We start from the raw sequence: 143143 nt of genomic DNA on the forward strand, positions 1-143143 counted from the left end.
GCATGGCCCAAGCTTTGATTCCCTCCATTCATGGCAATTTGCTTTTGTCATATGCACAAGCAACGTTAAATTTTGAGCACATTGAGTAAAGAATCTTTCTTGTTACCAATGGTTATTGAAATCATTTTTTAGCCACGACTTAGAAAGGATAAACGTCTTGCATTTTTGCGGGCAAAAACACTAGAAACGAGTAATTCAAGTATATACAACGCACCGTGGTAACCAACTCAGCCGGCTGAATTGAATTGGCTACTATGGAGGGACTTTGGATGGAAGTTGAGGAATTAAATTTTCTGACTTGTATTTTTATTCAAGTTTTTTCTTTTTTAAGTTTTGCCAAAGGATGCACAAGACATCCATCTGATCTGGTGGCAGTTAAATTCCTTCTGAGTTCTTGTTATCCTTTTTGGGTCCATCCCTTTTCTTCAGCATAGAGAAAAATAGGGATAGAATAAAAATTATCGTATCCGAGAAAGAAGTACAATGAACAGTGGCAACTGCACCAGAAGTGGATCAGTATTTGCCGACCAAAACAAAAAGAAGTACGATGGACTGTGGCAACTGCACGAGAAGTTGATCAATATTTGCCGTGCTACTATTTGAGAATAGACAATGTATGAACGTACAATCAAGAACGTAAGCCAAGAGGAAATATAATCAAGGCGTTTTGAGAATATGAAACAGGATATAACTATGGAGGCAAATACGAACACTTGGAAAAAGCAAATTAGGAAGTCACCAACATGATTAGAAAATACCTATAGAGTACCTAGAGTTTAGATCAATTGAAGTGTTTAAAACGGAGTTATTCAAATTACTTTACAGCGATGGTTTCTAATTCCTGTCATTTTTTTGTCATGAGATTCTATTAGCTATATATTCTTTCATAAGCGAAGTTATGAAAATGTCATCTCACCAATGAATACTGAGGATATAGATTAATTTGCGGAGCTAAATACGTACCTCATGAAGTCTAAACCCTGTACAGGTCGCTATGTTTATAGACAAGTACAGAAGATATGTTAACTCATTCCTATCAGTGAAAAATTATTTTCCGGAATTTGTTCTCGAAAGGGCTCCAAATATTCTGCCATCGACTAAAATTTCCTATAAGACTGTTATTGCACTTGATCTTAGCTTTGCATACCACTATGGTTAAATTTCTTCTATTTCCACTGAAAACCCTTGTTAAATAAGTTCTAGAAAACGAAAATTTATTTGGTAAATGCACTAGAATTGAGGGTGAGATTCACAATTGAGTTCGCATTCAGTCTCTATGATGCGTTTCGTTTATGTAACATCATCATCTCCGCTCGCATCATATCTTCGCTGTTTTAACATCAACGTATGGCTTTTTGCTTTCTATATTCGGATGATGATATCTGCGGAACCACCGATTTCATGCTTTGCAAGTTCAATCTAGACTAGAGACTAGATGCTCATCTCTTGCTTGTTTGTGTCCGTCAATTTACCGTTTTTAGAGTAGACACAAGAAAGTCGTATCATCAAATTATGGGTATTAATGTCATACGTGAAGTAGTTAACCTTGATAGTCTTAGCTAATCAAGACGAGCACATCTCCAACCACTGCATCTATTGCTTTTGCCATATTGAAACTCAAAAACTTCAAAATTTTTGGCCTTCCTACCATGCACAAGTATATGGTCTTTCTTCGATAAGTTAATAAGCTCCGAAAATTAATTTTTGGCGTTCTGAACTCTAGAGATAGATGTCCTGTATTCAAATCTCACTTTTCCTCCCCGTTTCTTAAATTTTATAATTCTCTGGCTAATTTTTTTAAGAAAAACTTAATATTTTTTTGGATAAAGTTGGGCACAATGCCGAAATAAATCACCTTCGTTATAACGTTCCAAAACTTACACATGATAGGGACAATGGTGGACAATCCCAGAACAGATGAAACTGAAGGTTGAAAATTGAGAATGAAACGGACGTACAATATTAATGATAAGCTTCAAACTCACGAGCCATTGACTAAGATATATTCATGCGAAAGGAAGCAGTTACGTCTCCATAAATGATACGAAACTGCAGGAAAATTTTAATTCAACTTTCGTCCAATATCATATCAGCCTGGTGGTCCATGTCTCCATGCATCAGCTAGCCTGATTGAAATCCTCCAATTTGAGCTTTAATATGCCAAACATGTCGAGGATAAATGTGTGTATGATGGACCAGCTCAGAGTACAAGCAATAATGTTCTTCTAATGGACCACCTCAAAATCTCTTATGCCCTGCATTTACTTCTATAACATGTAGAACGGCCTAACTAATTGATTGCACGTATTAATGTTGTACCACCTTCTCACAGAAATTTCGTAACAAAAATGTAATGGGATTTTTTTATTCGATTTTTCTATTTGGATAAATTAAACCGGTTAGTATTATTAAAAAAAATTATACACTAACAGTGTATACAAACTTATTTTTTCTAAAATCCGATGTCTTATAAGTAGCTTTTTCCAAAGGGAGTCGATAATGACTTCCAAAAAAAAAAAAAAAAGAAAGAAAGAAAGGCATCATCAAGTTTAAACACAAAATCAGCTTACACTAATCTCTAATTTTTCTCTTATTTTAGTTGGCGAAATCCCATAAAATCTAATAGCAGGCAACCAACGCTTTCATACAGACATGTGTAATTAACATGCAGCCCTATACGTTTCTTTCTAGTCCATGAATGATGGATTTTTTTCCCTAAAAGGAAATAGAATAATGGATTTTCGATTGAGATTTCCATTAAATTGGAGTATGGAATTTTGGACGTATCATGTTTATGGGCAGGTTGAGCTACCGTATATAGTTCCCAAGTAGAAGTTGCCAAATGCTTGGCTATGCAGGCATTAGGAGAGCCATAGAACTGCCAATATTTATGACCAAGCAGGAAATGTTTGCAAATTAGGTGAAAAATCTCAGAAAGTTTTCCTAATTTTATTACTAATTATACAAATATTTGTCACATTATTCAGGTGAAATGCAACTTCCTCATAGTTCACGACTTCACGCTTTCCACATTTCTAACAAATCTGAAATGTTGTTTTCGTGCTTTGGTTTATAAACTTTTCACATATTAGGAAAAATGGTTGACAACTGGTGAAATTCCATTATATTGAGGGTCTTTCTTTTTTTCTTTTTTTTTTTTTTTTTTTTTTTTTTTTGCAGTTTCTAATCTTTTGTCTAAAGCTTTCGTGTTTACATTTTATACTCACTTTCTAAGGGAAAAAAAAAACAAAATGGAGAATGTTACAATATTATTCTAAAAAATTTTGCTAAATAATCTTCTCTAAAGATGCTCATTGATGTTATACATTGAGTTGCACAATTTTTCTCCATTACAAACTGCTTTTGTTTGTGGAGTTTACTAAAACAAACTCAAAACACACATAAATTCAAATGCACCTAAAAATAACACAAAAAATTAAATTGAAAAAAAGACTTCCACTTTCCTTATTCCACACACTATCCACCACCACCTACTACCCCTCCTCCCTCGCCCTCATCTCTCTCCTTCCTCCTTTCTCCTCTCCTTTCTCCCTCCTTTCTCTTCCCGGCAAGGGGGAGGAGGCCGGCAAGGGGAAGGGAAGAGGAGGAAGGAGGGAGAGAGAGAGAGAGAGGGGAGAAGGGTGGTAATAGTGGTAGGTGGTGGTGGTGGTTGTATTTTTAATTTTTAAATAACACTCTAATAAAATTTTAAATTTTAAAAGTACCCCAATAAATAATTACAGTGACAAGTTTTTTTTATATATAAGATTATAGTGTAATATTTATAAAAAAAAAAATCCCAAAAAACGCTATCCATACGGAGCCAGCATTTTACCGTGTCAATTTGGAGAAGGATTAGAGACGAGCTGACAGAAAACGTAAAGACCCGCTTTCTTCTATATTGACTAATCCAATCTTCCTCCCATTGAATTAGCATTTGCCTTGAAATATCAGAGAACATATTAGACGATTCTGCCTTGGTCGGCCACTTGATTTGCGTTCTAATTAATACATTCGTCAGATTGAAAACGTAAAATCAAGTTTGGTACAGACTTGTGTTTATATGTTTAAGGGCAGTGAAAGAAGGACAGATGACACTGAAATTTCCAGAGCTCTCGCCTTTAGGTGCAATAGTTTTGCGTGGCAAAATTTTCCAGAAAAATGAGACGAAAGATATAACTGAGAAAAAACAAAAGAGTACCTTTGTTTTTAATTATTTAGCAGGGAAGGAGTGCAATTTAAAGAGTAAGAAAAGTGGAGATTTAAATAAAAAAATTTTAATTCCTCACATCTCAACTTATCTGAAGAGAATTAAAAGAGCAATAAAGTAATAATCTCTTTGTTTGGTTGGACAAATTTTTTGTTTTATAATCATATTACTTATATTTGAAATTTTTAAATACAATTTTTTTATAAATAAGAAATTTTAAATTCAAAATCTCCTATAAGTGAGTACTGTTTCTTAATTAGTGGAAGTGAAAGGGGCAGAGTATGAAAGTGTAATGCTCAATTTATCCGAATTATGAATTAGACAAAAAACTAAGACTGATGAACTTAACCCGCTGCATAAATAGTCAAGTGCATGTACGCTTTCTTTTTAGCCTTCACAAATTCTGATAAACTCCAAAACTAAAAACCCAAATCTGATGACGTCAATAAAAATTGTTGATACGTATGACCGGACGGCTGGCAATTGTGGTGAAAGTCCGAATAATGCAGCGTAAAGTAACACCTGAATAGGTTTGAAAAAAAAAAAAAAAAAAAAAAAAAGGTAACACCTGAATATCTCCAAAAGAGTGAGTGCACACTGCAGACCCGACCACAGTGCACCGAAGTTCCCAAGTCGCAAGCGTCGTGGCGCGTGCACGTGCCATCTCTCTGATTGCCACGTCAGTTATGATGACGATAATCAGTGCTCTCTAGATCTGATGGCCAAGAATGGCAACGACCTCCCCATGTTCTCCTTTTCGAGTTAGAAAATCGTGCCTTTTACTTTATTTTTTTTTTCCATTTTTCCATTTTTTCATTTTTTTTTCTGAAATTTAAAATTTTAATAAACTACTTATGGAGTCCTGAACTATTTCAAAGGTCAATTGTTTTGCCACTCATCTATTTCGAGTTATAAATTTATTCCTCAATAGTATAGCTGTCAATGTTGATGCACGCACCCAAATTCGCCCATTAATAAATAGATTTAGATATAAATTTTTGCTGAATCTAAATGAGTGACCATATTAAATCCATTTAATCGCGGAGTATTAAGTAGATGGATTTGGTTCACTCATTTAGACTCATTTTAGATTAAATATAGATTCAAACTCAACTACTAAGGGGTGCTGAGTTGGTAAATTTAAATGACTCGCCAATTTAATAATTAAATTCCAAATTTACGAGAAATATTTATTGTTCTTCTCCTTTTCTGCGTCATTCCTCGTCCCTTCTTTTTCAAAGAGTCTTGCGAACTCTTCAAATGCAGCGTTAATCAACTTATCATATTAATAAATAAACTATTTTAAAATTATCGTAAAAGTGACATTATTTGAAACTTGTCATGGTCACCATTTTGGTTACTATGAGCAAATTTTGTTGTATTTCCTTTTTTATTTAGGTAAAAATATTTATTCACTAACTTGGTATGCTCTTAATTTTCTTTGTTACAAGGAATTACTTTTCTTGCCAAACAAAATGTAAGAGAAAAAAGGCAAGTAAAATTTTAAATTGACCATAAATGATTAATTTTCCATAAAATTTATTATTGAGGGATCAATTTAAGATTTAAAATAGATGTGGGGTCAAAATTGATAATTAGAATAAGTAAAGTACTCCTCAAGGAATTTATCCGCCCAACAAAACCCCAAGAAAATGCTTAAAAAGTTAGTGGAAGAGAGAAGAGTATAGAGTTCGTGAAGTTTGTGTCTCTTGTGAGGTGTGACTCCCCAAGCTTATCATAATCAGCTCATTCCATTCCCCCCACCGGAAAACCCCATGGGAGAGGTATGCGTGTTTCAGCTCTCTTTCCTCTCCATCCAAATTTGATAGAAAGTATTGGAAAAAACCCATCATGATTTTGGATATTTTATGGTTGCCTGTAGGCCATTTCATTTCGTCATTGGAAAAGAGATATGCATGATTTTGGTTCTTTCTTGATTGTAGGAAGAGAAGAAGCCCGAGGAAAAGAAGCCAGAGGAAGCTAAGGTGGTAGAGGGAGACAAGAAGGATGAAGCACCAAAAGGTGATGAAAAGAAAGCGGCCGCCGAGGAATCCAAAGACAAAGACAGCCCGCCAGCTGCTGCTGCCCCTGTTCCTCCGCCGCCGCAAGAAATCATTTTACAAGTCTACATGCATTGTGAAGGATGTGCTCGAAAAGTTCGCAGATGCCTCAAAGGCTTTGATGGTGAAAGATCTTTCGGTTTATTCATATAATTTTTTTAATTCTAATGCTTTGAATTTTTTTTGGTTATAAATTTATTGGTTTTTATCTTTTATAAATGTTTTGTAATGTTTATCAGGAGTGGAAGAAGTTGTGACTGATTGCAAGGCAAGTAAGGTGGTGGTGAAAGGTGATAAGGCAGATCCACTCAAGGTTTTGGAGAGGGTTCAGAGGAAGAGCCACCGCCAAGTGCAGCTTCTTTCTCCGATTCCGAAGCCGCGGCCACCGGAGGAAGCCAAGAAGGTTGAAGAGAAAGAAGTTCCTAAACCTGAAGAGAAAAAAGAAGAGGTTTTATAATTTCTTTCAACATCTTACCCCATTTTTTTGCTTTAAATATTTCACATCAATACTTTCCGCATTTTATCATTTTGATTTTATTTTTGAGGGTAGGTGAACTCATGTTTTTTTTTTCTTGTCAAACGATAACAGAGGTAAACTCATGTTTTTGGTGTTTCACTTTTTCCTCTTTTTTTTTTTTTTAGCTTCCTGTGATTACTGTAGTCTTGAAAGTTCACATGCATTGTGAGGCTTGTGCTCAAAAAATGAAGAGGCGTATACAGAAAATGCAAGGTAATTTTCATTTTCTTTTATATTTAAATTTGCATTTGCGTTTTGTAATTTTTTAAATTGCCCTGTATATCTGGTCTTTTTGTTTATGAAAATGCATTTCAATTATGCTTTTCTCTTACACTTTTCAGCTTTATTCAGAAAGTAGACACGTATAATAGTAGGAGTAGACACGTATTATCTAATCATGCTCTTTTCCCTTTTCAGCTGTATTTGCAAAGTAGAGAATAATTTTCATTTCTTTTTGAATCTCCAAATTTAGAAATGTGTGTCAATATTTTTTATGGTATAATATTTTTTTTTAAACAACCTTGAGTGGATTAAAATATTCAAATGCTCCGGATTTTGTTGAATTCCTTAGAATTGAAGTCAATCCGTAGTCTCTCTTACCTTTTCTTTTCTAGTTTGTTGACAGTTTTTTTGGTTCAATGCTCTTAACAACGAGTCGAATCTTGTACTTTCTTGGATTCCATCCGTATCAATAATGAAAAGATCAATTATAATAATGAATTTAATTTAATTTGATCCCATTAAAATTCTCCAATTATAGGAGTTGAAAGTGTACAGCCAGATCTAAACAGCTCCGAAGTGACTGTGAAAGGGGCATTCGAGCCACCTAAGCTGGTTGATCTTATTTACAAGGGGACAGATAAACATGCTGAAATTGTTAAGGTAGAACCTGAGAAAAAGGAGGAAGAGAAACCTAAGGAAGGAAAAGAAGAGGCAAAAGCCGATGGTGGCGGCGAAAAGGGGAGCAAGAAAGGTGAAGATGATGGCAAAAAACCCGAAAAGGAAGACGGTGCACCGCCTCTGGCTGGCGGCAGCGTCGGTGAAGATCAGCCGCCGAAACAAGAAGCTGGACAAGAAGGAGGTGATCCTAAATTGGAAATGAAGAAGAATGATTTCTACTATTATCATCCACAAAACCATCATCAGAATGATTTCTACTATTATCATCCACAGAACAATCAGCAGCTTCATCATCCAGCCTATGTTCAAGAATCTTATGGATATCCAGCGTATCCTCCACAGATGTTCAGTGATGAGAACCCTCATGCATGCTCTGTAATGTAAATGATGAGAAAGACGAGGGGTAAAATTGGGAGGGACGTTGCACATGGGGTTGGAATGTCCATGGCCCCCTTCATCCTTGACACCTTGATGTGCTCCACATGTGGCCCTGTCTGGGGTCCTTTAGCATAAACCTAATCTGCAGGGAAGCTGTAGAATTTTGTGAGGGCTTTGTACCATCTTGTTTTCTTTATTAGCAGTACTATATATATATATATAAACTCTCTGTTACATACTTGAAATAAATAATTAACATAAGACAATGGTATATAATTAATATATAGTAAATGGTTTAATTCTTGTACTTGAATTTCATATTGTTCTTTCTTAGCTGGTATTATTAATGAAGTGGGTTTGTTAGAATTGTTTTTTGCTTTCTTGATTCTCTTGATGATGGTAGGTGGAAACTGCATTGTCTTCTATTGCACTGTATGGGTAAGTGGGGACTCTCAGTAAGGTATGGGCCATGTGTTAAATAAGTGACTGAGATGCTGCACCTTTCATTGCAATCATCAACACCTCAAATCAGAAGGGTGGGTGGCAAATGGCAATGGCTTTAATTCCTTGAAAGCTACACTATGAATGGTCCTAATGTTGTGTTATGAGATTTTTGTCTCGCACATATGGATTTGGGATCAAAGTTTAGATTGCTTTTCAAAGTGTAAACGAGTCAGAATTCTGCTTTTTAACAGTTTTAAGGTGTTTCAAATGATAATGCATCTTCAACATATTAGCAAATATACGAGCGAAATTCCAATACCTAGGAGAAGGTTCGAGGATCGAACTAGGAAAAAGAAATGTAAAAGTGCAGAGAGAGAGAGAGAGAGAGAGAGGGTTCGAGAGTTGAATCAGGAGGAAGAAATGCAAAAAATGCATAATATGGGTTCGAGAATCGAATCAGATATCAGCTTGACCTTCTTTGATTCGAATCAGATATCAGCTTGACCTTCAAAGAATAAAAAAGATCGCATGTGAAATTATCTGAGACTGGTCATATGTTATTGGCTAGTTCCAGTAAGTACTCTGTCTAGTGTCATCCCAAGCTGTCTTTTTTAGATCACTTACTTCAAGCTTTTGGAGAAATTGAAAAAAAGCGAAAACCAAGGTTTTCATGGTTCACGCAAATGGAGAAGATTTATGACAAATGAAGGTAAACTGGATAAGAAGCGCAACCAGAAGATGTGGTGGCTAAACTAGGTGGTAGGTGAGATTTAACAAACTGTAGCGGCCAAGGTGAAACTTCTTCATCTGGGATATATTCCCTGTTTGACTGTCACATCGATATTGTTGGTGGCTACCTTTTTTATACCCGTGTCAAATTCTTTTGTTCCAACTGAATACTAACGGCTGTAGGGCTGGCTAATGTAGGTAGTGTGGAGGCAGCTAAATTCACCAGTAGCTTAACATTCTCTTGTTGATTTTTTTAATGATGCCATGCAAGGGGATTTTATATCTTGACATATTCAAACGATCAACGATTTTGTGGCACTAAGTTTAATTTTAATTTTAAGGGATAATTTTAAAAACCTCTCCTGAGGTTTCTGACACTTTCAATGACCTCTTCTGAGATTTTAAAAATTATACTAAACTCCCTTATCAGAAATTTGGACCCATTATTTACATAAGATATAGTGAAAGTACTATTTTGCCCTAAAACATTATACTTTAGTACAAATAAATATTTGACAAAAAAAAAGGTTAGGGCACTAAATAAATAAGATTAACTAATTAAACCAAAAAATGATTATTTCATATCAGATTGGCAACCATAATTACAATTAAAAAATGGCATCACTTGCTATCCTAATTAAAATGGCGCTATTTTTGTGATTGATATCACTTGACAATTGTCAGGACAGACAGCCTTATATAGTCTGCATAGATAGATCTTATGAGCCAGAGAAATAGAAAAATTTTCTGATTGACTTATTTTGTCGAATCTTGTGTTTAGACAAAACTAGTCATGCCTTTAATTGTTGATTTGTTGACTAAGAATTGTATGTTTTCTGCACCAATACTCTTACTTTCACTTCGTCAACTAAAATAAAGGATTAATTTTTTTTACCCAAATTTAGATGCTTATACTAATAATTTAATAGCATTATGGAGTTAGTTGTGTCTTTTATATATAGTTGCAAATGACAAAAATTATGGCCATTACAATTTGCACTAGCTATGTACAGAGACCATTTTTGCTTCAAGTTATAGTTGCTACATCTTTTCAAATTTTACTTATATCCCTTGACTTTTATTAATTATTTTATTCTTTAGTAATACACCTTGAGGACAATTAGAAAAGGGCATATATGGAAGAAAATTATCATCTCACTCCTCAAAATACTTTTTAATAGTACTTTTTCTGAATTGGACTGATTTGTTACCAAAACTTTAAGTTCAAGGGAGATTAGTGTAATTTTTGAAATCTCAAGGGAGGTCAGTGAAACTATCAAAAATCTCAGGGGAGGTTTTTTAAATTATCCCTAATTTCAATTTCATATGTTATGTTTTCATACTTCTTTGATGCTCTATATGGTTATCTTTGGTGAATTATTTTTTGTTTCTTGCAAATTTAGAAAGGGTGCAATCACAAGGGAAACAGTGAAGTATTATAATCATGCCAGTACGTCCAAAATGAGTACTTGATGTCTTTAGCATTAAATTGGATTCCCCTTTGGCATTTTTTAGTCAGCGGCCGTAATCTGTGTCCTGAGTCGGTCACATGGTAATTTTGGCCCTTTGTACTTTTTTTTTCCCTCAACAGTAGCTACCTAATTCTTGATTCATATGCCACAACTATTGTAAATCTCCTAACATGGCAGCCACGGCTTCTAGAAAAAAGATTGTTCTATTATTCGATATCAATCAAGATTTTTGAATCTGGAAACAGAGGTTCGAAGTTATGGTTTAGGGATAATTCGAAAATCTTTCTTGAAGTTTTTGACAAATTTACCTAGTTCTCTTGAAGTTTCAAAAATTACGCTTATTTCCCTTTAAGTTACTATTTTGATAACAAAAATTGTTTAATGGGCAAAATTTTAAATGAATAACTCAAAATACCCTCAAAAAATTGTGAAGTTCATTTTACTTTCTCATAAAATTATTAAAAAATTGGAACATATACAACATCATAAACTCGCATTAACGCTCATCTCCACTGTTCTAAACCTTCCATATTTTCACATCCCAAATTTGTACCACTATCTTCGTGACCACCATCACCATTAGTTCCTAAACTCTAAAACCTCAATCTAATCAAAAGAAAAAACAACACTATTAAGTTAAAAAAAATTCACTAACTGCATTAATATAACACCCTATCCCTTAAACGTTGAAGTACTAACACCAACCTCGTCTTCTTAAACCTTCAACTAACATCTTTTTCTATTCATCTCTAGATCCTCCAAGCAATACTAAAATTAATTTGTAACATGTTTAAAATTATGTTTATGACATAATTGATTATTCTATGAATGAACCTTTTTTTTTTGTTTAATGTCTAATTGTGTGAAATGCATTCATATACACAAGATTAGGAGCCGATTATTTAATTGCATGAAAAATATTGATATGTTAAGGTTATTATGGTCATTTATAAGACCAAGAAAGGTAAGTGTAATATTGAAAATCTTAAGAGTACTAGGTGAAATTGTCAGAAACTAGGTTTTCGACATTATAACGAAAGTATTTTAACATTTGTAAGCCCTAGTAGCTACTTGTAGACTTACATATTAAAAACTATCCAAATTCACTTGTTCCAATCTCCACAACGTTCAACCTTTGGCTGTTTCTCCATAAACACAAGAAAGAAAAGTATAGTGATGTTAACTTTTGGTGTTACTTATTAGTGGAAAAAAGTATTAATCTTCTATCTACTGATAGTATATACACTTTCACCGTTGGATGCATGACACATAATCTGAATTTAAATTTGAATTTCAAATTTTATATATGTATCGTACATCCAACCGTGTTAGTATATACACTGTCAGCGTATATAAAATTAACTCTTAAAATATATTTGTAGAGAGTTAGACTGCTTTTTCTTTTATGTATTTTCTGAAGGTTCCAACAATATTGTACTACTTTGTGCCCTAATTTAATAGCATGTCTTTACATCTATGTTATTCCTCTACGCTTTCGTTTTTCCTTTATGTTTTGTCCTTTGCCTTTTTAGATGCTGGTGCTTGGAAGAAGATATATACCAAGTTAAATTGAGACAGAAAGAGTAGGAAGGAGCCTTTTCTTCTATTATAAGTTATTCTTGTGCAGAAAACCTAAAAGTATATAAATACAAAAAGCGAGTTGAGCATCTGCTTGGCTAAAAAATGCCCGTAACATAAAGTTTCCATTCCCGCATATCCTTTAAATCAATGTGTGCAATGAATTCGTTGCTTCGTGACACAATCAGAGTTTTGTCTGATCCAATTACATATGCATTCTTCGTTCGCGTAATTCATCCTATTAATTCCCGGAGAGATTCTACTATTTGGCTAGTTAGGACGAATGAGTAGCCGTGAAGCATGCTCCGGAGTGAGTATTAACGAGTGGTTACACGCTAGAGAGTTGAATTAAGGACTCCCCGGAGCATATGAGAACAACAAGAAAAAGAAAGAAAGAATCAAGTGATGCATCTTCAGTGCATGTCCGGGATGGTCAATGCGTTGTGCATTACCCCTTGCTTTAAGCATAATACCTAACTCTTCGACCAAAAAAGCTTTTGAACAAGTTTGGAATGCCATAAAAGACGAAAACTCGGATCACTTCTCTATCCCATTGGGGGTATACCGTATATGTGTGACGACTAGACAGGTTTGATCTCGGTTGATTATTTTACCTGATTGTAGATTTTGATTATGATTAATCATATTTTGGGATTTTCTCATTTGTTTTTGTACTTAGATTTTAGATTTTTTTTAATCTATAATCAACAAAATAGTAGCTTTTGCTGATTCTGATTATTCTCTATAATCACTTTCTATAATCAGATTTTACAAAATCTAAATCGAACGAGAACAAGGCCGTCATCTTCTTGTTGATCATTAGGGATGTTCTTAGTTTGGTTTTTTTGAGTATTGCCACAAAGTGCGAAGGCTTTCATATGACATGTCATCACGACACAACATGGCAGACAAAGCAAGGGAGGAAGTTACAAAATCAAGTTGGCCTGCTCATATGCCGTTGCTTATTACAAGTATCATTCATTACGTGTCATGGTTGTTCGAGTGTCTTGAAGATCGTAGATGGTTGATTGAAATTACTAGAAAAGAAGTTAAAGAAAAGTACAAGTAAATTCTAAAATTTCACATAAAAAGAATTCCAATTCAAAAAATTTACACCAATTATTGATCTCATTGAAGCTGTTAATGTCTTCCCTTTGAGCTTTATTTAAGTCGATTTGGTTCCGTTTCCGTTGTGGACCAAACATTTCTTTTGAACAACCCTACTTATTATTTACCATGTCGGTGCCTGAAAGTCACAAGTCGGCATCAATGAATGGAGAAGTGCATATTTTAACAAATGTAGTTTTTACGATACCTTTTGGTGATGAAGTAAATTTCACTTTGCTTGCTATTCTTGTGGAGTATTATTATTAATTGTAAGTATCTATTTGGTTGATTTTTTTTTTTTTTGTGTGTGTGGTGGCCTTATACTTTCTTGGTGGTGAATGAAACAGATGATGCATTAGGTGCTTTGTCATAGTCCTTAGACATTTTTTTGGGTCGTGACTGGTGAGGAAATTTTTTTTAATGCATGTTTGACAAGTGATTTTGAAGTATTATTTACGAAACTTTACCTCTCCCATCACACAAATATTTGAGGAATATATTTTGATTTCATCATCCTTCTCCCATCAGTCCATCTTTATTTACCTCTTCTAATTTGAGGTAACTTTTTAAAATAATTGTTTTGACACTGCTCTGCCATGGAACCCCTTTTATCGGGGAAAAAAAAAGAAGCAAACACACAACCACCTAATATACCACTGTAAGTTCAGCTTTCATATGTAGTTTATTTTCCTTTTCGGTCAGTAAAATTAACTTAATTTATAAATTGGATGAAAGATTGGTTGGTCAGTAAAATTAACTTAATTTATAAATTGGATGAAAGATTGGTTGGACGGTACAGAGGAGGAAAGGGAGTGCAAACGAGAAATTCGATTCGAGACATTCGATTTATCCGTTAAATAAAAAAATAACTTTGTTTATACATAGAGAATGGAAACATCTTTTTCATTTTCAAGGAACATTTTCAAGGAACAATATCTTTTAGGCCCAAATTGATATTCGAAAACGAAAACAAATTCATGTGACCGGCAGCCAATCGAGGGATGCACATGAGGTCAACAGACCTGGCCCAATTCTGATAGTTTGAGCTTAATATTTGGGTCCCATAGCTTAATCCGTTTTGGACCTATTGGGAAAAGTTTACACTAAAGCACATGGGTTATATTTTAGGTTTAGAAATACTAAATGAGGTAGCAATTAGCACGTGGAGGTTTAACCTTAAGTATATTCTTAGAAGACTAAACAATTGAGTTGAGACACATTCTAGCTAAACTAAACTTTTATTATTATCTCTCTCTCTCTTAACCCTAGAGTTAATTTAGACCCTCCAAGCATTTGAAAGCTACTTAATTTTCTATACCTTTATTCACCTGCTCCCAACTTTAAATTTTATACACATTCATCCACTGTTTATAATCCAAATGTATCAAGTGCTAGCTGTTATATATGCGTTTTTGTTATCAAGTGCTAGGGTTTCCTGACCATAGGCTTCCGGACTATGTGTGGGAGATTATTATAGCCAAAAGTGAATGATCCATTTATCCTTGCACCTGAGGAACTTCAGTCTATTCCTCAATAGATTCATACCTGGTTGAAAGGCAAATATATATTGCCAAATATTCTGTCAGAAAGTGGAGGTGCAAAATAAAGCAGGGTTTTTTGTTAGGAGAGAAGTTACATTAACCATCCATTTATCCTTACCGTGAGGAACTTCAGTCTGCTCCTCCACGGATTCGTGCCCAGTTAAAGGGCAAACCTAAATTGCCAAACAACCTGAAGTATTCTGTCGGGAAGTGGAGGCGCAAAATTGTGCAAATTTGTAAGACGGTTCTAATCTACCCAGCAGATCAGCAACAAAAGACACTAGCTACAGCAGCTAATAAATCTATTGATAGGAAAAATACCACCAGCAGTCATATGTCTCCTTGACTATGAAGATACACCTGAGTCCATCTCCATGACAAATCTAATTTACGCACATTACACAAACCGGATAAGAACAAATTTTGTTAGTTTTCAATGGAAAGTGCTTATCAATTTTTGTTGGGTGTTACCGTTGTAGTGGATGAGACATTGTTGGGTGTTACCAGCCTAGGTATGGCAGGAGGGAGTGGTTTGCTTAGAGATGATGGTTAAGGCAAGTGGAGTTTTGGCTTTGTAATTAATATTGAATTGTCATCCAATCTTTGATGGAATTAAACTAAGCTATTCTATTTATTTATTTCCCAATTCTTTGAGTTTCTTGTTTTGGTGTCTTGTTTATTTAATTTTCATATTAGTTTAGTAAATCTCAAATCACTTCTAAATAAATTTTGGTTTACAATTGTATTTGTTTAGGAAGTTTTACAATTGTATTTGAAGACATTTTTTCAAACTATTAGAGTTTAGGATATTGTCCAAATGGGGTTCACGGAATCGAGAGTAGGTACGGAATCATCAACCAATGCAGTTAAAGAGTTAGAGAGAAATAGATAGTTGAATTACAAGACATTTCACTATCTCAGTATGAAAGTCTAGTTGCATGTATTCAAAAAATTCATAAATGAAAAGATGGCAAGGGAGGCTTAGAAAATTTTGATAAATTCTTATTATGGTCATGGTAGAGAAGAAATTTGTGATGAAAAATAAGAAAAAGAATTTTTGAATGAGACCAAGAGAGAAGAAATTGTAGGTGCACTTGAAGGTGAAAATTTGTGATTCAAAATGAAATTTCACGAGTGATTGAGAAAGGAAGTGAATTTACTGGTGAAATTGAAATTGTGATTGAAGATCGTGGCGAGGTAAAAAATATTGACTTTATTAGAATTGATATTTGTTTGAAAAAACAAATCAAGTGATGGAGTTGGTTGATAATAATTGTAGAATGAACGGTTTAGTTGAAAATTGTGGTACTACTAAAGTTAATGAAATTGTTAGTGTGAAAAAATTAAAGGAAAAATATGATGATGTTAAAAATTTTGTTGGTGAAAATTATGATTTTGTGGTGTTGGGAGATTTTCTTGATTATGTAAATGAATTAAATAATGGATTAATCAAGAATGAATGTACATGTTTGAGTTTTTTGACAGAAGTGATTGAGCCATGAAATTATTTGAAAAGTACATGTTTCATCCATTACCACGAGTGAAGCTGAAATTGATGATCAATTACAAGTTGGAGCAGCACATTATTTATATAGCAACTAAATTATCCACAGAGATTGAAGTTCGAGATGGCATTGGAGATGATCATCATAAGAGTTTAGTATAAGGGAGGCAATAATAGAATTAAACTAAGCTATTCTATTTGTTTATTTTCTAATTTTTTTAGTTTCTTGTTTTAGTGTCTTGTTTATTTAGTTTCTATATTAATTTAGAAAAGTCTCTAGTCAGTTCCAAATAAGTTTCAATTTGTAATTGTGTTTGTTTAATAAATTTTACAGTCTATAAATACTATAAGTCTAATGCATTCTTTTTGGAAAGTTGAGTTCAGTCAAGTTGGTAAATAGAGAAAAATCTTTTAAGTTAAGAGTTGTGAGTTGTTGTAAGCAAAAAATTACAACCTGATATTGTTCTTGTTGAGTTTTGAATTAATAAAATTATTGAGTAATTTATTTGTGTGTTCATTCTTCTTCTCCTCTTCCCATATATTTTATATGTTTGCAAATTGCTTCTACTGTGCTCTTTTTTTTTTCTTTTTTTTTTTTTTTTGGCGCCAACAGTCTAGCTGCTGAACTTTGGGCAATTTGGTAAGGTTTGCATCAGGAGCTATTATTCATTGCAGTATGAAAGTAGGTAATTTGTATGCACATGCCTTGGCAAAGTTAAGCTTAGACATGCAAGAGGGGATTATTCTAAAGTGGGTAATTTGTGCAAATGGCTTAGCAAAGTTAAGTTTAGGCAATCTTCTTCGCTCTCATATTTATGCTTCAAATCTTGAACTTAAAAGTTAGGGGTAAAAGAGGTGTGGAGGGTGGTGGGAGGATAAAAAAAAAATCAAAATTGTGTCAAAGAAAAAGAGGTAAACTTAGGCATGCAAGATGGAATTAGCTTAGCAAAGTCCGTCATATATTGCGACTCATTGTCGGTCTATCCATATCTTCAATGTATTTAGGCCTTAGGCCTCCTTTAAAGAAAAAAAAAGAAAAACACTTAAGAAGCTGGTCCTGCCCCTAATCTATATTTAGGACCACAGCAACGAAAGCCCAAAACGAAGACGATTTTGATCTCAGCTTCTTCAGCTCTAAATCGAATTCAAAATCCGGGCGATCAGGACGTGGGTGGCTAACTCCCGCTCTTATCGCTTCCATGATTACACTTTCGTATCAAAAACTGAAGTCTAACTCAAACCCCACCATGCATGAAAAGCCACAGACAGCAATCAATTGTTATGGTACCACAAAAGAAAAAGAAAAATCCCATTATCATGGAAAACCCAAAAGCCCCACCTGAAAGATCCCAAAAGGATTCAATTTTCCAAAAATTTGTAGACCTTGAACAAGAATGGTTCACCTATAAACACACAAAACCACGACCCCATTTGCGTAGATGTTCTACAGGAGGCTTTTCTGATTCCTTTATTCCTAAAACTTCTCTTAACAGTGATAAACTCCTTGGAAATTCTCCAAGGAGTTTGATGTCTTCTTTACAAGGAGACAGAAGGAGGTCGTCTCCTATAATATTAGATGATGAGAGGTTTTGGAAGGTGAGAACTAACGATCTTGCGATGCAAGAAATTTTGAAGGAGAGAAGGGCTGCTTTAGTTACTGGAAAGCTTAAAGGAAGAAGGCTTTTTGGAGGGCCAGAAGAAGGTGATCAGGAAATATGCAGTGATTGTTTTGATTTTCTTGAAGAAAGTGAAGTTTGGTCTGTGGAGTCCTATGTTACTTCTGATGATAACAATGATCATGATCATGATGAAGAAAAGAAAAACTTTGAGGATTGTGGAAGCCGTGATGAAAAAGATAAAGCCAGTTTTGGATCGTTAGATGGTTCTTGTTTGTGTAATGAGGAAATGGTGGAAGAAGAAAAGATGGAGATGAAGATGAATGAGAAGGCAAGAGTTGGTGGTGGGAAATTGAAGCTTGGAAATGCAGGAAGATGGATGCTTGCTCTGGCATGGTTTACAATGGTGACAATGGTTCTGATCTCAATGCGTTGTAATGGGGGAAATCTGCATGAAGAGAAGGTGATTTTGATCCCAACATAAATATGTAGTGTAATCGTCTGTTTCATTGATATGTCGATTTTCAAGTCCAAATAGCATTGAATTTTGTTTTTTATTTGTTACTTATTCATCATCTCTGAAATCTTGTTTTATTATCTCGTTTGGTTTTATCTTGATTTAGTTGATAGTGAAACCTGTTTATGTTTGGTGATTTACAGTTATTCTGTAATGCAGTTGATTAAGAATAATGACTTGACAAGGAGATTACCGATGTTAACATATTGATACAAGAATAAGATAATGGTCAAGTCTTTCTGATAATTCACGAACACATAATTTTCTTTAGGATATCGTGATTTGGTAAATACAAGAAGTCAGATAGATAATCACAATTCTGATCTCGCTGTTTAAAAAGGAATCCTAGACCTAGAATAATGCATGGCAAGGTTATCTGCGAGCAATATCTACTTCTAGTTGAATTTTGAGTGTCACGTTAGGAGAGATATATATATATATATATATATATATATATATATATATGAAAACTACTTTTATCTCTTTTGTGCAATTTGATCTTTCATACATTAAAAAAATGAGGAGAGAGGAGAGAAATATTTTGCCTTATCAACCTGGACTAAAACATCTCAAGAAAGAGTGGAAAACCACATTGCACTTCTATTCTTTATTTCTTAGGACAAACAAGGACTTGGACTCAAATTGAAAATCAAAGTATTTGATTTTGCTGTTCATAAACAAAAATTAAAGGATTTCATTAAGCAAATGCTGAAATTTATACAGCAAGAATTGCGTGATTAAGGTGGAGAGTTCCACAGTGATTCCAAAAAGCAATTGCAAATCAATGAGGCTCTACGTGAGGGAGGGAAAGATAGCATTTTATAATGTGCTCTTTACCCCAGTTTAGAAACACTTTTGCCCTTTCAAACTTCTCATGTTAGAGTTGGACGTCCTTGGGTAAATTTCTTTGTCTGTCTTTTACAAAGTGTCACCAATTTTACATTTTGTTCACCTTTGCTCTGATATGATTCTTATGTTCTTCATGATACAGTTCACAACTTTCACGCATAAACGTATACTCTCTCCCAATATTTCTTTTATAAAAAAGCTTTCTTGCAATATGCTTTTGCCTTTTAGAGGAAATAACCCTTTTCCCTTTTCATGATTGAAACTTTGCTGCACTAGCGCTCCAGTTACAGCTGGAATTGGGTAATGATTAGGAATGACTTCTTAGACCGTAAAGCCAATTTTTCAAAAATTATGATCCGAATTCATTTCATTTTAGGTTTTTTTCAATATGGTCGTAGTTTCTTCTAGCTCCTGGCCTTGTTTGGATTGCATTTTACTGGATTTATTGTAGCGATTTGATATATATGAAATAAAAAAATGATTAGAAAATGTGTTCACGAAAAACGTAACAATTTTCTTCCAAACAAGGCCGTATGATCATCCATTTCACTAATCGAACATGTTAGAATCAGGTAAATGGACAAAAATGTAAAAACAAGAATCAAGCAAAACCAGAAATTACTATATAGTCTGATATTTATTTTGAAGTGTTGTTATTTACACTCCTATTATGTTATTTTCACTCTCACTATTTCATTTTTATTTTGATGAGACCATATTACCTTTACCCTAATTTCTTTTCCTTGCCTATGAGCTAACTTCACCAGATTTAATCAAGAAGTAAGGGTAAGGGTAATATGGTCTCATCAAAATAAAAATGGGATAGTGGAGTGCAAATAACATAATTGGAGTGTAAATAACATCACTCTTTATTCTAATACAACTAAAAATTATTTTCATTGATGACAATGGAGAATACAAAGGACTTGACGAAGACAACTAACCTTCAGAATTCGGAAAGTAAATAAACACTCGTAAATGGAGCACAACTCGAAAGCAAACAAACACTGGAAATGGAAAAACAACTCCTACTTAGATTTCTTGGGTGGAACTGTATCCTTCTTAGCATTGGCCACAGCTGGAACAGCCTCAGCTGGTGGGTTGAAATCTTCCCAAGCATCAATCCAGGTGATCATAGCATCAGCAAGCCTAACAATATAGGGGTCAATGTGGTTCAGCTTTTCCTTGATAAGTTTGGCTAGTTCAACATAGCATTTTGCTGCAGTGTCACATTCTTTTGGCAGAGTCAGAGTTTGGAAGAATGGGATGATTTCCTCTTGCCAGAATAGACCTTTGTATTCCTTCCTCAAATTCACAAAAGGGTTGCTTGCTTTGCTGTGCCAAAGGTATGGTAGCCCTGTCTTCACTCCAAGATTCAGATGGTCGCAGATCAACTGCAAAATGCATAAACAATAGAGCATCTTCTCAGTAAATTAACGCGACTACAATGATCTAGATGGGCTTATGCAAAGAAAAAAAATCATATATATATATATATATATATATCAAATTGCACAATTTTAAAACCAAACGAATCAATAACTTGGGAGAAAGTAATTAATCGCTTTATCATAGTAATATTGTAGCACATATACATATTTAATCAGTCATTTGTCACTAAATTTGAAAAAGCGAACGTTGTTATATAAATAGCTTTTTTTTTGAAAAATATGTAATGCATGCAGCATATACTTAAGGGAGATCGTACCATCTCTTTTGCGTATCATACCCTAAAATTAAATTAAATTGTTGAATGGCAAAGTAAATATTTTTGGCTTTTGGATTATAACAATCATAATCATTTTAAATACTATCATATCATTGTCGGAGGATACAATTTAGGGAATAACCACAGATTTTCCTATAGTTTTTTAGCCCTAACCTAGCATTTCATTTTATTTAAGTTCAAGCATTGCCTGGTTTACTACAAGAAGGTGACTAAACAAAATTTCAAAAGACAGGCACCTTGGAACACCAGCCAGCCAACATGTCGTCATATCTGCTAATAGGCTGTCCATCACCCATGAGCCCAAAGTACATAGCAGGGCCGATGAGTTCCCTATCGAATGCAAGGTTCATTGCACACATGGGATAGAATGCCCCTTTTGGGATGGTCATAACAGCGTCAACATACCTGGTCGAGCCAATACTTGTGGAAAGGATTGGTTGTTAGTAAATCTTCAAGACATGTATGATAACAATAACATAAGCACATTGGTGCATGTCTGTCTACCTTGATTCATTTTAGGCTAGGCTGTGACTAATGAAGTAACGAAAAGAGTACTAAGCTATTGTTAATCTTCCCTAAGGAACATGAATTTAGGCATGTTAAAATGTTAGTACACAAAGAAGATTATGAACCAATTAACCTGGTATTTCTCTCAAGGGGTTTAACAAGTTGAGTTGGGGCATCATAGTCAGGTATATTGAGCCAGAGCCCGTGAGAGACGGCGGTAGGCACACCTTCCCTTAAGCTAAAGGGATAGCCACGGACAAAGTCAGCACCTTCCCTGTAGGGGTCGTAGAGAGTATTGAAGAAGAAGGGTGTTGAAGGTGTCTTCAGATTCAGTAGGTGTTGTTCCACTGTGTTTATATCTTTCCCATTTGGATCCTTGGCCACCTATATATATATCATTTGGCAATGCAAGGCAAAGATAATGGAAGATATCAGTCAAAAAGTAGAATTAACTAATTTCATTACTGCTGACTTGATGATTGAGTAGGGTGTCACAATCATTTATTCCAAATTCCAAGTTTGGGCATATACCCCAATTGATATAGTAAATTAAAGCAAATGGCGCTCTATTAATGAACATTTTCCTTGTGGTTTCATTTCAAAATTGTGGTTCACAAAAGCAAAACATGAACTTCATAAAGTTAGCCCACCCTTCCATTTTCTTCCCTTCTAAAACACCAATCTCTCGTGTACTGATAAATGACTAAGATTTGCTTGCCCTTCAATTTCTTTGAAACTGATGCTATATCACATATCCAGGTTGAAAGAAAGATTACTTACAAAACAATCATCATCAACAGTGTAAATGTACTTCTTCTTGGAGACCAAGAAACCAAAGCACCTGCAGCCCCCATCCTTAAAGGAGATGCAACTGGCTTTTGGACCCAAAATTCTGTTGATATCGTTCCGATTGTAGAGGTCATAGTCAAAGCCATCTGGGACTTTAATAACCTTAGTAGGATCACCATCTTGAACTATGATCAAATGGTATGGCTCAAAAAATGGCCTCCACACCTCCAGAAAATCCAAACTCCTAATTGTTGGGATCACAATATCCAACTCATCCTTCAATGGCACTGATGGGAAAGATTTCACTTGCTTGGGGGCCATCCTTTCTCTCTTTCCTAATTTGGTAATAGTTGGGGGAGAGTTGGATGTATGGGGTTATGGGATGCCTTGGAATTTAAAGAATGTCTTCTTCACGTACAGCCACCCTATATAGCCACGGTAGCAGTCCTACAAAGCCAAATCTCTAATTGCCTAACAAATTTATCTAATTATTCTGCAGGGAGAAATGTGGTGAATGGATTATGGATGCGTAATATAAATGCTAAGGGTAGAATTAGCTGTTACATGAGTTAATGAAATCTATCTAGGCAACTATTTATCACATATTCCATTTTTGAAAAACCATAACATCCACATATTCCCTGTTGATGGTAATAAATGTGATTATTCTTTTACCATATATTTGGAAAATCTCTTGGTATATCTTCCCTTTTCAATTCTAAAATTAATTATGTTCAACTTTCTTGATACGCAAATTTTATAGAGAGGAAGAAACCCATAAATGGCAGAATGGATGAAACACTTTGCAAGAATCCGCATCCCAAAGTTAATTACCAACCTTCCTCAGTCATCCTGACCTTCTACCAACACCAACTGGGCGGCAGCTTGAACCATTAACTACGGTTTTATGTGCTAAATAAACGATTTATAAATGCCAAGTTAAACAAAACAACTATTCTACGTATCGTCATTTATAACTCTTTGAAAGGAACCGCTTTAATGCCACTGCAATGTATACTCATACATTTCATTTTTTCTAATAGGATAATTATCATGAATTAATACTTTCCACTGTCATTAAATTTTTTTTTCACATGAATGGTCTAATTTCATTATAAGCCATTTTTATTTACACTTGAGCTCTCTTTTCTGAACTTAATCATGAATTCAAACCCACTCGTGCAAGAATTATTTGTTGCTAGGAAACGTTAATCCTGTAACTATATAGACACGTTCAGTTTTAATTTGCTGATTATTTCTTTTAATTAGGTTTTCAAGTTTCATTTTTCTCTTTCTTTTTGCAATCAGAGTTTACCATTTTTATAATCTTACTGTGGTTTTGTATAATAGGTCATGGACCTTTGATTAATATAGGCCATTTACCTCAAATATACGCACATTCACATTCATTGTTTTTCCTTGCATTTACTAACTTTTCTAAGATATCATTATTCTTTCAAAAATTTAATACTTGTAGACTAATGAATAAGTGTCACAAGACACCTATTAGACAAACTCTTTTATTATTAATTCGATTGAGGTAGCACATTACGCTGAATCCTTTGTGCAAAATTTATTTACCCTGTCAGTGCATAAAACATTTATCTAAGATGAAAATATTTAATATCAAATCATTTTCAAGAAATAGCAAAATTACTAGGTTCGTAGGTTCAAGTAAAAAGGCAAAGAAGAAAAAAACTAAAAGTACATGAATTCAAGAAACATTGCAACAAAAACTTAAAAGAGAATGATGCTGAAATTTTTATTTCAGTATGATAGATAATTCTGAACAACCTCAATTTAAAAGGTTTAGCCCATCACCCTCTGTAATTATCTTATTTTTATATCGAGAATGTAATTTTGTACCTAAGTTTTAATTCTGGCTAAACATGTAGAACATATCCGACGTAATATTTAAGCGTACGCTTGTGCGTCTGCAGCTATCTTTCACTGTGGTAAACTGGTCTTTTTTCGATATTGTAGATATTTTTTCAAAAGAAAAAGATATAAAATACGCTTATAACTAAATAAAATTAAGTGATAAAAATAAAGAGAAAGATTTCTCAAATTGTATACCTTATTGATTATTTATTCCATAACCTTTTGAAATTCTACTTACCAATTAGTCACCGTGGATACTGGATAGGTATGATTTCACTCTTTTTCATTTTTCAAGTCAGCAACATAATTGACCAATGGGGTCTTTTTTTTGTGAGAAAATTTTAGGTTAGTTTATTATACAATTATTTACTCATAATCTAATTGAATGTTTATAAAGATGGATATAGGATCCAATAAAAAGGAATTCATCTTTTTTGTTTTGGGATTGTAAGAAACTGATCCCCTTTGTAGTTTACTCCCAAAAAGTATCCTTATTGTTTTACCCCCAAAAAGTATTCCTAGGTAGTAAAGTGTTTCCAATCGAAAGAGAGAAAAGACATGAATCATTTGACTTGCCTCAAACTTGGAAGCTTAATTATATGATTAATCCACAAGTCATTTCTAGCGGATTAATCGTTTTTAAGTGCCAATGACGCACCACTATTAAAGGTCCTTTTTTCTAATACAACTATCCCTAGAAACTAGAACTTAGGGGGAAAAAAAAACTAAATTTCCCAATAATCTCCATCCCTATCCAGTTATCATCATTTCATAACTGCACAATCCCATTAATTTCAATGGTCCAAACCTTTTTGCCAAAATTGACAGCATTTCATTTGAGCTACTAATGACAAATGGTCCTAGCACTAGAATCGAGGCTCAGGCACTGGCTATTCTTATTGTGTATACATTTCATTTACAATTTGTTCAATGGAAAGATTATGAGAGTTTGGTTTTCCATTCAAGTAAAACCCTTCGAGCATAAATGATGGATCGAAAAGAAAAAGGGGAAAGAACTATAAGTCACATATGGTGCAAAAAGGAATCCAATCTCAAAAAACTTTATTTGACACGTAATTTATATTCAAGTTTGTTAGATTCATGAGCAAAGAATTATATCTCACATTGATTCGAAAGATGAAAAAAAAACTTAATATATAAGTAAGGGTCAGAGACCTAATAATTTAAGTTTTTGGGTCATAATTGGATTCCTAACTTACATATTGGGCTCTCTTGAGATGTTTCTCCCTAACAAGTGATATCAAAGCTTGTGGTTATAAGACTGGGTTACTCATAATTAAGTAAATTTTTTTTCAAAATTGGACTGATGAAAATTCTCTTTTTGGTGGTGGATCGAAGTGCTAAGGAGTTTGATTGATATTGAATTGGGTGCATTATGTATTTGGCAGGACGTCTAATAGATATTAGATAAATGTTCGAAATCCAATTTGGATATTAAAGAATAGTGGATCCATGATTGGAAGAAAATGTGAACTTAGTGATTGGAAGAAAAAGTAACGTTAAGTGTTAAGGTGGTCTTACGTTGAATATTAAAATGGGTTTGAAAATGAGATTATATATTTGGGTAAGTGTTAAAGTGGGCTTGAAAAAGAGATTGTAAACTTAGATTTAATGTGAGGGGTTAACTGGATGTTAAAGAAGAATGGATCCATGATTGGAAAAAAAGATGACCTTAATTATTGAAAGAAAAGATGATCTTAGGTGTTAAGATGATCTTGCGTTGAGTATTAAAATAGGTTCAAAGAAGAACTTGTAAACTTGGGTTTAATGTGAAGAGTTACACATGAAATAGGGAGATTTGTTATATTCATGAATAAAGGGTTATATCTCATATTGGTTTGAGAGATAGAGAAAGAACACTTAATATGTAAGTAAGAACCCGAAATCTAATAGTTTAACATTTTGGGTCAGAGTTAGGTTCTTAATTTAAATATTGAATTTTTTTATAGACATTTTCGAGATATTTCTCCCTAACAAGATATTTCTCAGGTCTGGTCCTAAAAAATTGACCAGCGAGAACAATATGGTTCTTGGTAACCCAATAAAAATAATAACAAATCAAATAAATCAAAACTCTAGTCCCAAAAAATTGAACAGCGAAAATAATATCGTTCTTGCTAACCCAATAAATATAACAACAAATCAAATAAATCAAACAAAGAAATTTAGAATTTTACGTGGTTCGATCGAATTGATCTATGTATATGACTGAAAGGATAGCAGATTTACTATATCAAAAATAGAGTACAAAAGAGAAAGTATAAACCTTAGAAAATAATTTCAAGATCCAAAAGGCACCTAAAACTTTTGAAGGAAGGTACCTAAAATTGAAAATACAAAAAGGTTTAAATAACATAAAATACTTAACGGTCCAAAGACCCGTAACTTGATCTTTTAGTTTGATACCTAACCAAAATCTCTCTTAGATGGGGCCGTGAATCCCTTAAAACTCTTCTAGACTGGTACATATGATATGATACTTGAATTGGTGCCCTTAATACACATAAAGTCATTTAAACCACTATATTTATAACTATCAAAAGGAGATATTTCTTTGTAAAATTTTCGATGTGGGATACAAAAATAAACTCAATAAATCTCCACCTTATTGTGTATCCAACAATGACAAATAACAGACAAATAGCAAACAATCTCCACTTTCTTCATAAAAGTCCCAACGGATTTCAATGAACTATCAAACTTCCAACAAACCCTAACGAGCCACCAATGAATCAGAATGCAAAAGGCTCAATAGGTCCCAATTGATCAAAACTCACAAAAAGTTCAACAGATCCCAACGGGTTAAAATTCACGAATACAGTTGACGGGTATTTTACATACGTGCAAGCTAAAAAATACCGAATTACACCCGTTCACTGCAAGTATACAGATCAACTAGTAGTTTAGGGTATATATCGGGTCGATCCCACAAGGAAGAGTGAACAATTACCGGTATTACTAAAGCTTCTCTATTATTTAGACTATCAATGAATTATAACAAATTAAAACCTACTGAAATTATGCAAGAAAATAGCAAATAAAAGCTCCTTGGGTTGTGGTATCCCTAACTACTCATGCAAGTGCTATATTTGGATCATTGAGTACTACATCTAGGCTAGTTATGGTGTAATTTCCTTATGCATTTGAATCCTACTTTCGTAGTGAATCAATTATACTTATAACTAATCCATACCAATTCTCATGGTTATGAAATTAGCTACAAGTTCATTTCTTCAATGAAATTACATGAAATGAATCACTAAAAACCACATAAGTGCACCTCTACTTTCGTGAGTGTACTCCCTATGTTTAGCACTTCTTGAACTAGTGTTAAATCTCAATTTTCATTGCAGAAACAACACCTTAGATAATCACAATCAATGGTACCAGATTAATCATGATTTAAAGAGCCAAAGTGCTAAATAACTTGCTCAAATCATAGCAATCAAATAACCAAACAATAAACACTAACAATTATAGAAAGTTCAACCAAACCCAAGGTATAAACTTTAGAAACACATAATGAACACAAAATCCAGAACTTGTATATTAACTAAACTTGGAATCAAATACAAAAGATAAAGGGTTTGGAAGGAATACAACCCTTGTCACATGAGCTTTCTTCCTTGCCTTCTTCATCCTCCATCTTCATCCTAATCTAGATAATAAACAAGAATGGAAAAGCTACACTACTCTATACTAAGCTAAACTAACACTAGGGAGATGAAAGAGCTACATTTCTGCAACTTCCAGCTTCTCCCGTAGCTTACTCTCTATGTTTGCTGCTATGGACTCCCCTCTCTCTTACAATGAATTTGGCTATTTTTTTATGATGAAAATGGTCAAGGAATGAAGCTTTACACTTTCTCCTTACAGTTGGTAATGTCTCTCACATGTCTAGCATCCAATGTGAGTTGGTGGGAGTGAAATTGAGTTTTACGCGTACAGAGCAGCCTTTTCTGACCGCAATCCGGCCAGAAATCCGGCCTTAAATTCGGCCAAATTCCGGCCGGATTGATACAGTGACCATTTGGTCACTTCTGGTTCAATTTCCAGCTCTGCTCCGATTTTGCATCAACTTCCACTGAACTTTTCTTGATGATAAAAGCTGATTTAGCTCTTGACCAAAACATGAAACTTGTAGCCCTTTTAGTTAGCTTTCCAATGCACCAAGAATCACCTCATTTGGATCTGTGTAGGCTGAGAAATGACCAAAATACCCTTACCTGCTCATTGCCCTGTTCCAGTTTCGACCAGTAGAAATTTGCTATTGTAATTCGGCATTTTGACCTGGAAAACCTTCAAACTGGATTTAGATGTCTTCACCAAAGTTGTAGATCTATCTCTTATCTTCAAATTGGTTCAAGAATCATCTTAATCCGATCACTGTAGCTCAAGTTATAGCCGAAATACGAAAATGCATCAAAACTGTCAAAATACACAAAATCCAAGTAAAAAGTGATAAAAACCTCATTTAATCACTTAAAAACATTTATTCACCAATTATAGCCAAAATAATTCATTTTCTTCCAATAATATAACAAAAGTGACTAAAAATAATATAAAATATCATACAATTATTACGTAAATTAGTCACTTATCAAACTCCCCCACACTTAAATCATTGCTTGTCCTCAAGCAATTCACACATGATCAAATGCAATGATTCAAGAGGTGAAACAATATATGCACTTTGTCCAATTTAATTCCTCAAGACTTGGAAAATAATCATTATACAATTATTCAATTTACACTAAATACTCATAATATCAAATAAAGGAAAGATAATTATACCCTAAATTCAACAAGTTAAACTTAATCTCTTACCCTAACTTAATTTTACAAATAAGCAAATCACATAGTCAATTTATAGCCTTCCTCCTCCTATAATCATCTTTTTCTCAAAATTCTATAACTAAGAGGGATTTATTCATACTAATTTTTACTTAAATAGTGAAAATGCCTTTTTACGCGAACATCGACACTTTTAGGTGAAGATCCCCGGTTACTCAACATTTCACTTATTCAAGTTGCTATGCATACTCTTAATTCAAGTACCTTTTTACGCGAATGTCGACATTTGTAGATGCCAACCCCCGGTTACTCGGTAGGTGAATCATTGGAGTAGAACAATTTTTATTTACTTTCTTTTCTTTTCTTTTTTCTCTTTTTTTTTTATTTTATTATTATTTTTTTTTTATTTTTCCCTCATAGAAAAAATATATAAAAATAATCACAGGAGGAGTATAACCTTTATCGACTATATCAATTACTTACTTGCAAAATTAAGTAAAGAGAAGAAATCTCATTAAACATGTAAAATTATAGGCATAATTTTCCTCACTTTATCCAATATACTTTCTAAAATGTAAAAATCCTAATTGCATAATAATCATTTTCAAGTTAAATGAGGACTAAACTTTCCAAAATACATATAAAGTTTCAACAATTGGAAGAATTAAACACTTAAGGTTGGAACAATTAGCCCTTTTTGAATGAAAATGCAAAAATTTGAAGAACTTTTGGGCCATAGTGAAATATTGGAAAAGATTTTAGAAAAATTTTGACAGAGTTTCTCCTTATAAATGGATGAAAACTCCCTGCCAACAAACCCAATTTCAAGCAATTATCCACATGGCAAGCATTTCAAACACAATTCCAACATTTCTAAGCATTTAAATCCACAAAATATCATCACCTAGCAAGTAAATGCAAGTTCAATACTTTCCTCCCCCACACTTAAACTTCACATTGTCCTCAATGTGAAAAAAGGAAAATAAATAAAGAGTAAAAGAAAATACTGCTCAATTGAACTTGCGCAATCCGAATCCATGTCCAAGTGATGAATTTCCAACTTTTAGTAGTCCGAATCACTATCATCACAATAGAGATAAAGATCACTTGGATTAGTTCACAAAAAAGAAATAAAGAAAATCACTAAAAACATCACAAATACTACAGAAAAGAAAAAAAAAAAAACTAGTGACAATGTCACAAGGTGACGAGCACTCCCTCAAGTAGTCGCTTGGTCAGGTGACGATGGTGGAGTCGGAGGAGCTTCAATACCCAGCTTGGTCTCGATGCGACGAAGACGCTCGGAATTCCGCTTATTCTCTTGGCGGCTTTTCTTTACCTCAGCCTCGACACAAAGCAGCTTGTCCATTATCTTCTTGAAAAACGACCGAGTGTCTTGAGGTGAGGTTGGAGGCCGTGAGGAAGACGGTTCATTTGAGACCGGCGGGGTAGTTGTCTCAACCCCTTGAGCCCCTTCAATTCGTTCAATTTCAACTTCCTCCTCTTGCCTAATGTCCCCTTGAGCACCTCCTTGAGTTGAAGGACCACCGCCGTCTTTACTCTTCAAAATGAACCTGCAAAAATCCAATGTAAAGACGTCCTTCTTCTTGAGACCTGTAGGGAAAGCGTTAGAAAAATCCACTCCAACCCTTTGAAACTCGAAGGTCAAGAACCGAGGATACGGGAAAGCATGTTTGATGTCGTTACTGCGAACCACAGCCCACATGTGGTTGGTGATAATGCTTCCCAATGGAATGCCTTGGATGTTTCCTAAGCCATGCTTCATTTTATCCAAGAAATAGATGTCACTTGTGCGCGCCTCATTGGTTCCACTTGCCCTCGGAATGATATTGGCGGCAAATAGGTAAATAAGGAGACGTTGTGACTCCGGAAATGATGAAGTCAATACCGAATATCGCCCCGTCGTTCGAGTAGCCTTGTACTCAACCCCCAAACGTACAAGTGCCTCTAGCATGTTCCAAGAGTCCAAATCATTGGGTTTGAAGGCTTTCTTCAAATCTACCTTGCGCCCCACATCCGAAACATGAAGATAGCGCTCCAAATCAGCTCTATGGACTCGAACTTTTCTCCCTCGCACTGTACTAGTAATCACCTCCGTGTCGTAGTGAAAAACCTTCTTGTCCTCCACATTTGCATAGAATTCTCGGACAAGCTCCTCATAATAGAAGTTTGGGATGTTAAAGAAATTTTCCCATCCCAATTTGGCAAAGGAGGCCTTGAGATGGTAGACCTCCTCGGCATCCGAGGTGACATCCTTTTCCACCAATACCTTAGCTCCCCTCCTAGCATTGTACCAAGCTTCATTTTCGGCGGAGGTGAAGCGCGACTTATCATAAGGGACTTCCTCCTCTTGGTCCCCTTGTGCATCTTGTTCCTCTTGTTGTTGAGTATCCTCTCCAGATGATGGCTCGTCCTCAAGCTGTAGACGTCTACTTGCTTTTCTTTTCAAGCGCGGTTGTCTAGACGTCGAAGCTTCTCCTCTCTTGTTAGGAGGAGGAGATTTCACTGCACCTTTCTTAGTGCGAGCCATTGTACCTAATTAAAATCATTAAATGTTAACTTCATTTAATAGGTACATTGCTAAGTAAAGATAATGAAAACTCATTCACTTTTACCTCTTTATCTTTAATTAGCCAATCTTATCAACTTACTCACATAATAATTAGCAATTAACTTCACAAGCAAGACTTTACAATTGATTATCAACAACAAATGCTTCTTTCATTTTTTTCCAAATAAAACACTTAAGCATAAAATGTCCAAATAGGTAGAGAAAGCAATTAAACAATCACACAACTTACTCCCAACTTAATGACCTAAATAAGCATAATGAAATGCTAAAAAGCACCTTAACCATGAGTTTAGACTTAAAAAGGTCATTAATTCAACTTTAATCAAATTTTCTAGAATAAACATGCCAAAAATCAAAGGATAAGCTAATTAAGCCTAAATTTAGCATGTAAATATCCTAGACCAATCCATTACTCTCATACAATTTTCTTCAATCCAATTGCCCCAAAAAAAAAATTAGCTAATAATGATCAAATCAAAGTAATCCTCAAGATTAGCTTAAAATTGCTAAATTCACCAAATAATCTCAAACCCATGAGTTAAACATCACCAATAATCATCAATAAGCTCAATAACATCATAAAAAGCATCAAACTTCACAAAATGAAAAAAAATTCGAAATTGCCCAAAAATAGGAAAAAGTGAAAATTGACAAAATTCAAATGATAACATTTGGTGAAGATTTGTTACCTCAAACTTGTTGGTAGATGATTAATGGTGCAAATGGTGAAGAAACCCCCAAAAATTTCACTCCAATTTGAACCCAAATGAAGAGTTCAAAAATTTGAAACCCTTGTTCTTCTCAAGCTCAAATCCGAATTAGAACTTGTTTTTGAAGGAATTTAAGCTATGGAATCAACTCACAAGGAAAAGAGAAATGTTTTGGTGTATTTAGTTTGGAGATTGGATGGTGAAAAGAGGGTTTTTAGGAGTAGTGTGTGTTCAAGGTGTGAGTGTGTGTGGAGGTTGAAGAAAGGATGAAGAAAAGAAATGAGGGAATCCGCGCGCGGATTCCCTTTAGTGCGCAAAACCGGCCAGAATCCGGCCAGTTTCCGGCCGGATATTGGGCCGGATTCTCGGCCGGATACTGGCCAGTAGCCACAAAATTTTTTTTTCGATTTTGCCTCTCAATCCGGCCTTTAATCCGGCCTAAATTTGGCCGGATTGTTGGCCGGATTTGCTACAGTGCCCCCTTTCTTTTTTCTTTTTTTTTTTTTAAACTCTGCATATCCGGCCAGAAACTGGCCGGATTTCCTGCCGGATTAACGGCCGGATATGAGGCAGTAGCTCCGAAAATTTGATTTTTTCTTCCCCTGATAATCCGGCCATGAATCCGGCCAGTTTATGGCCGGATTTGAGGCCGGATTTGCTGCAGAAATTTTTTATTTCTGCAGTTTTTCCTTCCACTTTCCATTTTCAAAAGTTTTTTTTTTTTTTTACTCACCTTAAACATAAAATTTGTGCTTTCTCAACCAATTGCTCCTTGAAACATGAAATCATGCATCAATATAACTTTAGAATTAAGCACTTCAAATGCATGAATTGGATCAAATGAACAAGAAAACTCCCTTTTTGCTTCCTTATAAGTTCTTCTGCACTTGAAACACATTGCATAAACCATTGCCATTGCCACCTTTAAAACACACAAAAACACTAATTAAACACTTAAACTTACTAAAAAAATTTCGTTGGGTTGCCTCCCAACTAGCGCTTGTTTATAGTCATTAGCTTGACTATATCACCTCATTTTTCAAGGAGGCTTAGTTAACGAATAATCCACCATTTTAGGCCGTGGTGGATCATTAAATGGTGACTTTATAGCCAAAGCCACATAATCTAATGATGTGAGAATTGAAAGTGACTTACCTATCCCAAGTGTTTCATAGATATTACCTTGAATATGCACCACTTGAGAACTTACCAAAGGAAATGTCATAAGAGTATCTTGGGCAGGAATACCTTTAGAACCTATACTTTCACTGCACTCCTCAAGAGGGGTGAAAAATGAGTCATTAAAACTCACCTCTTGAGGCTCAAAGTTAGTTCCAAAGATATTATTATGTGAAATGGATATTTGCTCATTGAAATATAATTGAGATTCATCATTTTCATCCAAATGCAATCCATTTTCACATACAACATTTCCACCATTCATGCTAGGATCATTTTGCAAATTATTAGAAGAAATAACTTCACACAATACATTCAATTGCTCATGTATTCTACCAAAGTGAGAAGCTAATTCATCTATTCTTTCCTCAATCCTATCAAAACGGTCGGAAGTTGCATTTGCTAGCTTTTCTATGGCTAAATCAAATTGATTAGAATAATTTTCTACAGCTAGCTCCCAAGATGCATTAGAATCATTAGCTAATGGTTCACTTTCTAACTCCCAAGGTAGAGGTGCATTAGCTAACCTTTCTATTGCCAACTCCCAAGATGGTTTTGATTCATATTGGACACTTTCAGGTTGGTGATCATAAAAATATGAATTATCACTATAAGTACATTGATTATTCCAACCATAAGCAGGAGAATTGCTCCAATTAGCACTATATTGATCAAAACAAGGATTGTAATGCTCTAATTCATCATAATAATCCACATTTTGTGCTTGCATACATGTATTAGTAGCATGATAACCTCCACACAAGTCACAAATCACATGATAAGAATTAAAAACATTAACATTCCTCCTCTGCTCAATTTCATGCATCATGGTGTCCATTTGAACTTGTAACTTAATTACATCAAATTTTGCCTTTAAGCACCTTAAACCATCTTCAAGAGACATACATTCAGTAAATTCTTGGTTACCTCTATTGAAGGAGCTTTGCACTTGGTAACCATCCATTGCCAATCTTCCACTTCTCAAGCATTGTCCTCCAAATTGTCCTACCCTTCTCATTACCTAAAATTGCTTTTAAACAACCTCAAAAGCAAAATTAGTAAGAAAAATAGGTAATGAAACATACACACATAAAATACAAAAATAACAGAAAATAACATTCACATTATAACTAATATTATGTCTAAACTAATAAAGTTGCTCTTCACACCGATATTGCCAAATCTTCCCCGGCAACGGCGCCAAAAACTTGACGGGTATTTTACATACGTGCAAGCTAAAAAATACCGAATTACACCCGTTCACTGCAAGTATACAGATCAACTAGTAGTTTAGGGTATATATCGGGTCGATCCCACAAGGAAGAGTGAACAATTACCGGTATTACTAAAGCTTCTCTATTATTTAGACTATCAATGAATTATAACAAATTAAAACCTACTGAAATTATGCAAGAAAATAGCAAATAAAAGCTCCTTGGGTTGTGGTATCCCTAACTACTCATGCAAGTGCTATATTTGGATCATTGAGTACTACATCTAGGCTAGTTATGGTGTAATTTCCTTATGCATTTGAATCCTACTTTCGTAGTGAATCAATTATACTTATAACTAATCCATACCTATTCTCATGGTTATGAAATTAGCTACAAGTTCATTTCTTCAATGAAATTACATGAAATGAATCACTAAAAACCACATAAGTGCACCTCTACTTTCGTGAGTGTACTCCCTATGTTTAGCACTTCTTGAACTAGTGTTAAATCTCAATTTTCATTGCAGAAACAACACCTTAGATAATCACAATCAATGGTACCAGATTAATCATGATTTAAAGAGCCAAAGTGCTAAATAACTTGCTCAAATCATAGCAATCAAATAACCAAACAATAAACACTAACAATTATAGAAAGTTCAACCAAACCCAAGGTATAAACTTTAGAAACACATAATGAACACAAAATCCAGAACTTGTATATTAACTAAACTTGGAATCAAATACAAAAGATAAAGGGTTTGGAAGGAATACAACCCTTGTCACATGAGCTTTCTTCCTTGCCTTCTTCATCCTCCATCTTCATCCTAATCTAGATAATAAACAAGAATGGAAAAGCTACACTACTCTATACTAAGCTAAACTAACACTAGGGAGATGAAAGAGCTACATTTCTGCAACTTCCAGCTTCTCCCGTAGCTTACTCTCTATGTTTGCTGCTATGGACTCCCCTCTCTCTTACAATGAATTTGGCTATTTTTTTATGATGAAAATGGTCAAGGAATGAAGCTTTACACTTTCTCCTTACAGTTGGTAATGTCTCTCACATGTCTAGCATCCAATGTGAGTTGGTGGGAGTGAAATTGAGTTTTACGCGTACAGAGCAGCCTTTTCTGACCGCAATCCGGCCAGAAATCCGGCCTTAAATTCGGCCAAATTCCGGCCGGATTGATACAGTGACCATTTGGTCACTTCTGGTTCAATTTCCAGCTCTGCTCCGATTTTGCATCAACTTCCACTGAACTTTTCTTGATGATAAAAGCTGATTTAGCTCTTGACCAAAACATGAAACTTGTAGCCCTTTTAGTTAGCTTTCCAATGCACCAAGAATCACCTCATTTGGATCTGTGTAGGCTGAGAAATGACCAAAATACCCTTACCTGCTCATTGCCCTGTTCCAGTTTCGACCAGTAGAAATTTGCTATTGTAATTCGGCATTTTGACCTGGAAAACCTTCAAACTGGATTTAGATGTCTTCACCAAAGTTGTAGATCTATCTCTTATCTTCAAATTGGTTCAAGAATCATCTTAATCCGATCACTGTAGCTCAAGTTATAGCCGAAATACGAAAATGCATCAAAACTGTCAAAATACACAAAATCCAAGTAAAAAGTGATAAAAACCTCATTTAATCACTTAAAAACATTTATTCACCAATTATAGCCAAAATAATTCATTTTCTTCCAATAATATAACAAAAGTGACTAAAAATAATATAAAATATCATACAATTATTACGTAAATTAGTCACTTATCAAACTCCCCCACACTTAAATCATTGCTTGTCCTCAAGCAATTCACACATGATCAAATGCAATGATTCAAGAGGTGAAACAATATATGCACTTTGTCCAATTTAATTCCTCAAGACTTGGAAAATAATCATTATACAATTATTCAATTTACACTAAATACTCATAATATCAAATAAAGGAAAGATAATTATACCCTAAATTCAACAAGTTAAACTTAATCTCTTACCCTAACTTAATTTTACAAATAAGCAAATCACATAGTCAATTTATAGCCTTCCTCCTCCTATAATCATCTTTTTCTCAAAATTCTATAACTAAGAGGGATTTATTCATACTAATTTTTACTTAAATAGTGAAAATGCCTTTTTACGCGAACATCGACACTTTTAGGTGAAGATCCCCGGTTACTCAACATTTCACTTATTCAAGTTGCTATGCATACTCTTAATTCAAGTACCTTTTTACGCGAATGTCGACATTTGTAGATGCCAACCCCCGGTTACTCGGTAGGTGAATCATTGGAGTAGAACAATTTTTATTTACTTTCTTTTCTTTTCTTTTTTCTCTTTTTTTTTTATTTTATTATTATTTTTTTTTTATTTTTCCCTCATAGAAAAAATATATAAAAATAATCACAGGAGGAGTATAACCTTTATCGACTATATCAATTACTTACTTGCAAAATTAAGTAAAGAGAAGAAATCTCATTAAACATGTAAAATTATAGGCATAATTTTCCTCACTTTATCCAATATACTTTCTAAAATGTAAAAATCCTAATTGCATAATAATCATTTTCAAGTTAAATGAGGACTAAACTTTCCAAAATACATATAAAGTTTCAACAATTGGAAGAATTAAACACTTAAGGTTGGAACAATTAGCCCTTTTTGAATGAAAATGCAAAAATTTGAAGAACTTTTGGGCCATAGTGAAATATTGGAAAAGATTTTAGAAAAATTTTGACAGAGTTTCTCCTTATAAATGGATGAAAACTCCCTGCCAACAAACCCAATTTCAAGCAATTATCCACATGGCAAGCATTTCAAACACAATTCCAACATTTCTAAGCATTTAAATCCACAAAATATCATCACCTAGCAAGTAAATGCAAGTTCAATACTTTCCTCCCCCACACTTAAACTTCACATTGTCCTCAATGTGAAAAAAGGAAAATAAATAAAGAGTAAAAGAAAATACTGCTCAATTGAACTTGCGCAATCCGAATCCATGTCCAAGTGATGAATTTCCAACTTTTAGTAGTCCGAATCACTATCATCACAATAGAGATAAAGATCACTTGGATTAGTTCACAAAAAAGAAATAAAGAAAATCACTAAAAACATCACAAATACTACAGAAAAGAAAAAAAAAAAAACTAGTGACAATGTCACAAGGTGACGAGCACTCCCTCAAGTAGTCGCTTGGTCAGGTGACGATGGTGGAGTCGGAGGAGCTTCAATACCCAGCTTGGTCTCGATGCGACGAAGACGCTCGGAATTCCGCTTATTCTCTTGGCGGCTTTTCTTTACCTCAGCCTCGACACAAAGCAGCTTGTCCATTATCTTCTTGAAAAACGACCGAGTGTCTTGAGGTGAGGTTGGAGGCCGTGAGGAAGACGGTTCATTTGAGACCGGCGGGGTAGTTGTCTCAACCCCTTGAGCCCCTTCAATTCGTTCAATTTCAACTTCCTCCTCTTGCCTAATGTCCCCTTGAGCACCTCCTTGAGTTGAAGGACCACCGCCGTCTTTACTCTTCAAAATGAACCTGCAAAAATCCAATGTAAAGACGTCCTTCTTCTTGAGACCTGTAGGGAAAGCGTTAGAAAAATCCACTCCAACCCTTTGAAACTCGAAGGTCAAGAACCGAGGATACGGGAAAGCATGTTTGATGTCGTTACTGCGAACCACAGCCCACATGTGGTTGGTGATAATGCTTCCCAATGGAATGCCTTGGATGTTTCCTAAGCCATGCTTCATTTTATCCAAGAAATAGATGTCACTTGTGCGCGCCTCATTGGTTCCACTTGCCCTCGGAATGATATTGGCGGCAAATAGGTAAATAAGGAGACGTTGTGACTCCGGAAATGATGAAGTCAATACCGAATATCGCCCCGTCGTTCGAGTAGCCTTGTACTCAACCCCCAAACGTACAAGTGCCTCTAGCATGTTCCAAGAGTCCAAATCATTGGGTTTGAAGGCTTTCTTCAAATCTACCTTGCGCCCCACATCCGAAACATGAAGATAGCGCTCCAAATCAGCTCTATGGACTCGAACTTTTCTCCCTCGCACTGTACTAGTAATCACCTCCGTGTCGTAGTGAAAAACCTTCTTGTCCTCCACATTTGCATAGAATTCTCGGACAAGCTCCTCATAATAGAAGTTTGGGATGTTAAAGAAATTTTCCCATCCCAATTTGGCAAAGGAGGCCTTGAGATGGTAGACCTCCTCGGCATCCGAGGTGACATCCTTTTCCACCAATACCTTAGCTCCCCTCCTAGCATTGTACCAAGCTTCATTTTCGGCGGAGGTGAAGCGCGACTTATCATAAGGGACTTCCTCCTCTTGGTCCCCTTGTGCATCTTGTTCCTCTTGTTGTTGAGTATCCTCTCCAGATGATGGCTCGTCCTCAAGCTGTAGACGTCTACTTGCTTTTCTTTTCAAGCGCGGTTGTCTAGACGTCGAAGCTTCTCCTCTCTTGTTAGGAGGAGGAGATTTCACTGCACCTTTCTTAGTGCGAGCCATTGTACCTAATTAAAATCATTAAATGTTAACTTCATTTAATAGGTACATTGCTAAGTAAAGATAATGAAAACTCATTCACTTTTACCTCTTTATCTTTAATTAGCCAATCTTATCAACTTACTCACATAATAATTAGCAATTAACTTCACAAGCAAGACTTTACAATTGATTATCAACAACAAATGCTTCTTTCATTTTTTTCCAAATAAAACACTTAAGCATAAAATGTCCAAATAGGTAGAGAAAGCAATTAAACAATCACACAACTTACTCCCAACTTAATGACCTAAATAAGCATAATGAAATGCTAAAAAGCACCTTAACCATGAGTTTAGACTTAAAAAGGTCATTAATTCAACTTTAATCAAATTTTCTAGAATAAACATGCCAAAAATCAAAGGATAAGCTAATTAAGCCTAAATTTAGCATGTAAATATCCTAGACCAATCCATTACTCTCATACAATTTTCTTCAATCCAATTGCCCCAAAAAAAAAATTAGCTAATAATGATCAAATCAAAGTAATCCTCAAGATTAGCTTAAAATTGCTAAATTCACCAAATAATCTCAAACCCATGAGTTAAACATCACCAATAATCATCAATAAGCTCAATAACATCATAAAAAGCATCAAACTTCACAAAATGAAAAAAAATTCGAAATTGCCCAAAAATAGGAAAAAGTGAAAATTGACAAAATTCAAATGATAACATTTGGTGAAGATTTGTTACCTCAAACTTGTTGGTAGATGATTAATGGTGCAAATGGTGAAGAAACCCCCAAAAATTTCACTCCAATTTGAACCCAAATGAAGAGTTCAAAAATTTGAAACCCTTGTTCTTCTCAAGCTCAAATCCGAATTAGAACTTGTTTTTGAAGGAATTTAAGCTATGGAATCAACTCACAAGGAAAAGAGAAATGTTTTGGTGTATTTAGTTTGGAGATTGGATGGTGAAAAGAGGGTTTTTAGGAGTAGTGTGTGTTCAAGGTGTGAGTGTGTGTGGAGGTTGAAGAAAGGATGAAGAAAAGAAATGAGGGAATCCGCGCGCGGATTCCCTTTAGTGCGCAAAACCGGCCAGAATCCGGCCAGTTTCCGGCCGGATATTGGGCCGGATTCTCGGCCGGATACTGGCCAGTAGCCACAAAATTTTTTTTTCGATTTTGCCTCTCAATCCGGCCTTTAATCCGGCCTAAATTTGGCCGGATTGTTGGCCGGATTTGCTACAGTGCCCCCTTTCTTTTTTCTTTTTTTTTTTTTAAACTCTGCATATCCGGCCAGAAACTGGCCGGATTTCCTGCCGGATTAACGGCCGGATATGAGGCAGTAGCTCCGAAAATTTGATTTTTTCTTCCCCTGATAATCCGGCCATGAATCCGGCCAGTTTATGGCCGGATTTGAGGCCGGATTTGCTGCAGAAATTTTTTATTTCTGCAGTTTTTCCTTCCACTTTCCATTTTCAAAAGTTTTTTTTTTTTTTTACTCACCTTAAACATAAAATTTGTGCTTTCTCAACCAATTGCTCCTTGAAACATGAAATCATGCATCAATATAACTTTAGAATTAAGCACTTCAAATGCATGAATTGGATCAAATGAACAAGAAAACTCCCTTTTTGCTTCCTTATAAGTTCTTCTGCACTTGAAACACATTGCATAAACCATTGCCATTGCCACCTTTAAAACACACAAAAACACTAATTAAACACTTAAACTTACTAAAAAAATTTCGTTGGGTTGCCTCCCAACTAGCGCTTGTTTATAGTCATTAGCTTGACTATATCACCTCATTTTTCAAGGAGGCTTAGTTAACGAATAATCCACCATTTTAGGCCGTGGTGGATCATTAAATGGTGACTTTATAGCCAAAGCCACATAATCTAATGATGTGAGAATTGAAAGTGACTTACCTATCCCAAGTGTTTCATAGATATTACCTTGAATATGCACCACTTGAGAACTTACCAAAGGAAATGTCATAAGAGTATCTTGGGCAGGAATACCTTTAGAACCTATACTTTCACTGCACTCCTCAAGAGGGGTGAAAAATGAGTCATTAAAACTCACCTCTTGAGGCTCAAAGTTAGTTCCAAAGATATTATTATGTGAAATGGATATTTGCTCATTGAAATATAATTGAGATTCATCATTTTCATCCAAATGCAATCCATTTTCACATACAACATTTCCACCATTCATGCTAGGATCATTTTGCAAATTATTAGAAGAAATAACTTCACACAATACATTCAATTGCTCATGTATTCTACCAAAGTGAGAAGCTAATTCATCTATTCTTTCCTCAATCCTATCAAAACGGTCGGAAGTTGCATTTGCTAGCTTTTCTATGGCTAAATCAAATTGATTAGAATAATTTTCTACAGCTAGCTCCCAAGATGCATTAGAATCATTAGCTAATGGTTCACTTTCTAACTCCCAAGGTAGAGGTGCATTAGCTAACCTTTCTATTGCCAACTCCCAAGATGGTTTTGATTCATATTGGACACTTTCAGGTTGGTGATCATAAAAATATGAATTATCACTATAAGTACATTGATTATTCCAACCATAAGCAGGAGAATTGCTCCAATTAGCACTATATTGATCAAAACAAGGATTGTAATGCTCTAATTCATCATAATAATCCACATTTTGTGCTTGCATACATGTATTAGTAGCATGATAACCTCCACACAAGTCACAAATCACATGATAAGAATTAAAAACATTAACATTCCTCCTCTGCTCAATTTCATGCATCATGGTGTCCATTTGAACTTGTAACTTAATTACATCAAATTTTGCCTTTAAGCACCTTAAACCATCTTCAAGAGACATACATTCAGTAAATTCTTGGTTACCTCTATTGAAGGAGCTTTGCACTTGGTAACCATCCATTGCCAATCTTCCACTTCTCAAGCATTGTCCTCCAAATTGTCCTACCCTTCTCATTACCTAAAATTGCTTTTAAACAACCTCAAAAGCAAAATTAGTAAGAAAAATAGGTAATGAAACATACACACATAAAATACAAAAATAACAGAAAATAACATTCACATTATAACTAATATTATGTCTAAACTAATAAAGTTGCTCTTCACACCGATATTGCCAAATCTTCCCCGGCAACGGCGCCAAAAACTTGACGGGTATTTTACATACGTGCAAGCTAAAAAATACCGAATTACACCCGTTCACTGCAAGTATACAGATCAACTAGTAGTTTAGGGTATATATCGGGTCGATCCCACAAGGAAGAGTGAACAATTACCGGTATTACTAAAGCTTCTCTATTATTTAGACTATCAATGAATTATAACAAATTAAAACCTACTGAAATTATGCAAGAAAATAGCAAATAAAAGCTCCTTGGGTTGTGGTATCCCTAACTACTCATGCAAGTGCTATATTTGGATCATTGAGTACTACATCTAGGCTAGTTATGGTGTAATTTCCTTATGCATTTGAATCCTACTTTCGTAGTGAATCAATTATACTTATAACTAATCCATACCTATTCTCATGGTTATGAAATTAGCTACAAGTTCATTTCTTCAATGAAATTACATGAAATGAATCACTAAAAACCACATAAGTGCACCTCTACTTTCGTGAGTGTACTCCCTATGTTTAGCACTTCTTGAACTAGTGTTAAATCTCAATTTTCATTGCAGAAACAACACCTTAGATAATCACAATCAATGGTACCAGATTAATCATGATTTAAAGAGCCAAAGTGCTAAATAACTTGCTCAAATCATAGCAATCAAATAACCAAACAATAAACACTAACAATTATAGAAAGTTCAACCAAACCCAAGGTATAAACTTTAGAAACACATAATGAACACAAAATCCAGAACTTGTATATTAACTAAACTTGGAATCAAATACAAAAGATAAAGGGTTTGGAAGGAATACAACCCTTGTCACATGAGCTTTCTTCCTTGCCTTCTTCATCCTCCATCTTCATCCTAATCTAGATAATAAACAAGAATGGAAAAGCTACACTACTCTATACTAAGCTAAACTAACACTAGGGAGATGAAAGAGCTACATTTCTGCAACTTCCAGCTTCTCCCGTAGCTTACTCTCTATGTTTGCTGCTATGGACTCCCCTCTCTCTTACAATGAATTTGGCTATTTTTTTATGATGAAAATGGTCAAGGAATGAAGCTTTACACTTTCTCCTTACAGTTGGTAATGTCTCTCACATGTCTAGCATCCAATGTGAGTTGGTGGGAGTGAAATTGAGTTTTACGCGTACAGAGCAGCCTTTTCTGACCGCAATCCGGCCAGAAATCCGGCCTTAAATCCGGCCAAATTCCGGCCGGATTGATACAGTGACCATTTGGTCACTTCTGGTTCAATTTCCAGCTCTGCTCCGATTTTGCATCAACTTCCACTGAACTTTTCTTGATGATAAAAGCTGATTTAGCTCTTGACCAAAACATGAAACTTGTAGCCCTTTTAGTTAGCTTTCCAATGCACCAAGAATCACCTCATTTGGATCTGTGTAGGCTGAGAAATGACCAAAATACCCTTACCTGCTCATTGCCCTGTTCCAGTTTCGACCAGTAGAAATTTGCTATTGTAATTCGGCATTTTGACCTGGAAAACCTTCAAACTGGATTTAGATGTCTTCACCAAAGTTGTAGATCTATCTCTTATCTTCAAATTGGTTCAAGAATCATCTTAATCCGATCACTGTAGCTCAAGTTATAGCCGAAATACGAAAATGCATCAAAACTGTCAAAATACACAAAATCCAAGTAAAAAGTGATAAAAACCTCATTTAATCACTTAAAAACATTTATTCACCAATTATAGCCAAAATAATTCATTTTCTTCCAATAATATAACAAAAGTGACTAAAAATAATATAAAATATCATACAATTATTACGTAAATTAGTCACTTATCAAACTCCCCCACACTTAAATCATTGCTTGTCCTCAAGCAATTCACACATGATCAAATGCAATGATTCAAGAGGTGAAACAATATATGCACTTTGTCCAATTTAATTCCTCAAGACTTGGAAAATAATCATTATACAATTATTCAATTTACACTAAATACTCATAATATCAAATAAAGGAAAGATAATTATACCCTAAATTCAACAAGTTAAACTTAATCTCTTACCCTAACTTAATTTTACAAATAAGCAAATCACATAGTCAATTTATAGCCTTCCTCCTCCTATAATCATCTTTTTCTCAAAATTCTATAACTAAGAGGGATTTATTCATACTAATTTTTACTTAAATAGTGAAAATGCCTTTTTACGCGAACATCGACACTTTTAGGTGAAGATCCCCGGTTACTCAACATTTCACTTATTCAAGTTGCTATGCATACTCTTAATTCAAGTACCTTTTTACGCGAATGTCGACATTTGTAGATGCCAACCCCCGGTTACTCGGTAGGTGAATCATTGGAGTAGAACAATTTTTATTTACTTTCTTTTCTTTTCTTTTTTCTCTTTTTTTTTTATTTTATTATTATTTTTTTTTTATTTTTCCCTCATAGAAAAAATATATAAAAATAATCACAGGAGGAGTATAACCTTTATCGACTATATCAATTACTTACTTGCAAAATTAAGTAAAGAGAAGAAATCTCATTAAACATGTAAAATTATAGGCATAATTTTCCTCACTTTATCCAATATACTTTCTAAAATGTAAAAATCCTAATTGCATAATAATCATTTTCAAGTTAAATGAGGACTAAACTTTCCAAAATACATATAAAGTTTCAACAATTGGAAGAATTAAACACTTAAGGTTGGAACAATTAGCCCTTTTTGAATGAAAATGCAAAAATTTGAAGAACTTTTGGGCCATAGTGAAATATTGGAAAAGATTTTAGAAAAATTTTGACAGAGTTTCTCCTTATAAATGGATGAAAACTCCCTGCCAACAAACCCAATTTCAAGCAATTATCCACATGGCAAGCATTTCAAACACAATTCCAACATTTCTAAGCATTTAAATCCACAAAATATCATCACCTAGCAAGTAAATGCAAGTTCAATACTTTCCTCCCCCACACTTAAACTTCACATTGTCCTCAATGTGAAAAAAGGAAAATAAATAAAGAGTAAAAGAAAATACTGCTCAATTGAACTTGCGCAATCCGAATCCATGTCCAAGTGATGAATTTCCAACTTTTAGTAGTCCGAATCACTATCATCACAATAGAGATAAAGATCACTTGGATTAGTTCACAAAAAAGAAATAAAGAAAATCACTAAAAACATCACAAATACTACAGAAAAGAAAAAAAAAAAAACTAGTGACAATGTCACAAGGTGACGAGCACTCCCTCAAGTAGTCGCTTGGTCAGGTGACGATGGTGGAGTCGGAGGAGCTTCAATACCCAGCTTGGTCTCGATGCGACGAAGACGCTCGGAATTCCGCTTATTCTCTTGGCGGCTTTTCTTTACCTCAGCCTCGACACAAAGCAGCTTGTCCATTATCTTCTTGAAAAACGACCGAGTGTCTTGAGGTGAGGTTGGAGGCCGTGAGGAAGACGGTTCATTTGAGACCGGCGGGGTAGTTGTCTCAACCCCTTGAGCCCCTTCAATTCGTTCAATTTCAACTTCCTCCTCTTGCCTAATGTCCCCTTGAGCACCTCCTTGAGTTGAAGGACCACCGCCGTCTTTACTCTTCAAAATGAACCTGCAAAAATCCAATGTAAAGACGTCCTTCTTCTTGAGACCTGTAGGGAAAGCGTTAGAAAAATCCACTCCAACCCTTTGAAACTCGAAGGTCAAGAACCGAGGATACGGGAAAGCATGTTTGATGTCGTTACTGCGAACCACAGCCCACATGTGGTTGGTGATAATGCTTCCCAATGGAATGCCTTGGATGTTTCCTAAGCCATGCTTCATTTTATCCAAGAAATAGATGTCACTTGTGCGCGCCTCATTGGTTCCACTTGCCCTCGGAATGATATTGGCGGCAAATAGGTAAATAAGGAGACGTTGTGACTCCGGAAATGATGAAGTCAATACCGAATATCGCCCCGTCGTTCGAGTAGCCTTGTACTCAACCCCCAAACGTACAAGTGCCTCTAGCATGTTCCAAGAGTCCAAATCATTGGTTTTGAAGGCTTTCTTCAAATCTACCTTGCGCCCCACATCCGAAACATGAAGATAGCGCTCCAAATCAGCTCTATGGACTCGAACTTTTCTCCCTCGCACTGTACTAGTAATCACCTCCGTGTCGTAGTGAAAAACCTTCTTGTCCTCCACATTTGCATAGAATTCTCGGACAAGCTCCTCATAATAGAAGTTTGGGATGTTAAAGAAATTTTCCCATCCCAATTTGGCAAAGGAGGCTTTGAGATGGTAGACCTCCTCGGCATCCGAGGTGACATCCTTTTCCACCAATACCTTAGCTCCCCTCCTAGCATTGTACCAAGCTTCATTTTCGGCGGAGGTGAAGCGCGACTTATCATAAGGGACTTCCTCCTCTTGGTCCCCTTGTGCATCTTGTTCCTCTTGTTGTTGAGTATCCTCTCCAGATGATGGCTCGTCCTCAAGCTGTAGACGTCTACTTGCTTTTCTTTTCAAGCGCGGTTGTCTAGACGTCGAAGCTTCTCCTCTCTTGTTAGGAGGAGGAGATTTCACTGCACCTTTCTTAGTGCGAGCCATTGTACCTAATTAAAATCATTAAATGTTAACTTCATTTAATAGGTACATTGCTAAGTAAAGATAATGAAAACTCATTCACTTTTACCTCTTTATCTTTAATTAGCCAATCTTATCAACTTACTCACATAATAATTAGCAATTAACTTCACAAGCAAGACTTTACAATTGATTATCAACAACAAATGCTTCTTTCATTTTTTTCCAAATAAAACACTTAAGCATAAAATGTCCAAATAGGTAGAGAAAGCAATTAAACAATCACACAACTTACTCCCAACTTAATGACCTAAATAAGCATAATGAAATGCTAAAAAGCACCTTAACCATGAGTTTAGACTTAAAAAGGTCATTAATTCAACTTTAATCAAATTTTCTAGAATAAACATGCCAAAAATCAAAGGATAAGCTAATTAAGCCTAAATTTAGCATGTAAATATCCTAGACCAATCCATTACTCTCATACAATTTTCTTCAATCCAATTGCCCCAAAAAAAAAATTAGCTAATAATGATCAAATCAAAGTAATCCTCAAGATTAGCTTAAAATTGCTAAATTCACCAAATAATCTCAAACCCATGAGTTAAACATCACCAATAATCATCAATAAGCTCAATAACATCATAAAAAGCATCAAACTTCACAAAATGAAAAAAAATTCGAAATTGCCCAAAAATAGGAAAAAGTGAAAATTGACAAAATTCAAATGATAACATTTGGTGAAGATTTGTTACCTCAAACTTGTTGGTAGATGATTAATGGTGCAAATGGTGAAGAAACCCCCAAAAATTTCACTCCAATTTGAACCCAAATGAAGAGTTCAAAAATTTGAAACCCTTGTTCTTCTCAAGCTCAAATCCGAATTAGAACTTGTTTTTGAAGGAATTTAAGCTATGGAATCAACTCACAAGGAAAAGAGAAATGTTTTGGTGTATTTAGTTTGGAGATTGGATGGTGAAAAGAGGGTTTTTAGGAGTAGTGTGTGTTCAAGGTGTGAGTGTGTGTGGAGGTTGAAGAAAGGATGAAGAAAAGAAATGAGGGAATCCGCGCGCGGATTCCCTTTAGTGCGCAAAACCGGCCAGAATCCGGCCAGTTTCCGGCCGGATATTGGGCCGGATTCTCGGCCGGATACTGGCCAGTAGCCACAAAATTTTTTTTTCGATTTTGCCTCTCAATCCGGCCTTTAATCCGGCCTAAATTTGGCCGGATTGTTGGCCGGATTTGCTACAGTGCCCCCTTTCTTTTTTCTTTTTTTTTTTTTAAACTCTGCATATCCGGCCAGAAACTGGCCGGATTTCCTGCCGGATTAACGGCCGGATATGAGGCAGTAGCTCCGAAAATTTGATTTTTTCTTCCCCTGATAATCCGGCCATGAATCCGGCCAGTTTATGGCCGGATTTGAGGCCGGATTTGCTGCAGAAATTTTTTATTTCTGCAGTTTTTCCTTCCACTTTCCATTTTCAAAAGTTTTTTTTTTTTTTTACTCACCTTAAACATAAAATTTGTGCTTTCTCAACCAATTGCTCCTTGAAACATGAAATCATGCATCAATATAACTTTAGAATTAAGCACTTCAAATGCATGAATTGGATCAAATGAACAAGAAAACTCCCTTTTTGCTTCCTTATAAGTTCTTCTGCACTTGAAACACATTGCATAAACCATTGCCATTGCCACCTTTAAAACACACAAAAACACTAATTAAACACTTAAACTTACTAAAAAAATTTCGTTGGGTTGCCTCCCAACTAGCGCTTGTTTATAGTCATTAGCTTGACTATATCACCTCATTTTTCAAGGAGGCTTAGTTAACGAATAATCCACCATTTTAGGCCGTGGTGGATCATTAAATGGTGACTTTATAGCCAAAGCCACATAATCTAATGATGTGAGAATTGAAAGTGACTTACCTATCCCAAGTGTTTCATAGATATTACCTTGAATATGCACCACTTGAGAACTTACCAAAGGAAATGTCATAAGAGTATCTTGGGCAGGAATACCTTTAGAACCTATACTTTCACTGCACTCCTCAAGAGGGGTGAAAAATGAGTCATTAAAACTCACCTCTTGAGGCTCAAAGTTAGTTCCAAAGATATTATTATGTGAAATGGATATTTGCTCATTGAAATATAATTGAGATTCATCATTTTCATCCAAATGCAATCCATTTTCACATACAACATTTCCACCATTCATGCTAGGATCATTTTGCAAATTATTAGAAGAAATAACTTCACACAATACATTCAATTGCTCATGTATTCTACCAAAGTGAGAAGCTAATTCATCTATTCTTTCCTCAATCCTATCAAAACGGTCGGAAGTTGCATTTGCTAGCTTTTCTATGGCTAAATCAAATTGATTAGAATAATTTTCTACAGCTAGCTCCCAAGATGCATTAGAATCATTAGCTAATGGTTCACTTTCTAACTCCCAAGGTAGAGGTGCATTAGCTAACCTTTCTATTGCCAACTCCCAAGATGGTTTTGATTCATATTGGACACTTTCAGGTTGGTGATCATAAAAATATGAATTATCACTATAAGTACATTGATTATTCCAACCATAAGCAGGAGAATTGCTCCAATTAGCACTATATTGATCAAAACAAGGATTGTAATGCTCTAATTCATCATAATAATCCACATTTTGTGCTTGCATACATGTATTAGTAGCATGATAACCTCCACACAAGTCACAAATCACATGATAAGAATTAAAAACATTAACATTCCTCCTCTGCTCAATTTCATGCATCATGGTGTCCATTTGAACTTGTAACTTAATTACATCAAATTTTGCCTTTAAGCACCTTAAACCATCTTCAAGAGACATACATTCAGTAAATTCTTGGTTACCTCTATTGAAGGAGCTTTGCACTTGGTAACCATCCATTGCCAATCTTCCACTTCTCAAGCATTGTCCTCCAAATTGTCCTACCCTTCTCATTACCTAAAATTGCTTTTAAACAACCTCAAAAGCAAAATTAGTAAGAAAAATAGGTAATGAAACATACACACATAAAATACAAAAATAACAGAAAATAACATTCACATTATAACTAATATTATGTCTAAACTAATAAAGTTGCTCTTCACACCGATATTGCCAAATCTTCCCCGGCAACGGCGCCAAAAACTTGACGGGTATTTTACATACGTGCAAGCTAAAAAATACCGAATTACACCCGTTCACTGCAAGTATACAGATCAACTAGTAGTTTAGGGTATATATCGGGTCGATCCCACAAGGAAGAGTGAACAATTACCGGTATTACTAAAGCTTCTCTATTATTTAGACTATCAATGAATTATAACAAATTAAAACCTACTGAAATTATGCAAGAAAATAGCAAATAAAAGCTCCTTGGGTTGTGGTATCCCTAACTACTCATGCAAGTGCTATATTTGGATCATTGAGTACTACATCTAGGCTAGTTATGGTGTAATTTCCTTATGCATTTGAATCCTACTTTCGTAGTGAATCAATTATACTTATAACTAATCCATACCTATTCTCATGGTTATGAAATTAGCTACAAGTTCATTTCTTCAATGAAATTACATGAAATGAATCACTAAAAACCACATAAGTGCACCTCTACTTTCGTGAGTGTACTCCCTATGTTTAGCACTTCTTGAACTAGTGTTAAATCTCAATTTTCATTGCAGAAACAACACCTTAGATAATCACAATCAATGGTACCAGATTAATCATGATTTAAAGAGCCAAAGTGCTAAATAACTTGCTCAAATCATAGCAATCAAATAACCAAACAATAAACACTAACAATTATAGAAAGTTCAACCAAACCCAAGGTATAAACTTTAGAAACACATAATGAACACAAAATCCAGAACTTGTATATTAACTAAACTTGGAATCAAATACAAAAGATAAAGGGTTTGGAAGGAATACAACCCTTGTCACATGAGCTTTCTTCCTTGCCTTCTTCATCCTCCATCTTCATCCTAATCTAGATAATAAACAAGAATGGAAAAGCTACACTACTCTATACTAAGCTAAACTAACACTAGGGAGATGAAAGAGCTACATTTCTGCAACTTCCAGCTTCTCCCGTAGCTTACTCTCTATGTTTGCTGCTATGGACTCCCCTCTCTCTTACAATGAATTTGGCTATTTTTTTATGATGAAAATGGTCAAGGAATGAAGCTTTACACTTTCTCCTTACAGTTGGTAATGTCTCTCACATGTCTAGCATCCAATGTGAGTTGGTGGGAGTGAAATTGAGTTTTACGCGTACAGAGCAGCCTTTTCTGACCGCAATCCGGCCAGAAATCCGGCCTTAAATCCGGCCAAATTCCGGCCGGATTGATACAGTGACCATTTGGTCACTTCTGGTTCAATTTCCAGCTCTGCTCCGATTTTGCATCAACTTCCACTGAACTTTTCTTGATGATAAAAGCTGATTTAGCTCTTGACCAAAACATGAAACTTGTAGCCCTTTTAGTTAGCTTTCCAATGCACCAAGAATCACCTCATTTGGATCTGTGTAGGCTGAGAAATGACCAAAATACCCTTACCTGCTCATTGCCCTGTTCCAGTTTCGACCAGTAGAAATTTGCTATTGTAATTCGGCATTTTGACCTGGAAAACCTTCAAACTGGATTTAGATGTCTTCACCAAAGTTGTAGATCTATCTCTTATCTTCAAATTGGTTCAAGAATCATCTTAATCCGATCACTGTAGCTCAAGTTATAGCCGAAATACGAAAATGCATCAAAACTGTCAAAATACACAAAATCCAAGTAAAAAGTGATAAAAACCTCATTTAATCACTTAAAAACATTTATTCACCAATTATAGCCAAAATAATTCATTTTCTTCCAATAATATAACAAAAGTGACTAAAAATAATATAAAATATCATACAATTATTACGTAAATTAGTCACTTATCAACAGTAATCTTGCTCCACCTTCTCAAATTCTCAACGAGTTCCAACGGATCAAATACCTTTCTTCAAAATCCAACTGAATTCCAATGAAAAATTTTTCTTTACTCTCTATAGCACAAAATCAATATTCCGAAATTGATATTGATAGTTTGTTATTGTTATCAAAAATTCAAAATCTGACCAAAACATGAACCTCTTATACCAATTTGTTAGGTCTGGTCCCAAAAAATTGACCGGTGAGAACAATATAGTTCTTAACAACCCAATAAAAACAATAATAAATCAAACAGAGAAACTTAGAATTTTACATGGTTCGGTCGAATTGACCTATGTTCACGGACGAAGGGGTAGCAAATTTATTATACCAGAAACAACATATAAAAAAAAGAGAGTATAAACCCTAGAAAATAATTACAAGATTCAAAAGGCACCTAAAACTGAAAATATAAAAGAGTCTAAATAATACAAAATATTTAACGACCTAAAGACCCATAATTTGCTCTTTTGGTGAAAACACAAAAGAGACTAAATAACACAAAATACTTAACAATCCAAAGACTCATAACTTATTCTTTTGGTTTGATGTCTAACCAAAACCTTTTTTAGACTGGGACATGAACCTTTTAAAACTCTTTTAAACTAATGCATACAACGCTTGGGTTGGTACCCATAGCACATATAAACTCATTTAAATCCACTATATTTATAACTATCAAAAAAAGATATTACTTTATAAAACTTTTGATGTGGGATACAAAAACAAATTCAACAATATTGATTCAAACCACTATATTTATAACTATCAAAAAAAGATATTACTTTATAAAACTTTTGATGTGGGATACAAAAACAAATTCAACAATGTTGATTCAAACGTGGAACATGTTAAAATCATTTAAAAGTTTATAAAATTTTTATTTTGCTAAAATTAGAGGTATATCCTCTCTATCACGTACTCGTCGAAAATTTTTAATTAATAGGTCAGAATCTATGCCTGACCCCACTATTTTTAAGGTGGTTTTTTGTTAAAACAAAATGAGCTTTCTGGGTTATTAAAATGAATGAAAAAATCTCTTTCTTATATATTGGATTTGTCTCGATAATCAATCTATCTAAACCGCTAGTGATTCCTAACAAGTTGTTCATTAAAATTATACCGTCACAGAGGAAATATCAATATGAAACTGCCTATATACCAAACAAATGGAGGCTTCCCTTACCTCAGCTCAGCACAAGTAGATAAGCAAAGTGTCATGGTTTCTAGCCCACGTGTCGAAGGAACTTCATGCAAATTGTGACCTGAATTTGCCAATTCATCATTTGGTCGTATTGATCTTCCACCAGAGATGCAAGACAGCGGTCCTTTTTCTTCTTAAATTTGTTCAAAACCTCTATCAATTACGCAAAGAAAAAAAATCTAATATGGGCTTGTTGAGTATTCCTGGTTTTGATGCCATTGATTTGATTAAGAATATTTGGAGTTCTGGTTTTGATGTCATTACTTTAGTTCACAGATTCCTTAACACTTTTGTAGCTCGATTTAGTGTAAATGCACCTTTTTCCTTCTTGCCACCATATCTAGTTTTCAAGTATCTTGACTACATCAGAAGATCCATTTTCAGCGAAGATTTAACAGGAAAAGTTGTGCTCATCACTGGGGCATCTTCAGGCATCGGAGAGGTTTGTTACAAGTTACAACCAACCAATTCGATTTAATTCATCCATTAGTTTCACTTTCTCTGTCCCTTTATTTATTTATTTAAATATTTTTCTACTTTCTTTGTCTCATTTCACGAAGTTGTTAAGGTAATAATTGTCAAGGTACTCCAAAACTTGAGAAATTTGTTGTGTAAAAATTGTAGAATGAAAAAACAAACATTGGTTTGTCTTTAAAAGAAATGAAAGAAAGTTTTTTACGTTTATATGTTACGCCTAGCGTTATCTGATTATGAAATATTGTTATACCTGTGGTATTGTTCCTTGGGGAATTTACTTGCTTAAAGATATGATTTATGTAGAATTTCAGATCACAAAGTTGAAATTCTTGAATCCTGATAAGATGTTTTGTGTGTGATGAAGCATGTGGCCTACGACCATCATGGTTCGCCATCGCGGGTCGCGGTCTCAGTTGTTCCACATCCGTCGCGACATATCGGTTGAATATCGGGTGATATGAACATTATAACACATTAAAGTTTCCAAAAATTTTGAAAAAATTACTAAAATTAGAAAATACTAAAAAAGACACAATTTTAAAAAATATTGGAGTCGACTCCGAGTTGACTCGGATATATCGACCGATATCATGTATCACGGATTCGAATCGGTCAATATCGGCCGAGTCAGAGCGAGTCGTCCCGGATATGGTGATATCCGCGATTCGGGGATCAGTATCGTACTGGTCCCTTCCGTTCCAGATACGACTCGGCCGATACGTATCGGTATCGGCCGATATGGCGAACCATGACGACCATGCAAGGAGAGGTGCTTGCTTGGTTCTTGCAGCAAGAAGAGTGAATATATAGTCTTCGAGAAGTTGCCGAGTTAGCCAAAATACCTGGTTCCCCTTATGCAATTCCTGTGCCTGAAGATGTTTCCAAAGTCGAAGACTGCAAACGATTGATTGAAACTACCATTGAACATTTTGGGCAATGTAAGTTTATTCAAGTACAACAACACTTGCACAGCTGCACCTCTAATGTTTTCCATGTGTTACACTTTCTTGCGTTTTGTTTTGTACAAAATTTCTTAGGCTTGTCGATGCATTTGACTTCACTCGTGCTTAAATGAGAATGTTCAACTACAATATGAGATGAAATGGGGATATCTAAAAGTTGAAAAGGATAACTACGCTCACCCCCCTTGAGGTTTACAGTAACTTATTGCATATACTCTGTAGCCTTTCTGGAATTACAACTGACCTTCTAGTTATGTTTTGGATTACAATTGAGAACCGATATCTGGGGTTAGTGCGGTTGGCAAGCAGTGCCAGAGTTATTTTCGATGTTAGAACGACTGTCTTCTTAACCCCAATTGCAGCAAAGCCTGAAAAGCAAAATGAAAAAGATTTGTAGTAACACTTTCGTTATGACATAAAGTGGATACAAGTCTAATCAGCTCCGTCCAACACCCTAAAACGGCGGCTTCAGGACGGGGAGCGGGATGAGAGGGGAGAAAGGGCTTGTTAATTCCCTCATATGAAACTATGAATTGATGCTTAATTGGTCTTTATAGATGCAAATTTCATCAAGTAGTCAACATGAAGTTCTGTTGTATGTTTCTCGATGTACATGTATTTTTTATCCTGAAATTTGAGGAGGTGTATTTATTAACTCAGTGGATCATCTCGTCAACTGTGCTGGCGTCGCGACCCTCGCCTTATTTGAAGACTTGGTTGATGTCGACAATTTTGCCCCGGGAATGGTAATGAAAAAACTAATTCCAGTATCTGTAGTAACAAATGTTAGTTATTCATTCATCTGAAGCTAGAACTCTAGAAAATGACCAATCTATTCTGGAGTCAGTCAGTTGATACAAGTATCTATCTCATTGTTTGATTAAGGAAACTTTGGTTAATATGATCTTCCTTCTGTATTTGTAGGACATAAACTTTTGGGGTTCGGTTTAGACAACCTACTATGCAATTCCACATTTGAAGAGAAGCAGGGGAAAGATCATTCAAATTACTTCATCTGCTAGCTGGTTACACGCCCCAAGATTAAGCTTCTATGCTGTACAGTTTTTTTTAAGTCTATTTTTACGATTAATCTTTTATACAATGCAGTCTGTATGTCTTTTGCATGCAACATGGATCTGGGCTGTTTTGTCTTAATAGAACACTAGTTTCTACATGCTAAAAGCTTAAATTCATATTCCTAGCGTTTTGATCAATATTTGCATTTCGAACAATTCTTATTGATAAGAAGTTGATCTAGCCTTGCAACTCGGGCAAGCAAAGCTGCTATCATGAGTTTCTTTGAGACGCTGAGAGTTGAATTTGGATCGGAGAAAGGTATTACAATTGTCACACCAGGTGTGTTTGAGAGTTGCAATTTTATTCTAGTTTCCTGAAAGGACCATTCAATTCCAAGGGCGATCAGTAGCAAACTTATTTCTCTCCTGTTCCAGCAGTTCTGAGACTAATTCATCTGAAACTTATGATTATACCTCATCAAACACATGACAGTCAGTTAAAAAAAGCCCATGAAACTACCCAAAAACCCAAGAAAAGATCCCCAATGATCTCAACCATTTTACATCACTCACAGTACCTGAAAATAACAACACAAAAAAGGGGAACTCAAAGGCTTGCACGTCTCTGAAGGTTGCCTTACAGTGTCTAATAGTTTCTTATTTTTCAAGTATAAACGTGCAGTGCAAATCAACACTGAGTAGTACATGGAGAATGAAAGACTTCAAATTGAAATGCCCAATGACTTCTTCATCTTCTCAACATCCAAATACACTGTTGAATAAGGTAGGAACTCTGAAAAGTGACTTTTGCTAAGATCATTTATTGCAACAGCAAGTTTAGGAATCTCCAGTGTCTCCTCATGTGTCAATTTCCTGACAAACCTTGCAGGATTCCCAGACCAAAGCTCACCGGTTGGTATCCTCCTCCCAGGAGGAACAACAGATCCAGCTTCGAGAATGGAGTGGCTCTCAACCAAAGAACCTTCCATCAAGATGGAATGCTGCCCAATAATGCATTCAGGTTCAATTGTGCAGGATCGCAACAGACTGTATGCACCAATAGTAACAAACCTTTCAATTGATGTCTCTGCTGGCAGTCCTGCAGAAACACAACAGGAAACAAAATCATGTCTCTCTCCTAACAACTGCACTCGAAATCATTGTGCACCATTAATTCAAACAAAGGTGTGTTAAAGGTGCCCAAACCAAAATGGATCACTCTATTCATTATGATTGAGAGTTTCTGTTCCTTTGTCACAGTCAGGAAATGGAGTCATGACACATTGAAATTACACTACTGGGATTTTTCCTCATAGTTTCTAAGTACCAGTTTCATCATTTTGAAAGATTTCGTCAGAAGATGGGGTTCACTATAGTACTAAATGCAGGCATCTGCTTCATGAGGAATGGAAGGAGCTTGAGGATATATATAAACAAAGAAAGCAGAGAAAAGCCAGATACATGTAATTGATCAATGTTTATATGCCTACGTGTAAAGCTGACACCATGTGCAGTTCAAACTAACCACTTGTAAGTTCGTCAATGCCAAAACATAAAAGGGAAATGGCTGTGCTGTAATTCAGTTGCAGTGAAAGTCAATTCATCATCTGTCAAACAGAAACAAGGGTCTCTAAATCTTGTTTAACTTGATGACCTAGATCTCTGATTCTCTACAACACTCGCATAACCACACATAATAGATCACTGAGGAAAATCAGCGGGCTGTTACATAGTATCATGAGCAGGAAGCAGCTAGCAGATTATTGTGGTAGCATCTATAAGAGGACATCAGGCGAAATAGCAACTGACTAGAAATTAGATTCCATACAATGTGGTTCCGACATCGGTACAACTCCTTCAGCCTCATGAATATAATGCGCACAAAATTAATCCAAATGAATCAATGCAAAGAATATCATTATCCATGCTACTAAAGTAGATAGATAATACAAAAAGATGAGATGTGTCCTAATACAACTTAATTCAAAGAGGAGAAGAAACTGTATCAACTTTATTCTTCTTATGAGTTCTCTCTATGGAAGTTACCAACATAACCAACAATCTTCTGTCAGACTATAACATGTAAAAGCAGACCTTGTTCTGATGTTTCCTTTAATGCCAACAGCAGCAGTAAGCAAGTTAAAAACAATGAAAGTGCAAAGACGCCAATTAGAAAAGCAGAAATAATATTCCAATGCGTGAGATCTATATGATATTCACTCTTTTTTTATTTACTTGTTAAGACAATACGGAAGTCAATTAACGAACCATTTTTTTCTTGACACTCTAGACAGGTTGTAAGGTTCATCAACACTGTTAATGCCCAATGGCTCACATTTAAATTTACTACAAATAGCAACAAGCATATTTAAGTATATTTAACTTCAAAAATGTCATATCAGAACAATTACAAAATTGAGGTAATTAATGATCAAAGTGGTTTTTGTGATTTTTAGAACAACCTCATTGACAAGAAAAGGATGTGCAGAAGAATAGAGGAAATGAAGAAACATAGGTGCGCATAAGAAAGAATAAGCTGGATAATAATAATGGAGCTAGAGAAAGGTGGTGAAATTTAAAAGAATGCAACGGAACCTAGGTGTAAACTTTCCTGAATAAGAACGTCATCTACTGAATTATAGATGCAAAGGCAACTTTGGTTAACAAAAGAAAACATAACTCCAGGAACAAAAAATTTCTATTACATCATAAGAAACAGAAATAGTTATATACCGAAAAACATGAAAGGAAGAAGAAAAACCCAAAAACAAAAAGAGGCCAAGAAAGTAAATAAGTACAAGAGAAACATGCTCAAAAACAGAGAAAATTCCCAGCAGCATGTATCCCATTGTTCTGTAACTCCAGAACTCAGTGAAGGTTTCAGAACAAATCAATTTCCAACTAGGAGTTCAAAGATCCTAGCTCTATGGTTTTCCTCTTGACGTCAATCTATTCAATCTAACAATTATTATGTCATGTATACTTACTGACTATGTGGGCAACCACCAAATGTTTCACAATTAACGAAATTAACTTTAAGATCAGGCTACATTATCTGCAAGGAATATAGCCTCCTATTAAGAAAAAGAAAGTATCTACTAAGAGGAAGACAATTTCTAGCAGTATCAAATTTCACCATACAATTTTGTCAAAAAACTTCTATCATTGAATATCAAGTCATACGAGGAAGGTTTTTTTGCAACAGGAGGAGATGTTTGCACTGAAAGTAGCCCCAAAACATAATGGCATAATGAAAGCGGCTTGCGTACAAAATCAGTAAAGATTGATTACCACATGCTAACCAAAGATTTTTTTTTCTTTGGATGACCAAAGAGGCTAAGAACAAATACATTCATTCACGTTGTCCAAAAGTTGGTCAAGGACATCAAAGGTTTTAAAATTACCAAAATATGGTAAACTGAACTATACAATGGGGAACATATGCAACTACTTGAGGAAAAACAAAAATACAGATTGAGAAACCTAAAGATATAGTATTGGATTTCTCTACACTAAAACTGTTGTTATACACATATAATGTGGCACTATCATATCAAGCAGCCAGGAAGCAGTCCTCAAACCATTACTAAGCAGAAGTTATTCGTCAATTAGGACAAGTATTCAGTCATAATACCTCCTAAGAAGAATAGACAGGTCTTATCATGTACCAAACACATTATCTCAGAAACAACAACTTTGGCCTAAAAAACAATTGTCTTGAACAAGCACCAATACACTTTTTGATGATAACTACATAATCTTCCTCCTGAATTACATTGAACCCGCTAATCCTTTTTCACCTTTTCATTCTTTTCCAGCAAACAGAAAGTAGATAGCCACAACAGTGGTAACACATCGAGCCCGAATCAATAAACTTCACAACATCAACACAACCCAACATTTCTAGCCAATGACTCTTTAAATGCTTTTCAGCAAGAAATAAAAAGGCATCATAGTACTAAAGTCTAAATTTTGTACAACATCCCCTGCTGATTGTACTACATTTAAGCATTACAAATCGGGCATTGAAGTTTGTACATAGGAAAAAAAGATTGACTAATTAGGGAATTTTCACTAACCTGTAGGAGAATTCCAGGCGGCGTGAATAACACACCGCTCTTGCACATTGGAGCAAAACCCTACAGTAATCTTATTAAGATCACCGCGCAAGACCGCGCTATTCCAGACGGAAGCCCCGTCGTAAACAGTGACCTGGCCAGCGAGGACGACATTGGGTGCCACGTAAGCATCGACGGCGATCTTGGGGAGCCACTGACCTAAGGGGATGATTCTTCTCTGGCCTCTGTAGTCCCATTTCACCCGATCCGGGGATTCTACAATTGGGATTGATTTTGTCGCGGGTGATGCTGAGGTAGCTGCTGCCACTGAATCGGTGGAGAAGCTGCGGGGGAGGAGACGGTGGTGGCCGGCGGAGGTGGCGGTGGCCAGGGCTCTTCTTGACAGTCGAGCTAGAGCTGCCATTTTCTCAGGTATTTTGGTTACTGACTAAAGGGGGTGTCAGAAAGGTCTGCCTTTGGAATATGACTGAAGTATTATTTACGTTTTGACCCCTCATAACTTTGAACATTGACATCTAGGTCCCTATATTATTATAAAGTAGATAGATTTTTAATTTTTCTCCTCCTTGGTTGTTCCTTGAAAAAAAAAAAAGTGTGTATATTTTCTAGGTTTAGAATGACAACTACGAAGGGATGGAATTTAGGATTGCAATGAGGGAATAGGAGGCATGAGTTTGTTTTGATTTGTGAATATATGAGCGATCATACAAATTCAATTTTAAATTTTGGTTTCAACTCATCTCTGTTATAATTATTATGAACGATTCGAATTTTATTATAACACAATAACTATTATAATATCTTTTTCCTATCCACAATTGTAGGAATAAATTGCAAATTTTATGACTAGATGAATTGTGAAAAATGGTCAAGTTTCCAAAAAAAAGTTGAATAACTTGGCACTACATTGGAAAAAATGAGCACTCAATTTTCTTCAAGCAAAGCAGCACAAGAGCTTTGCTCAGTTGTTAAGTATGATGGATGGAGTCCTAGCCTGTTTGGAAAAAGAGCAATTCTTGTGCTTTTGTTCAACTTGCATCTCATCTCTTTTTTCTTTTTTCTTTTTTTTTTTGTCAATACAGTGGAGTATCCGGGATTCACCCCGACTAATCCCCACTGCACCCCGAGACCCCGCCCCCCAAGAGCCTCAAAGCGGTAGCGAGCAAGATTCGACCACACGACCCAGGCCCAACTGGGGTTGTCCCGAAGCCAGCCGATCTATGCCCAGGGGGCAACTTGCATCTCATCTCATGCATGGTTGATTCTTGTTTATAGCTTCATGAATAGCTAGCAGATTAAAAGTGAATACATTATATCAACCTGTGTTGGTAACTAAGTACTAAGTAAACCTACAAAGATAATGAGACTAAACAATCTATTCCCAAACTGCTAGCCTAAATATTAAAGAGGTACTTTTACTTTTATGAGGCAGAATTGGGAAATTAAAGAACAAAACCATTTTTGTTTTGATGATTTATTTTAGCTTTATACTGTATTTTGATTTCAGATATCAAGATGGCATTCTTACAAGATTTTCTAACCGGTGAGCAAACCTGTTATACGTATATAACACTTGAGATAATTAATTTCCATAAGTAACACTTCGGATTATGTTGCTGTCACTGTCAGTGTATAGAATATTAATTCAAATTATAAACATAAAATACTGAAGAATGTAATTAAGAATACTAAAATCCACGTTTTTTGGAGGAAAAAAAAAAAGAAACTATATAAAATCCTATCAGATTATCATGCCTATTGCATTCTTCTTAAACTCGAGCATTCTGGACGGAGAATTGAATCTCAGATGGCTTCTTGATATTGTCGTCATCCTCCCAATTTGTACTGCGATAATACCAAGCATAGAGCGCAAGTTGAAAAAGTCCAGAAAGTGTTCCAATGCCATTGGGAATCTGTGAACAAAAAATAAAAATATATTTATTTATTTATTTGATTAATAATTATACAACTTTCATATTTCAATCAAATGTTTTGGAATATGTACAACAACCATTTAGTCTTTACCATAATTTTTTAAAATCACTTTCTTAAACTAGATTACAAGAAAAAAAATTTGCAGCATTACTTACCACAACATTGTAATCTTATTTGAGTGAAGCATAGCATACCCATACAGTACCATTGAGAAGATTAGCAAGCGATAAATAAAATGGCATGTGCCCCTCCTGGCAGTTTGGTTGATCACAGGAAGCCTCCTAAGGTCCTGTTGTCCATTCTCCCCCATTAGGGATCGAGTCCCAATGGTTACCGGTTCGAGATGATGGGGCCTCTCCTCTCGGGTCTCAGGGGATTAGTCGGGTCCGGCATATCCACAGCCCGGATACCCCCTGAGTAGAAAAAAAAAGATAAATAAAATGGCATGTACTTCACACTCTGTCTTAATCACACTGGACTGCACCCAAAATAAAAAAATAAATAAATAAACAAACCATTTGTATAGAAATAATGACAAATAATTAATTAACTCTGATTCTATTGTAACAAAAAAGTATTAAGTAATACATACCATAACTGTCAATGGCGAAAGATACATGAAGATGTTCAAAAACATGCAAACTACACCAACAAAGATGGACCTTTGCTTCTCATCATGCCAAACGCCAAGGGTAATGCCAATTACGATGGCACTTACAACTACTTCACCCATGACCATATAGATGATCCTCATCTGATAATATAAGACAAAAATAATTTAAAATGAACGTATCTAAGAATAAAAAGATGAGTAGAATATTTTGTGCTGTTAACCTATCCGGATTCAAGATTAATTTGATTCTAATCTTTTACTTTAGAAGAGTTAGTCCAACATCAACTATGAGGGCTCTTTTAATTGAGAAATCATGGGAGTAAAAGTAATGTACACGGAGATTAAATCATTCGTATCCTTTTCCGCTAATCGGAGCGGACGACAAATGTGACTAACATAGCCTCTATAACAAATCCGATACCATTGATTGATGGTCGAAACCAAGATGCTATGAGATTTGACAAATGGAAGGCCATAAAATACCCACATTGCACAATTCAATAGCGTCATCACATAAGGTTCTGGCTTGAATTCTGCGACTGATTTTGCTTTACATATTTTTACGAATGTTGGGCTGCATATATAACAAACAAAACACATTAGGAGATTTAATCATAATTCTTTCTTTCTTTTTTTATAAACTTTACCTATATTCAATGGCGGAGCCAGAAAAAATTTTCAGTGTGGGCAAAAGCAACACTAAATTTTTTTACCTGCTCTTTTTCTAGTTTTTTAAGCAAAAAAAATATTCATCAACAAATTAAAATGAAAAACCTTTTTTAGCTTTCTAATGGAACTTTGTAACCCATATATCCTTTTAGAATATCAGTTCATGAACCAATTTAGAAAATCACGTAATTTTTTCACTTCCGCAAAACTATGGGAGCACACTTAAAATTATATCAAAATTTTACGGGAATATTATTAGAATTTAAGGGGAGCAGTGGAGGTCTGTGCCCCCACCTTAAATCCGCCAGTGCCTATATTATAAGCATTAATGTGTGATGTATGTGTAGTAGAAGAGATAGGAAAAAAAAAAAAAGACATTACATGGGCGAGACAAATAGGCTGAAAGATATAAGTATATAACGTATCCGGCATGGATTGCAAGACACAATAAGTCATTAAAGGAAGGAAGTATAAATTGAAATTTTAACCCAAAAACAAGACGAAACAGAAAGTAGAAAAATGTATCAAATTTTCAGTTGTTGTTAAGTGTAATAAAAGAAATACACACAAAAAACAGATAATAGACTGGCTTCGACTAACGATGTCTTCCCTTACCCAGAAAGAGTCTAATCTGATGAAAACTTATATTTACTACTGAGAATTAGATACACTTTCTATTTTCTGACTAAAAGAAAATTGAGGACAGTCAAGGGATGTAATATATATATATATATATATATATATATTCAGAAAAGCAACCCCTACGAACCACTGGCCCAATGGCTCAGTGGCCACCAAGGAAGGGCTTAAGTCCCTCTTTGGGCTGTAGATGAAGGTTCAAACCTTACCTGCAGCGTCATGATAAATAAGAGACAATGAAAATTGATGACAAATTGAGAACTAACCAATTATCCCAACAACGGTCCTTATCGAGTCGATGTTCACCATCTTTGACACCTGAATTAAGTTAAACATGGAAAGAGAATTAAGAGTGGAAATTAGATATATAGCAAATAATGCGAATAAAAATTTTGCAAATTCAATGGAAAAACACATAGGTAATCATGAATCTGAAGTAAGATTGGTCGTTTTCGCAAATAAAATCATGCGAGAAAACGAATGCTACTGGATGAACATCCTTGTTAACGATGTTCTTTTTGTCTAATTTCTTTAAAAGAATATAGAGCCTGTTTGACAAATAAGTTTTTGGCCAAGTTTATCTGCTACAAGTTTTTTAACAACTTTAACTATAGTAATCTCAAAAAATTTCTCAAAGTTTTTAAACTATACATTTCAAAATATCTAAAAATTTATACACTTCAAAAATTTTTCCTACAACTTTTACAATGAACTACATTAAAATTTTAGACAAACATCCAAAAAAACTCATTTGCCAAATGGGGCGGCAGTTAGGTAACTTGAATCCTATCTCACCTAAATTTATTAAAATTAAAGCGAATTGAAGAGATAAAGCTGCTCGAAAAAATTCTGAAGGTAGTAAAAGACATTGAAAAAATTCTTGCGAAAGCGGGAAAAAAAAACACTATGCATCAAGAGTTTGACAATTTTCAAATTCTCAAGCAAGATCAATCTTTGCATATTCACTATTCATAAAATAAATATAAAGACTAATTGCTATAATTACCTTACAAGGGTGCAAACGTGATGATCTTCAACTGGAAATGTTACAGGGCGATGGCACAAGAAAAAGACTTCAATATCCTGGTTAATTTTATGCTTCGACAATTATAACATGATTTTTCAAATATTTATGATGCTTTTTGCTCTTCTTCTTTTAGTTATAATAAAATTAATTTTTCTTTCAAGAAATATACTTTAACAGTAATTACCAATCTTTAGATGTTAGAAAAATATAGATTAGTCATTTAAGCATTATAAATAAAGTTTTAACTAATGCCCATTAACATATCAGGTAAATATTGGGTCCGAGGCATGCCCAGTTATGGATTCGATACAGTTTATTGAAGTCCTTAATGTTATTAGAGATTCAAGGGTTCATTAAGGTATTTTAATTCTAAGCTTACGCCACTCATTTTAAGAAAATTAAAGCAAGCAAAATAAAATTAACTTAAACTTTTTTTTCAACCCTTCCATCCTGCCACCCCCAACTGTGACCCCAAACATAGTATTCGAATCTTGAATCTGTCAGTGAAAAAAACTCTAAAAATCCTTCCCTGACTGCTGAGCCAATTAATTTAAACTTGAAAATTCATTTCAAAGGGAAAAAAAACACTTAAAATTGAAAACTTAAAAAAAGTATTCTTTAAAGGAAATAATGGACACCAATTAACACGCCAAAACTATACCTAAATCAATACTACTGTTTATCATTTAGGAAAATTCAACCCTAAAGTTATGAGTAAAAGTTTTACGCTTCTGGGCCTTCTCCGAGTTCTACATAATTTCAAGGATCTAAGAGCTCCTCCACAGTTTGGTTCTCCAAAACTTTGGGCTGCAATGCAAACTGGCATTCTGCATTCTACACCTTGGGTTCCTTGAATATTCTTTGACGAAGACCCGTGGCTTCCTCAATGGATTAAAATTTTTCGACAAGTATGTGGCTAATCGTGCTCTTTTTCATCACTTTAAACCAAAATTATTCATTTGGAATAAATTAAAACCAAAACGAGGAACTTGTCCAAATATTAATTAACCAAGTGTCGCCGAAAATGTACCTATGTACAAGAAAATTCGAATTTTGTATATGAACTTTTGTAATAAAACCATTTTTTATTCAACTCGTTGTTCGGTAGGGTTTCACAACATTTATTTTCGTAACGCATAATTTTGAACCTATTTTTTTTTTATAATAATGATTAACTACGTGACTAAAACGTGAATAGATGAGATACAATAACATGCCCAATTCTCGTTTCTGTCTCCTGTTTTTTTTTCTCTATGCCCTATATCTGATAAATCTCACACCCCCTAATTTGTCATGAAAGAGTTCTTGCAATTTTCATTTGATTCGTTTAACACCACTATTTTCTTTACACAAGTTTTATATGTTTAGTTTGATTAAATCAATTCATTCTCTAAGTAGAAGAGTTTAATAATAGTTTAGAGTGGACAATTGTACATATCAGCCCAGCAAAAGTGGGGTTAATTACACTTTGTCCCCTCAAACTTTGGACGATTATCCACTTAAGTCCCTAAACTTCAAAATGGGACACTTAAGTCCCTAAACTTATAAATACCTCCCACTTAAGTCCCTGAACTTATAAAATGGGACACTTAAATCCCTAAACCCTTATAAAATGGGACACTTCGACCACCAACGGCATTCAGGATTTGTTAACAATTTTCCTTAAGTGGGAGGTATTTATAAGTTTAGGGACTTAAGTGTCCCATTTTGAAGTTTAGGGACTTAAGTGGATAATCATCCAAAGTTTGGGGGGACAAAGTGGAATTAACCCGCAAAAGTGGCACGTGTTAAGAAGATTTTCTGCCCAGAAATCCTCAACGCCCATATGATGCAGATCTGCAAAGTTGGCTAAAGGGGTCCACTATTGAACGATCCAAAGTCGGTATGCACAAATCATGATCATGATTCATGGGTTAGGCTCCGTGCCCCCCACTCCCACGTGCCGATCTGCTTGGAGCGTGGGCTTTATATGCAGAAAAGTTGATGACTTTTTGCAATAGAGGGCCGACAACCTTAGGCCTACCATAAAGCAAGTCCTTTCACAAAAAGCCTCTAATCCCCAAATGCATCCCCTCAAGGCACGTGACTTGGGAGCGTAATTATTTCGCCATTCTCATCTCTTCCATTTATTTTTATTTATTTATTTTTTTTGCTCGTTTCAATCGCTATTTTCTGAAAGTTTTATAAAAAATATTTTATAATGTATATAACATGAACAAGTGAGTGAGAAATCCGTTCACAGAAAACGTAAAATTTTTTTTTTTTTTGGAGAAAAAGGATAATCTAAACGAGACTTATACAACTTTACCATATGTATAGTGTTGTCACATAGTATATATACTATAGGGAAAAAAATTTGCTATTCTTTCCTTAGGTAGTCATTTATCGTGAAAAGGATGATTTCTATAATTGGTCTTCGATAAAGAATAATTTGTAAAAAGGGTAGGCATTTAATAGGTACTTAACACTAGATTGTGCATTATATAAACGCATGGATGTACCAAGTTCTTGCGTGTTCAATCATTGTTATGCATTTGAAGGATAAGACTTAAGAGTATGGGCAATATCCAAAGATAGGTTTGTACTTATTGTGTGGCTTGAAATCAATTTGAGATTAACTAAACTAAGATCACGTAGAAGCTTTACATCTTTAAAGTCCTCAGAGAGCCGTCATCATTTTAGTTTGTCCAACCATACAAATACTTTGGCTTATGACCAAATGCACCATACGCATGTAGCTAGCTTTTGTATGGAGAAAGGAGATACTAAAGAAAGAAAGAAAGAAAGAAAGAAAATTACCCACACTCGCAAAAGCCCTCCAATATCCTTGCTTGTCTTAGTTATTTAATGCGCTATATATATATATTCAAGATTTTATTGAGCCGACTACTGATCCATATGATTGTAGGTAAAGCAAGTCAAAAGTCATCTTTCACATGGAGTTGTATAACTCTTTTTCTGGTAAACACTGTAAATCAACTTTTCTGGAATCATGATTGATGACACAGTACGTATTTGAGATTTTGCTTTCAACATGGTCTTTCTTTATGATCCCCATTCAAGAACTGGTTAGTGTCTCTGTCTCTGTCTCTAGTTAGGGCAATAAATACTACTGTTTCACATCCTCAAGGACAAGCCTTACGAGCTAAGTAGAGATTTGTCAGTCAAGAGTGAACACAAATTAACTTCATGGGAATGGAATCTGACAACAAGTAAAGAGACAAAGTAAATCAGATTCAAGTTCAACCTAGCTTATGTGTATTTACAACGGGAGGAATCAAAGATTGACTTTCTCCTTTTTTTTTTTTTTCCTAGTTACCATCTATATATAATAGCATGTCATGCATGTTTCTGCTTTGATCTGTATCTTTTCTCAGTGCTCACTGATACAACTGCAATGGAAAAAATTTCGTACCTATTGGGCGATGCTATCATGCTAGCTAGGTCACTAATTTTACTTCACAGTTTTCATTCCCAATTTTGACAGCCCAAATGCTGACAACAAAAAGAAATGCATGCACCTTGTACATTTACATTCTATACGACTCTTTTTTATCAATATGTTGCATGCCGTGACTCAATTGGCAAGACTTTAACCCTTATTTTGAGATCGAGTGCCTATCTTCGAGTCTCGAGCGTATGCATTTTTGACATGTACTTGTATATAAAGTTTGAACAGATGACCTATCGACCGTGCACTCATGTTGGAGTCATCTTATATACGCAAGTTATATAAACAATATGGAGGTCTTGTTCTCGATTAATTTTAGAAATTTGATACTACCTTTTTGGTTTCTGAAAAGCTATTTTGTTATATTTGCAACTGATTTTGAAAATCTAGTTTTTAGTTTTTTGGACCTAAAAACCTAAAAAAATCAGACGTTGTGCTTCTGAATTCTGATTCTGATCCACGTTTTCATGCAAACAAAAATACCCTTTAAATGTTTACCCTGGCCAAAGACTAGATAACTTTTTTTATGGTCTTTATTTTCTTCCTATTCTCATCTCACTTCTAGATTCATCTATGTGCCCTTCTTTTTTCCTCCAACATTTAATCTTCGTAAGAAAAAAAATTATTTAATTAGTACAGAAATTCATTTAGGTAGCATATAAGGGTAATTTGGTCATTTTATTGTCAAAATCAGCTTTTTAGGTTTTCTTGAGAACAGCTATGCATTTATTAAAATTGATTTTTTTAACCGTAAACAAGAACATATGAGTTATTCTGAAAAATATATTTTTTCAAGAATTAATTTTAAAAAAATTAACTTTTACAATATCAGCATCAGTTGAGAACAAACTCGTAGCCAATATTATCAAACTCTAAGTCATCATCACTTTATGATTTAAATTTTGACATAATACTCATAAAATACGTCAACATGGGTACAAATAAGACCAAAGGCGTATGAACAACAATATGCAGACTGTCCATTTGGCTCCAAAGCCAAAAGCATGGGCACTTTAGGTATCCAACCCATATATCGAAATGCTTAAATAGATAGAGACCTCAGTTCTGCCAATTCATACTCCTCTTCCTCATAAAAGTACAGTGTCACTTCTCTTTGTCCATTACACCATTATTCTTTGATATGGAAGAAGGCAACCAGAAAGAATTGCAACTTCTTCCAGCTGATTCACAAACGACGCCTTCATCATCAAATGCTTCAGCTTGGCCCTCATCAGAATCCTCCATAAAACTCCGATCAACGACCGATCCCTTCGAGGGACCATCACTAGACCTTCAGTTGTCTATCAGCTTCAGAACTATAAGGACTGGTACTACTGCGAAAGATTACACTAACAATGATAATCTGATGATGAAATCTGATCCATCAGGGCGCGTTGAGGCCTTGAAATGGCAAGCCGCTGAGGAAATTAGGCTGGCTGCCATGGAGAAGGCGTATGCTGAACGTGTGAGGGAGCTTAGCAGGCGAGAAATGGAGCTGGCGCAGACCGAATTCGCCCGTGCTAGAAACATGTGGGAGAGGGCTCGTGATGAGGTTGAGAAGGCAGAAAAATTGAAGGAAAGAGCTACTCGGCAGATGGATTCTACGTGCATGGAGATCACTTGCCAATCTTGCAGGCAAAAATTTCGACCTTCATAAAATCTTTTCCAAATTAAAACCCAAACAAAGAAAAAAAAATTTCCCACTTTGAGTATTAATTAGTACTATTTTTCTAACTTTGTTCAGAGGCTATATAGCGTTACTGAGCTGTGTGAATTGTGATATATAGCGCTAATTCTTGCATCACGGTTTCATCATTGATTAGCATTCTAATAGTACATTTTATTGTGCTAAGACAGTTGAATCAATAGGGGTGATGAAATGGTGATTCGAATTTGAGTATCTGTATTGTTTGTCATTGATAAGGAGTACCTGAAGTTTTGCTTGACTGAATAAAAAGTTTGTATATGGAGGAAGCAAGAAATAAAGTCTTGTATTAATCTTACTCAGTACTGCAATCTGTATGACAAATTATTGACCAGACAAATTTGGTTTTTCAAGCTCGTTTAATGTGAACATTCTTGGAATGAATCTGGTGTCAGTTTGTCCATGTCCATGTAAATTCTACCTCAAATTAAGTTTGCGGTGGTCCAAACTTCTGAAAGAAATATGAATGTGCAAGTACAACTAAAGTGTATTATTCATGTGATATATATAAATATATATATATCATAAACTAGGTCTATCATAAAAGCTCTCATTTATAGATAATTCTTTAGTCTAGTGTGAGAGATTGAATTGTTGTACGCCCAAAGAAAAATATTCACATAAAAAGAAAGAAGAATAATTAGACCTCGCCCAAGAGCCTACAGATCTTATTATAGGAGACATGCACAGGACAGGAGCTTACGAATGCTGCCTACTGGATGAAAGATGGATATATTCTTTGGTTACTACGACCCTTATGGTGGGATCTTGGTTTGTCTATGGATTCTTGTCCTTTCTACTTCTTTCTTGCTTAGACGTTAATGAAAGATGCTTTAGTTTTTGTCTAACTTGGTAGACACATTTATGGGAACGGAATAAGGCAGCTAAATGACTCGTCAATAATGAACAATCCGGATTACTTTATATGTTTGGCTTCTTTTGGAGATTAATAACCAACAATTCTAAAAGTTGATTATCAGGATTTGGCCCATATTATCCTTGGAAATCTCAAATGTCTCAAATGTATGTACATTCCCCTCCCTCAATTAGTTTCCTTTTCTCTCCTAAGTGTACAACTGAAAGAGTTCTGGGAAGTTTCCCAGCCATAATATGTGAACACATCTTTACATCCTTTAGGCTTCTACCATTAATACATTTCCTTCCAATTGTTGAGACCCTTTAATCTATGGAAATGTATATAGTACTAGTCTTTGTTGTTGCAACTTTAACCCTCTTGTTAATTGGATAGAAGCATGTGCTCCAGATTGACTACTTAGTACTATTTCCGAGCAAACAAAACCACATTCTTTAACAAGAATGCTGCTTTTTGTAGCTTGTTAATGTCCTAGAACCATAAGTTGGGCTGCCTTACTATTTCTTACTCATTACTTTACAGCTTTGCTTCAGACTTTTGAAATTCTGCCACATATTAATAATAGCAGAGGAAATTATTGCGGGCAATGGTTGGACTGCCAAAGTCAATGTCAATTAGGTGACCATACAGTTAATTAACATGTCCACCCTTTAATTTTTCTTTTTACATTTTTCATATATTTTTCAGGAATTGAGGACAAGACCAATTCAAGTGTGGTTCTCAGTTTTTCTCTTTGAATTAGGAAGTAAAAGCAAACATATTTGCAAATGTTGGGTTTAAAATCGCTTGCTAGCTAGATAATCTGTAGTGGTGGTCCTATCCTTATTGTACAGTTACAGAAGTTCCAGTTTCCAAACTAAAAAACTGTCCTTCTGGTTAAAGGGACAACAGATTACTAGTTTGGAGGAAAAAAAAAATGAGACTTGTATTCAGTTGCTTCTGTACCATTAAACTTCTAGTTTCCTGAAGGAAAATGTAGCAAGTCGAAATTGAAATGTTTCGAGTCAAGTTGAGAACCTGAATGTGAGTAAAAATGGCAAATGCATGAGAACAAGAATCAAGCAAATTCATCAACAAGAAGACAATGTGGCCGCAAATCATTGAATTCAACATCTTAACTTTTGCCCATCCGAATACCAAACACCCACTATCCATGTCTACAGATTCAACACAAAAGGGACATATTTTTGGATAGGATGAGTCTTTATGTAAGCATCTCTGCGAACAGTAACTGCAGCAATCCATTTAAGTTGTCGCCAAAAAATTGAATCTTATGATTGTCAGCAACCTTTATGTGCTGAACGTTTATTTCTTGTCGTTATGGAATAATTCACCAATGAGAAATTCCCTTTTCTTTTTTTTTTTTTCCTTTTTCATGTCTCAAAACAGCTGACTTTGCAATCATCAAAATGCATCTTTCAATATTGCTTGTTGTTTCTTATTCGTGCTGTTTAGTCATCTCCATATGGGGACGTTCTTTCAGCAGCATATTGCCTGAAAGGCAGAATTCAAGGCTATATCTCCATCTAAATGGTGATTTTCATACCCATATTAAAGCAATATGACCCTACTTTCAAAATAATTATCAGCCCTCTTGATGTAACAAATCCTTAAATGTGTCTTTCTCAACTATTTTGCATATGATGCACCGAAATAGTGAACGTAAAATTCACGTTTTGGTGGGGTTTTGGGGTTGGGGTTGGGGTGTGTGGGAAAGCAATGCAAAATTTAATTTTTGGTCCTCTACGGTAACAATGAATTGGAGTTGAGCCCCTCAAATTCAAAATCATTCAATTTAGCAAACCCTATACAAAACCTGTTCGAATTTGGTCCTTTATTGCATTTCCATTCACTGTTGAAAACCAGAATTGCTAGGTGATATGTGCTTCGGATCAGGTCAAGAAGGAGACACTCTTCTCTCTCTCTCTCTCTCTCTCTCTCTGACCCAATTAATTAAGTGATTTTGTCTTGGTACTTAACTTTTCCCCTTGAAATGCAGTGCTCCTTAATTGATTTTAACTAATGGAACAAAAGTAAAGTAAAAATTTTGAACAATTTTTTTCTCGTTTCAAGGGTTAAATTAAACCTTTTCAATTTTAGAGGTTGAAGACCCCTACTTTGGACAGCCAAATTGAAATTAGGATATTAAAAAAAGCCATACCATTTTCATTCTTTGGATATTAGGAAATTAAATAAATGGGGAATTAATGTAGCCATTAAAACTGTGAGTAAGCATTCATAAATAGTTTCACTTAAGTGAAACAGTTGATAAATGGAATGTTGAAGAAAAAGTAATTTCTCAACAATGGCACATAATGCAAAATCTAAAAAAGATAGTAAAATTAATCTTTTGGTGTCTTTATACTTATGAGCATACAAATTATCTGACATTATACCATTTAGTGCATAAATATAAAGTTGAGGAGATGGATGTCGGCCTACTTAATTTTGGAAAACTATAAGAGAGGGTGTTAAATTTTAATAATGAGTCTCAAGGGAATTAATTTAATTTTAAAAGATAATTAATTTGTCCTGTTTGCTATAGGAAATCCATAACCAAGTGGAAAGATATATATATATATATATATGTGTGTGCGCGCGCGTTAACGACAATCATAAACAAACAAGGGGAAAAGATATAAAAAAGAAATACAGACATAGAAAACTATAAAAGGCTATACATGTCTTAGAAACAAAGTTACACAAGTTAATAAAATCTGCACCTTGATCTTTCATATCTGTCTACACAAAGATAGAAATGCACATCAATTCATTTGATATCTATTATATTTATTGATAGATGAATTGTGCAAGTGCAAGGCATCTGTTTAACAGTTCCCCCTCCAGGGTAGTATATTGAAGATGCATTAGGAGAAGATATCTATTTCCTCATGCTTACACTATAGATGCAAACCAAGGAAAGATGGCATTTACGGATAATTAAAGCAAGATGAGTATAAGAATTCTTCTCAAAGAATCGTCCAGACTGCCAACTCCAACATTGAATTCAGAAACAAGAATGGAAAATATAATGAGTAAACCATCAAACAAGACAACATAACAACCATATACTATAACTCAAGCATGAAAAAATGGTAAAAGAGGCCTGAAAAGGGAAAACTGTTGCAAAGATTGATTGGAAGTATATATGCATAAAACAACTGTGACAGATAGCTGCAAATACTGGGTTTAGCATGCAAAAAGAAAACCGTCAGTTCTGGAAGTACGTTAAGCACAACAAAGAGAAGTTCATGTAGCAACAAGATGAGGAAAAAAAAGAGAAAAAGAAAAGGAAAAAGGAATACCCCCCTTGAGTCCTAAATCGACTGGTTTGAACATGAAGTTCCTGTATGATTTCCTTACTGTAGTTACACTGTATCCCGTTCTATATGTTTGATACAACAGTTTCTGAAAAATTAACTAAAACATCCACTGGGAATGGTGACAAAAGTTTCTTGATCTATACATCCACTACAATGTTGGCAATTAAACAAACGGAAAACCAACTTAGTTTCTTCTTCTCTTCAACGGCATCAGCCAACCTGCTTTCCCTTGGCTCTCCTCGAGTACACCAACATTGGTTTTGGTACAACATGTTTGACATCTCCCGGACCCGGTGTTGCATCCACATTTCCTGTTGCAGACACTTCATCAGCTATTTTTCCAAGTTGGCAATTAAACAAACGAAAAACTAGACAAGTTGTTAGTTAGCATCAGCCTACCTAGTTCCTTCCTTGCCTTCAAACGGCGTCTCCTACTACCTGCTTCCCCTGGATCTCCTCGAGTACACCAAAATTGGTTGTGGTTCAACATGTTTGACATCTTCTGTACTCGGTGTTGCATCCACATTTCCTGTTGCAGTCACTTCATCAGCTATTTTTCCAACTTCTCCCTCCTTGGCTTCTTTTAGAACCTGGAGAAGTTCCAAAGGCATAGCTGCTGTATCTAGTTCACGACAATCCTTTGGGGCAGCTTGAGCTTCTTGACCAGTAAGTAGGTACGAAGCTACCTGATGAGAAAACCGGAACATCTCTTCTCTTGGAATTTTGTAGATCTTATTTTTGTCCAAATGCCGGTGAAATACAGACCTGAAACCTGCAGTTTTGACTAATGGAGCAACAGCAACACCTTGCTCCTCATTGTAGTCTTGAAGCACTTCAACCATATCATACTGACGTATGACATCATTTGGAGTGAGCTCGTCCCAATCAGAAGACCAGTTCCTATATAAAGCCCAGACATCTCCCTTTTTTGGAACTATTTGAATAACCCCCTTTGCACCTTTGTTCCAACTAACCCTGTGCGAAAAAGAATTGAGTGCCCTATTCACTTCATATTTGCCAATTCTGAAAACTCCACAAGTTTTTGCAAATCCACGGCCCACCCAATTTTGTGGACCAAATTCGCTGCTGCTTTTGGAATGTAACCAACTAATCTGAACTTCGAAGGGCTTTCTGGACAACACTTTATGAATAAATGCATAAAAACGAGGCATACCATCCTCGTTGTCATAAGAAGCCCAAACCTGGTTCTTGGTAAATGATTTCTCCACCCTGTCTTTGTCAAAATCGTAGAACTCTGGATCAGGGACATCCATTGTCACAATGGCAGCAGCTTCTGTGTTAGAGCCAGTAATTGAAGCAGAAGGCAAGCTTCCCAGTGCATCTGGCTCGGGGGTACTCATGGAGGCAGTTGTATCTGAAGACTTCTGTAAAGCAGCCACATTCCACTGCTGTAACTTCTTGCGGATTTCGGTCCTTGCCTTTACCATCAGCATCTCTCGGATTTCTGACTGCGACAGTTCCCTTAAACTCTTCGGCAAGTTGTCGACTTTCTCTGCTCCAGACTTAGCCATTTGATTTCCACGAGAATTTCCACGTCCACTAACTCCACGGGCCCGAGTCTTTACATCTTTCCCAGCGACTCTTGCTTTATGTTGATCAACGCGTCTCTTCTTTGCTGTCTTATCTACTTTACCAGAACTGGAGACATTATAAGATGGTGAACCAGAATCAGACTTCTTAGAAGGATCTCTTTTCAGGAACTCTTTATGCACTTTACCAGTAACAGCCTCTTCGCGTCCTCTCTTTAAATTTTCACCCATCTGTTGGAAAGTAAATGTAGGTTGAGCAGCAGCGGTGGTGGCCAGTGTAGACATACTTCTCGAACCACCAAATTTGAAAGATGAATCCTGTGGAACCTTTGCAGGTTGGGCAGCAGCGGTGGCTGGTGTAGACATACTTCTGGAACCACCAAATATGAAAGATGAACCCTGTGACACAGTCGCAGGTTGAGCAGCAGCGGTGGTGGCCGGTGTAGACATACTTCTGGAACCACCAAATTTGAAAGATGAATCCTGTGGAACCTTTGCAGGTTGCGCAGCAGCAGTGGCTGGAGTAGACATACTTCTAGAACCACCAAATACGAAAGATGAACCCTGTGGGACAGTCGCAGGTTGAGCAGCAGCAGTGGCCGGTGTAGACATACTTCCTGAACCACCAAATTTGAAAGATGAACCCTGTGGAACATTTGCCTTATTGTTCAAGCCAACACCTGGAAACCCAAGAGGTTCAGTTTTTGGGATCGGAGGGAAATTTCTTCCAGAATCAGAGGAAGCATTGTTACCAGGATGGCTACCTTGTTCTTGTGGGTACTGGGACCTTGGGGTGGATGTAGGGTTGTTATTCACGGGTAGAGAAGGCATCTCTGCTGCCATAAAGGGCTGAAGACACTTATAACAGACAAGAATACAGTTTCGGTGCTCAGCCAAATACTGATACTTTATAAGACATCTTGTGCATTGAGTCCAAAAGGTAGCTGTAGGAGGTGCAGAATCAGTCTGGGTATTAACTGGAACAGAAGGCTTACTCACGGTTGATGATGTGTTGGTAAAATTTTCATTACCATACTCCTTGACGCCACCTGGTGGATTCTGACCAGCACCCTTTTGATACAATGCCCTTATGTTCTGCTTCTCATCATAAGCAGCTCGCTTAACCTTATCAGAGAGCAAACTCCAAGCTTCAGAGAGAATCTTAAATGCGCCATCTGCCCCAACTGCCTTGTTCTTATCAGGGTGGAGAGCAAGTGCCAATTTCCGATACTGTTTCTTGATTGTCTCAGCATCAGCCAGGGGATGCACTCCGAGGATCTTGTACCAGTCCAATTCTCCATTCACCTTTCTCTCAGCAGCAGCATAAATATTGAGTGTTTGTAGAAACTGCGAAAGGCCTTCAAGTCTGGGAAACAGACTCTGAGCCTTGGAAGCAAATCTCTTGGCTCCCAATATGTCATTTTCTGCCAACTTCTGCTCCGCCATTCCTTTCGCCTTAATTGCCTCATCCTTGTTGCTTTCCATATCTACAAGGCCTTTAATTCAGGGAAGTCCAATCTTAGTCTCCCAAGATCAGATGCAACCTATGTTAGTATTTGAAGACCTGGCCACAAAAGAGATGTAGGTAAGTCACTTCAGCAAAATCAGAGTAATAATGACAACCAAGCAGCACTTTTGAGTCCAAAATAAATGGGCAGAAATAACCAGAGCATGAATTTCTCAGCACTCAAATTGCATCATTTAACCAATACATCAAAGAACTTAATGCATCTCAAAAAAAGTGTAATGAATAGCTTCCAAGAAAAGCGCAAAGCACTGAAATCGACAAAACTAGATTGCCAAATCTCAAGCATGAAGCAGTAACAACCTGCAGTGCGTATTACTTTCTTTAGCCTTACAAACTAATTCCTCTTCCTTTCTATCTACATGTTTGTTAGAACTAAATATGCAATCTGACAATCTAAAGAAACAGACATGGCAATACAAGAGAGACTAACTTTCCTTGGTGATTCCAATTTTTTTTATACCACCATAATCTAATAATAATGAATGAGAAAGGTAACATCAAAATAATAACATTTCATGTCAGCAACCTTTTAAAAATCCCTATGCTAAATTGGTGCGAAAACCACAGACATCAATGCATCTTTCCTTTCCATTTCCATGTTCATCAAATGTAAATATCATAATCAGCCACTCCAAACATAACAAAATGGCAATACCCTACAGTCTGGCTACAAATTTCTTCATGTATTATCACCAACTACTGCCATCAAATGAGAAAGGTAACCAATAAAACAATAACACGTTAGACCAGCGAGCTTTTGGAAACCCCTCGGCTGAATTAGATTAAAAATTACATTTAAACAGTCGTTGGCGTGAAAAGAAGAGATATATATTTTAAATCAACCTGCAGAAAGATCTGTTCAGGAATTTGGAAAACAGCAGAGCAAGCAAGTCATTTTACACATGCATATCATATGCCTAAACGAATCATGTAAAAGAACCTTCAATCCCCTTCAAACAATTTGAACCAATCCATATAGGGTTCCTAATGAAAAGAGATTAACATTAAAGTTCAGAACTTCCCTGCATTATGAAAACATTCAGTCATCACATACTTTGGCAGGATCCCAGATAAAAACTAAGTTCCAATTAATAAAACAAACAATCAATCCCTGATAAGAAACAATTACCAACGACGATAGCCAAAACGAAAAAAAAAAAAAAACATGTGCACACATTGACACACTTATAAACAACGCACACATACAAAGACTATTTACCTGCATTCATATGGACTTAAACAGATAAAATTGAACAAAAACCATTAATCCCACGTAGACAAAAGTTCAGAATCCACAAGCAAAACCAAGTTCACCAAATTCAACTAAAACCCCAGCAATCACCCACACAGACACCCGCAAACACAAAAAATCACCGTAATCAGCAAGCGAATGACAAGCTCTTTAACATAGCATTTGTTACAGAAAATGAAAAATGATGAGCATGCATAGATATATAGATACAGAAGAATACAGAACAGCAGATAAAAACAATAAAAATTACCAGTTTTGCAATGAGGTGAATTGGCTGGACGCTACTGTGAATTGGCTGCAAAGTTGATTACTTTTGGGTGAACTTGAAACATCTCAGGTGAAAATGATCATCAAAAGAAAGTATACTTGTTGAATTTCATGGTTGAATGAAGAAAGGATGAATGTAAGAAGAAAAAAATCGCTGAAAATGTTGATAAATTGCAATGTACAAAGGAAAAAGGGATGAACTTTTGTTGTATTTAGTGCAGTTTGTTTGCCATGCTGACGAGCCCAAGCTGCCTCTTGTTCTGTTTGGACTTGGAGGCATTCATTGTTAAAACCCCAACTGTGGTTAGTATCTAACCGCGGTTAGTGGGAAGAAGCTGTCTAACAAAGCAAAAACGCAAGTTAGTTTAGATTATCTAGATTTTGCAATAAATGAAATTCAATTCACCTTTTCTCTTTTCGATGATGATTTTCATTTCTCTTCTAAGAAGTTTCTTGAAATGCCCGCCGAGACCTTTTTTTTTTTTTTGGCATTTTTTCATAGTTAACGATAAGTAGAATGACTATATCTCGTTTCTTTTAAAACAGCTTTGTTATTTATTGAAATTCTTGAAAACTCATTATATGTAGCTTAAGTTCATTGCTACGGAAGTTAATATAATGCAATTAATTAGAAAAATTTAGTGTAGCTGCATTGTTGAATTGATTCCTAACTAAGTCGATTCTTGAAATTGTCAAATTTGGTAGAGAACTTAATTTCAAAGGTGAAGCTCATCCATGAGGTGAATTTTGTTTGATATCTGAATCCATTCACACCTGGATTTAGGTAGCATTTAATACTTACCCCAAATGCAACCTTGGTTATCTTGGGTTATCAGAGAGGACGAAGTCCCATGTGATGCACTAATTCATGAGGATAAGCATAGCATGCCACATAATACACTTCTTCAGATCAAGCTTTGAGAAAAACATTGACACAAATGAAAAGTGATGGTAAATAACCAAGTGAATGTGTGTACCGTGTGCATGTAGCAAAACACTGCAACTGCAGTGTCCATGCCTAACACCATGTTGTACTTGTACACCACTCAGAAAGGTCAGAGGCTCATGTGTACAGCCATTCTAGCCCCAGTTCCACCATCATCTAGCACTTATTTACAATAATCTAAAACATTCTCCTGAATCAATCAAACAAGAAAAGAAAGAAAGGGAAAAAAAATGCAGACTAAAGAAGGCAAATGATAACACGTTTCATAACATTATTGTAATACAACGTTTGGTTGCTTTTACATCACTTAAGACATCCTGTCGATCTCTGTAACAATGTATCCAAATTAAACATTGGCAATAATTTATTCATCTTCACTGCAATAAATGACACAACACAAGTTTTACATATGAACAAAACATTCAAGACCTGCAAGAAAACAGTTTGGAAGGCCTCCATGGTTTTAACTTCCATTGAGCATAAAATTTCAACGGGCATGTTCCCAAGTCTTTCCGTCTTTGCAAATCCAGACCATAACGGTTCAGCTTAGAGCAATCAAAAAAGAACCCTTACTGCTGAAGAAAATGCTTGTAAAGAAGTAGGTGCTTGGAAGTATCTCCAACCCTCCAATAAACCAATGCAGGAAATCACCTAACTCATGCAGGCACCAAGACCGTAATCCGTTGAATCTAAAGGCAGATCAAGTCTGAGGGTTTGCATAAAGTTGGGCATAGACCCTCTTCGTTCGATGAACAACAATCAGACTCAGGACGACAGCAATTGCACAGAGTCCTGACATGATTCCACAAGTGATTGAGTAGCATATGGTGCCATAGCAAGTGAGTGACTCAGCTTCCTCAGCACGTCCTATGGGATCCAGCATCTGATGTTGTTTCTTGGCCTCATAGTCATATATTCCACTGGCAATAACACCAGAAAAGATTAAAGAGCCAGCTGGGCTTGCCAATGTCAGGAAATTATACAAGGAACCGAAGCTTTTCAATCCAAACAATTCAGACACTGCAGCTGGCACGATTGCCCAGTGTGCCCCATATCCAAGTCCAATAAGCACCGAGACTACATAAATTGCCCCAGGCCAACCCATAGCATAGAAGAAAAGTGCAATTGCCATAACGACCTGAACCACAGCCATTGCCACTGGTCTTGGGTATGCATAGTGTCTAAGAAAGTACTGAACATTAGAAGCAGACATAGAGCTATAAAAGGTGAGTACAATGCATTTTAAGCAAATAAAATCTTCTACCTTATAATGTTCTCAGAGAAGTATCCTCCAGCAATACGACCAAGGAAATTAAAAATGCTAATCATTGAGACAAAGATGTGAGTATTGCTGTAACCAAGGGATTGGCACATCTGACCAAGGTTATCAATCACTGTCAACCCAGAACCAGAAGCTAGTACCAATGAGATAAAAATAAGCCAGAAATCTGCCTTCACAAGTGCCTGCAACAAAGTAAAATCCTCTCCTCTACGAGGACCTTTTCTCCGCTTAACCCTTACAGCTCCTTCTGCAGCTGCTTGAAACAGTTTAGCTTGCAAATGAGCAATTCTTTTATGCCTCTCTGATGCTGGAAGTGAATCAACATCCGAGGCCTTCTCATCTTCCACCTCACTGAAAATTACCTCATTCTCATCCTGTCCCATTTTACCAGCTTCCTGTTTCTGGGGATCAAGAAGAAGGCTCTCTTCTGTTGTGGGTCTTGGTTGCGAGAAGAAAACCAACATAATGGGGATTGCAATAGGAAGTAAAATGAGAACAATTAAAATAACAGTTAATATTATGATCAATGTCTGGTTCAGACTGACTAAATCTTCAAGTACCAATACTGTCAAGAGATAAGCAGCTAGAACAAGGCAAATACTGTAAGTAAACAAGAAGCTTGAATTATCACTTTGTCTAAATTGCTTGTGACCTCCAACTGGTCGAACAATGAACATGAGAGCACTTATAATGACAGTCGGACCAACAGCAACCATAAAGATTAGTGATGCTTGATTGGGAAAGTTCATCATGGCATATATTTGAGTAAGAATTGCACCACTTAAGCCAGCAAATCCCTTTAGTATGCCAACGACTGGACCACGGCTTTTGGGGAAGTTCTGAACACAAGAAACAAGAGCTCCTGTATTGAAGTACGTCTCACCATTTGTTCCGACAAATATCAAAATGCATAGCTGCAAACAAATAACCAAAGTCAAGGATAAAATATTGAAAAGAAAACAACCAAAAGACTACAAACAGTTGCTTCATGCAAAGATCAAAGTGATCAACCAGGTTCCTAAAGTGGTTGAAGAAAAAAAGTGCAAGAATGAATACCACTAGTCATTTTTTTCCCCAGGTTGCAGAAGCAAGATGCATTAAACAGTCCCGTATACTCAAAAGCACAAGACCTTGTTGACTATGCTACCAATTCACACCTAAATGACTACATTATCATGAAACTCCAGAAGACATCCCAGAGGCAGCATATAGGATTGATACCTAAAGAGTTCAGGACCTTTACGGTAAACTTTGTAGACATTAGTCTGCTAATGTGTCCACCGAGGTCAAGGATCAAGTACTCAATTTGCCCATTTGATATATTGAACTTTTACTGGTACTTCAGCATATTGTTCCTTCCTTAAGTCATAAGACTGTTTTTGGCAAATAATTTGACCATCTTAAACTTCTCATAATTTCAATTAAAGCCTTCTTTGTGCCAAAATAGTATTTAATCTGAACTTAAGCATTTTCAACATAGTATATTCATAGAAACAGTAAAGGATAGAGTAATGCTGGGAATCAGAAGCTAGAGAAATTAGAACACCTCAAAGTTCTTCTGGTAGAGTAGCTGTCTAGCCAAGTAGATATATTGGAGTCTCATCATGACTGATGCAACAGCAAAGAAAACTTTTTACTTCATCAAGAATTATGAAAAGACTAGCTCATGTAAGCATAGCTAACAAGACAGCAAATCATACCTAGGCATCTTCTATACACTAAACATGTTCATCTTTATTTATATAATTTGAAGTCATCATTTCCACCAAATCTTGCCAATGGCATAGCTACAGAGGTCAATTATGTCGAAGGTTCAATTCACTCAAAAAATTTTCCTTGTTCTTCTATTTCTTTCTCTTCCTCTTTCTTTCCTTCTTTTCATCTTTCCCTGTGAAATGTCTTAAACCATTGCGAAAGTAAGAAAAATATACAAGAAAGATGGTTTCACTGTGGTATTACAGAAAGTGGGTGTTCAAATTTGAAAAATGCGTTCTAAGTCTAGAGTAAAGTTTGTCAAACATGAGCTCAGCTGGTTTTAAAATAAAAAAATGAAAATCTTTTCATGTGATCTCATTTTGTGAATTTGATCATGCAACTTACTATTTTCTTTCAAGATGAGATTGCATATCCAAAAAAATTGGGAAAACCAGACATTTGACAAATTTGAGCTCCTACACAAAACCTTAATACAAGACTGCCTGCAGCATTAGGTAAAATCTTTGCTGAGAATTTAAACATTTTATCAAAGGCACCAAGGAGGTGCAACCGATTTACAGAAGAAAACCTATCTCTTGAGAGACCTATGTGCTCAGCCAATAAAAGTCAGCGGATGACAGGAAATCTATTAAATGTAAATTCCTGAATCTGTTCAATGAAACATTTTTCATGTGTTCTATGTTCTTCTAACTCCCATTAGCAGCCCCATCTTTTCTTTCTGTTCAAAATGACCAGAAGATGCATAGTTGCAAAAACTAGTCAACTGTAAAGTAAATCAGAAATTACACGTGCTCCGAAGCTGTAAAGAAAATGCATCTTTACCAGATAAGCATTTTATGATCAGCAGACAGAATTTGACACGTGAAGCTCCAAGAAGATTATTTTGCAGGTATAAAATGTAAACCCCTCAAACCATCAGGTAGCAAAAAGTTTCTGATGATCTACAGTAAACGGAAGAGCAAGGTATGGAGAGAGTGGATAACAGCTCATGCAGAAAAGAAAATACTTCATCTCACTTTTGTAGTTTTTAATACAACAACGATAATCTAGATAACAATGTTGATAACAAGATTAGTCAGAGAATATAGATGGGATTTTGATCTGGAACCATGGACCATGTAAGGAAGTAAACAGTTCCATTGTAGAAGTGCAATGAATCTTCTCTGGAACTATACCATGAAATTCGCAGTTAAAACGTTCTTGGAAAGCAGCAACTATTGTAATGCAAAAAACTAGAAAAGAACAAGAATATAATTATGATTTCACTGAGAAGTGAATGAAGCGATCAGCCCTTGGCACAACCAAAATATATCCAAATTTTAGAGTAATACTTGAACAGTCACTTGATGGCCAGGAAAAGTAAGCTACATAATTGCCTTGTCAAATTGGTAGAAGCTAAGGGAAACTGAAGCAGCAGAGATAAGTTACACACTTGGCTAATTGAAACAAGAAAATGAATACCAGGGAAATGCCCTAAATTGGTGACATGAGAAGCAACAGTTCTTATTTTTTAATGACTCAGCATTTTTCTCTTCATGTACTTCTCACTCTGGTTTATATTTCTTCTGAAAGTGACATGAGAAGTAACAGTTATTATTGCTCAATGACTATGCATGCATTTGCTTCATCTACATCTTACGATGATATTGTTGGTTTAGACTTCATATGTAAGAATTACTATGATGGTTTGAATTTCTATCGAATTTGACACTCAGAAGCTATCCTGCAAAAGCTTGCAGAGATAAAGAGAAGGAAGGGAATGGTTACTGCTTTTGTTGCATGGATTTCATAAACGCATGTATACTTGAATTGCTAGACATGGCAACAACCAGACAAGCCCTAGATTGTAAAACAACAATCAAGACTAAAACTTCAAGCCAAATTATGATGGCTGGAGGAGATATTTTTGCTGCTACTACATTCAAGACTAAGGCTTGAAGTCACAGAGCTATATCGGTTGCTACAGAGAAATTTTTTGAATACTATCTTTAGTTTGTTAAATTACAAGTAAACTTTGTAGGTAAAGAACCACTAAAATGGATCTATGAGTTCCATCAAGTTTTGGTACTACATAAATGGAAATAGACAGAAAACAACCGTAATTTATCCTACAAAGCTTGACATATCAACTGCTAAGTAGATTCATATATTAACATCTGACCAAAGGCAACCAAATTCTTCAATCCATAAATAGACAAAAAAAAAAACTGACATCACAAGTAATAAACAAAAAACCCAAAAAGGAAAGGGCATAAAAATACTAATAAAAATTAAAAGGGAACATAATAAAAAGTTGAGTTTACCACCCAAAGAGGCAGAGCAGGCAAAGCACCTACGACAATGAGTCCAACCAGACCATACCCAATAAAGTTCTGCACAACCCCGATCAGTAAAACCGACCAAATTGGCAAAATTTCACACAAACTCCCAGCAATGAAACCAATAGCATCTCCTAAATCTTTGGCCACACCCAGCATAGACACTTGCCTTTGATTATAACCCATGGTGCTTTTTATCACTGGAGATATGCTTCCAAAAAGATACCCAATTCCTGCACAAGATTGAACCCACATTGAGGCTACAAAAACTACCCATTTGTTGTTGAAAAAGGATTTCAGTTTCTCAGGAATTTGAATAACCATGCTGCTGTTCCTGATGATCAAACTATGCAACTAAAAGCATGAAAAGGATTTTTTTAAAAAAAAGTTGGTTTTTTGTTTTTTTCTCTGTATTTGCAGGAAAATGAAGAGTTGCCTGTGGTCTTGGCTAGCCTGTGTTCTTGGCTAGTACTTCAGTCCAAGATGGCCTTTAAGGTTTCTGTGGCGTGGCTGATTGGGGTTTACTAGTGATGACGTTTAGTGAATGAAAAAGTACGATAGTAGCGACTTGGATTTCCCATTTTAATTTGACCAAACTCCTTTATTTATCCTTTTTTTTTTGGCTTTATACAGGAAAAAAAAAAAAGGAAGAAATACCTTTGTGAATTCAAATGTGCATCCTCTATACACACGTGTATAATGTTCCTAAGATTTCATTTTTAGTTCTGTTACTTTAAAGAAAATGGCACGACAAGAAAGAAGTAATCACGCCAACTTTTGGAGAAATAATTGGACAGCAATTTTTCTTTTTCGCTACGTTTTTCGTGAACATTTTTTTCAATCATCTTTTTATCTCACGTATATCAAATCATTATAATAATTTTTTTTACAAAAAATCTGAAAAAATACAATTCAAACAAGATGTTTCGAAAGAATGAGAGTTAAAAGGGAGTCAAACCTCATCTTATAATTTTATTATGTGCTGTCGGGATATAACTGATTTAATGGGGATTGCGTGGATTCTTAAACTTAATTAATTTCGGTTATCTCTGGTTTTGAAAGGAAATAAAGCTGTCAATTTGCTTGGTTTAGATATTTCAATCTTGTTTTAGAGAAAAAGCCCTGAATTTGAGAGTTATTTTATCCAATCCGCAGAGGTTGAGTAAAAGATGGGGTGACTACGACAAACAGCAGGATTTCCCTCCTTGCAACAAATTATTAGATGAACAAATTTCACTATTCGAATGCCAAATAAGAAAAACAGCCATCTCACATAGCATTATTCAGTCAGATGTTAGAGGGCTGAGTAGATTTTACCTTCTGGGATAAGAAAACAAAAACAGCTTTATTGATGAATACCAAGTAAAAACACGTGACTTCTACACATGCTACAACCAAGAAGTTTCACAGAGTGAATTAGAGTACGATGGTCTGGTCGAAAGATGAACCAATTACTCAATGCTTGAATCAAATTTTAATTTGATAAAATTTCGTTTGAACTTCTGGCTTACCACCTAATCGAGCAAAGTTTGAACAGCACTTTGTATCCGTTAAACTTTTAAGTTCAACTCTAACTTGGCTCAATTTGTTTAAAATTGAAATTCATAGATAAAAACACTCGAACTACTCGAGTTCAATTCAAGTTCGACTTGATAAAATTTCATTAGAATCCGGTTTGATAGCAAATCAAATTTAACTACAATTTTAATTTTGTTAAAATAATCAAACAAGCCTAAATATTAAGATGTTCGACTTGACTAGATTTGTTTACATCATTAAACAAGAGTACGAGCAATTACCTTTTTAATGAACTCCAACCAAGCAAGAAGAAGCTAAAGAATCTTAGTAACCCTCTCAAATCGTCACATGGATCCAAGATTGCATATTAACGTTTGAGATGATATACCTTCAAACTTTGGAGTGCTTTGGAGTCATAATTATAGTATTTTAATTTCAGCAAAGGGGTCTCAACGATTGATGGAGCCCAACATTCGATAACATGCAATCTTAACATTAGATAATATGAACATTAGCTAATATGCAATCTTAACTTTTAATTTCAACATTAGATAATATGAACATTCTTAACCAATTCATAAAGTAATTAGGGATATTTTAAAAACCTCCCATGAGGTTTCTAACAATTTCATTAGCCTCCCCTGAAGTTTGTAAAATTATACAAACCTCCCCTAAGGTTAAGATTTTGATAACAAAACTAGTCCAATTAGAAAAAGGAACATTAAAAATACTTTAACGAGAGAGATGAAACCTTTATTCCATAAATAACCCTTATACATGTATATAAGTTTTATTAATAAAAGAATAAAAATAATTAATACATACATTTCATTACTCAAAAAATTCACATTTAATAAATTAGACAATACAAATAAGCAACAAAACTATACTAATGGTCACAAGATTCAACAAAATAGACTAGTTATCTCTTTTGATATGATATTTGCTATGATTCTTATGATTTTAAACAGAAAAAATTTTCGAATTTTGCTTTTCTTTTCCCTCCATTCTCCTTTACTAATATCTAACGATTAAGTAATTAAAGCACTAATAAACTAGTAGTAACTAATTAATGAAAATAACAGTTGAAAATTTCTTTAATGATGAACGATGATTGTATTAACAAAATAATATCAATTGATATACCTAATGGAGAAATGAGAGAAAAAAAAAAAGCAAATTTTGAAAATTAATCCATTCAAAATCACAAGAATCACAACAAACATCATACTAAAAGAGATGACTAGTTTGTTTTGCTGAATCTTGTGATCATTAGTGTAATTTTATTGCTTATTTATGTTGCCTAATTTATTAAGTGTAAATTTTTTGAGTGATGAAATGTGTGTATTAATTATTTCTAACTTTTAATTATTTTTATTCTTTTACTAATACAATTTATGTACATGCATAAGGGGTATTTATGGAATCAAAATTTCATCTCTCTCATTAAAGTACCATTTTAATGTTACTTTTTTTAATTGGACTAATTTTGTTATCATAGCCTTAATCTCAAGGGAGGTTTGTGTAATTTTGTAAACTTTAGAGGAGGCTAGTGAAATTATCGAAAATCTCAGGGAAGGTTTCTGAAATTATCCCAAGTAATTATTGTGGCTCCAAAAACCATTTTATATTATGCCCCATGAAATATGAAAGGAGCCAACATAAAGTAAAAAATAGAGAACAAGAAAGAAACGTTTGAGAAAAAAAAAAAGATTAATTTGACTAATCAGTAGACATCTACGAGATTATCAACTCATGCTTCACGAGGACCCATGGGTGCAAAAAACTTCTTGTTTGGACAGCCATTTTTTTCAGAAAAATTTTTGCGTTTTTTGTGAACATATTTTTTAATTATCTTTTTACCTTATATATATTAAATCGCTACAGTACGTCTTTCTGAAAAAAACTTCTAAAAATAGCAATTCAAACTGACTGTGCTTATATATTACCATTAGTAAACACCTAGTAGATCCATTATATGCTTAGCAATTTGTCACGTACAAATAAAAAGATAAGCTGAAATAAACAACTTCTACTGACGGTAATTAAATCCTTTTGCTCAGGCTAAGTCATTACATATGTCATTGTAAAGATTTTTCTTTACACTAATATTTAGTTTGGATGCATAATATATAACATTCATTCAAGTTTGAAATACTCTTTTTTTTACAAGTATCTTAATCTTTTCTTTTTTTTTTTATTTATAATGTTACAATCTGTATTCAAATTTATAATTACTATGGTATTATAAGAGTCCAGCTGACGAAGCGCCCGCAGAGCACCTGTTAAAAGCTAGGGTGCAATTTAGGTATAACAATGATGCATGTCTTCGGATGTTCATTAAAAAAAAAAAATCTTTAATTATCATCTATACTTTGTGAAGTAATTTGCTCCATCTTGTTTGGTCCTTTTTTTTTTCAGACGAGTAGGAAGTTGGTTTGAAGTTTGAACTCACGGTGTCCTAGTCAGAATACCTCCCGCTCTATCACCTAACCAAACCCTTTCCCATTAGTATCTCAACCTACCAGCCCCAGACAACTTGTACACCAACCAAAAAAGCAAACACGTGTTAATAATTTCGGGCCACAATCCTCCAATTTTAATAATGGGAAAACAGGTTATTGAAACTGAAGAAATGAAGAGGACCGATCGAACGTAGATGTTTGTTCCTACAATAGAAGAAGAAAAAAAAAAGTAAGTAGAAAAACATTTTATCCTCCCAGGAGTCCTGAAAAAATCTCAACTGTTCAGATCTCATTCACATTGTTTAATCTTGATTAGACAGAAATTAGTAAATAAAAATGGTTAACTTGAAAAGCTTCAAATCTCATTTACTATGATATGGCGTTTAATTGAAGTACTTAACTTTGAAAAACATTTCTTGGTCACTCTCAATGGAAAATCAAAGTTTTTCATCCTGAACAATCAACAATTTTTTGTTCTAAATATGAGCAGTAAAATTGACCATTTCCCCAATCAATGAAGAAAATTCAAGTGGTTGATGCGGATTTGTGAACAGACGGTACAATGGAGCCGCCATCCACCAATTGATTGAGATTTCTTTGAGGGTCAGTAGTACATCTCATCAATATATTGACACTCAGATTTAGATAAACAGTCTTTTATTAATCAATCACCATTTTACTATAAACAAAAACCTAATTACCGTTGATTCTTGAAAAAAGAAAAAAGAATACAAACAAATCACCATTGCAGAACTCAAGGATATGTTTTTCTTTATATATAAAGACAGGACAATTTCGTTCCGATATCTGTATTAATGACCGAAAGTGCATCAAACATGACACGGATACATACAAATATGAAAGTCACACTACATAATAGATCGAAAAAATGCAGAACTCAAGGATATCTAATTTAACCTTTATAGGTGGATTATAGCAAAAAAGTGGAAATTATAAACCGGTTGCAAATAATTCAAATATCATGTTTTTCAAAAAAGTTGCTTCCAAAAAACTTCTTCAATCATATTTCCTTACATCTATGTTTATCTAATAAAATAAAAAAAAAAAAGCTACACTTTCACTCTTTCAAAACTCTTCTTTTTTGGATTAATTGGAGATTCTAAGTCATACGTAGGGGAAAAGAGAAAATGGAGATTTTGTGAGCCGAACTAAAGATGCTTCCACTACTAATTCATATTCCTACCGGTTGAACTAAATAGATATTTGAAGAACTCTTCATAAGCACAAAATCCACACGAAATTTAAACTTTCCAAACAAAGAAAATGAGTAGCCATTTATGTCACACTCAAAGTTTGTCTTGACATTTCTATGTAATTTCAGATTTATTAAACCGGTCATCAACTCATACATTACATTTAAATAATTAATCCTTATTATCATTTCAAAAGTCTTCCACAAAATTCCAGTAATATAAAATTCCATAACATTTAACTTGGTCCCCCATTTCCTTTATCATTACTATTTTTTAAAAAATTCTTTGTTCTAAGGGCAGAAGACAAAAAAAAAAAAAAAAAGGTCTTGCGTAAAAAATTTTCGCTCGAAAATGTGCAATTCAAGGGTTTCTAGTAGAGGTGGCAATATGGATAAATGGTTCATAATTGGTTTTGACTTAATGGATGGTGGATGAAATTTATCCAATCCATTTAGATCCATTTAATAAATGGATCTAAATGGATGGATCTAAATGGATTATATAAAAACCAATTATCCATTTATAATCCATTTATATATTTTGGTTACTTTTTTTTTTTTTGTATTACCAAGTAACTATACCCATTCCTGATCCTACCAAGTAAGAATTTCATGAAAATACTAAAGTATTTCCATGTAACTGTCATCTTATATGATCCAAGACAGAGGACAATCAAATGAACAATATTGCTGGTTGAACGATGTAATGTACAAGACTTATGCAGCAAGAGCCATTGTCCTTGAAGATTTCCATGCAAGCTCTAGCTTGAACAGCATCCAATCTCTTCCAAGAAGATCCCTCATCTTTGATATTGATCGTCTCTCCTTTAGGAGGAACAGATGAAGGAGCACCTTCATCAATGGCCTCGACTGCCTTCCTACACGAGTAAAGCACCAACAGCTCCTCTGTAGTAAGCACTGGTAATGGCATGGTACCTGCAGCGGGCAAAGGAAGCATATGAATGCAGAAGTTAAATGCTTTACAATTTATTTATGCAATTCCAACTACTTGTCATAATTCAGAAATGCATTACAGCTCAAGTACTTGATTTCAGCTGTAGTGCATATGAGCTAAATACTCCTTTAACTTGGGCATAAAAAAAAGTTCACAAAAATTAGATTTAAACACAAAAGTTTGCAAGAAATAAGAACAAACAGAAAAAGTGATTAGAGGATGCTATAAAGAAATGCTAATATGATTAAAATTTCTTGGTAGAGATATGGTCTTAACAAAAGTGCAGAGAAAGTATGCATGCTAAAAAATTACACACAACATGGCCTAGGAAGCATATGATGCTGCCACTGAGAAGTTTGTAGTGCTATAGATCATAACCTTCCCAAAACACAGCTCCTCTTTTAGTCCAGCAAGGGCAGTGAATACTAGTCCCTAAGGAGTGAAAGAAGACACGAACAAAGGGCCCATCAAGAAGCTGCAAAACTAGAAACCATACCAAATAAGCAACAGCTAGGAGTCTACAATCCCATCCAATCATCCATGAAGGCACTCTAATAAAATACTTAATTGCTTCATAAATCAGTAACCATATTACCTTTGAGCAATCCAATAAGTCACATGACTAGATTTCCTCTTCGTAAACCTCCCTATTGGAGCCAAGAAGTTTTGTAACTAATGGAGCAAAATACTAGAAACTTTCTAGTATTTTAAACTCGATTCCACCCTAGTCCAAAAAAAAAAAAAAAAAAAAAACTTGATTCTACCCGCTTGTGACATATTCCTCTCATTTACAACGTTGGACCACAACACCGCCATGGTACAAAAAAGTCAATCATATGTTGCCGTGACAGCCTACCTATAACTGCTGTCGGTCGCATAAGTCTTTAAAATGGATATCGTATTTGGACAGGAGATTATTTAGAATAATTATTATAATATTTTTTATAACGTGATATATGTGAAATAGAAAGATAATTAAAATGATAAAAAATATATTTGCAATGCAAGTAAAAATTTTTTTTGACAAAAAATTACTATCCAAACAAATTCTTTGGAGTTTGTATGGATTTCTCTGCATGGGAAGAGAACTCGTGCCGTGGATGGCTGAAGATCGACTTAGAGCGGTCCAACTGGATCTCAACCATTCATTTGATATTTAATAAAATTTCAAATGAACGGTTAAGAATTGGCCGGATCACTCGAACTTGATCTTTAGTTGTTCATCACACATCCCCTAATTTATGGAAGAAATGTCAAAAAAAAAAAAAAAGACTGTTCCATCATCCATGGATGCCCGATGTATATCTACTCTCATAGTCTCATTCAATTCGTGGGGCATTTGACGTAGAAAGGATCGGGAGTCGGTGAATCTTCTTGTGCTCACTACAAATTTCTGAAGGGGGCGTTGTATTGTTAGCAAGATTTGACCAAACTCGCATTAAATGCAATTATATAGAGACACCTCAGTATCCCTCCATTAGATAAAAACTACCCACGAAAATTCAAGAAGTCTTGAAACAGAAATCCACCTTGTATAAATGAAATTTTACCTGTTGAAAAAATGAAAGTTCAAGATTCAATAATGAAATTATTCACAAGAGAAACTATCCCTTGATTCAAACAAGAAGTATCTTTTCTCATCACGCAAAAGCTACAGAGAGCCAACTCCAAAACGTAATGTCAGGCTTTGCTTTTATAGTAAAGCATTAGTTCTCACCTAAATGGACAGCCAATCCAAATCATGGAAATTAGACAATACACGTGAGAACTATCAGTTGACACCTCAAAATTGATCATCTTCAACCTAACTTTTACTTTTCCATCTTCAGTCTTGAATCATGAGGCTGCAGTAATCGATCATGCAGCAAATCCAAATAAGCAGATTGAAGACATTGGTTCATCTCCATTGTGTGCTTTGTCATCTTTATAGCCCACATCTGATTCTCTCTATTTGTTTCTATTTTCATTTGTAGAGCATCAAGCGTCCTCCCTCTCTGCGCAGTTACGACAGACACAAAAAATCTTCATTTACCTTCACTAGTTTTTTTACCATGCAAAATTACAAATCCTTCCTCCAACTTTGGCCAAACTAAAAACTGCAAGATATCCCTTGATGTTAATAAAAAGAATTTCGACACAGATTCACGCTAGGGACAAGCTTTAGTGGGGTTGCTGCAGCTCTGTGTGTGTTTGTGTTTTTTTAAAAAACACTTTAAATTCTAAAACCACACAACCAAATGGACTTATTACTTCTTTACCATTAATTTGAGAAACGATATAGAATTCTCTAAGATGTTTGAAGAGATGGAGAGAGACCTCTAAATCAAGTATGTGCTTCTCAAGTAAATTCGTGCTTCTGCAGCCTAACATGGCATCGGCTTCTTCTTGGGCACTGCTTGAAGGCAGAAGTTTAACTGTTTCCTTGGCAAAGTTGGTAGGCTGAGAATTCTTGTCAAGCACACAAACACGGAATTGAGAGGTTCTCTGGTTGTTCTTAGGTATTAAAGATGACTTACTGATTGCCACCAAATTAGATATTGGCCCTGAAAACATATTCATATGTAAAACAATATCTGAGGGAAAAAAAATTGAGTTGTACAGAAATGAAGGATCACGAGCATCATAAAAGATACAAAAGGGGAAGGTGAATACATATTTGTTGCAATTTTCTCTAGCTATTTTTTTGCAGAAACAGAATAAGTGAGGCAAACGTGAGTTCCAAATCTTGAAAGCTTTTAATTAAGTTCATAATTAATTTGTTGCAATTTCAGTTTTCCAACTATAGATGAAAGCAATTTGGAAGTTGGTGCAATGACCTTTAAAGTGGTTGAATCTTCTAATAATGGTATAATTGACTGTGTCCCAGAGGCAAACAGTACAGTCATCAGAAGCAGAAACCAGACCCGCTTTGCAAGATGTCAATGCAGTTATTGATTTTCTGCAGAAAATGCAAACACTAAGGCTTACGAAAGTAACTAAAAAAAAAAAGAGTTATATAAAGGATTACAAGGGAACAAAAATAATTGCATACTTACTGGTGTCCATTTAGCACAATTTGTTCACCACATGGATTGGAAAAAGGATCATTTAGAAGTCCAGCATCAAATTTGTTCAAGAAAATTGCCCCATTTTCACTTCCACAGAACAAAATTTCTTCAAGAAGATCAAGAACAATTGCAGTTATTGGCAATGGAAAAGCTTTCGTTTTTATAAGATTCCCTGACAACATATTCCACACCTAAAATGCAACAGGAAAACTGTCCCTTAGCAGGAATTAATACTTTCTAAAACATGTACCATAGAAGATAAACTAGCTATCAATGATGGTGCTAGCTCAATTCATCTTTGTACACTCAAGAATGTAACTCATCAAATTGAAGGTGTACATAAATGCGTATAAGTAGCTTTTTTTTTTTTGGTCGTATAGAAAATTCATGACCATATGGTGAAGAAAATAACTGCATACAAACACATCATAATCAAGAGTGACAATTCACTTGTGCAAAAGAGAGATGTCAAACAACAAATACAAAAAAAAAAAAAAAAGTATAGTATAGTAACCTTGCAGGTTCCATCGAGGGAGCTTGAGATAAAATTAGAACTGGAGTTGGTGGATGCAGGCAATAGGCCAGTTATAGCTCCCGTGTGGTCTTTGGACATACTCACAATTGAGGTTAAGCAATCACAATTGCCCTCAGCCAGCAAACTGCAAAAGTAGTTGGTAAATATAATCAAAAGGAGCAAATTATTTGGGTAGTTACTAAACTTTTCGAATAGTCAAATTTTAACCACTCAACTATTAACAATATGTTTTTACCAATTGAACTATCAAAATTATACATTTTGGACCATTCCGTCTGATTCCACCGTTAACTCTGTCAGATATAACTATTAATAGTATGTCATGTAAATCGTACGGACCCTTAGATCTAACAGAGTTAACAGCAGAATCAGATGGAATGGCCCAAAATTTACATATTTGATAATTCAGTGGATAAAAACATATTACTAATAGTTAAGTGGTCAAATCTTGATTATTCAAAAAGTCCAGCGACTACCCACATAATCCGCTCTAATCAAAAGTTAAGACAGAATTTCAATTAATTCGTCTAATGACATTAACATCCTAGGCCTAAGATAACGATTCAAGGCCAAAACATTCTAGAATTAACTTGCACTTCTATATACACTTGCAACTGTGCACAAAAGTAACAATCAAGTGAAGATAGGAGGGTTTCAGGCGTACAATATTTGAACACAAGATTTAAACTTGTCGGCACTGCATCTAGACGCTAGTCTTACTCTTTTGTACAAGTTCAACTAATGCATATAACAGAAGATTTATTCCATGACTATTTTGTTTGGATAGCCCTCATCCAGCAAACTGCAAAAGTAGTTAGTACATACAATCAAAAGTTAAGACAGAATTTCAATTAACTCGTCTAATGACACTAACATTTAAGACCTAGGATAAAGATTCGAGGCCAAATCATTGTAACGTTAAATTAAAGTTGTGGAACAGTTCTATGTACATTTGCAACTGTGTACAAAAGTAGCATCCAGTTGCACGTAGGAGGGTTTAAGGTGTACAATGTTAGAACACAAGATTTAAACTTGTGGGCTGCATCTACGCACTAGCCTTTGTAGAACAGTACAAGTTCAACTAATGCATATAAAAATTATTCCAGGACTATGTAGTGCAGCCCTGAAAGCCTCAAACAATATTATATGTATTTTGGAAAACTTTAAAAACTTCTAACGAGAGGGTATACAGGCTTACCCGATCATGGACCAAACAGCAATACTTCCATCCGCTGAACCAGAGATAAGAAAGGAATCATCGCTAGAAAGCACCATACAGCATATTGAGGTGTGATGTGCTGACCAGTTCTTCAGTAGCCTCCCAGAAGTAACCTACATAATCACCATAAATTCAGGGGTACTTTAGGATCTTAGTGCTTCAACAGGATTTGAAATAAACAACATGAACAATAGTCAATGTTTCTCTAAGGGGAAAAAAGGAGAAGTAACAAATTTCTTTTGTAGTTAAAATAAATAAATAAATAAATTTGGGTCATATGGATCTTTGCAGAAATGTCGGTAACTTTGCTGCAGAATAATGTGATATTGTGAAAGGAAAGGGTCGGGGAAATGAGGCACTATAAAAAAAGAGTATCTGGTCGACCTCCCAAACGTATATATTTCCAGAAGTAGCTCCACAAGCCAGATATGTTCCATCCCTTGTGCACGATAGGGGTCCAGTGGATTCCAGTAGATAGCTCCTTAAAGTGGCTTGATGCTGATTCAAGAGGGACAAATGAAAAACATTCGTGTCAATATCAACAACTAAATACCAAGAAGAAGGGGAAAAAAAAAAGGGCATTACACGAATTAAGAATTTAAATAACTTGAATAAGAAAATAAATTTACGAAATAGTACCTTACTTAAGGGCCAACTGAAAATGACCCCACCACTAACCGAGCCAGTTCTTTGAACCTGAGAAGCCACAAGATATTGGTTTCTCAAAGAAATGAGGCCATGAGGAGGTGAAGAACAAGTTGGTATGTGGAGAAGACGATCACCATTTTCTAGGTCCCAAATTGTTATTCCTATGCTAATGTTCTTATCACTGCACACTGCCAATGCCTCCTTGCAATCCATGTTGTCTCTCTTTATCACTCGGCAATCACATAGACTTCTCATAGGGTTTATACAGATAAACTAGATTTGCTTTTTGGTACACTTAGTGCTCACCTCTTATTGGTTCTTGGAACTATAGAAATCTTACTTTTCACCACTTAAGAATTTACCCATAAACCATATTACCATACTTAACTACGGAGATATTGTTTGTCGTTTCTCAATTTGAAGTCATGAATATCTCGTGAAGACATTAGAATGTCCAAAATTGTTAGCTCATATGATGATCTCAGTCTTAATTTTTTAGTAGTACATTTGTTTGACATGCAGGCATTCTTAAGCTGCCAGAAGAGCAACTGTATGTGCTAAAAAAGTTGTAACGGAAGCTTTTCATTTATGTGTAACTGGACGGATTCGTCCAGCTATGCTTTTGGATTATTCAATATTTGAAAAACCAGTTATTCATATATAATGTTACAGTAATATACAAATAAAACAACTTTAAAATATCACATCCATACAATACATAAAAAAAAACAACTCCAAATATACTAAAAAAAAGTTACACCAACCACCAAAAAACACGCCGCCCCTTCCCCCTCTCTCCTCCCCCTCCTTCTTTCTTCTCCGCCTCCTCCTTCTTCCTCATCCTCCCCTCCCCTCCCCACATCTCTTCTGCTGCCCCCCTCCCCCTCTCTAGTCACTGGCCAGACAACCAGTTTTTGGTCGTGACTCACAACCAAATTTGGTCGTAGGCGGCGACCGTTTTCTGGTTGTGACCCGCGACCAAAGAGGGATGGGGCGAAGAGGGGGGTGGCAGGAGAGTGTGGAGAGGAGGGAGGAGGGCGAGGGGGGTGGAATAGTCGTGGGTGGTTGTAAGATTTTAAAAAATTTTAAAAATATCTCATTAAAATTTTAAATTTTAAAAATACTCTAAAATATATTTTCAAAAACACCCAAAAAACACCATTAAAAACATATATAACAAAAGTTTTTCACCTACATTGTTATAGTAAAATATTTTAAAAACACCCTAAAAAATAGCTAATCCAAATAGACCAATGCTAGTGGCTAGAACAAGTTAACTCAATTGATAAAAACAAGCTACCTTCCAAACGAAAAGTGATGTATTCGAATTCTGCAGTGGAGACCTGTGTTGGCAGGCAGATCCGTAAAAATCTTATACATGGAAGCACCTTGATTCGTGGTGATGATAAGAATCGAACCCACCCAAATCTTTTTCTTACCAACAAAAAGTGATAATGCGAGTGAGCTCGACCAATTGTTGTCATCAAATGAATTTAATTGATTAAATCCTATGAAAATGGAGATGATTTGCAAACACTTTTATTCACGCTTCCCTGAATCTACCAACTTGTTATACGAGCTTTACGTACCATAATGAGTCAGAATTTTTATGTTTCTTTTTTTAATCAGGTTAATATGCGTAGAGGTGAAAAAAAGAAAAAGAGGTAATGTTCCCTTTATGGAGAACCAATTAAGATGCAAGGTATCAACTTTTAATTCTTCAAAAAAGGAAAAGAATAAAATCGATAATAAGGATAATAACCTTTACGTAAGCTACGGTTGGTTCTCATCTATTCTAATAGTAGTTGGTAAAGTTTCATTTATCTAAAGGAATCTTCATTTTGGCTACCATATGCCTAATACTTTATTAAACATGGCCCAATAGATTCTGATATACAGAATATTCTGGATGTTGGGTTGTTATTGTCATAAAAATAAGGGACAAGTTCACAAACCTCCCCTGAGGTTTATAATAATTTCACTCGACTCCCGTTAAGTTTTACAAATTACACTAACCTCCCTTATCACAATAAAATAACTATAATAAATAATTCACGGTATAATGAAATGAGATTAAAAAGAAAAAGAAAAAGAAATCTAACCTCTTCGCTTATCCTATTTACAAGTTACAATTAACAACGATTCTTTCTCATTTATTGTTACTTCGTTCTCATCATCAACCCCTTCATTTTATAACTCACTCTCAAATTATTACCAACCATTGTCTATAATTGCAACCAATCACACCACAAGCGATCCCTCAAATCTATCATATATTCCTATTCCTCCTTTCTTCTCTTTAGAATTGCCAAATCACAAGTTTAGTTGAGAAATTAGATTTGATGGTTGAAGTAAAATTCAATTTCGTGGTCAAACTAAAAGGTGATGAAGAGACGCACAATAATAATGGAACAAAAAAAAGGAAGAGGAATTGAAATTGATAAATTTGCTAATTTATCTATCATCCATTCAAAAAACTTTTTAAAATGTTAATAAGTACATTTATATTTGTTTTATATTTAACAATTGTTGGTTATGGTTTCGTTATGGAGATGGAGTTTCTTCTATGTATTTAAGACATTAACATATTTGGAGATTTGATGGTAGGTTAGATTATTTTGTTTCGAGAAGATGTGGGCATTGGGTTTAAAGTTTGGGATGTGATTAGTTGTAAATAAAATTTTAATTTTTTTGGCAAAATAAATTTCTTGAAGAGTCATAAGGATGCATTCCTTCCTTTAAACTTGATTAATCTCATCCATGCCTATGATAATGGATTTGCTTGGGTTTAGAATTTAGAATTAAACTATTTGCTAGGCTAGTTTGTCAATATAGTGGGTTTGGTTGAAATATAGAAGAAAATAATTGGCAAAGTAATATTTATATTTTTTGTTCAAAAAGGGTAGTTTAAGATTTTTGAGAGAAAAAAAAAAGCCTTTTGGACCTATAAACAGTAAAAGCAAGGGAGGTAAGCGTAATTTAATAAACTTGAGGGGAAGACCGGGAAGTCTCTGCAATTGTCAGAAACTTCAGGGGAGGTTTCTGAAATTATCCCTAAAAATAAAATTAAGAAACAAGAGATAAAACTATTATAAATTAGTGAATTTAATGTATAAAAGATTTTAAAAAAAATACCATGCGTATTGGATCGGATATCTACGAATGACAAAAAAATGATATCCGTTCGGATATCTGAATCCGACCTGCATAACTCCTTGATCTGGATGTGACCCAATCAGTATATGATTCGCCGGATTTGGGGCAGGGACGGTCATCAGTATGACCGTCCCTACACGGTTAAGGGCCAAGATTTGCCCTCAAAATTTTGTGCGGCTGAGATTACACCATGTAACTCGATTTCCGCGTCAAGTGTGGGGCCCACCACTATCTGTTCTGAAAATACATCCTGTGAAAAAAAAGTTACATCGTGTTTAACCAATGTTACGCGCAGTGCAAAATGAGGACAACCTTCACAAACGGTTGCACCTGCAACCGTGGTGCAACCGTTTGTGCCCCGTATCCTGATTCGCCGGATCAGATATCTGCTAATTCGGATCGAATCCAGATCAGATCATTGGATTTTTTGGATCACCCGGTCAAATTGCACACCCCTAATTCATGAGAGCATTTTAAACCTACATGCGAAAGAATTTAATTTTTTATTTTCCTTCTTTATTGTTCTTAGCAATTTTTTTTTTTTTGTTGCAATAAGAGTAACAAATTTAGTAAATGAACTGAGGGACTATAACCATCCTAGCAGTAAGAACTTGACAAGGGTTGTTCCAAACTATTCACAACTCCTTTTGCTTTTCTGGCATTTTAAATAAGGAATATAGGAATGTTAAAAAAGTTATAATTTTGAAAATTACATACAACTCTTAATTACTAATTTTTCCACTTATATCGTTATTCTATCTTCTTATTTCTTTATTTTAAGAATTTCTCCCCTTGATTTACAGATGCTTTTTGCTAATCTATAAAACTCAAAGAAATACAAATTAAGGATTGACAGAGTTTTAGGATGCCCATAACTTTCCAGTACATGCTACTAGAATCCTTTAAATTAAAGTGGTTAAAATGGGGTTAGGGGTCTAAACTTCAAAACTTTTATTAGAAATGAGGATTGAGGACGAATAATGCTGGTACAATGACACATATTCAAGCAGCAAAACGAACCTACAATCTGAACGCTGATAGTTTCTTAAAGGCGCTGATCCGCCGCATGTCTCCTCCACTCAAATACTTATAACCATTCACGCTTCCAGAATTTAAGGACGGGAGCCTTTCATCATAATTTAGATGAAGCAGCAGAAATTGCATGATTAACCAGTTCCCTTCTCAGGATTTTTCCTGCTGGAGATTTTGGAATCGAGCTGATAAATGCAACTCTTCGTATTTTCTTGTATGGTGCAACCTTTGATGAGAGAAAAACAAGAAAATGAAAGGCACAGAAGTTAAGAGCTTGCATTCAGTGAAAAGTAGGATCACTATATTACCAGAAGTGACAGCCATTTTCCTCTTTGAATTAGAGCTCATATCCTCTAATCTTAGACAGTCTATTTACTAGTTAAGTGGTAATCAATAAGTTGATCTTTTAGATTCTATAGAAGCCGAAGTACGACGAACGGAAGGAAGAACATACTCTCAGCTGAACCGTAAAAATATCACAGGCCATATTTGGATGCAGAGTGAATGTCAAAAGCATATATGTTTCAGAAGGAAATTGTAAAGCTTTTGTATCTTCTATTTCTAAAAGTGAAAGTACCTGTTTTGCAACAATATCCATAATTTGAGTCTCAGTAACATGGCTTCCAGGTTTCCTAACAATGAAGGCCATAGGAATCTGACCTGCTTCTTCATCAGGATACCTGCAATCGGATGATATTAGGCATCAGAATTACGAGTTGATATATACACCAATTGCTCAACAAAAATTCAGAAGGTTTTTTTTTTTTGCCATGTAATGTTATGATTGATTATGTATAATGGCGTCAGAATTAAGAACACCAGTAGCTGAATTATAACTCAAGACAAAAGATTTTGTTTAACCATCTAAATATTTGAATTAATAATGCACAAGGAGCCAATCCTGTGTATGCACTATAATTGTCTTTCGCTATTAAACCATGTCATAGATGAAACAAACGAATCAAAGGTTTCAATCAGAAGGCCAGAAGCCAAGATTCTTCATGCTTGAAGATTGTTTTTTGCAGACCGAAGGAAATAACCTGAAAAAACCGGATAGAGCCTCACCTCTAGATAATCTACTATTTCATATCAACGGAAGTAGGATATTTAAATTCAGTTCTGTTTGAATAGATGGAGAGTAGAAGTAATTCCCCATTTTCTTGGTGACAAACTGTACTTTTACGTTATTATAAGTTCGGCATTTGATTTCAATTCATCCAACTGCAAGCTAATGCTAATAAATCTGTGTCAGTTCTTAATTTGTATAAAGTAGATTAACTGTTCAACTAACATCTGAACTACAGCACGAGCTAGAAATTAAGCTATGAGATACATACGGGATCACTGCTGCATCAGCTACTTCAGGAATTGATTGAAGCAAATGTTCCAATTCAGCTGGTGGGACCTGCAATTTTTCAAATCCTCATCAGCTAGTGAAATTTGAAAGGTGTGTATGGCACCTGCACCTAAAATCTTTCACAAAAGAATAAAGTGAGGGTTGAGCTATGCACCTGATATGCTTTATACTTGATGAGTTCCTTTAGCCTGTCAACAATGTAGAGGAAACCATCAGAGTCAAAATAACAGAGATCACCAGTCTTCAGCCAGCCCTCTGAGTCCAAGGTTTCAGCTGTTGCTTGACTATCTCCGACATAACCTGCAAATAACCCCACATTCTCCATCTCAAAATCACAGTCACAAAAGAATGGCAAAGTTATATGATCAACTTCTCAAGGAAATGCATGCACATGATACATAAAACTCAGGAGCCTTTGGTTTCTGCCATTAAGGCCATCTTTTTTCTGCTGTATTACTGATTGAAAAGATAAGAAAATAATTTCACCACAAACAACATGGATCCTGTGTAGCAGCATACTCACGGCAAACACAAATACAACCACCAAACAAAAGTAGGCAACAATTAATACCATAAAATAAGTTAGAATGCACCATTAGCTCCTAAGAATTTGAAGTTAGGTACAAGCACTTGTTACTAAAGAATTATACATGCAACACACATATATGTATGATCCAGAGCCAAACATTTCCAACTCCTTTGTTGACTTAATGATATATAAACAAATTCAAAATATGGACAGAACTACATGAAGTTACAGGTTCACATAGACAAAATGAGGTTTTAAAAGATGAAACTATTAGTAGATGTAGCTTAGGCATATGAACCAGCTATGCTCGAGAAAATGCATTTGGAGACCAGGAGACTTAAAGGAGAGTGTAATATCATCTGTAGATTTACCATCAATCAAGGAATCACAAATTAGAACAATCTTGAATTATCACATATATAAGTCCCCTTCTATATCACCGCATCAGTATCTTCCCAAAAACAGTACCAGCAAATCAGCTACAGGGCAAACAAAATTGTGGGCAAGATCCTTCTTAAGACAAAGTCAAAAAAAGTTCTTTCTCAAGACATAATATATTGTGGTATACATTAAAAGCATCATTTTTTTTTTTAAATAAACTGCATCCACGTTTTGCAGCAAAGACTAGGAATGCAGCCTTTAATTGCTCAAAGGATGTCATCTGGAAGTAAATCTGTTGATACGTATCCCAGCACAAACGTAAGTGGCAAAATTGGGTCCATGCATGTTCACCTTTCATGATAATAGGCCCTCGTAGCCATAGTTCACCTCGCTGACCAGGAGGTAAAGCCTCTTTAGTATCAGGATCCACTATCTTGGCTTCTGTGTGCTCAGCAAGGCGACCAGTGGATCCATGTTTCTTTATCTCCTCAGTTCCTATCATCCGTGTAGCCGCTCCCCCAGTCTCAGTCATACCATACCCCTATAAACAACATCAACCAAACAAGATATTATTCAGAAATTTGCTTCATGATAAAATATACTGCTATTTTGGAACAAAAAGACATATGGAGACACACACACAGAGACTAAATAAACCCCTGAAGTTTTTCTTGTTGGATGAAGATCAGCTAATATGGTCCAAATTCAATGAACTGCAGACAAAGTGGTCCCAAGGATATGGTCTTGATAGAAAAAAATTCGATCAATGTAATAAAGGAGATTTTAAAAGGCACTCCATCCATTTTAGTCATGCTGTGCAGAAACAAATTTTAGAAGCAAAAACAACTAAGGAATCAAGTGTACATGATGGGATGCAAATAAAATGCTTAGACAGGATTCTAAATTCTGCATATGGATGTAAAATCAGCAAGGCACTGTAATTCATGCAAGGCATAGAAATTTTTTATCTGACATTTTTCAAATCAATTCTCAAGATTCAACAAATCAAGTCAATTGACAATATAAGGGATAAAGTGTTCTGCTCCCCAGAATAGATTATGAAGCCAATCAACCAACCATTCATACTAGTCCTTATTCACAAAGTATAAGTTAAAAATTCTCAGAAGTTTGTCCTGCTCCATGTTTATGTTTGTATTAGAAGATGAACAAATAGTTCCTAGTAAATATTTGGACCAAGTAGACATGGCAGTAAAAGGATATAGATTCAAGAAAAGAATCTAAATAATAGCATGGTACAAAACGTTCTACAGAAAACTGCATGGCTGATTTGATAATCTATTGGCAAAACCACTACGTATGAGACAAATGATGAGATTCAATACTCCATAAATCCCCTTATATCCCATTTGTTAAATCTAGTGTTTGAAGTTCTAAGTAAAAAATTTTTTTTTGGGGGGAGGGGTGGTTGTTAGTAGTTGCACGACAAATTTTATAAAACAGTCCTTACAGTTCACTTTGATACATTGAGGTTCTCATTTTCTTGTCTTGTCAAAATTCCTATACTAACTATGGCAAATTGTTTTTTTAAGTGTCGAAAATGGTATATTTCCACACTCCTGAATAGTATCAAAAGCCAATGGATATCCAAAAAGGCAGGAGTTGTATTCTCCTAGGGCAAGATCGGTACATCCTAAAGGTGAGTGTTTATGAATGGTGATTGATTTTCTGGATTCGGCATAAAAATGGGACTCACTAACTATATCTTTCTTGAAAATGTTAACCGTGACTACAATAAACAAAATTATTTTTTTTAATTAATTTTGAAGGCAAAAATTACTTGTGCATGGGTGCCAACTCAATGATTATACACGAAGATGTCTAATTAATTAGCTTAAACTTTTCTTAACCTTCATTAATTTTTGACTATGTTTAAATGCAGATTTTACTTTTAGTTGGTAAATTTGAGCACGTTGTTGAGAAAAGGACTAGGTACTACCTCCTAGGCATATAGTACAGGTTTCGCATTGGTCATTAGCTAACACAAGTTGGACAGTTGACTCAATTAATAAGTTTAGATCACTTGTTTAATAAAAGGGTTGTGGGTTTGAATCACATTGTGTAATGATCTTTTCAAACAATTTATGGTCTCGAAAGTATGGCCTGACTCCTGATGGCGAACGGAGTCGAACTCAACTCACCTAGAGTTTAATTTACTAAAACAACGGGGTGTTGAGTCGAATTATCCAAACTTCAATTTAAAAAGAAAAAGTAGTACCATTACTTGGAATCCAGCCATATTAATCAACCAAACAGTCCACGACAAATCACCTTTATTTCGCATTTAGCAGCACTACTTTGACGACAACGTAATGAGTACTATGATATTATCCCGTCGCATTCACCGGTCGGCCACCAAGCTTGCGGGGGTCAGATTGAAAAATTTTAAATCTTCTGATGTTTTTAATGTTTATTTAAGAGCGTACTTAATACTAATCCAAATACTAACAAATTGCTAGTTTTGAACTCGAACTTGGACTCTTGTTCGACGGCACATGCAAGCCGAGTTAGAACTCATTGGTCAGTTGGTCGGACCGGGCCAAACTGGCCGGTGCAATCATATTCTAGAAAGAAATTCAACTCAAAGAAAAGAATAAATAAACGTGCCTGGGAAATCTCCACGTTGGGGAACCGGGCTGTGAAGCTCTCAGAGACCTCCTTTCCCAGTGGCGCACCACCGCATCCAAGTAGGCGTAGGGAGCTAAGATCGTACTTATTCACTATATCCGACTTAGCAAACGCCACCACCAGCGGCGGCGCCACCGGCATGTAAGTCACCTTATACTTTTCGATGGCTTCCAGCATATTCTCGAAATCAAACTTCCCCAGCAGCACCAGAGTCTCCCCCAAGGCCGCAGCCCTTATCAGCATAAAGAACCCGAAAACATGGAACAGCGGCAAACTGAACAGCGACACCGGATGAGGCGGATTTTCATCTTCACCGTCAGCTTTGTGCTTATTGTGATACAAACCTGCTATCACGGCTATTAAGGTGCGGTGGGACAGTTCCACACCTTTAACTCGTCCGGTTGTTCCGGACGAGTAAAGTATAGCGGCCGAGTCATTTTGGTGGATGACTCGGCCGCTATACTTACTTACCGCTTCGATCTTCTCGGTGGAGGTGTGGTTCGACAGCACGGATTGGAACTGCGGCTTGTCTACGAAGATCATACTGGACTTCAAGGCTTTCGGGAACTTCTGGTAAAGCGATGAAATGGTGAAAACGACAGCTGGTTTACTGAGTTGGAGTAAGTGAGTCAACTCGGAGGGCGAGGAGAGAGGGTTGGCGGGGGAGACGGTGAGGCCAAGGGAGAGGAGGGAGAAGTAGAGTACTGGGACGTGGAGGGAGGGAGGGCAGAGGATGAAGGCGACGTCGTTTTGGGAGAGGGAAGGGTATTGGGTTAGGAGGAAAGTAGAGAGAGAGTGCACTTGGCTGAAAAATTGGGAGTAGGACAGTTGGCAGCCGGTGGAGGAGTCGATGAGGAATGGGGTGGAAGGAGAGGTGGTGGAGGTGGGGGAGGAAGTGGTGGCACGGAGGAGGGAGATGGCGTATTCAGTGATGGAAATTGGCTGAGAAAGTGGTGGTAATGGAACTGGTGGTCGAAGGTTGTGGTAAATTCTTGTTACTGAGCAGAACCCACTTTTGGGGTCTATCCTTCGTGCATCCGCCATTAGTGTGTGTGTTTAGTGCGTGTTCTTGGTGAGGAGGAAGGAAGAGCTGAGATGTGTTCTAAGTTCTCACTTCTCAGATATTAATATATAGTGTGTGTGTGTATATATGTATATATATATATATATTTCTCTCGTGAAGTGGGAAATGTGTGTGTGTATGGTAGAGCTGTAGACGTGGGATGAAGTTGACTTGTACTAGTGTCTAGTGCTAGTAAATTCATCAATAGCAGGAGGATATAAATACCATTAAGAAAAGCCTCTTTTTTCTTCTGTCGGATATCATATATTTAGACTTTGGAGTAATCAGCTCGGGAAGGAGGATTAGCAATTAAGATCAGTGAATCTTGCATGGATGGTGTTTTGGTGGTTTTTTTTTTTTTTTTTTTTGTTTATAGGATAAGAATAATACTACTGTAATACGTTGTTCAATAGTTTCAGTTTTGTTGGACATGGGACAGGTAGAGTTATAGATGGTGCTTTTATGTCCCTTTTTTGGATTTTTTTTTATTTTGCAATATTTGATGTACATTTATGCAACTTCTCAAAAAAAAAAAAAGCCACTTTTGATGAAGAAAAAAATAAAAATTACGTATATAACGAGACAATGTAAGCATACACTAAAAACTGTCACAATCTGTGACACCTATGCACGATAATACATAATACAACCATACATGTCCAATTCTGGTTTTTTTTTTTTTTTTTTTGGATTCCGGGGTATTTATAAATTAGAGGTCAAATGTTAATTTTTAAGAAAATTGTTGGTTAATTGGAAAAGCAACTAAAAGCATAAAATATTAACAAATGTAACTGCATGCGGTCAATAATTGTAATCCCAGTTTGTAAAGCTTGCCTGTATTATTTGAGTTTTCTAGAGGTACTCGGCGGCGTGTGGACGAGCCAAGCTGCTTGCGAGCTCGAATATCAATATAGTAACTACTCGAATATTCAACGAGTTCAATTAAATATTTATATTATTTATATATTATTTTTTAATTATAAAATGATTATTATAGGTTTGTATTTTAATGAATTTATATGAAATAAAGTTTAGTAAAAAAAAGTGATGAATGGCAAAATGATAATTTGAAAAATCTAAAATGTACAAAATTAAAATTAAAAACAATAAAATTAAAACCTGAGCTCAGTCTCAAGTAGTTCGAATTTAATAAAACTTGCAATTTACTAAAGATCAAACAAATTGAGTTCAAACTTATCTCCATTATGTCGAGTCCAATTCGAACTCAAATTTATATACCCCTTCGAACTTGAGCTCGAACTCGAGTAGTACTGATAATGATTGAGTTCGAAATCGAGCAGGGTGCTATTCAACCTCAATTCGGCTCGATAGTACCCTTAGATACTTGTACCAAAAATGCATATTTAAATGGCATTTCTCTCCAATTTGCACTGAAGCGACTTTGCAACAAGAGCCTACCAAAAAGAAAGAAAAAATAATATAAAAAACTGTGCATGAAGAGTATTAAGTTTACAAATTTATGTTGGTCAAATTTGATTCTTACCTAAATTTTCAACTAGTTTTTAACCGAAATTTACCACGTGTCTTACATGTGACTATTTTTTAGAGGCAAAATTATTAAATCACATTTTATATAATTCGATTCATAATCTCTCACATTTAACAAAATAAATTTTTTTATTTCTCACATTTTGTAAAACAATTTTTTTCAAGTCACATTTCACAAATTACACTATTCTACAAAATGTCTGGGTCCATTGGCTGCCACGCCACGCCATTATTGAAATGTCAATGGACCATTGAAACACTTGGAATTGTACTCCAATTGAAATGTCGTTTGTTGGAAAAAAAAATTGAAATGTTAATGATGTGTACGGCTCACAAGTTCCATTTTGCACAAGTTTGGGTGTAAAGGTACTGAAATAGAGTGTAAATAAGCTGTAATCAAAGCGTAATTAAATCAAAGTACGGCACAAAAAATTTTGAAATGACCAATTTACTTTCAAAGGTAATTTATGAAACTGTAACTCGTGAGGCCCATATTTATCAATGGTTTCTTAAAAGAACTCAAGATAAGGAATTCCCGTAAGGAAATAGACAAATGGTAAAGGGTATTGACAGGAGCTGGTTTTTTTTTTTTTTTTTTTCGAAAACGATAGAAGTTTTTATTAGTTAACACTTTACAGTATTTGTGTAACGGCTCAATTGGTGTTACAAAAGTGTATCCCAACACTTAAAAGGAGTGACAATGATTCTCTCCTCATCTCGTAATATGCCTACTTTCGGGATTTATTATGTAAAAGGAATACATTTGGTATTAAGGTAGATGGAAAGACTATCACGCGTTAGATCCATACTTTCAGAATTTATTATGTAAAAGGAATACATTTGAAACACTTTTAATTAGTAATGCTCGAGGGATTTTGCGTTGGAGACAAGCGGTAATAGTTATGGTATTGACAACATATATATAATTTGACAAAATTAAATTGATCAGATTTTTAAAGTGTGGAAAATTAATAAACCAAAATGATCCATGTTTTGTAGTTTCATTGCTTTTTTTTTTCTTTTTATTTGGGCTAGGTTCATTGTATTTTTTGAGTTTTGGTTTAGTATAGACGTGATTCTTAGCAATTTTTTTGGTCCTTTTGGACGCCCCTTTTGCCCTTTCAGTGCCTATGCCGGGCTGTAGCATATCTCTGTTTTAAGTTTTTCAAAAAAAAAAAAAAAAAGTTTCTATATTGTGTGTAGCCGATGTATTAATTGAGGCATAAGATAGGAAAAGCCATTGAACTAAAACTAACCTAGTGATTACCAAACTAGTATTAGGATTCACTTTTTTTTCAATTACTATAATGGCCAACTTGAAAAGAAAAAAAATATTAGTTGAGTGACCAAAACTATACTATTTGAAAAGTTTAGTAGCTGCTAATATGTTTTTTGCACTTTTAGTTTCTATACTGTACGTGGCCGATGTATTTATTGAAAAAATAAGATAAGAAAAAGAAGGGAAAGTGTTAGGGCTCTGAGAGAACCAAACTCGAGGAGAATTTAACCATGAGATAGAATGTGAACCACAACTATGGATTTGACACCATATCCAACCCAAAACCTTAAGGCATTGAGTTTATGGATCATTCCCACTTATATGTTTCTCATTCTACTCATCTCTTTCCGATGTGGGATATTGATTCACACTTGATATCCCAACAGAAAGATAAATTGGAAAGAGATTTTAGGAAATGAAGCTAAACCAAATTGAGAATCATATTTAAAACAAACATCTTCAAAAATGATTATTCTCACAAGTAACCACGTTTGAAGATATGTAAAAGGTGAATAACAAGAGATTACATCTAGTAGTGCATATGTATAGAATTCACACTTGTAATAGTAAAAATAGTACTATTGGGCTTAACAAGTCAATGAAAAGCTTCAATGATTTATGGGAACAGTCTTGAAAAATAAATTCATTGGTTTAGAGGAGCCATTGTTTGAAAAGTAAAGCAAGCCTTGATGGTGCATAGTTCTTTTTCTTTTGCTTCTTTTTTTTTAATTAAAAAAGAAATTTTATTATTAAGATGGCTGAAAATCGTGTAGCAGCAAATGATTGAGAAAAGTCTAAAGGGATTCAATATAGTGAGATTATTTTCAACGATTCGAGTGTTTTTTGTAGTAAGTATTACGAAATTTCTTAATGTAAGTGAAATTTTTTTTGTTAACTGTGAGTCTTGTAAACAATAAACAAATTAATCATATAGTTAGAGTATTTTGTGAGAGAATCCATAGAGCTTTCTAGTCCAGAGCTGCTTAATTACTTGAGATATCAGTCAAATTACTACTTTAGTATTCGTTTTTAAACGTGTTTTTGGTGTGAATGGTTATGGTTTTCTTTCAATTCATGATTACGTGCGAGTGGATATTAGAATACTGAAAAAGTTTTGGGTTCTATACTGTAGCCGGTGGCCGGTGGCAGTGAGGAATGGACTGGAGGAGGCGGCGGCGGCCAACGTGGTGGCAGGAGGAATTTCATTCACCCGATTGAGGCAGACTAGTCAAACGGACCGTGTACGGAATCGACAAGTTGACCAATTGGCCTGAGTTTAGAAACATGTAGCTATCACAAATGACCATTGATGGAATTCCATTGCAGTTGCCATCAAGGAAAAATATCTCTCTATTTTTTTATGGTAAAAAAAAGGAAGAAAAATAACGAGTTAGTATATTCTTGGAAATTGTTTTGGTCGGGTTGAAAAAAGAACATATTATATCTTGTGCATCGGGTGGGGGGGGGGGGGGGGTAAATTTACTAGTAGTTTAGATTTCAACTCCTATTGACTGTTAAGAATTTTAATCATAGAGTTAAGATCAACATATTATATTTGAAGATTTCAGGACTTTGTTTTTTATAATAATTATGGGTGCAATTATGACGATGAATTGGTTTGCCAAAAGTCCTTTCTACATCCTTTGATTTTTTCTTTTTGGTACTTTCAAAATATCAGGCCCGTTCGAATTGCGAATATTTAGAATTTTTATATTAAAAAGACATATAATAATAATATAATATATATGAGATAAAAAGATAATTAAAAATATGTTAATTTTTTTTTGTGAAAGCTCAGAATCCAAATAAGCCCTTAATACACTACATGCATCCTTTAATATATATATATATATATATATATATATATACACACACTACATGCACAGTGACTAGTAATCATAATTGCAGTAGAATAATGTCATGCCCACATGCATTTCAGAGCTGTGAATGGCACCTGCAAATAGAAATGTTTCACAGGGAAGAACTGGATTGAGGGGTGTGTTGTGCACCTGATACGCTTTATATTTGATGAGTTCCTTTAGCCTGTCAACAATGTAGAGGAAACCATCAAGAGTCAAAATAACAGAGATCTCCTGTCTTTAGCCAGCCCTCTAAATCCAAGGTCTCAGCTGTCGCTTGATGATCTCCAACACAACCTGCAAATAACCCCCTATTATTCTCCATTTCACAATCAAAGCAACAAGACAACGCTAAGGTTCACATTTATCATGTTCTAATTCTCGATGAAAATCCATGCGAGTCCAGGACATTCCCTTGAACTTTTGCCACCTGAAACTTACTTTGTCTTCCTATAGTAATGATTCAGAAGATAGAAAACAACGTCATGAGAGACAACAGCAATCATTCAAAGGAACGTATATATGGCAAAGGACAACAACAGCATCGAAAGAAGGTAATTTTACCATAAAAGAAGTTAGGATGCACCATTCAAGGGGCAAATAAACGCTGATGAAATCCACAAACACAAATCTATCCAAGGATCCATAAAAACATGAGATCAACAAATGATGTGTTATAACATCATTTTCTACATGAAATTGCCTATCATCCTGAGTTTGCAGCATTAGGTTGAAAACGCAGCCTTTGATTACTTCAAGGATGTTATCATTTAGCATAATTAGGTGGCAAAATTGGCGCCCTGAATGTTCACCTTTCATGACCGCAGGCCCCCGTAGCCATATTTCACCTGGCTGACCAGGAGGCAAAGCCGCTTTGCTATGAGGATCTACTATCTTGGCTTCTCTATTCTGATCCAAGCGACCAGCAGGTCCACATTTGTTTGACTCCTCAGGCCCTAACATCCGTGTAATTGTTCCCCCTGTCTCGGTCATTCCATATCCCTATGACCAATTTAAACTGGATAAAATATCATTCAGAATTCACTTAATCGTAACATGCATACTGCTAAAGACCATGAAAACTTGATCAAACAAAAATAACTGAAGCTTAAAGGGATGAAGAACATGTTTTATAGTCTAAAGTAGGGTTGCAAATAAATCTAGCCGTTCACGAACCGACTCAATCAAAACTCAACTCGAGCTTGGTCAACAACCTGAGCTCGAGTCGACCAAATCGAGCTATCGACCTCAAATCAAGCATGGAGAAACTCAGTTCATTAGCGACTCAAATTTTATAACTATATATATATATATATAGTGAAATTACATATATATCTCTAATATTTTATTATTTATTTAAAAAATTGATTATTTTATTCACTTTTTAATTTTTTTAAGTTCGAGCAGGCTCGAGGTTGAGATCGAGCTCGAACTTGAGTTTTATATTGAAAGTTAATCAAGCTCAAACTTGAGTTTGACTTTGAAGTTGGTAAAATTGAGTCAAAGAGTCGACTCGATTAGGATAAAGTTTGACTCGACTCGGTTTGTTTGCAGGTATTAACCTACAAACAAAAATAACATGGTACTCCAAGAACCTGGTAAACTATTGTATTTTGTCAGATCATGACATACTGACTACGGTGATCTAGGAATGTGATCCTAATCGAAGTGGAAAAGCAGATATCATCAGAAGGTTTTTAACGATCAAAGTGGTTAAGTGGATAGTAGATACCAGGGAGGAATTCCATATTTTCTAGTTATGCTGCAGAAACAAAACATTAGAAGCGAAAAAACAACAAAGATCTAGTGCACATGATGGAATGTGATTAGAATCCTTGCTCAGGGTGGTAGAATCTGTATACGGACATGAAAGTCATCGAGGCATGGAATATATATGTGTGTGTCTGTATATATACATGGATTACAGTCCTCGATGTATGTATATATCGAGGACTGTAATCCATGGATATATGTATATATATACAAAAATACACACATACAGATAAATATATATATAGACACACACATATGTATATGTCGCGCCCCATTTTTTCGCGATGGAAAAGAAAGTGTTTATAAAAAGGATGTGATTTATTAATAATAAATGAAAAAGGACCTAGAATTGGACTTAAAAGAATGCGACAATTTGGGTCCAAAATTTAGTCTAAAAGGGTTTTTAAGAAAAAATAGGAGTCGCCACTTAGTATGGAGTTTTGGTGTACCAAGTCACCCAAAAAAATAAAGTAAAACAAAATGAAACCCTTTTTGACAACTCCAGGTCTTTGAAAACAAGAGAAAATGGATTCGGGAGTCACGGTTGAAGAAAGGGAAGGCAAAGGTTCGATTAACTCAAACCTAAGGCACCCTTTCAACCTAGTCTAAGCTAGTTGCGAGGTTTAGTCAAAATTTTCCTAATCTAACCTTTAATTTTATCACATTTTGGAGGTTTTCTACATGGATGCAAATCTTAAATTTATAAAAATACCGAAAGGAACAAAATGTTCATTCAAGGATTTAATTGAACCAATCGCATTAATTGCGAAGGCCAAAATGATTCCTTGAAAGTGTCACGAGTATGCAAATGATGAAATAAAAATAAAAAAAGAAATTAAATTATATACATATATATATGTGATCAAAGAAAAAGAGAATGCAACATAAAGGGTACGGGAGACAAAAACTCGTGACTTAGTTTTCTTATACAAGGATTAATGGGGTATTTGAACTAAAAAGTTATAATCACCCATTTCCCATGTTTGAAAAATAATTATCCTAACATGAACAAGCAAATGAACTAGCTTAAATGAGATGCAATTCTAAATGACATGATTAGTACCTATAGAGGGTAAGGGATAATATAATAGGAAATATCATGCAAATGAGAAAAGATCCTAAAAATGAAAATATGCATGAAAATGTAGTGAATAGCACACAAAGATGAATCTAGCGCAAGATAACCTAAAGGGTCTAGCGTTGGACTAACCCATTTCTAAAAATCCTTACTAGCGTTGGACTAGCAAGTAAGCGGAGGGAGAAACCACAACTAGCGTTGGACTAGTGTGGTGACGCCATGCATTGGCAATTCATAGTGAAGCAAATAAAGTATAAATTAAAACAAATAAACACATAAGAGCACGTAACACATAACACGTAAGCATAATATCTAGATGCCAAAATCCTAAGAAAAGCGGATAAAACACATAACACATAAGCCACATAAACACGCAACCTATCTATTACATCGGGGAGCGCCTAACTACAATCTAGGAGGGAAAAATATAATAAAACAAATCAAATTATCTTATCTATTACATTTTTGAGGTATTTAAATGCCTCTCGAATCATTAAAAAAAATTAACTAAAACATATATAAGAAAATTTGAATGAATATTTAAATCAAATAAATAAAGCATATAAAAATATATAAACACATAGGAACACATAGGAGCACATAAGAGCACGTAATTGACATTGAAATAATAAAATAGGAGTACCTCCCGTTTGAAGTGGTGACTAAGTGGAGTCAAATTATCCTAATTATACTCACAATGAACAAAAGGATCATGGCACCAATTTAATTGAAAAATAGAAAATAATAATACAAGTATTAAATTCACACTAATATGTTAGACGTAAAGAAATTCAAGCAAATCTAAAAATTCCAAGTTAAGTATATTCAAAAGTAGCATAATTAGCTATTAAAGAAAAGAAACAATCATAATAAAGAGAGTCAAAATTCACCAGGGACTGAATTGCAAAGATTGAAAAACTTTTGGGGATAAAAATTGTATTTTTCCAAAGTTCAGAGGTCAAAATCAAATAAAAGATAAAATTTAGGGACCAAAGTGAAATTACTATAAGGACCTACATGAAAGAAATTTAAAATGTTCTGGGCTGCAGTAAAACTACTCCAAAGATCAGGGGCCAAAATGCAAAATTCGGTTTCTGATTTGGGAGAAGAAAGGCCATCGGGCCGTTATTTTTATTTATTTGGGCTGGATAATACCTAAGCCCAGCCGAAAATCCAAGACCAAACACACAGGCCAGCCCGTCTTTTATCACTCAAACCCGATCAAAATATATGGGCTCCAATCTCTTAGCCCAACAGAAACCCAAAAGAAAATAAACCAGAACCCAACTCCAAAACCCAACCAAAACTAACTCTTGGCCCATTAGAAAAATAAACATTAGCCCAATTCCCTTTTTTTCTTTCTTTCTTTTCTTTTCTTTCTTTTCTTTCTTTTCTTTCTCCTTCTCCCCTTCCGTTTCCTCTTCTTCTTGTTCGGCCAGCTGAAGAAAACTTCAGCTGGTGGCCATGGCGGCTGCCGGTGGCGCCGCCGCCGCCGCCGACCTCTCCGGTCACCAAAAATCCTCAAAATACACCCCCTCACTCGATTTTTCGCACATACTCCATTTTTGGACTTAGTTTTTACAGAAAATGACCCAAAAGTGGCCAAAATGCCAAGAAATCAGTTCATTTTTATTTTTTAAAACCCTCACATCTTCACCAAAAATCATAAAAATTATGCCAAAACCCTCCCTATGACTTTTACAATACAACTATGATCTTAGTTTGACAAGTAAACAACAACAAAAGAATGCATTAAATCAAAACAGCCCCAAAAATAAAGAAAATATTTCAATGCCTTTAAAGGCTCAAAACTTCAAAATACTTAAATAACCCAACATTTTCAGATATTGGTGCTAGCTAACGGTCATCCGTTTTGACAACAACATGCACAATGTTCAGCTTTTTAATCCATTTTTCCGTTTTCGGCATTTTACCAAACAGTTAATATGCATACATAATAAACATTTCCTTTTCCTAAAACTGACTCAGGCCATTTCCCAATTTTTAACAATACAACAACGACAATGCAAGGCAGCCAGCAGAAACGAAAGAAAACTAAGCAATGAAGCATTGATTTAATATGACAAAAAAACTAAAAGTATACCTCAATAAATATGAAAATCTTTCGGTTGAAGTTTTGATGAAATTTCCAAGCCTTGACCGATAGCTGCCTTTTCCCTTCTTTGTGTTTGGATTTTGTGGAAGAAAATGTGTAGAGGGAGCCCTTTTTTTTTTTGTTCCTCTTATCTGATGAGGGAGAGAGCCGAGAGAGCAAATTGAGCCAAAAAGGTGGAGTCTTCTTTTTTTTTTTTTTTCTTGTCCTCTGTCCGTGAGAGCCGAGAGAGGAGATTGAGGAAGTATTTTTTTCCTTTTTTTTGGTTTTTGTTCTCGTCTGTTAAGAGCTAGCCGAGAGAGGGAGATTGAGGAAGTATTTTTTTTTTCTTCTTTTTTTTTTTTTTTTGCTGGAGAGAGCCGAGAGATGTCTATTGGGAAAGAAAGTGGAGCTTGTGTCCTCAATTTGCCAAAATGATGATTTCTCAACTAATGAAAAGACAAGTCCATGGCCATTGAGTGTGAAATGGGTTAATAGTTAATTTGGTGAAACAAAATGATCAAAATGATTTTTTGATTTTTTGATTTTTTGATTTTTGTTGTTTTGTTGTTTTTTTTTTCTTTTCGTAAAGCAAACCTGCAAAAATGAGAAAATGCACATTAAAATACAAGAAAATAAATAACTTATTAAATAGAAAAATCCTGAGAAAATATTAAAAATTGACAAAAATTTGGTGTCTACAGCTTGCCCCTCTTTGTCTAGAGTTTCAAAGAAACTCAAGACAAAGACGTAGACACCAAATTGCTTACCTGTCTCTTGTAGCTGCAGCTGAACTAAAATAAACAAACCAACACTTGGCTGAAATTATTGGACAAAATGATGCAATAACATTGCAGAAAATGTGACCGGACCCATGTAGAGTTGCCTACGTATCCCACCATGGGAATCAGGTCAAACGTAGTTCGAATGCAAGAGAACCACAATGAAACAAATGCATTGACCAACTGTGATTTTTGCAAAATCGAAAAAGTCTGAGCTCTCAGAACTTCTAAACATGAAACACCAAATGAATGAGAAAGCACAACAATTATTAGTCAAAACAGTCAAGAAAAGTAACTTTCATAACTAGAAAAAGATGCGCGGAGGGACGCGGTTACACTTCAATCAGGAATTTAAATTTGTCAAGAATGGGAGGTAGAAGGGTGCGCGGTGGACGCTGAGATTCACCAACAGGAAATTAAATTGATCAAGAATGGGAGGTAGAAGGGTGCGCGGTGGACGCTGAGACTCACCAACAGGAAATTAAATTGATGCGCGGAGGGACGCGATTATGCTTCAATCAGGAATTTAAATTTGTCAAGAATGGGAGGTAGAAGGGTGCGCGGTGGACGCTGAGACTCACCAACAGGAAATTAAATTGATCAAGAATGGGAGGTAGAAGAATTTGATTTTTTAGAAAAAGATGCGTGGAGGGACGCGATTATGCTTCAATCAGGAATTTAAATTTGTCAAGAATGGGAGGTAGAAGGGTGCGCGGTGGACGTTGAGACTCACCAACAGGAAATTAAATTGATCAAGAATGGGAGGTAGAAGGGTGCGCGGTGGACGCTGAGACTCACCAACAGGAAATTAAATTGATGCGCGGAGGGACGCGATTACGCTCCAACAGGAATTTAAATTTGTCAAGAATGGGAGGTAGAAGGGTGCGCGGTGGACGCTGAGACTCACCAACAGAAAATTAAATTGATCAAGAATGGGAGGTAGAAGGGTGCGCGGTGGACGCTGAGACTCACCAACAGGAAATTAAATTGATGCGCGGAGGGACGCGATTACGCTCCAACAGGAAATTAAATTTGTATTTTAGAAAAAGATGCGTGGAGGGACGCGATTACGCTCCAACAGAAAATTAAATTGTCAAGAAGGGATATAGAAGGGTGCGCGGTGGACGCTGAGACTCACCAACAAGAATTTAAATTTGATTTTTTAGAAAAAGATGCGTGGAGGGACGCGATTACGCTCCAACAGGAAATTAAATTGGATCTTCTTGATTGATTTTGATTTGATTTTTGATTTTTTTTTTTTTTTTTTTTGATTTTTTTGATTTTTTTTTTTTAAAATAACAGATTGGTGGGATTCACCCGGGCCCAATGAAATACTGAAAGAAACGAAAACGCAAGTCCTATACTATCTAACTGAAAGGCTTAAATGCACGCTGCTCAAGTTGGTGGATTTGCAATCTTTTTTTTTTTATTTTTTTAGAAAAAATGAAAGAAACACACTTTTTTTTTTTTTTTGTTGAAAAAGTCCAGAGCGACGAATTTTAAAACTAGAAGAATACCAATGACAATTCTCCCTTCAAGAGATTCGAGAGGTACATACATATGTCACTATCCTCTCGATTTTAAAAGGCTCTTTTTCTTTTTTCACTTTTTTTTCTTTCACAAAACCGATTTAGAATGCATTACCAAAATTGGAGCTCACTCCTTTTGCTATTTGCTCCAGCGTAAATCATGTTTAACAAAAACCACATTTTTCATGCTTTCGAAAGGACAAAAAAAAAAGTGATCACATAATGCCACCACCCATGTGATCCCTTGTGATTCCTTTGGCCTTGAGAACCATGTAAGCATGATCTTTTGATGTCAAAACTGCTCCCCAAGAGTTGTGCTGCAACTTGTGTTGAATCTTCTCAGTTTTTTAGCATCAGTCAGTCATACTTCCCTTTGTATCCCAAATCAACTCTTTCTAATGACCAGATTTGAAGGAATGTCCGTTTCAAGTTTCAACACTCTGCTCTTCGTTCATGATTCTCTTGTGCTCCAAAACCTTACATTGATGACCTTAGCATTTCGGATTTTTCCTAAGGTCACCCCCATTTTCTTTTCCTTTTTCTATTTCTTCTTTTTTTCTTTTTTTTCTTTTTTTCATTTTTTTTTCTTTTTGAAAAGACACCCATTCGGGTTTTCACTCAATGAACATATTTTGTCAACAACCTTTATCAACTCAAGAATATGTTTTAAGAAATAATGGCATCAGTGCGACAATCCTTCCCATGCAAAATTGGTGAAGGTGTATTGACATCATTTGCCATTTGATTAAGTGATGTTTGTTAGAGATACTACTAAGGCGGAGGTCGGGGCTTCATGATTTTTTTATGATGGGGTCAGGTGGGGTGTGGAAGAAATGTTAAGGCTTGAGAGCAAAATCCTCAAAGAGGTTTCAAAAACCCTAAGATCATGTTCTATCAATATTTGCCCCAGTATGAGGGTATTAAAACTGAAAAAATTGCCCCAGTTTGGCTTTTGAATCTTTTTTCCTTTTCATTTTCCTTCTCTTTTTTTTTATGACAAATAGGAGATAAAATTTGCCCCGGTGTGGGATTTGCAATCTTTAAGGGGCTATCAAAAAGAATTATTAAGTTATTTTAAAGGTTCAAAGGAAAAAATCAAGGGTAAGATATTCAAAGAGAAAAGAAGAAGGTTCGCCTTTAATCCACCCTAGATGGTATCTCAAAAAGAAAAATCACATAATCAGATAAAGAATTTCTTACACATGTTTGAATTGATTGGCAGAGGAAAAACCTGTCCATCCAGTTCTGTGAGAATGGGTGTTCCTCCGGATAGCACTCTTTGAACAATAAATGGCCCTTGCCAAGTTGGAGCAAACTTTTCTTTAACCTCCTCTTGAATCGGAAGAATTTACTTCAAAACCTTATCCCTCACTTCAAATAAGCGAGATTTGTCTTTCTTGTCATAACTAATGAACCATCCTTTGATGATAGCATTGTCCATGACAAACATTCAACTTCTTTTTCATCAATTAGAGACAGCAACTCATTGTACTCCTTAATCCATTCGATTTCTTCTGCCTGAGCCTTTGTCAAAATGTGCAAGGACGGGATCTCGGTTTCGGCATGTATTACCATTTCCATTTCAATATAAGAGGGCAAGGTGTTACCCCAACTTAGAAATGTAATCTCCAATGAAATGCTCCCAGAGTTCAATTGCAAAATTTGCAAAATCGAAGGGAAAACTCTCTTTTTCTTTTTCTTTTTTTTTAATCCTTTTTTTTTCTTTTTCTTTCTTTTTTCGTTTTTTCTTTTTTTTTTCTTTTCATTTTTTTCCTCCTTTTCTTTTTTTTTACTATTCTCTCTTTTTTTTTTCTCATTCCCCTTTTTTTTTCTCTCTTTTTTTTTTCATTCCCCCTTTCTTTTCTTTTCTCTTTTATTTTATTCCCCCCTCGTTTTCTCTTTTGTTTTTTTATTTTTCTTTTCTCTTTCCATTCCCCATTTTTCTTTTCTTTTTTTTTTTTCAAGTTGGTTGCTGAAGTATGTACTCGTTTTGAGAAAATAGCCGATCCTCCACTTTGCAATGTAGCATTATTGCTCCATTTTTATTCGTGATTAATCTCCAAATTTGCAAGTTTTGAATTGCACTTGTTCCTCGATCTCAACCATAAACACCTGCATAAGGGGAATTTTTCAAAGCACTTGAATTTTTTTTATTTTTTTTTGTTTTTTGTTTTTTGTTTTTTTGTTTTTTTGCAATGATGTAACAATTAAGATTCATGCAAAGTATTGACTTATCAAGATTTTAAAAAATATATACTTGATCTTGGACATACCCTACAAATGTATTATAAAACTTTTGCCCCAATTTGAACTTATTTGGTGAAGTCTCACAAATATATTACAAAAAATTTGCCCCAATTTGGGCTTATTTTAGTTGCAAAATAATCACATACAATGTGAATAGAAACTACATTTTTCAAATGAAAAAATTAAATGTCATATCCAAACTCATGTAGAAGATTCCATGATAAATCCCTCAAAATAAGACCAAATTGTAAAAGATCTCTTCCTCATTTTGGGATCGGTGTTGAGGGAAAAGGATCACTTTTCTTATAAGCTCATCTTTTAGGACCAATCAAATGGATATTATTCAGGATTTTGAGATGGCTCAGGGGAATGGTATGTCAGGATCTGTTTTTTTTTTTTTTTCAAATTGTATCTAGCACATTCAATATCACATCTTGGTGAAAGCAAATAGTTTATCACTCTTATTTCTTGAGAAAATTCAGTCAACATATAAGCTGTATAGGCTTGTAATATATGGGTAGAAACGATAGTTAAACATATAAAAACAGGCTATGACCTTATGATCATGAGTGATTGGTAGATTCCTTAGAAGCAAGATTTTCACTTCAAATTGTCATGAAAGATAAGTCAGCAATGGACTTTATGAGCTTGTAACGTAGTTTAACAACGATAGCTAAAAAAACTTTCAAGGACAATGCACTTAAGATCGCCTTCTTTCCCAAAAATTGCCCCAATTTTGGATTTAAAATCCGGGACCCCCTTTTGACTCCCTTTTTCTTATCAATCCTCTTTTTTCTTCAACAATCACTAAGGGGAATGCAGCATTGGATGTCTTCACATTTTTCTTTCTTTTTTTTTCATCATTTTTCATTTTTTTCACAATTTTCTTTTCTCTCTCTCTTTTTTTTTTTTTACCAATACTGATATCCCAATGTCAATGATAAAATTGAAAACTCCCTAATTTGGAGTATATATGGCCCCTCTTTCTTTTCGATATTGAATATCAAAATATCAATGGTAGAGTCAAAATCTCCCAACTTGTAATTCTTTCTTCTTTTTTTTTCACTCGTTTTCTTTATTTGATGTCCCTTTCAAAAATTTTGAGCATCTTTGCCATTTTTTCAATTCTCAAATCTTCTTCCCTAGTGCGGGGGTGCGATCATAAGTGCTTTTGAAACGAACCACCAATTTAGGCTCAAACGAGGATGCAAAGGATGGATAGTGTGTAGATAGTAGAAACGATAGCCAAAGTATCATTCTTATTTCTCATGACAACCAAAGTAAAAAATAGCCCATTGGGAAAATCCATTTCCTTTTGACATTTGAAAATTTCATCAATGTAGGGTTATGATCACCAAGGCTCTTATTTGAAACAAAATGGTGCTTGCGATGGTTCAAAAAGGAGACTGAATGATAAAAACTATATGGATAGAGAAATGAAAGCCTAAAGCATCATCCCAAATTCCCAAAATAAGAAGTAATGTGCATTTTTGCTTTCACTCAGATGTGGATTGAATCTGATTAGACACCCAGGACATTTTCACGGTAAAAAAAAATTGTCTCACTTTGAAGCTAGTCAACCAATGCGACTGATCTTGGAGGTTCAATAGAAGTGGACAAAAAAATGAAAATGAAAAGTGTTGGGGTTGATCTTTTACGACAAGCTATCAAATTTGAATGACCCCCTTTTATTTCCGACTATCCTCATTGAATAGTTTAGGCCACATATCTAGTGTATGCAAAGAATTTTGGGAATTGGACATACACTCATGAATTTCGAACAAGAGGTCGAAAAAATTCAATTTAGCCTTATTTCTTAAAATCTATCATGAAATTTCCCAATGAGCAAATAAAGAATGAATATATACAAAACAATAGCTGTCTAAATAAAAAATTTATTATTCAAATGTTTGAAAATTTTTTCTCAAATATAATACATGTGAGAAAATAAAAATCTCTAAAGAATACACTTTCAAATATATACACACTTTCTCTTTCTATCTTTTGAGACAAAATGTATTAGAAACAATGAATCAAGAGATTTTTGAGATGCTTTACACTAGCATTTTCAAATGGATTTTTCATTTATTTTTTTTTAATTTTTTTTCACATTGTAGGATCTGCCCAAGAATCAAGTAACACTTGTAATTTTTCAAAATTTATTAGACCCAAAAATATTATCAGATGTAGGAAAAAATATTTTTTTACCTTGTTAAAACAACTTTTATAAATGCAGGGGAGGGGAAAAAAATAAAAGCAAAATACCCAGAGTCAGTAAGCAAAATTGCAAAATCGATATGCATGTCCTATGGGTGAGCCCTTTTATGCCAAGGGTTGGTCTAGCATGGAAAATGCAATCCTTAGGGGTAGGCATCATACAATACCTGATGGATCCGATCGACTTATTGAGATTCGAATAAAAGACAATTTTGAAAAAATTGAATAATTGGAGTGACAAGAGACAATTTGTCCTAACAAAATGAGGACAAAGTCCGAATGGGTTGAATGCTTTGATTGACATATAAAGTGATATTAAAAATCAATTTAGTGTGAAAAGCTTATTTTTGAAAGAATTGAAATGTCTCGACTAGTTTATTCGGTAAACCATAGATCAAAACTTTTTTTTTTTTAAAAAAAGAATAAACGGGCCAAATGGATCGAATGAAATTGATTATTAGTTCAAAAATTGATTAGATTATCCTAAAAGCGAATAAAACTGATCAAATGAATTGGATGAAATTGAAAATTTATTTAAAAAAAATTGACTTAATTATCCTAAAAAAAAATAATGGATTGGATGGAATTGACGGTTTATTCAAAATTGACTGAATTATCCTAAAAGTAAATGAACGGATCAAATGGATTGAATGAAATTGAGGATTTATTCAAAAATTGGTTGGATTGTCCTAAAAAATGAATAAACTGGTAAAATTGATTGGATGAAACTGACGATTTATTCAAAATTGACTGAATTATCCTAAAATCGAATGAACAGATCAAATGCATTGAATGAAATTGAGGATTTATTCAAAAATTGGCTGGATCACCCTAAAAAGGGGTAAATTGATCAAATGAATTGAATGAAATTAATGATTTATTTCAAAATGAAATTGAATGAAAATGAAATTAAAAAAATGAGCAAAATTGTATGGATCGAATGATCTATAAAAAATCGATTCAATCATCTTAGATGTAAAAATGGAATGAATGAAATTGATGATTTATCAAAATCGATGGAATTGTCAGCTCATTGATAGTTTCAAAAAATTCATTGTGATTCATTAGTCTATGAGCCTTCGAAAATCAAGATTCGACCTTAACATACTTATCATCTCAACAATGAGGAATTTGTGAATTTCTTCAACTTAATGTCCGTTACACAAGGAATTTTTACCAATTTTGATAAAATGGCCAAAAAGTGATTATTAAAGGCTCATATTCTAATGCGTAAAAACTGTTCCATCATTCTCAATGCCGTCACACGGAAGGGATCGAATCCTACCTTACCTTGTGCACTACCCCTTTGGATGGTACAAAAAATATAAACGTGTAAGTCTCATTGGATTACATATCCGAGACACAAAGCGGCTTATTCCTAACGCGGGATCCCCTATGCGGCATTCCCTCTAAAGTTAATGTATGATGCCAGTTTATTAAAGCGATTAAATATGCAATGAAATAATTGACATATGATCTAAAAGTACCCCATTTAAATGCCGGGGTAAGCCTAAAATGAAATGTATTCATGCTGCAAATGCGAAACATTGAATTTAAACGTGTCACATCAAATAGGGTAGGCTCCTAGAGAGTACCATGCCAGGACTCTTATTTTCTAGGACTTATGAATGCAATGAAGACACAAAAACCAAGAAAAGTTAGTTTAGACAGATAAATACACATAACACATTGTAGCAACGAAATCAACACAAGGAAATAAAGCAATAAAAAGAGGAAAGGGATTGGACCCCTCCCCTCGTGAATAGTGTCCCTAATAGGGTAAGGTCGACTCTACCCTAGGCAAGCTAAAATGGATGCATGAGGTTAGGGTTCACTAATGCATCTAGACTCGATAGGTTTTAGGTCCCCGAGCCTTCAGACTTGGAAACCAAGGGTCATCACTCCCAAGGTTCCTTGTCGGTGGCTCGAGCGATTCCCCAGACGTTGCTACGCACACGTCGTGTTACGGCTACCCGTCTGGGCGAATCTAAAAAGAATTCTCAACCTTCGACTAAAAACTAATAGGTCATCAACCTAAAGTTTAAAGCGGAAGATCGAGTGACCCCTCGGATCATGCTACGCACACGTCGTGATACGATCACATGTCCAAGTGGGTCGCCTAAAATCCTAATAGGGTGGAGTGGCGTGACAAGCCACTAAAAGAAAAATAAATAAGGAATAAAAAATAAAACGTATGCACGTATGCCAGTGCTCATTTTGGAGGGGAGGGATCGAGAACCAATGCGAAGCTCTAGGGTAAAATTCCCCACCCCCAAATGCAAAGCGCGATACATATAAGTAAATAAATAAAAGTAAATAAATAAATCATTCATCACATATACGAGGAACGATAAACGAATACGAGGGTGAAATGCAAAATATCCTAAAAGAGAAAAATGCAACCTAAAACATCCAAATATGATAAATATAAGGGTTAAAAAGAGAAAAGACGACTAAACCAAGTGCTTGGACTCTCTTACGTCCCCAGTGGAGTCGCCAAGTTGTCGCGCCCCATTTTTTCGCGATGGAAAAGAAAGTGTTTATAAAAAGGATGTGATTTATTAATAATAAATGAAAAAGGACCTAGAATGGGACTTAAAAGAATGCGACAATTTGGGTCCAAAATTTAGTCTAAAAGGGTTTTTAAGAAAAAATAGGAGTCGCCACTTGGTATGGAGTTTTGGTGTACCAAGTCACCCAAAAAAATAAAGTAAAACAAAATGAAACCCTTTTTGACAACTCCAGGTCTTTGAAAACAAGAGAAAATGGATTCGGGAGTCACGGTTGAAGAAAGGGAAAGCAAAGGTTCGATTAACTCAAACCTAAGGCACCCTTTCAACCTAGTCTAAGCTAGTTGCGAGGTTTAGTCAAAATTTTCCTAATCTAACCTTTAATTTTATCACATTTTGGAGGTTTTCTACATGGATGCAAATCTTAAATTTATAAAAATACCGAAAGGAACAAAATGTTCATTCAAGGATTTAATTGAACCAATCGCATTAATTGCGAAGGCCAAAATGATTCCTTGAAAGTGTCACGAGTATGCAAATGATGAAATAAAAATAAAAAAAGAAATTAAATTATATACATATATATATGTGATCAAAGAAAAAGAGAATGCAACATAAAGGGTACGGGAGACAAAAACTCGTGACTTAGTTTTCTTATACAAGGATTAATGGGGTATTTGAACTAAAAAGTTATAATCACCCATTTCCCATGTTTGAAAAATAATTATCCTAACATGAACAAGCAAATGAACTAGCTTAAATGAGATGCAATTCTAAATGACATGATTAGTACCTATAGAGGGTAAGGGATAATATAATAGGAAATATCATGCAAATGAGAAAAGATCCTAAAAATGAAAATATGCATGAAAATGTAGTGAATAGCACACAAAGATGAATCTAGCGCAAGATAACCTAAAGGGTCTAGCGTTGGACTAACCCATTTCTAAAAATCCTTACTAGCGTTGGACTAGCAAGTAAGCGGAGGGAGAAACCACAACTAGCGTTGGACTAGTGTGGTGACGCCATGCATTGGCAATTCATAGTGAAGCAAATAAAGTATAAATTAAAACAAATAAACACATAAGAGCACGTAACACATAACACGTAAGCATAATATCTAGATGCCAAAATCCTAAGAAAAGCGGATAAAACACATAACACATAAGCCACATAAACACGCAACCTATCTATTACATCGGGGAGCGCCTAACTACAATCTAGGAGGGAAAAATATAATAAAACAAATCAAATTATCTTATCTATTACATTTTTGAGGTATTTAAATGCCTCTCGAATCATTAAAAAAAATTAACTAAAACATATATAAGAAAATTTGAATGAATATTTAAATCAAATAAATAAAGCATATAAAAATATATAAACACATAGGAACACATAGGAGCACATAAGAGCACGTAATTGACATTGAAATAATAAAATAGGAGTACCTCCCGTTTGAAGTGGTGACTAAGTGGAGTCAAATTATCCTAATTATACTCACAATGAACAAAAGGATCATGGCACCAATTTAATTGAAAAAAAGAAAATAATAATACAAGTATTAAATTCACACTAATATGTTAGACGTAAAGAAATTCAAGCAAATCTAAAAATTCCAAGTTAAGTATATTCAAAAGTAGCATAATTAGCTATTAAAGAAAAGAAACAATCATAATAAAGAGAGTCAAAATTCACCAGGGACTGAATTGCAAAGATTGAAAAACTTTTGGGGATAAAAATTGTATTTTTCCAAAGTTCAGAGGTCAAAATCAAATAAAAGATAAAATTTAGGGACCAAAGTGAAATTACTATAAGGACCTACATGAAAGAAATTTAAAATGTTCTGGGCTGCAGTAAAACTACTCCAAAGATCAGGGGCCAAAATGCAAAATTCGGTTTCTGATTTGGGAGAAGAAAGGCCATCGGGCCGTTATTTTTATTTATTTGGGCTGGATAATACCTAAGCCCAGCCGAAAATCCAAGACCAAACACACAGGCCAGCCCGTCTTTTATCACTCAAACCCGATCAAAATATATGGGCTCCAATCTCTTAGCCCAACAGAAACCCAAAAGAAAATAAACCAGAACCCAACTCCAAAACCCAACCAAAACTAACTCTTGGCCCATTAGAAAAATAAACATTAGCCCAATTCCCTTTTTTTCTTTCTTTCTTTTCTTTTCTTTCTTTTCTTTCTTTTCTTTCTCCTTCTCCCCTTCCGTTTCCTCTTCTTCTTGTTCGGCCAGCTGAAGAAAACTTCAGCTGGTGGCCATGGCGGCTGCCGGTGGCGCCGCCGCCGCCGCCGACCTCTCCGGTCACCAAAAATCCTCAAAATACACCCCCTCACTCGATTTTTCGCACATACTCCATTTTTGGACTTAGTTTTTACAGAAAATGACCCAAAAGTGGCCAAAATGCCAAGAAATCAGTTCATTTTTATTTTTTAAAACCCTCACATCTTCACCAAAAATCATAAAAATTATGCCAAAACCCTCCCTATGACTTTTACAATACAACTATGATCTTAGTTTGACAAGTAAACAACAACAAAAGAATGCATTAAATCAAAACAGCCCCAAAAATAAAGAAAATATTTCAATGCCTTTAAAGGCTCAAAACTTCAAAATACTTAAATAACCCAACATTTTCAGATATTGGTGCTAGCTAACGGTCATCCGTTTTGACAACAACATGCACAATGTTCAGCTTTTTAATCCATTTTTCCGTTTTCGGCATTTTACCAAACAGTTAATATGCATACATAATAAACATTTCCTTTTCCTAAAACTGACTCAGGCCATTTCCCAATTTTTAACAATACAACAACGACAATGCAAGGCAGCCAGCAGAAACGAAAGAAAACTAAGCAATGAAGCATTGATTTAATATGACAAAAAAACTAAAAGTATACCTCAATAAATATGAAAATCTTTCGGTTGAAGTTTTGATGAAATTTCCAAGCCTTGACCGATAGCTGCCTTTTCCCTTCTTTGTGTTTGGATTTTGTGGAAGAAAATGTGTAGAGGGAGCCCTTTTTTTTTTTGTTCCTCTTATCTGATGAGGGAGAGAGCCGAGAGAGCAAATTGAGCCAAAAAGGTGGAGTCTTCTTTTTTTTTTTTTTTTCTTGTCCTCTGTCCGTGAGAGCCGAGAGAGGAGATTGAGGAAGTATTTTTTTCCTTTTTTTTGGTTTTTGTTCTCGTCTGTTAAGAGCTAGCCGAGAGAGGGAGATTGAGGAAGTATTTTTTTTTTTCTTCTTTTTTTTTTTTTTTTGCTGGAGAGAGCCGAGAGATGTCTATTGGGAAAGAAAGTGGAGCTTGTGTCCTCAATTTGCCAAAATGATGATTTCTCAACTAATGAAAAGACAAGTCCATGGCCATTGAGTGTGAAATGGGTTAATAGTTAATTTGGTGAAACAAAATGATCAAAATGATTTTTTGATTTTTTGATTTTTTGATTTTTGTTGTTTTGTTGTTTTTTTTTTCTTTTCGTAAAGCAAACCTGCAAAAATGAGAAAATGCACATTAAAATACAAGAAAATAAATAACTTATTAAATAGAAAAATCCTGAGAAAATATTAAAAATTGACAAAAATTTGGTGTCTACAGCTTGCCCCTCTTTGTCTAGAGTTTCAAAGAAACTCAAGACAAAGACGTAGACACCAAATTGCTTACCTGTCTCTTGTAGCTGCAGCTGAACTAAAATAAACAAACCAACACTTGGCTGAAATTATTGGACAAAATGATGCAATAACATTGCAGAAAATGTGACCGGACCCATGTAGAGTTGCCTACGTATCCCACCATGGGAATCAGGTCAAACGTAGTTCGAATGCAAGAGAACCACAATGAAACAAATGCATTGACCAACTGTGATTTTTGCAAAATCGAAAAAGTCTGAGCTCTCAGAACTTCTAAACATGAAACACCAAATGAATGAGAAAGCACAACAATTATTAGTCAAAACAGTCAAGAAAAGTAACTTTCATAACTAGAAAAAGATGCGCGGAGGGACGCGGTTACACTTCAATCAGGAATTTAAATTTGTCAAGAATGGGAGGTAGAAGGGTGCGCGGTGGACGCTGAGATTCACCAACAGGAAATTAAATTGATCAAGAATGGGAGGTAGAAGGGTGCGCGGTGGACGCTGAGACTCACCAACAGGAAATTAAATTGATGCGCGGAGGGACGCGATTATGCTTCAATCAGGAATTTAAATTTGTCAAGAATGGGAGGTAGAAGGGTGCGCGGTGGACGCTGAGACTCACCAACAGGAAATTAAATTGATCAAGAATGGGAGGTAGAAGAATTTGATTTTTTAGAAAAAGATGCGTGGAGGGACGCGATTATGCTTCAATCAGGAATTTAAATTTGTCAAGAATGGGAGGTAGAAGGGTGCGCGGTGGACGTTGAGACTCACCAACAGGAAATTAAATTGATCAAGAATGGGAGGTAGAAGGGTGCGCGGTGGACGCTGAGACTCACCAACAGGAAATTAAATTGATGCGCGGAGGGACGCGATTACGCTCCAACAGGAATTTAAATTTGTCAAGAATGGGAGGTAGAAGGGTGCGCGGTGGACGCTGAGACTCACCAACAGAAAATTAAATTGATCAAGAATGGGAGGTAGAAGGGTGCGCGGTGGACGCTGAGACTCACCAACAGGAAATTAAATTGATGCGCGGAGGGACGCGATTACGCTCCAACAGGAAATTAAATTTGTATTTTAGAAAAAGATGCGTGGAGGGACGCGATTACGCTCCAACAGAAAATTAAATTGTCAAGAAGGGATATAGAAGGGTGCGCGGTGGACGCTGAGACTCACCAACAAGAATTTAAATTTGATTTTTTAGAAAAAGATGCGTGGAGGGACGCGATTACGCTCCAACAGGAAATTAAATTGGATCTTCTTGATTGATTTTGATTTGATTTTTGATTTTTTTTTTTTTTTTTTTTGATTTTTTTGATTTTTTTTTTTAAAATAACAGATTGGTGGGATTCACCCGGGCCCAATGAAATACTGAAAGAAACGAAAACGCAAGTCCTATACTATCTAACTGAAAGGCTTAAATGCACGCTGCTCAAGTTGGTGGATTTGCAATCTTTTTTTTTTTATTTTTTTAGAAAAAATGAAAGAAACACACTTTTTTTTTTTTTTTGTTGAAAAAGTCCAGAGCGACGAATTTTAAAACTAGAAGAATACCAATGACAATTCTCCCTTCAAGAGATTCGAGAGGTACATACATATGTCACTATCCTCTCGATTTTAAAAGGCTCTTTTTCTTTTTTCACTTTTTTTTCTTTCACAAAACCGATTTAGAATGCATTACCAAAATTGGAGCTCACTCCTTTTGCTATTTGCTCCAGCGTAAATCATGTTTAACAAAAACCACATTTTTCATGCTTTCGAAAGGACAAAAAAAAAAGTGATCACATAATGCCACCACCCATGTGATCCCTTGTGATTCCTTTGGCCTTGAGAACCATGTAAGCATGATCTTTTGATGTCAAAACTGCTCCCCAAGAGTTGTGCTGCAACTTGTGTTGAATCTTCTCAGTTTTTTAGCATCAGTCAGTCATACTTCCCTTTGTATCCCAAATCAACTCTTTCTAATGACCAGATTTGAAGGAATGTCCGTTTCAAGTTTCAACACTCTGCTCTTCGTTCATGATTCTCTTGTGCTCCAAAACCTTACATTGATGACCTTAGCATTTCGGATTTTTCCTAAGGTCACCCCCATTTTCTTTTCCTTTTTCTATTTCTTCTTTTTTTCTTTTTTTTCTTTTTTTCATTTTTTTTTCTTTTTGAAAAGACACCCATTCGGGTTTTCACTCAATGAACATATTTTGTCAACAACCTTTATCAACTCAAGAATATGTTTTAAGAAATAATGGCATCAGTGCGACAATCCTTCCCATGCAAAATTGGTGAAGGTGTATTGACATCATTTGCCATTTGATTAAGTGATGTTTGTTAGAGATACTACTAAGGCGGAGGTCGGGGCTTCATGATTTTTTTATGATGGGGTCAGGTGGGGTGTGGAAGAAATGTTAAGGCTTGAGAGCAAAATCCTCAAAGAGGTTTCAAAAACCCTAAGATCATGTTCTATCAATATTTGCCCCAGTATGAGGGTATTAAAACTGAAAAAATTGCCCCAGTTTGGCTTTTGAATCTTTTTTCCTTTTCATTTTCCTTCTCTTTTTTTTTATGACAAATAGGAGATAAAATTTGCCCCGGTGTGGGATTTGCAATCTTTAAGGGGCTATCAAAAAGAATTATTAAGTTATTTTAAAGGTTCAAAGGAAAAAATCAAGGGTAAGATATTCAAAGAGAAAAGAAGAAGGTTCGCCTTTAATCCACCCTAGATGGTATCTCAAAAAGAAAAATCACATAATCAGATAAAGAATTTCTTACACATGTTTGAATTGATTGGCAGAGGAAAAACCTGTCCATCCAGTTCTGTGAGAATGGGTGTTCCTCCGGATAGCACTCTTTGAACAATAAATGGCCCTTGCCAAGTTGGAGCAAACTTTTCTTTAACCTCCTCTTGAATCGGAAGAATTTACTTCAAAACCTTATCCCTCACTTCAAATAAGCGAGATTTGTCTTTCTTGTCATAACTAATGAACCATCCTTTGATGATAGCATTGTCCATGACAAACATTCAACTTCTTTTTCATCAATTAGAGACAGCAACTCATTGTACTCCTTAATCCATTCGATTTCTTCTGCCTGAGCCTTTGTCAAAATGTGCAAGGACGGGATCTCGGTTTCGGCATGTATTACCATTTCCATTTCAATATAAGAGGGCAAGGTGTTACCCCAACTTAGAAATGTAATCTCCAATGAAATGCTCCCAGAGTTCAATTGCAAAATTTGCAAAATCGAAGGGAAAACTCTCTTTTTCTTTTTCTTTTTTTTTAATCCTTTTTTTTCTTTTTCTTTCTTTTTTCGTTTTTTCTTTTTTTTTTCTTTTCATTTTTTTCCTCCTTTTCTTTTTTTTTACTATTCTCTCTTTTTTTTTTCTCATTCCCCTTTTTTTTTCTCTCTTTTTTTTTTTCATTCCCCCTTTCTTTTCTTTTCTCTTTTATTTTATTCCCCCCTCGTTTTCTCTTTTGTTTTTTTATTTTTCTTTTCTCTTTCCATTCCCCATTTTTCTTTTCTTTTTTTTTTTTTCAAGTTGGTTGCTGAAGTATGTACTCGTTTTGAGAAAATAGCCGATCCTCCACTTTGCAATGTAGCATTATTGCTCCATTTTTATTCGTGATTAATCTCCAAATTTGCAAGTTTTGAATTGCACTTGTTCCTCGATCTCAACCATAAACACCTGCATAAGGGGAATTTTTCAAAGCACTTGAATTTTTTTTATTTTTTTTTTGTTTTTTGTTTTTTGTTTTTTTTGTTTTTTTGCAATGATGTAACAATTAAGATTCATGCAAAGTATTGACTTATCAAGATTTTAAAAAATATATACTTGATCTTGGACATACCCTACAAATGTATTATAAAACTTTTGCCCCAATTTGAACTTATTTGGTGAAGTCTCACAAATATATTACAAAAAATTTGCCCCAATTTGGGCTTATTTTAGTTGCAAAATAATCACATACAATGTGAATAGAAACTACATTTTTCAAATGAAAAAATTAAATGTCATATCCAAACTCATGTAGAAGATTCCATGATAAATCCCTCAAAATAAGACCAAATTGTAAAAGATCTCTTCCTCATTTTGGGATCGGTGTTGAGGGAAAAGGATCACTTTTCTTATAAGCTCATCTTTTAGGACCAATCAAATGGATATTATTCAGGATTTTGAGATGGCTCAGGGGAATGGTATGTCAGGATCTGTTTTTTTTTTTTTTTCAAATTGTATCTAGCACATTCAATATCACATCTTGGTGAAAGCAAATAGTTTATCACTCTTATTTCTTGAGAAAATTCAGTCAACATATAAGCTGTATAGGCTTGTAATATATGGGTAGAAACGATAGTTAAACATATAAAAACAGGCTATGACCTTATGATCATGAGTGATTGGTAGATTCCTTAGAAGCAAGATTTTCACTTCAAATTGTCATGAAAGATAAGTCAGCAATGGACTTTATGAGCTTGTAACGTAGTTTAACAACGATAGCTAAAAAAACTTTCAAGGACAATGCACTTAAGATCGCCTTCTTTCCCAAAAATTGCCCCAATTTTGGATTTAAAATCCGGGACCCCCTTTTGACTCCCTTTTTCTTATCAATCCTCTTTTTTCTTCAACAATCACTAAGGGGAATGCAGCATTGGATGTCTTCACATTTTTCTTTCTTTTTTTTTCATCATTTTTCATTTTTTTCACAATTTTCTTTTCTCTCTCTCTTTTTTTTTTTTTACCAATACTGATATCCCAATGTCAATGATAAAATTGAAAACTCCCTAATTTGGAGTATATATGGCCCCTCTTTCTTTTCGATATTGAATATCAAAATATCAATGGTAGAGTCAAAATCTCCCAACTTGTAATTCTTTCTTCTTTTTTTTTCACTCGTTTTCTTTATTTGATGTCCCTTTCAAAAATTTTGAGCATCTTTGCCATTTTTTCAATTCTCAAATCTCCTTCCCTAGTGCGGGGGTGCGATCATAAGTGCTTTTGAAACGAACCACCAATTTAGGCTCAAACGAGGATGCAAAGGATGGATAGTGTGTAGATAGTAGAAACGATAGCCAAAGTATCATTCTTATTTCTCATGACAACCAAAGTAAAAAATAGCCCATTGGGAAAATCCATTTCCTTTTGACATTTGAAAATTTCATCAATGTAGGGTTATGATCACCAAGGCTCTTATTTGAAACAAAATGGTGCTTGCGATGGTTCAAAAAGGAGACTGAATGATAAAAACTATATGGATAGAGAAATGAAAGCCTAAAGCATCATCCCAAATTCCCAAAATAAGAAGTAATGTGCATTTTTGCTTTCACTCAGATGTGGATTGAATCTGATTAGACACCCAGGACATTTTCACGGTAAAAAAAAATTGTCTCACTTTGAAGCTAGTCAACCAATGCGACTGATCTTGGAGGTTCAATAGAAGTGGACAAAAAAATGAAAATGAAAAGTGTTGGGGTTGATCTTTTACGACAAGCTATCAAATTTGAATGACCCCCTTTTATTTCCGACTATCCTCATTGAATAGTTTAGGCCACATATCTAGTGTATGCAAAGAATTTTGGGAATTGGACATACACTCATGAATTTCGAACAAGAGGTCGAAAAAATTCAATTTAGCCTTATTTCTTAAAATCTATCATGAAATTTCCCAATGAGCAAATAAAGAATGAATATATACAAAACAATAGCTGTCTAAATAAAAAATTTATTATTCAAATGTTTGAAAATTTTTTCTCAAATATAATACATGTGAGAAAATAAAAATCTCTAAAGAATACACTTTCAAATATATACACACTTTCTCTTTCTATCTTTTGAGACAAAATGTATTAGAAACAATGAATCAAGAGATTTTTGAGATGCTTTACACTAGCATTTTCAAATGGATTTTTCATTTATTTTTTTTTAATTTTTTTTCACATTGTAGGATCTGCCCAAGAATCAAGTAACACTTGTAATTTTTCAAAATTTATTAGACCCAAAAATATTATCAGATGTAGGAAAAAATATTTTTTTACCTTGTTAAAACAACTTTTATAAATGCAGGGGAGGGGAAAAAAATAAAAGCAAAATACCCAGAGTCAGTAAGCAAAATTGCAAAATCGATATGCATGTCCTATGGGTGAGCCCTTTTATGCCAAGGGTTGGTCTAGCATGGAAAATGCAATCCTTAGGGGTAGGCATCATACAATACCTGATGGATCCGATCGACTTATTGAGATTCGAATAAAAGACAATTTTGAAAAAATTGAATAATTGGAGTGACAAGAGACAATTTGTCCTAACAAAATGAGGACAAAGTCCGAATGGGTTGAATGCTTTGATTGACATATAAAGTGATATTAAAAATCAATTTAGTGTGAAAAGCTTATTTTTGAAAGAATTGAAATGTCTCGACTAGTTTATTCGGTAAACCATAGATCAAAACTTTTTTTTTTTTAAAAAAAGAATAAACGGGCCAAATGGATCGAATGAAATTGATTATTAGTTCAAAAATTGATTAGATTATCCTAAAAGCGAATAAAACTGATCAAATGAATTGGATGAAATTGAAAATTTATTTAAAAAAAATTGACTTAATTATCCTAAAAAAAAATAATGGATTGGATGGAATTGACGGTTTATTCAAAATTGACTGAATTATCCTAAAAGTAAATGAACGGATCAAATGGATTGAATGAAATTGAGGATTTATTCAAAAATTGGTTGGATTGTCCTAAAAAATGAATAAACTGGTAAAATTGATTGGATGAAACTGACGATTTATTCAAAATTGACTGAATTATCCTAAAATCGAATGAACAGATCAAATGCATTGAATGAAATTGAGGATTTATTCAAAAATTGGCTGGATCACCCTAAAAAGGGGTAAATTGATCAAATGAATTGAATGAAATTAATGATTTATTTCAAAATGAAATTGAATGAAAATGAAATTAAAAAAATGAGCAAAATTGTATGGATCGAATGATCTATAAAAAATCGATTCAATCATCTTAGATGTAAAAATGGAATGAATGAAATTGATGATTTATCAAAATCGATGGAATTGTCAGCTCATTGATAGTTTCAAAAAATTCATTGTGATTCATTAGTCTATGAGCCTTCGAAAATCAAGATTCGACCTTAACATACTTATCATCTCAACAATGAGGAATTTGTGAATTTCTTCAACTTAATGTCCGTTACACAAGGAATTTTTACCAATTTTGATAAAATGGCCAAAAAGTGATTATTAAAGGCTCATATTCTAATGCGTAAAAACTGTTCCATCATTCTCAATGCCGTCACACGGAAGGGATCGAATCCTACCTTACCTTGTGCACTACCCCTTTGGATGGTACAAAAAATATAAACGTGTAAGTCTCATTGGATTACATATCCGAGACACAAAGCGGCTTATTCCTAACGCGGGATCCCCTATGCGGCATTCCCTCTAAAGTTAATGTATGATGCCAGTTTATTAAAGCGATTAAATATGCAATGAAATAATTGACATATGATCTAAAAGTACCCCATTTAAATGCCGGGGTAAGCCTAAAATGAAATGTATTCATGCTGCAAATGCGAAACATTGAATTTAAACGTGTCACATCAAATAGGGTAGGCTCCTAGAGAGTACCATGCCAGGACTCTTATTTTCTAGGACTTATGAATGCAATGAAGACACAAAAACCAAGAAAAGTTAGTTTAGACAGATAAATACACATAACACATTGTAGCAACGAAATCAACACAAGGAAATAAAGCAATAAAAAGAGGAAAGGGATTGGACCCCTCCCCTCGTGAATAGTGTCCCTAATAGGGTAAGGTCGACTCTACCCTAGGCAAGCTAAAATGGATGCATGAGGTTAGGGTTCACTAATGCATCTAGACTCGATAGGTTTTAGGTCCCCGAGCCTTCAGACTTGGAAACCAAGGGTCATCACTCCCAAGGTTCCTTGTCGGTGGCTCGAGCGATTCCCCAGACGTTGCTACGCACACGTCGTGTTACGGCTACCCGTCTGGGCGAATCTAAAAAGAATTCTCAACCTTCGACTAAAAACTAATAGGTCATCAACCTAAAGTTTAAAGCGGAAGATCGAGTGACCCCTCGGATCATGCTACGCACACGTCGTGATACGATCACATGTCCAAGTGGGTCGCCTAAAATCCTAATAGGGTGGAGTGGCGTGACAAGCCACTAAAAGAAAAATAAATAAGGAATAAAAAATAAAACGTATGCACGTATGCCAGTGCTCATTTTGGAGGGGAGGGATCGAGAACCAATGCGAAGCTCTAGGGTAAAATTCCCCACCCCCAAATGCAAAGCGCGATACATATAAGTAAATAAATAAAAGTAAATAAATAAATCATTCATCACATATACGAGGAACGATAAACGAATACGAGGGTGAAATGCAAAATATCCTAAAAGAGAAAAATGCAACCTAAAACATCCAAATATGATAAATATAAGGGTTAAAAAGAGAAAAGACGACTAAACCAAGTGCTTGGACTCTCTTACGTCCCCAGTGGAGTCGCCAAGTTGTCGCGCCCCATTTTTTCGCGATGGAAAAGAAAGTGTTTATAAAAAGGATGTGATTTATTAATAATAAATGAAAAAGGACCTAGAATGGGACTTAAAAGAATGCGACAATTTGGGTCCAAAATTTAGTCTAAAAGGGTTTTTAAGAAAAAATAGGAGTCGCCACTTGGTATGGAGTTTTGGTGTACCAAGTCACCCAAAAAAATAAAGTAAAACAAAATGAAACCCTTTTTGACAACTCCAGGTCTTTGAAAACAAGAGAAAATGGATTCGGGAGTCACGGTTGAAGAAAGGGAAGGCAAAGGTTCGATTAACTCAAACCTAAGGCACCCTTTCAACCTAGTCTAAGCTAGTTGCGAGGTTTAGTCAAAATTTTCCTAATCTAACCTTTAATTTTATCACATTTTGGAGGTTTTCTACATGGATGCAAATCTTAAATTTATAAAAATACCGAAAGGAACAAAATGTTCATTCAAGGATTTAATTGAACCAATCGCATTAATTGCGAAGGCCAAAATGATTCCTTGAAAGTGTCACGAGTATGCAAATGATGAAATAAAAATAAAAAAAGAAATTAAATTATATACATATATATATGTGATCAAAGAAAAAGAGAATGCAACATAAAGGGTACGGGAGACAAAAACTCGTGACTTAGTTTTCTTATACAAGGATTAATGGGGTATTTGAACTAAAAAGTTATAATCACCCATTTCCCATGTTTGAAAAATAATTATCCTAACATGAACAAGCAAATGAACTAGCTTAAATGAGATGCAATTCTAAATGACATGATTAGTACCTATAGAGGGTAAGGGATAATATAATAGGAAATATCATGCAAATGAGAAAAGATCCTAAAAATGAAAATATGCATGAAAATGTAGTGAATAGCACACAAAGATGAATCTAGCGCAAGATAACCTAAAGGGTCTAGCGTTGGACTAACCCATTTCTAAAAATCCTTACTAGCGTTGGACTAGCAAGTAAGCGGAGGGAGAAACCACAACTAGCGTTGGACTAGTGTGGTGACGCCATGCATTGGCAATTCATAGTGAAGCAAATAAAGTATAAATTAAAACAAATAAACACATAAGAGCACGTAACACATAACACGTAAGCATAATATCTAGATGCCAAAATCCTAAGAAAAGCGGATAAAACACATAACACATAAGCCACATAAACACGCAACCTATCTATTACATCGGGGAGCGCCTAACTACAATCTAGGAGGGAAAAATATAATAAAACAAATCAAATTATCTTATCTATTACATTTTTGAGGTATTTAAATGCCTCTCGAATCATTAAAAAAAATTAACTAAAACATATATAAGAAAATTTGAATGAATATTTAAATCAAATAAATAAAGCATATAAAAATATATAAACACATAGGAACACATAGGAGCACATAAGAGCACGTAATTGACATTGAAATAATAAAATAGGAGTACCTCCCGTTTGAAGTGGTGACTAAGTGGAGTCAAATTATCCTAATTATACTCACAATGAACAAAAGGATCATGGCACCAATTTAATTGAAAAAAAGAAAATAATAATACAAGTATTAAATTCACACTAATATGTTAGACGTAAAGAAATTCAAGCAAATCTAAAAATTCCAAGTTAAGTATATTCAAAAGTAGCATAATTAGCTATTAAAGAAAAGAAACAATCATAATAAAGAGAGTCAAAATTCACCAGGGACTGAATTGCAAAGATTGAAAAACTTTTGGGGATAAAAATTGTATTTTTCCAAAGTTCAGAGGTCAAAATCAAATAAAAGATAAAATTTAGGGACCAAAGTGAAATTACTATAAGGACCTACATGAAAGAAATTTAAAATGTTCTGGGCTGCAGTAAAACTACTCCAAAGATCAGGGGCCAAAATGCAAAATTCGGTTTCTGATTTGGGAGAAGAAAGGCCATCGGGCCGTTATTTTTATTTATTTGGGCTGGATAATACCTAAGCCCAGCCGAAAATCCAAGACCAAACACACAGGCCAGCCCGTCTTTTATCACTCAAACCCGATCAAAATATATGGGCTCCAATCTCTTAGCCCAACAGAAACCCAAAAGAAAATAAACCAGAACCCAACTCCAAAACCCAACCAAAACTAACTCTTGGCCCATTAGAAAAATAAACATTAGCCCAATTCCCTTTTTTTCTTTCTTTCTTTTCTTTTCTTTCTTTTCTTTCTTTTCTTTCTCCTTCTCCCCTTCCGTTTCCTCTTCTTCTTGTTCGGCCAGCTGAAGAAAACTTCAGCTGGTGGCCATGGCGGCTGCCGGTGGCGCCGCCGCCGCCGCCGACCTCTCCGGTCACCAAAAATCCTCAAAATACACCCCCTCACTCGATTTTTCGCACATACTCCATTTTTGGACTTAGTTTTTACAGAAAATGACCCAAAAGTGGCCAAAATGCCAAGAAATCAGTTCATTTTTATTTTTTAAAACCCTCACATCTTCACCAAAAATCATAAAAATTATGCCAAAACCCTCCCTATGACTTTTACAATACAACTATGATCTTAGTTTGACAAGTAAACAACAACAAAAGAATGCATTAAATCAAAACAGCCCCAAAAATAAAGAAAATATTTCAATGCCTTTAAAGGCTCAAAACTTCAAAATACTTAAATAACCCAACATTTTCAGATATTGGTGCTAGCTAACGGTCATCCGTTTTGACAACAACATGCACAATGTTCAGCTTTTTAATCCATTTTTCCGTTTTCGGCATTTTACCAAACAGTTAATATGCATACATAATAAACATTTCCTTTTCCTAAAACTGACTCAGGCCATTTCCCAATTTTTAACAATACAACAACGACAATGCAAGGCAGCCAGCAGAAACGAAAGAAAACTAAGCAATGAAGCATTGATTTAATATGACAAAAAAACTAAAAGTATACCTCAATAAATATGAAAATCTTTCGGTTGAAGTTTTGATGAAATTTCCAAGCCTTGACCGATAGCTGCCTTTTCCCTTCTTTGTGTTTGGATTTTGTGGAAGAAAATGTGTAGAGGGAGCCCTTTTTTTTTTTGTTCCTCTTATCTGATGAGGGAGAGAGCCGAGAGAGCAAATTGAGCCAAAAAGGTGGAGTCTTCTTTTTTTTTTTTTTTCTTGTCCTCTGTCCGTGAGAGCCGAGAGAGGAGATTGAGGAAGTATTTTTTTCCTTTTTTTTGGTTTTTGTTCTCGTCTGTTAAGAGCTAGCCGAGAGAGGGAGATTGAGGAAGTATTTTTTTTTTTCTTCTTTTTTTTTTTTTTTTGCTGGAGAGAGCCGAGAGATGTCTATTGGGAAAGAAAGTGGAGCTTGTGTCCTCAATTTGCCAAAATGATGATTTCTCAACTAATGAAAAGACAAGTCCATGGCCATTGAGTGTGAAATGGGTTAATAGTTAATTTGGTGAAACAAAATGATCAAAATGATTTTTTGATTTTTTGATTTTTTGATTTTTGTTGTTTTGTTGTTTTTTTTTTCTTTTCGTAAAGCAAACCTGCAAAAATGAGAAAATGCACATTAAAATACAAGAAAATAAATAACTTATTAAATAGAAAAATCCTGAGAAAATATTAAAAATTGACAAAAATTTGGTGTCTACAGTATATATATATGTAATACATACATATATGTGTGTGTGTTTACATATACATATATACATGTATACACATATATGTATGTATATATATACATACATATATGTGTGTGTTTACATATACATATATATATGTATATATGTACATATATATATATACATAAAACTAATTATTGGATTGTGATTTGTCAGCGTCCACCAACACCATGGCCTTCCAATTAGTCAACTATAAATTGTGCTTACACTGTTGCTAAACCATTCGATCAAGATTGCCAAATTTTTTGTATGACGAACTAGGAATGTAAAGAACATGAAATTTGTCAAATAAATGGAATATAAAACAAAAATAAAAAAAAGTAGAAAATAGGCGTGAATCCGCTTTCTTTTTATCTATTTAGGCTTCAATGCCTAGCTATGGTCGAGATGTAAATTAATTTTCTTGTGATTATTAGCAAACTACTTCTTTGCCCAGAGCACAAATGGTCATGAATAATGATGTAAACTCATTATTATTTTTTTTAAAGATGATGTCTCAGTTTAACCAACCAAATCCCTGATATTCTTCAAAAATCGGGTCGAGTTTAGTCCAGCTCAGCTGCTCAATTTCAGAATTTAGCCAAATTTAAATATTTGGATACTCTATTCACTAGCTTGTTGAATATTAATTATTGGAGTTTCTTTTATATTTTCTAACTATTTTATATTTGTTTTGTTGGTATAATTATTAAAATTAACTAGTATTAAAAAAGATATTGCCGTATTGCCTACCACCAAACATGGTCCAGCAATAAAAGTTCAATCCAAAAAAAAAGGAACAAAAACCAGACCAGATGGGATCCTCTGTCCATTTTTCTTATCCTATGCAAATTTACGTAGTTTCATTTACTAATACTGTTGATGTGGCACATAACATTGATAGAAGGTGTTTGGAAAATGGGTTTCAAATTCAATTTTAACATGGACGGCCTATTTTCTAAATCAACATAACTGCACGTAACTGCAACTCTGACAAACTTAAGGATCTCGTTCTCAAATGCTTACCTAATCTCATCTGAATCATGCGGTGTGAAATTCCAAAGTAGAAGACTATGGATACAATTAGGATATTATTGAATTTGAAACCCATTTACCAAACACCCCCTAAATATGCATTCAATGTTATGTGCCACATCAATGGTATTAATCAACGAAACTACATAGTTTTGCATTGGATAGGAAAAATGGACAGATATAATGGACAGAGGATCCCGTCTGGTTTTTTACTACTAAATGGCATAATTAGAAAGGTTGTAGGATAAAATTACCAGAGATAGTTACGAACAGAAGAGTCTTTCCTTTTTGTGATATTCTTGTTGCCGTATTTTTTTTTTTATAAAAAAGATAATTTCATTCAATCAATTTGCACTAATAACAAAAAATATATCACCAATATAATATAAATACGTATAAATTTGAAATCTATAAATACGACAAATCTAAGAAATCAATCCAACAAGACGTCGCTGTGGTTTCTGGGCACTTTATTAACGGGAAGAAATAGAAATTGCTATATTACGATGACACAATCAAATTAAAGGGACTACACACAGAATAATTAACCAAAATGAAATGGTTCAAAATGTTGAAAGATTTATCAAGTCTCCTCCCAAAGTTTCTTATATTCAATGCCCCCAAGGCACTTTGTTGGTTTTTTGGGAACATAAACTAAGAAACAACACCTTAGTGTTGTAAAAAAACTTATAAGAGACTTTTATTGAAAGCAGAAAACGAGCTTATGTTTTACATTCATCAACTCACTATTTATAGTGATTACATGTAACAAACTAACAAAATATCCAACTAACAATTATCCTAAAAATCTCAACAAAATATAATTTTCTTCTACTAGCAAATCTTAACTATAATATTTGTTA

At 35.0% G+C, this 143143-nt stretch overlaps 11 protein-coding genes, 2 long non-coding RNA genes and 1 pseudogene across 17 annotated transcripts; 3 read left to right on the forward strand and 11 right to left on the reverse strand.

Annotated features, from left to right (window-relative positions):
• Window positions 1-5338: 5338 nt before the first annotated feature.
• LOC140006003 (uncharacterized) lies at window positions 5339-8378 on the forward strand. The gene is made up of 5 exons (XM_072047493.1): window positions 5339-5994; window positions 6154-6394; window positions 6510-6718; window positions 6913-7000; window positions 7548-8378. Exons 1-5 carry the CDS (start codon window positions 5986-5988, stop codon window positions 8069-8071), a joined length of 1071 nt encoding a protein of 356 aa, XP_071903594.1. The 5' UTR covers window positions 5339-5985; the 3' UTR covers window positions 8072-8378.
• An 11991-nt stretch (window positions 8379-20369) lies between these two features.
• On the reverse strand, window positions 20370-22800 carry LOC113743011 (UDP-arabinopyranose mutase 1-like). Its single transcript, XM_072046729.1, has 4 exons — window positions 22439-22800; window positions 21792-22042; window positions 21388-21556; window positions 20370-20816 (listed from the first exon to the last, which is right to left on the reverse strand). Exons 1-4 carry the CDS (start codon window positions 22766-22768, stop codon window positions 20451-20453), a joined length of 1116 nt encoding a protein of 371 aa, XP_071902830.1. The 5' UTR covers window positions 22769-22800; the 3' UTR covers window positions 20370-20450.
• Window positions 22801-27872: 5072 nt separating this feature from the next.
• LOC140006004 (uncharacterized) lies at window positions 27873-32853 on the reverse strand. The gene is made up of 2 exons (XM_072047494.1): window positions 32426-32853; window positions 27873-31699 (listed from the first exon to the last, which is right to left on the reverse strand). Exon 2 carries the CDS (start codon window positions 31692-31694, stop codon window positions 30363-30365), a length of 1332 nt encoding a protein of 443 aa, XP_071903595.1. The 5' UTR covers window positions 31695-31699; window positions 32426-32853; the 3' UTR covers window positions 27873-30362.
• Window positions 32854-35535: 2682 nt separating this feature from the next.
• LOC140006005 (uncharacterized) lies at window positions 35536-40516 on the reverse strand. The gene is made up of 2 exons (XM_072047495.1): window positions 40089-40516; window positions 35536-39362 (listed from the first exon to the last, which is right to left on the reverse strand). The coding sequence occupies exon 2, from the start codon at window positions 39355-39357 to the stop codon at window positions 38026-38028; it is 1332 nt and encodes a 443-aa protein (XP_071903596.1). The 5' UTR covers window positions 39358-39362; window positions 40089-40516; the 3' UTR covers window positions 35536-38025.
• A 12471-nt stretch (window positions 40517-52987) lies between these two features.
• LOC140006006 (11-beta-hydroxysteroid dehydrogenase A-like) lies at window positions 52988-56969 on the forward strand (annotated as a pseudogene).
• On the reverse strand, window positions 56129-60164 carry LOC113699427 (gamma carbonic anhydrase-like 2, mitochondrial). Its single transcript, XM_072047496.1, has 2 exons — window positions 59711-60164; window positions 56129-56730 (listed from the first exon to the last, which is right to left on the reverse strand). The coding sequence occupies exons 1-2, from the start codon at window positions 60111-60113 to the stop codon at window positions 56354-56356; spliced, it is 780 nt and encodes a 259-aa protein (XP_071903597.1). The 5' UTR covers window positions 60114-60164; the 3' UTR covers window positions 56129-56353.
• A 1315-nt stretch (window positions 60165-61479) lies between these two features.
• Window positions 61480-62378, reverse strand: LOC113699428 (bidirectional sugar transporter SWEET5-like). The gene is made up of 2 exons (XM_072046429.1): window positions 62238-62378; window positions 61480-61623 (listed from the first exon to the last, which is right to left on the reverse strand). The coding sequence occupies exons 1-2, from the start codon at window positions 62376-62378 to the stop codon at window positions 61480-61482; spliced, it is 285 nt and encodes a 94-aa protein (XP_071902530.1).
• Window positions 62379-68981: 6603 nt separating this feature from the next.
• LOC113698461 (uncharacterized) lies at window positions 68982-70102 on the forward strand. The gene has a single exon (XM_027218286.2). The coding sequence runs from the start codon at window positions 69186-69188 to the stop codon at window positions 69699-69701; it is 516 nt and encodes a 171-aa protein (XP_027074087.1). The 5' UTR covers window positions 68982-69185; the 3' UTR covers window positions 69702-70102.
• A 3831-nt stretch (window positions 70103-73933) lies between these two features.
• LOC113699429 (uncharacterized) lies at window positions 73934-77053 on the reverse strand. The gene is made up of 2 exons (XM_072047498.1): window positions 74346-77053; window positions 73934-74257 (listed from the first exon to the last, which is right to left on the reverse strand). The coding sequence occupies exon 1, from the start codon at window positions 76979-76981 to the stop codon at window positions 74381-74383; it is 2601 nt and encodes an 866-aa protein (XP_071903599.1). The 5' UTR covers window positions 76982-77053; the 3' UTR covers window positions 73934-74257; window positions 74346-74380.
• A 2674-nt stretch (window positions 77054-79727) lies between these two features.
• Window positions 79728-85268, reverse strand: LOC113699268 (protein NUCLEAR FUSION DEFECTIVE 4-like). Of its 3 annotated transcripts, none has more exons than XM_072047501.1 (4): window positions 82472-85266; window positions 82318-82379; window positions 80754-81685; window positions 79728-80670 (listed from the first exon to the last, which is right to left on the reverse strand). In XM_072047501.1, exons 2-4 carry the CDS (start codon window positions 82375-82377, stop codon window positions 80190-80192), a joined length of 1473 nt encoding a protein of 490 aa, XP_071903602.1. In that variant the 5' UTR covers window positions 82378-82379; window positions 82472-85266; the 3' UTR covers window positions 79728-80189. The 3 variants fall into 3 exon arrangements, with proteins under 3 accessions (XP_071903602.1, XP_071903601.1, XP_071903600.1); XM_072047500.1 differs by having other exon boundaries at window positions 84791-84926; XM_072047499.1 differs by lacking the exon at window positions 82318-82379 and having other exon boundaries at window positions 84791-85268.
• Window positions 85269-90593: 5325 nt separating this feature from the next.
• Window positions 90594-91679, reverse strand: LOC140005702 (uncharacterized). Its single transcript, XR_011813269.1, has 3 exons — window positions 91552-91679; window positions 91335-91439; window positions 90594-90937 (listed from the first exon to the last, which is right to left on the reverse strand). It is a non-coding gene; the product is annotated as an uncharacterized lncRNA (long non-coding RNA).
• Window positions 91680-92509: 830 nt separating this feature from the next.
• On the reverse strand, window positions 92510-97128 carry LOC113698680 (protein ROOT INITIATION DEFECTIVE 3-like). Of its 3 annotated transcripts, none has more exons than XM_072047504.1 (8): window positions 96397-97116; window positions 96142-96255; window positions 95737-95870; window positions 94518-94662; window positions 93992-94194; window positions 93773-93912; window positions 93273-93499; window positions 92510-92950 (listed from the first exon to the last, which is right to left on the reverse strand). In XM_072047504.1, the coding sequence occupies exons 1-8, from the start codon at window positions 96658-96660 to the stop codon at window positions 92768-92770; spliced, it is 1410 nt and encodes a 469-aa protein (XP_071903605.1). In that variant the 5' UTR covers window positions 96661-97116; the 3' UTR covers window positions 92510-92767. The 3 variants fall into 3 exon arrangements, with proteins under 3 accessions (XP_071903605.1, XP_071903606.1, XP_071903607.1); XM_072047505.1 differs by having other exon boundaries at window positions 93773-93894; window positions 96397-97107; XM_072047506.1 differs by having other exon boundaries at window positions 92938-93052; window positions 96397-97128.
• Window positions 97129-100488: 3360 nt separating this feature from the next.
• Window positions 100489-106649, reverse strand: LOC113699430 (4-coumarate--CoA ligase-like 9). Its single transcript, XM_072047503.1, has 6 exons — window positions 105486-106649; window positions 103212-103401; window positions 102105-102250; window positions 101931-101998; window positions 101171-101273; window positions 100489-100819 (listed from the first exon to the last, which is right to left on the reverse strand). The coding sequence occupies exons 1-6, from the start codon at window positions 106548-106550 to the stop codon at window positions 100694-100696; spliced, it is 1698 nt and encodes a 565-aa protein (XP_071903604.1). The 5' UTR covers window positions 106551-106649; the 3' UTR covers window positions 100489-100693.
• Window positions 106650-111305: 4656 nt separating this feature from the next.
• LOC140006007 (uncharacterized) lies at window positions 111306-125716 on the reverse strand. Its single transcript, XR_011813565.1, has 3 exons — window positions 114711-125716; window positions 112029-112218; window positions 111306-111513 (listed from the first exon to the last, which is right to left on the reverse strand). It is a non-coding gene; the product is annotated as an uncharacterized lncRNA (long non-coding RNA).
• Between the last annotated feature and the right edge of the window lie 17427 nt (window positions 125717-143143).

The sequence above is a fragment of the Coffea arabica genome, chromosome 4e (assembly GCF_036785885.1).
Source record: "Coffea arabica cultivar ET-39 chromosome 4e, Coffea Arabica ET-39 HiFi, whole genome shotgun sequence".
NCBI classification, from domain to species: domain Eukaryota; kingdom Viridiplantae; phylum Streptophyta; class Magnoliopsida; order Gentianales; family Rubiaceae; genus Coffea; species Coffea arabica.

What these genes read in the sequence shown, in the direction of transcription:
- LOC140006004 (XM_072047494.1), bottom strand. Translation starts at nt 31,694, where the DNA reads ATGGCTCGCACTAAGAAAGGTGCAGTGAAATCTCCTCCTCCTAACAAG.
- LOC140006003 (XM_072047493.1), top strand. An exon ending in ATGCCTCAAAGGCTTTGATG is followed by an intron (nt 6,395 to 6,509) that starts GTGAAAGATCTT and finishes AATGTTTATCAG; the next exon opens with GAGTGGAAGAAGTTGTGACT. An exon ending in GCGTATACAGAAAATGCAAG is followed by an intron (nt 7,001 to 7,547) that starts GTAATTTTCATT and finishes CTCCAATTATAG; the next exon opens with GAGTTGAAAGTGTACAGCCA.
- LOC113699427 (XM_072047496.1), bottom strand. Translation starts at nt 60,113, where the DNA reads ATGGCAGCTCTAGCTCGACTGTCAAGAAGAGCCCTGGCCACCGCCACC. An exon ending in CGCCTGGAATTCTCCTACAG is followed by an intron (nt 56,731 to 59,710) that starts GTTAGTGAAAAT and finishes GTGTTTCTGCAG; the next exon opens with GACTGCCAGCAGAGACATCA.
- LOC113699428 (XM_072046429.1), bottom strand. Translation starts at nt 62,378, where the DNA reads ATGGGTGAAGTAGTTGTAAGTGCCATCGTAATTGGCATTACCCTTGGC. An exon ending in TTTCGCCATTGACAGTTATG is followed by an intron (nt 61,624 to 62,237) that starts GTATGTATTACT and finishes TTTTGTTCACAG; the next exon opens with ATTCCCAATGGCATTGGAAC.
- LOC113699268 (XM_072047499.1), bottom strand. Translation starts at nt 85,129, where the DNA reads ATGGTTATTCAAATTCCTGAGAAACTGAAATCCTTTTTCAACAACAAA. An exon ending in CTGCTCTGCCTCTTTGGGTG is followed by an intron (nt 81,686 to 84,790) that starts GTAAACTCAACT and finishes ATTTGTTTGCAG; the next exon opens with CTATGCATTTTGATATTTGT. An exon ending in TTCTCTGAGAACATTATAAG is followed by an intron (nt 80,671 to 80,753) that starts GTAGAAGATTTT and finishes GTACTTTCTTAG; the next exon opens with ACACTATGCATACCCAAGAC.
- LOC113698680 (XM_072047504.1), bottom strand. Translation starts at nt 96,660, where the DNA reads ATGAGAAGTCTATGTGATTGCCGAGTGATAAAGAGAGACAACATGGAT. An exon ending in GCTGTTTGGTCCATGATCGG is followed by an intron (nt 94,663 to 95,736) that starts GTAAGCCTGTAT and finishes CTACTTTTGCAG; the next exon opens with TTTGCTGGCTGAGGGCAATT. An exon ending in CCCTCGATGGAACCTGCAAG is followed by an intron (nt 94,195 to 94,517) that starts GTTACTATACTA and finishes GTTGCATTTTAG; the next exon opens with GTGTGGAATATGTTGTCAGG.
- LOC113743011 (XM_072046729.1), bottom strand. Translation starts at nt 22,768, where the DNA reads ATGGCCCCCAAGCAAGTGAAATCTTTCCCATCAGTGCCATTGAAGGAT. An exon ending in CCCCTTGAGAGAAATACCAG is followed by an intron (nt 21,557 to 21,791) that starts GTTAATTGGTTC and finishes TGGCTCGACCAG; the next exon opens with GTATGTTGACGCTGTTATGA. An exon ending in TGGCTGGCTGGTGTTCCAAG is followed by an intron (nt 20,817 to 21,387) that starts GTGCCTGTCTTT and finishes TGCATTTTGCAG; the next exon opens with TTGATCTGCGACCATCTGAA.
- LOC113699429 (XM_072047498.1), bottom strand. Translation starts at nt 76,981, where the DNA reads ATGGAAAGCAACAAGGATGAGGCAATTAAGGCGAAAGGAATGGCGGAG.
- LOC140006005 (XM_072047495.1), bottom strand. Translation starts at nt 39,357, where the DNA reads ATGGCTCGCACTAAGAAAGGTGCAGTGAAATCTCCTCCTCCTAACAAG.
- LOC113699430 (XM_072047503.1), bottom strand. Translation starts at nt 106,550, where the DNA reads ATGGCGGATGCACGAAGGATAGACCCCAAAAGTGGGTTCTGCTCAGTA. An exon ending in CCAACGTGGAGATTTCCCAG is followed by an intron (nt 103,402 to 105,485) that starts GCACGTTTATTT and finishes TGTTGTTTATAG; the next exon opens with GGGTATGGTATGACTGAGAC. An exon ending in AGGGCCTATTATCATGAAAG is followed by an intron (nt 102,251 to 103,211) that starts GTGAACATGCAT and finishes GGTTATTTGCAG; the next exon opens with GTTATGTCGGAGATAGTCAA.
- LOC113698461 (XM_027218286.2), top strand. Translation starts at nt 69,186, where the DNA reads ATGGAAGAAGGCAACCAGAAAGAATTGCAACTTCTTCCAGCTGATTCA.